Source organism: Mustela lutreola, chromosome 3 (assembly GCF_030435805.1).
Source record: "Mustela lutreola isolate mMusLut2 chromosome 3, mMusLut2.pri, whole genome shotgun sequence".
NCBI lineage: Eukaryota > Metazoa > Chordata > Mammalia > Carnivora > Mustelidae > Mustela > Mustela lutreola.
The window spans coordinates 167,443,806-167,587,984 of NC_081292.1; the positions used below are offsets into that span (position 1 = coordinate 167,443,806).

Genomic DNA, 144,179 nt, shown 5'->3' on the forward strand with positions numbered 1-144,179 from the left:
TCTTCTTATTCCCCCAGACAGAGGGGGCTAACTTGTTCCCCCAAAGTTACTTGTTCAGGATAAAACTCCTCCTGTAAGGCATTCCTTCGAAAGAACATATATTGTTACCAAGTATTTCCCCAGCACTGAAGGTCAAAGGCTTACTTTAGGATTCAAAGCCCTCCCTCATACCTCTCAGGGTGAATGCTTTTGTGAACAACTAATTTCTATTTTAAGCTTTTGGGTCCATGTGCCACTTAGTGACAAAGACTTCCCTTTTTGATTAGAAAAATGATTTTAAGAAAAATCACGGAAAATCAGGATGGGGTCCATTTTGACTGTAGCAGAAGAAATCACAAAATTCCTGTGGTTATTATGCTATGGCTTGATTGACCTGCTAGCCCAGGACCCACTTTAGGAAGTTGCCCCGTGAACAGCTTTTATTCATGCATCAGGCAAGACTCCCTTGGTTACATGAGTTGGAAACCTGACTCAAATTAGTGAAAAAATGAATAATTTTTTGGCTATCATAATCAAAGGGAAAGTTGAGATGGATAGGGTGGGACAAAGTCTGGGGCAGACTTGGGTTTAGACATCTGGAGCTGGGAGGCGGTGGTCCTCTCTCTCTCTTTCTCTCCTCTCTGTTTTGTTCTCTCTGGTTGGCTTTCTACAAATGGCTGCAAATATGGCAGTTTCTGGCATCGTGTCAGAGACAGCCTGAGTCTGGCCGGCTCTAGGCACAGCAGGAAATCCTGGAGAAGAGCTTAGTTTGGATCCCTTGGGTCATAGGCTCTTCCCTGGATTAACCCATGGAGATGGTGCTGGAAGGTTCTGCAGAAAAACGACAGCTCTCTTGAAGCACATGGTGAGAGGATATCAAGCACATGGTAATGAACACAGTATTTTCCTTCATAGTGTCCTAGCCTGGAATATGTTAGTGATTGGAGGTGAACTGTCATTTAGCTTTAGATTTACTCTCTCTCTCTCTTTTTTAAAATTTTTTTCAGTGTTCCAGAATTCATTGTTTATGCACCATACCCAGTGCTCCATGCAATACATGCCCTCCATAATACCCACCACCAGGCTCACCCCACCGCCAACCCCACTTCCCTCCAAAACCCTCAGTTAGTTCCTCAGAGTGTACAGTTTCTCATGGTTCATCTCCCATTCCAATTTCCCCCAACTCCCTTCTCCTCTCCATCTCCCCATGTCCTCCGTGTTATTCCTTATGCTTATCCAAATAAGCGAAACCATATCATAATTGACTCTCTCTGCTTGACTTATTTCACTCAGCATAATCCCCTTCAGTCCCATCCATGTTCATACAAAAGTTGGGTATTCATTCTTTCTGATGGAGGCGTGATACGCCATTGTATATATGGACGATATCTTCTTTATCCATTCGTCTGTTGAGGGCATCTTGGTTTCTTCCACAGTTTAGCGACTGTGGCGATTGCTGCTATGAACATTTGGGGGTACAGATGGCCCTTCTTTTCACTACATCTGTATCTTTGGGGTAAATATCCAATAGTGCAATTGCAGGGTCATAGGGTAGCTCTATTTTTAATTTCTTAAGGAATCTCCACATTGTTTTCCAAAGTGGCTGCACCAACAGTGTAAGAGGGTTCCCCTTCCCCCACATCCTCTCCAACATTTGTTGTTTACTGTCTTGTTAATTTTGGTCATTCTAATTGGTGTAAGGTGATATCTCAATGTGGCTTTGATTTGAATCTCCCTGATGGCTAGTGACGATGAACATTTTTTCATGTGCCTGTTAGCCATTTGTATGTCTTCATTGGAGAAGTGTCTGTTCATGTCTTCCGTCCATTTAAAAAAATTTTTTTTTTAATATTTTATTTATTTATTTGACAGGCAGAGATCACAAGTAGGCAGAGAGGCAGAGAGAGAGGAGGAAGCAGGCTCCCCGCTGAGCAGAGATTCCGTCCATTTTTTGATGTGATTATCTGTTTTGTGTGTGTTGAGTTTGAGGAGTTCTTTATAAATCTTGGATATAGCTTTAGACTTTCAAGACTTGCTACAATGGCATTATTGCACCAGGGGACCGAGCAGGGGACAGAGCAGGGGAGGGGTTGCATCAATATGTGAGTGCCAGGTGCCTGGGAAGAGTGAGAGGGGGTACCTAGCCCACTGCATATGCTTATTTCCCATCCTTGTCCCTGAGCTTGGGGTTGGGAGGAGCTGAATCTGGAGAATTAGGTGTTTATAGCCTGGGGCAGAGAAAGAAGCCAAGGCTGGAAATCAGGCTGAGGCAAATCTGGTTGTAGGGGCTCAGTGCTGGACCTATCCTGACATTGTCAGGCACAGCTGTCACTCACTTGTTCTGCAGACAGGGAAACTGAGCCACAGAAGGCTGAGCTGAATTGCTGGAGACCTGCGGTTTGTTAGTGGCAGAGAAGGCTCTGGGGCCTCATTCCCTCTTTCCACGATGCTACTCGAGGAGGCTTGAAGCTGGCACTGGAGTGGAAGGAGGTATGCCAGCCGTCCTCTGGCTGTGGGGTCAGTGGAAACCTCAAATCCTCCTCTTTGGTTGGGCTTACAATCCTTCTTCTCTTGAAATAGTAGAATTGTGTTTCTGGAGGATTTTACATTAGGTTGCTTCTGGAATCTCACGTGGTCCCTGTCCAAGGAGGTGCTCTCCAGCCTCTCAGGCAAATCTGTGCATGTAACCGCTTATGCTGGTGATGGGCTCTGCAGGGGGCAGACTCCCAAGCAGGCAGAAAGGCTCGAGACTCTCCCTTCCATCCAAGCTCCATTTCTTCTAGGAATTTGATTTTTATCTTATGGACAGAAATGCCTGTTAGCTTGCCTTGTCTTTCCTTTCTCCATGCCTTCCAAGCATCGGCAAGCATGGGATTAGATGAGCAGGACTATCTGTGCAAATTCAGGAATGCTTACCTCACTGGCTGGGAAATGACCTTCAGCTCATGTGCCGTGACCTTAGACTCCATCCCTCTCCACTCTCACCTAAGGAAGGTGTTACTATTTGCCTCCCTAGTTTATGTCTTTGTGGAGATTAATGTGCAGCTGATGACAATGCGTTGTCCTTTTATCTGGGGAATAGCGTGATTTTAAGATTGGGGCCAATTATGTGGAAGTGGGATTCTTCTTTTCCTACAATGCTATAGTCTTCACATTTCTATGTTATTTGTCAAATCTACTGATGCTTGTTGGGAAGACCCTTCCTCAGTCTTGAACAATATCCTTGGGTCTCTGGAGTGGGGGGTGTCAGCTGTGACCCCAAAAAAGGCCTTTTCAAGTGTGGAAGGCTGTGAGGCACCTTTGGACTTGCCAGGGAATCGTGGGCTCATCTCAAATGGGGATAAAGGTCATAATGATGGGCTTCTGGGTTCCTTTAGCTCTTTTAGTGCTATCCTGTGGTTACTATGGCGATGGGGTTGGGGGCGGTGGTAGGGAGCCTCTCTGGGGAGGATTATATAAAATGGAAATAGGTTAGCTCTGGTCTTCTCCAGCTGGCTGTGAATCATTCCATGTCCAAAGTGTCCACCCATAACCTCCCTTAAGATTCTCACAAACTAAATGGGTCTCCCTCTCAACTGAGATTCCGTGAACGACGTCAGGTGTAGGTCAGTTGTGTTATTTACATTATCTTTTCCATCATCATGGACTTATGTTGAATGAGAATGGTATTTGAGGAGAAGCCATTCTGCATTTAAAAAATGAATTAAAATTCTACGTAAGTATATTCTTCCACATCATATCATAGCATGGATAGATGGCTAATTCATTATGAGTCTATCTGTGTGGGTTGATTTTATGTGTTTGCTGGTTTGGTGAAGACTGCAAATGGCAGATGGAATTTATCAGAAGAAATGCCAAGGGAGAGGTACAAAAGGAAAATCAACAGAGACAGTCTTTTGAGAAGATCCTCGAAGCCTGAGAGGCAGCCAGGTAGAGGAGTCTCGTGTGTGACTGAGCGGGACATAAATGAAGAGCAACAGGCCTCTACAATCCCCTTTGGGCCTCGCATTACTCCTTGCAGTCTGTCATCTGATATATATAAACACAGCTGTTAGACCTGAAAGAAAGTTCAGAACTGATGTAATAGGTCTGTGCTGGTCAGGGGTTGGTACGGGAAAAAGAAACAGCTCTAGTTCTTGTGATCCATGGTGGGGATTTAGGAGATGGGGGCAGTGGGTTGGGCTTGGAGCTGGGCCTCCGGGAACCGCTCCCAGGACTGCCTAGCCTCTCCTCTGGCCCATTCTGGAAGGTGGGGAGCCAGGGGCTGCACTGGAGAGCCTGCACCCTCATACCCGGGGGTAGGGAATGTAGAGGGGGTGAGGAGGGACAAGGACACATTCCTTAGCTACAGCCTGGGTGCTGGGATGTGGACTCAGGGTGCTGTCACTCTCTTCACGACTTCCCCTCAACTTCTAGGCCTGTGCTGGGGCACCGGGATGCCCAGTCCCACTGCCCCTGCCCTCATGACCCGTTGGCACGCCGGAAACTGGAGTTTCCCTTAGAATTATGCCTGCTACACATATTGCAACCTCTCTCCAGAAGAGACAGCAGCTAGCATCCCAGGATAAGCCTCCAACATGGGTGCAGGTGTGAGCCGTTAGCTGCTGACACCCACACTGGCTGGCTGGGGCAGGGCCCCTCCAGCGCATGAAGGAGTCTGGGAGAAGGTGCCTAGCGCCTGATAATCAGCGAGCCAGCAGAAGGAAGACCAGCAGAGAAACCTTCAGAGGCTGCCTCTTCTTTTCTGATGTTACAGCAGCACATTGAAGAGGGGGAACCCACCCAGAGCCCTAAACACTAGCCAGCCTGGGAAATGGGATTTGTGCCTTTCTAACTTGGGCAGGAAGATCTGGGATGAGGCGCCAGGACTAGTTTAATGCAACGTTTCTGGGGAAGCTGAACTGAGAGACTCTGTGGCTTCTGAGATCCCTCAGGACTCAGGATCCTGGGGTGTTTAGGTCAGTGCTGGTATCTGAGGTGGTTTCCTCCTGGGACCAGGTGTCAGAGAGGAACTTGGACATTTCAGGGAGAATCTCAAAGCCCGGTGAGTAAGTGAGGAAATCACAGGAGACAAAATGCTCTCTCTAGTGATTTCGGGGGAGGATGCTGGAGCTTTCTGCCACTAGCTTCTAGAAGTTTCTTCAGTCATAAGCAGTGTTGGAGATGACCTAGTTACAATAGTAGGTACAGAAAAATATTACAGAGTATGGTTCCTGATTGAACAGGGATTTTTTATGTCGTTAAATCTTGTTCTAGGTGATGAATCACCTTTGCCTTTTAAATAATGTTAATTACGGGATGAGTAAGTCACAGGAATAAAAGATACACCAAAGGGAATATAGTCAATGGTATTGTAATAGGGTTGTATGTGAAGGATGGCAGCTCCCCATATGGTGAGCACAGGTGATGTACACTCTTGTCCAGTCACCGTGTTGCACATCTGAAATGAATGGAACATGCGCGTCAACCACACTTCAGGTAAAAAAAGACACTCATTCCTAAGGCCAAGGAAGGTGTATTCTTAGGTATTTTGAAAGGAACTAGTCATATTCTTGATTGTAGAAAGGATCCACCGCAAGGGACACCCAGCACATGCTTGTCTAGTAGCCTCTGTGGGCTGGACTGCTTGGAACAGGAAGTTGTCACCAGAGTTGCCTGTTGGCAGCAGGAGACGAGCCCTGGACACACGGCTTTCCCCGGTGCTGAACTTGCCGCCTCCAACCAGCCAAGTCCAGCAAGTGTCCCAGCTGCACAGGGTTCAAGTCTGCACCTGCCCTGGGCAGCGGGGACCCTATGTGGGTTGTGGTCTTCCCAGACGCTGCCTGGACAATGGGGTTTCTGCTCAAGAGCCTCTGCTGATTGTTTCTTCATCTACAGGGAAACAGCACAGTCCAGGCCTCCCTCCCTGTCCCTCAGCCTCTGAGACATTCCTGGGGCTGACCCCCCGGGGCACGGAGAAGGGGTGAGGCCCTGCGCTGCGGGAGGGGAGCATTAGTGGTGGTAGAGTGTGCAATGTGTGTGAGTGGAGGTGTCCTCCTCTGATTCCCCTGCGTGTTAATCAGGAACGGATGCTGGATTTTGTCAAATGCTTTTTCTGCATCAATTGAGAGGACCATGTGTTTCTTCTCTCTTATATTAATTTGTTGTATCACACTGATTGATTTGCGAATGTTGAACCATCCTTGTAGCCCAGGGATGAATCCCACCTGATCATGGTGGATAATCTTTTTAATGTGCTGTTGGATCCTGTTGGCTAGGATCTTGTTGAGAATCTTAGCATCCATATTCATCAGTGATATTGGTCTAAAATTCTCCTTTTTGGTAGGGTCTTTGCCTGGTTTGGGGATCAGGGTAATGCTGGCTTCATAGAAAGAGTCTGGAAGTTTTCCTTCTGCTTCAATTTTTTGAAACAGCTTCAGGAGAATAGGTGTTATTTCTTCTTTGAAGGTTTGGTAGAATTCCCCAGGGAATCTGTCAGGTCCTGGGCTCTTGTTTTTTGGGAGGTTTTTGATCACTGCTTCAATCTCGTTATTAGATATCGGTCTATTCAGGTGGTCGATTTCTTCCTGGTTCAATTTTGGTAGTTTATATTTTTCCAGGAATGCATCCATTTCATCTAGGTTGCTAAGCTTATTGGCATATAACTGTTGTTAATAACTTCTGATGATTGTTTCTACTTCCTTGGTGTTAGTTGTGATCTCTCCCTTTTCATTCATAATTTTATGAATTTGGGCTTTCTCTCTTTTCTTTTGGATTAGTGTGGCCAATGGTTTATCGATCTTATTGATTCTTTCGAAAAACCAGCTTCTAGTTTCATTGATACGTTCTACTGTATCTCTGGTTTCTACCTCATTGATCTCATCTCTTTGATGATTTCCCTTCTTATGTGTGGAGTGCGTTGGGATAAAGGCAGCCGGAAGGAGAGTGGCAAGCACAAAGCAGTTTGTTAAGGATACTACACTCTCAAGGCGGGAGAGGGCAGGCCCTGAGGTGGCAACTCTCCTGAGGTCACAAGGGTCTTTTCTTTTTATGGAAGTGGGGGTCTTGGGTCATGGACAGGACAGCACAGGACAGGCTCCTGCCTGTCATCAGGAGGGCTCCACACACAGGTCGAGAGGGGATCTTTTGACCCGACAAGGTTTGTACTGAGGGTCCTCACAGCCTCGTCCGGGGGGTGGCAAACACACTGTGTTATGCCACCTAGGGGGTGACCCTAGGCAGGGGTTGAAGAGGAGAGCTTGTATTCACACCTGTGGCTCTCAGTGGGTCAGCCCCAGGTGTTGGAAGGCACAGAGCCGGGATCAGGCTTCTGGGTGTACCTATTTGTTGCTGCCCTTGCCTGTGGCTCCTGTCTAACCAGCTGCCTGCTCTGTCCAGGAGCAGGTGTGGTCTCCTCCTGCTGTCTCCCCACCTTCCCTAAACTTGAAGGGGATAATCTGTGGAAAGGAGCACATGTCTTTACTCTCCATCCTTGGCTGTGAAAAGATCTCAAAGTCAGAAGTATCTGTTAGAAGGTCTCTTCATACTTCCCTGCATCTCACCGAGAGTCACAGGACAGAGAGCAGGGGTCTGGGGTGTCCGAGGCCAGGCTTTCGACCGAGCCCTGCTATGAACCCTGGTTTTTCTCACCTGCAAAATGAGGCCATAATCTCACCTAACCAAAAGAGAGAGAGAGAGAGAGAGAGAGAGAGAGAGAAATATGTATTTAAAGCCGTGGGGGTGGTGATATTTGGGAGAAAAGAGATAATGGATAACGTATATTAACGGGTTGTAAAATGTGCAAAGCCTGGCCATTTGTTTCTCAGGAATTTTCTTGAAACTTTGAGCAGGGAAATCGTCCGCGTGGCCCTTGTCCCTGTCCTAGAATGGGACCAGAGTCTCCCAGGCAGAATCATTCTGTACAGAGCTTTTAAACATAAGTAGCTTCACATTCTTGTCCTTTCCCTGGTGAACAGAGCTCTGCTCAGCACAAGGCCGAGAAGATGTTAATTGTTTTTATCCTTGAAAGGGAGGTTATTAAGAGAAGTCTCGATTCAGAAACTTCAAGGAGAAATGGGAGGGCGTGGTGAGGGTGGAGTGGGGGCAGATTGCATTTCCTGTTTTCCCTGCAGATGGTGTTGGAAAACACGGCAGGAAAACCATGGATACCCGCGTAAAAAAAATTCCAAAATTCATTCTCTTTGCCACCAGGGGCCCAGCCCAAAAGGTGACGAGTGGAAGAGGTGGATTTCTTTTCAAGGGTTGGGGTTTGCGGGAGTCCAGCAAAAGGCTTGGAGGGTGAAGACAGCCTTCGGAGGGTGACATCAGCCTGCAGCAGGGGCCAGAAGCAACAGAGCACAGAAAGTCTGGTTTTCATTTACAGTTGGGTCAGGCCCACAGTGGGGAGAGGGAGAGGAGGGGTCGGGAGGAGGAGTGGGGAGGAGGAGGAGGAGAAGGAGGAGGAGGAGCTGGAGGAAGCCCTGACTGTATCCTTGGATCAAGTCCAGGGTTTGGAGCTCAGTCTTCCACCAAAGGCCGCTCAGTTCTCCTGAGCTCCAGCCTCCTGCGAGGACCGCAAGGGGTTTCCTCCTCCACCCGGAGCCCCGCTCTTGCAGAAAGGAAAGCAGACGCCGTCAGCCGGGAAAACCATGCGAACCTAAGTGAATAGAGAAGCCCAGGGACATACATTTCTTCAGATTTGCTCAGGGTAAGTGTGTGGTCCCCTCTGCCCGGGTTCATGGGCGAGAAGGAACGGTTTTAGACCCGGTTGAGCGTTACCAGGGGGTTCTCGTGGTCACTCTTTTGGAGTTGGTATTCTGGACATGATTCTGGTCCCTGGAAGACTCAACTGAGCTTTCTTTCCCACTTTGGGGCCCCCGAGTTTCTGCAGCTTGGTGAAGGCCACGGCCCGCCCGTGGGCTGCAGTCGCGTGGCGCTGTGGGTTTCCTCTGCCCATCCTGCAGTGTTTCTGGGCTGCAGTCTGTTTGACAGTCTCTCCTTCTGAAACTTGGGGGAGGGGAAGAATTTGCTTTGTTAGCAGAAGTGTCTTCGCGAGGATTCGCAACTACCCTTTGAGCGGCTTTCTGGGGAAGATTCTGTCTGAATCTTCCCAAGTAATCTTCCCAGGTGGGCACATCAGGTGGGCCTTCTGCCCCAGGCTCCACGTGGACAGGGGCTGGTGGAGCACATCTGTTACCCTTGGGGGCTGGGGGCGACTCTGGTGCCCTGGCTCGGGGCCAAGTCAAGAGTTCCTCAGCTGGTACGAAGGGTTTCCTCTTTTCAGGAACCTGAGGTCACTGTTGGAGTCTCGGTCCTGGGGCCAGGGGTGGGGGGTTTGCATAAAACTGCTGCCGAGGCCAGAGGAGGAGAAGGCATTTGGTGTTCGGGCCACATGCCCAGTGGATAAGGCAGGGCTCCTGGGGCCGTGGGGCCCGCCCGGGTTGCCCAGATGTGGTGCGGGTGCCAAGTCGGACGGCCCAAGGCCTGTTCTTAAGCTGGGACACCCAGGATGGATGGTGTTCCTTGACAGTGGCCAGCTGGCCTTGGGGACCTGTTTCAAGTGTTAGAAAGTGGACCAGGATTGAAGCAGGGGTAGGGTCGCTGGGAGGAACCAAGGGAATCCAGGAGTGGGGGAGGGGAATAAAACCCACATCAGCATTTCACAGCCTGGCCTAGGAGCACACTAAGAGGCCAGTCTGGGCTCCAAGAACAAGCTGCTCCGAGCACAGGGGTGTGTCCTGTGCCCAGAGGGAGTGCAGTGGTGCTGGCCCATGGCAGCCAGCTCCTTGCCTGGTGCACAGCTATCCTTGTAGGATCTGAGGTCTGCAAAGGCACTCAGAGCCCATGTGGACTGATACTACTCCTCGACTTGGGATTCCCCCCACCTCCCAGAGCACCCATTCCCAGTAGTTCAGGACACTGAACAGAAATGACTTTAATTGACATCTAGGCCGCCTCTGGGGCTGGGGACCAAAAGGGTGGGACCTGTACTTGACTTTGTTCTTAATGTGGACTTGTTGCTGAGTGTGAAGGCACAGGGAGGGGAGGTGAGGGACTTTTGTAGGAGCTCAACGCAATGGTCATGTGGGCTTAACCATCTTTGTTGAGGCAGGGAGTTGCCATTACTGTGAGACTTATTTTTCTCTTTCCCTAGTCTGGCAGGGAGAAAACCAAGAAGAAGACATTGGGTGGAGAACAGGGTCTGGGAGAGGATGCCACAGCAAGGTGGAAAAGTGTGGCCATCCTGCATTTTTCCTATGGGGGAATTGGAGGGTGTGGCCACCCCACCTTCCTGGGAGGTGGCCAGGGAAGCCTCTAGAAGGTTAGCTCTTGAATCCCGCTCTGCCAGCTCCATCCCACCATGCTCGTGGCTCTTCTGATGGGATATATGGCCGAAGTCCAAACGAGGGGTCTTAAGGGCATTTTTGATATAAGATCTTTCTGGATAGAAATGTCTTTGTTTCCGCACTTCCCTTTATTCTGGCCACATGAGTGCCTTTTGTCATTTTCATAGCTTAGAACCTAACACATCGCCGATGATGAAGTAGGAAGAAACCCTCAATTGATAATCAATGATGGATTTGTAGTTTGGGGGCAGAGGGCTGCAGGGCCCACTGCTGTAAACCAGCTTGAAATCAGTCGTCTATCCCTTCTGGAAGTTGGTAGAGAGTTCCTGCCTCGGGAGCTTCCTGGCCGGGGAACTTGCTCAACCAGATAAAGCACAGTTCCGACCAGCCGCCCGCGTTGCCACCCACTTTTATGTGAAATTCCACAATTAGGGTTTAAAAGTTGCCAGCAAGCCACAAAGTCTGTGCCACGAGACTGTCCTGCAGGCATGCTAATAGCCTCAGCCAGTTTTCTTTGACAATTCGTTTTTGTCACTATTTAGTTTGGAGGAACCCGAGAGGATCTGTTATCTCTTGGAGGAGGAATCACAGGCAGCTTCCCCTTCTCAGTGGGACAAATTATACCCGGCGGCCTTTCCATGCCACCCCGGGCCCTCGTGGTATCTTCGCCGTGGAAAGCAGGCAGGGAGAACCACTCCACTGTGGCACCAACAGCTGATGGTGTCAGGAGGGACCTGACATTTAAAGAAATCTCGTTAGCTGCTCTGGCTGAGGAAATGGAAGCCCAAAGTAATTCAAATTTTAATGCAGGGAAGCTTTAAAAAGTTCCGCTAATTCAGACAGACTTGAACTAGATAAGGACGCTTCTCTTCACCCTCACATTTCCAGATATGGTGTCTGTCTTTCCAACATAAAAATTCTGGAAGGTTATTCTCTGTTTTAAGGAAAAGATGCTGCCTTCTCCCTCTAAATCAAGGGGGATGCCTGACCCCTGCTTATGACACACAGCGTCCTGTTCACAAAGGGAGGCTGTCCACATTATCTTGATTTTTGAAAGCATAATTTCGAACATCTTCTGGTCTCATAAGTCTATTCTGGGAGAGAGATGAAATTTTGAGTTAGCACATTGACCCCCTGTAGCTTACTCTGAAAACGCAGGCTGGTTTTCTGTCCTCTAGAGGGCGGTGTGTGCACCCTTCCGAGCTCTGGCAAAGTCTCCAAGTGGTGGGAGTGCTTCAGGGTGTGGTTTCTGGGTTTGTAGGGAGTAGGTTGATAGTCTTCTCAGCAGGGCTCAGGGGTAACTTTAGACTGTTTAAACACACATCTTTTAAAATGTGACTGTAATACCTGAAGTGGATATACATTTAGAATTTTATTTTTTTCTATGCTCAGGTACTGAAGTAAAATTATGCCTTGAAGCGAGGCATTTTGCACGCTCAAATAATTTCATTACAAGGGCGTCAGTCAAGTAAGAACTTATAAAAGAAACATTTTGCTCCCATCCCTAAGAAAAGTGTAAATTAACAGTAAGTTGTTTCAGAACCAAAGCAAATTTGCATATTGAGGCCATGCTGTCTCCATGTAGGACTTTTGAACTTTAAAACTGGCAGGAATAACGTGAAGGGGAATTGATCCAGTAATTCCCAAACTTTTCATTACCAGCCCTCTGCTACTTGCTCCTGAGAGGCAACTTAATTGAACAAGTTTTAAAAAATTCATGGGGTGCCTGGGTGGCTCAGTGGGTTGAGCCTCTGCCTTTGGCTCAGGTCGTGTTCTCCAGGTCCTGGGATCAAGCCCCGTATTGGGCTTCGTGCTCTGCGGGAAGCCTGCTTCTCCCTCTCTCTCTGCCTGCCTCTCTGTCCACTTGTGATCTTTGTCAAATAAATAAATAAAATCTTAAAAAAAATTCACACAGACTATCATTACAAACGTCCCGTTTTAAATTAGACGTATCGTTAGCTCAGATTGTTAGCCCGAGGCCCCCACCGTTGGGGTCCTGAAGGACAGGATGCCAGCTCAGAGAGAATGTCCCTAACCTTCTACTTGGTTCATGTGTTCTCATTCATTCAAGCTCAATGAGCCGTGCTCTGCTCCATGGGCTGGGGAGCTTAGAGATTGAGGGAGGGTACAGGAATGACTGAGACATAGACCTCACCCTCTGTTTGGCAAATATGTGATTTCCATTCGGCTATTTTAAATATCAAAAAATTACTACCTGGGTGGATGCTTTCTCCACACCCTTGACATTTCAGATGAAAGAATGGAGCACAGAGAAGTGAATGACTAGTCTGAGATCACAGTGTTAGTAGCAAAGCAAAGTCAGCATTTCTGGGTACTCTTGCCCATATTAAATTGAGTTCGTAAGCAGATACCCCAAGACTGGGAATATCAAGGGAGCAGAAGTCGTTAGAGAATATTTTAGGATATCATATGAACAAAGGCACTCCTTCCTATTGACCAGTCTTCTATGGAATAGTATATTATAAGTTTACTTAGCCGAGAGGTAATTGTTTAAAAAAATCTGGAAAGAGGAGAAAAAATAAGACAAACAGGAAAAGTTCTGCCAAACCCTTTCCCAAAGGCAAATTGCTAGTCTTTTGTAGGAGTCTGGCTGCATCTAGCAGAACATGATCCTGCTGTCCTCCTCCTGAATTCTAAGTCTCATGAGATACAGAGAAATATTCATGAGTTAGGAACGGTCAGTGGAAATCATGGTGGGAACTAGTTCTGTAAGATTTCCCTGGTGTGCACTATATACATTTATTTTTCATGGACCCAGGGCATTGAGCATTGGCCACTGGAAGGAAGAACTCATGGGTCAGTTTAATTGGAAAATTAAAAATTGAACAGCAGCTGTAGATGACTCAGGTCTCAAGGGAAGCCATTCCAGGAAACTGGTTTTTCTCTTCTGGAATCTTCATCAGTTGATTCAGCACTCCCGAGCCAGCACCCAGAGCTAGGGCCAGCTCGGCCGAGGCTCACACATTGCCCGATATGCCCCTGGTGGGGGGCTCTCTGTTTCTTGTGGGGGCAGCAGGAGACCCATCCCTGGTCAGGCCCAGGGAGACAGAGGGAAGGAAATCATAGCAGAACCTTACACGTAAGAGTGTAGGGAGATTAACTGATCATTACTGATAGAGGGGTAAGGAAGTAGAATTTTTCCAGGCTATTACACTAAATCTGGTGTTGATAATATTATATTAGAGGTTTTGACTTAAGTTTTTATAAAAAAAAGTCTACTTTAAATAATTTTCTCTTTCAGATTTGATCATGAATCAGAGCAGAAAACAAAGATGTTTAATTTTTCCTTGCAGTGTGAGCACGTTTTAACCACTTTGGGTAATTCCTCAGTGGAACAGCATGGTTTTGGAGAAGCCAGGAGCCCCCAAAGTTTGTGGCCAGGAAAGGCAGAGAGGTGGCCAGAGGCCAGTGCCGGCCCAAGTAGCAGTCTCTCGGGACACGACGCTGGCATGGGCTGGACGTGTGTGCAATTTCTTCTGAAGTGTTTTCGAAGGCACTCTCTCTCTGCTTTAACGTCAAATCCCATCTAGTCTCTGCTAAATGTTTATCGTTAGCAGGAGAAACGGGGAAAATGCCGTGTCTGGCTGCCTGGTCTTGAAGAGGGCAGAATGTTTTCTACACATGAGTGGTGGTGTCGAGCTTTTCCAGCTACCACTGATGTGGAACTTTCTGCTTCGTGGTTATTATCTTGGACCTTAGTCATAGGTTTTTTAAATAAGTTTCCATGTATCTGGCAGCTCACCTGGAGGCTCTTCAAGTGGCCTTTACAGCGGGAAAGAAGCTAACGCTGATGGTGCTTAGCATACGCTTGCCGGTGGCCTCCTTCAGTGGGGAGGCTGCGTATGGGGGGGACATCCCATCCCTCCCTTTCTGTATTGCCCTGTTTAAATACAGGAGCTGCTGAATGGGTATCGTTTTACTTGACTTTACCAGGAGGAGCCAACAATGAAAGATCTAGACTTGGTCACTGAGTGTTTACAAGGACACTGTGGGTGGCAGCGAGGCCAAGCCAACATACATCATCAGAAGAGCTAAAATTTCACTCTCGCAGGAAACACGTTCAGAGCCTGGGTCAAACAGATAATGTCTCAGACCTATGTATGTGTGGCTGATGCCCTCTTCCTTTGGGCCTTTTCATAGAATGGAAAGATGAGCTTCAAGTTGTAAAATAAACAGTTGAAAGACTACCTTTAGATTTAGAGGGGTTTTCTCTGAGATGTTCCAAAGCATTTGCTTTTGAGGATTCCCCCAAAACTCTTTCAAAGGGCAGGGATATATTAAATTCCACCCTCTTCCTTCTATAATGGAGGACCTAATAGATTCTCTCTTCTCTTCCTTCCTGGTGGGCAAGAACGAGGGCCCCTTTCCCAGGATTCCCGCCAGAAGGCAAGGGGAGGGAGAGAAGGAGGCCCGAGAAGACAGCTCGGGCTGCCAGCTTGAGCCCCCAGGGTTTCCTGATGTGTGACTTCTGGTCTCGCAGCAGAGAGGCCACACGCCTTCCTGGTCATCAAGGATTTCTGTAGCTCCCACTTTAAATGGGACATCAGGAGTTAACCGAAATCCTAGAACTTGTAGGAGGGCCAGACTGATTTTAAAAAGTAGTGCTCACAGAAGAATGAATAAATGCCCTCAAAATGGGGCCTCTGGATATATTTAAGCTTTTGTTTCAAAATTATTTCCTTGTGTGCCTGTGTGTGTGTCTTTCTTAAAAAAGATTTCCAGAGACGGAAAGCGAAAAAGCTTTTGAGTAGATGTTATGAAAACGAATTTCATGGAATTGCAGAATAGCTTGGGGGAAGTCTTTGGAATATGACCCAGTAGGATGGCAAGTTGGAGGTCTATGGAAAACCATCTTTGAAATGAGAGATGTCTGTAAATTTCAACTGGACAGATACAAAAAGGAAAAATGCAGCTCAGAACCTTCTCAGAACAAGGCAGAGTGATGAAAGGAATTGCTAATGCCAAATGGAAAGATAAGAATGCAACTTTAATGAAGTTCTATGATCGAATCCGCTGACTTCTGGACCCAGAACCTATGACACAAAGAAGAACCTCACCGCACCCAACCCAAGGGTCTCAGGCGGCCAATTCTGACTTTTCTTTCATGTTTAAAACAAGAGCAGCAGGCAAATGGATCCTCCTGACACAGAATCTGTCCCCAGAGAAGTCTATTTTTCCCCCAGAAGAGATAGGGAGTTTCCTTGGGATCTGGGCCAGACCTGGCACCGTCTCTCAGGGTTTTCAGGGGATTTTCCCATGGGCTTTGCAAACACAGACTTTGGTTAGGATTCTGGGTAGGATTCTGGTTCTATCTTGTTTTATCCATGTGGTCTTGCCTCCCCTGCTTTCAGTTTCCAGCTATAAAATGAGGGGGAGGGGATGGAAGCAGTCATTGGGTTGTTGGGTGGAGGGCATGAAATCCCATGGGTGAGACGGAAGTGCCATAAATACTACTCGGGCTCTCTTGCCTCTATTTTCTGGGGGGGGGGGGGGAGGGTGATGAGGGAGGGGCTGCGTCTTTCTCCCTTGCTAAAATGAGCAAGCCCACTGATCATTTGGGAAGATGATGTTTGACATCTTTTAAAAACTTCAGTTTTAAAAATTGGGACTCCATGACATGATAAATAGAATAGACTTAATTGCAAACAGACACATTAACAAATATCCAGCAGCTGGGCTAGGAACACTAAAGCCACATGACTGGCTCCCAAGCACGATGGCAAGAAAATGTGCGGGACCGAAAGCAGTTTTCTCACCTGGGGATTCAACTTGGCCAAACCACGTGAGCTCATCAGTCATGAGTGTGGCTTGGATAACACAAGCAACGTCTCCAAAACAGGAGTTTTCCGCATCTGTCCTCCCTCCCCTCCCCTCTCCTCCCCTCCCCCTGCTCCCCCCTGTTCTCTTCCAGTCTTCTCCTCCCCTCCCTTCCTTTTTTCCTTAATATCTGGGTAGATTTTAGAAAACACAATTCCTGTGCACTGTACACTCATTTCATTATTTTGTGTCTCAATGGGCAGCACTTCATTTATGGGGTTACTCTTCTAAAGATGAGTATCTTGGAAATCAAAGTTTTTATATGTCATTTTCAACCAATTTCAGGTTCATTGTCCTTAGAGAAGAGTTGGAGTAAGTAATGTCTCAGGAAGATGTTAGAGATTTCATCTCATTACAGTTTAGATTTTTTTTTTTTTTTTTGCGCTTTATCAAAGATGAGAAAATTATTTCGGAATTTCTCAGTAGAGAGCCTACTCCGTGTTCAACGTAGGAGAGGACCCGAGGACTGTAAGAAGTCAGATGTGACACTGTGTGAGTTGCAGGGATGGTTACAAAGCCATTAGTAAACTGGTGAACACAGTGTACCCATTTGTGAAGGCTGCTGGCAGGGGCCTGGGGTCCTCCTGTCCCACACCCAGCAGGGAGTGAGCAGATCTTATCTCCCTTCCTGCTTTTTTCCCCCCGCATGAATTACACGGTCCAGTGATTTCTGCTGAGGCCCTGTGATAGTCTCTTGCTCTCATTCTTAAACAAAAGCACTACTTAGAACCTTGAATCTTGTGCGTAGATCAAATGTTTAAAAAGGTTAAGCTAGACTCCCTGAAAGATTCACATTAAAATTTTTCACTGAAGCGGTGGTACTATGGTACTTAAACTTTAGTGGGGAGGTAGAATAGATGCTTCTAAAATCACACGCGGACATGGATCTTATCCCCAGAAAACCCCAGATACAGTTGTGTACACGTTTGTGGGAAGTTGACAGGTCCTGTGAAATTTCTGGATCCATATTAAAAAAATGTTTTGACCAATTACAGTATTACAAGTTGTTTTAGAAAGGGCTGCCTGGAGTTTTGGGAAGAATCCAGTAGCATTTAAATAATATGGACACACAATTTTCCTATAAAACTATTTTCTAATAGGATGCTTATTGATGATAGAAAACTCCAATGTTAATTTTAATAGAAAGAATCAACAATAGTACACGTACAATGTACTTTTACATTGTTCTAATGTGTATATCCCCAGGCGCCTGGATGGCAGTTAAGAGACTCTTGATATTGACTCAGGCCATGATCTCCAGATTGTGAGATTGAGTCCTGTGTTGGGCTCCATGCTGGCATGGAGCCTGCTTGAGGTTCTTTCTCTCCCTCTTCCCTTTCCCCCCTCTAAAAAATGTGTATACCCTCAACTGAGAACACAAACATATAAATTAAAACCTTGCATTTACTTTTTTTTCCCCCTGAAGAAAAATTCAGAAATAGGTCTAGCAGAATGTGGAGAAAAGGAGTTATGGCTGGATGAAAAAATCTGGAAAATTTCCAGGGTAGAACATCGGCTTGAGGGATTCCTAGGTGGTGGAGGAGGCAATCTTGGGGCTGGGTTGGAAGGTCATCCTCAGTGGAGAAAGCAGACCAATTAGGCAAGTGGTACCTGTGGGAAGTGCCATGAACACTAGCCAGGACTCAGTTAGGACTTGGGGACACCATGGCACCAAGAGCCAAGCACTGCGGGCTGCCCTTCTCCACTGTATTGATCCATGTCTAATGCGTGTTCACAATTTCAAGCCAAGATGTTTGGGTTGTGCCTTTGAAATGCTGCCATTGTGACCACTCACTGTCACCTTACTGTAAGAAAGAAAGGATGTCCTCTTAAAGACTGGCCTCTTGATCATCATGAGAACAGATTTTTCTTCACAGTGTTGATATGTTTTCAAGAGAAAATTGTATCAACAGGTGGTTCTCTTTTTAAGCTCTCAGAAGTGGAGTCACAGGGTTGATTTATCTCTTTGTTGGCTTTCCTTGGAAATCTAAAGGTGCAGTGGATCTTGGAATCCACTCTCTTTTTTATAGTTTTGCCTTTCTCCATCTAGTCCACCAACTTTTGGCCAGCTGGCTGAGAGCCCACACTCTGCGTCTTGCTGTTCCTCAGAGCTGGGCCAGAGATTTGAACTCCAGCTTCTCCCTCTGGGCCTGACACGTGGTGGGCAAAACTATGGGCCTCAGCTTAGGTTTTCTTTATGCTCACTGCACCTGTGTCCTTAGGTGGAAGCCTTCTGAGGGCTGCCTCTTGGTTCTCCTTGGCCCTCAATTCTGTCTTGTTGAGTATTCCAACTGGACACTGGTCTCCTGCCAAGGCCACCTTACTACATAGACAGACTTTCCTCTGCTATTATGACTTGTGTTTCTCTATATAACACTGACAATAGCAGATCATCCTTAATACTGGCTTCATTCACAATGTGGGGAAGATGGAGTTCCTGCATTGTATGGTGGACAACTGTGAACAGAATCATTGGGCCATCTCCTAGGGCAAGAGGAAGGTCAAGCTGGAGAGGTCAACAGGTGCAAAAGCTTAGGCATTTCCTGGAGCTGATTTAAGAGCTCAGACCGTACTGAGGGCAGAAATAATTTTTGCACCAGGTCTCACTGTTATATCAGATTCTTTTTTACTTTCAAACGACTCAAGTCTTGTTCCCCAAACCTTAAATTTTGCTGCCTGATACATATTTTCTTCTTCCTTTCCAAGTATTATTTATGGGAGAAAATAAACATTATACTGATTCATTATAGAGGCAAGGAAGCATGCTTTAAGAAAATGTTTACTTGGATTTTGTTGCCATTTTAGCTCTTAGCTATGATCATATCTCAAAAAAAGTTTATATTATACCTGTTAAATCAATGGCTACATTTAAGGGGCACATTCTTACCCTTACTTTTGAAAACAGGTGATTTTTCCTGTCCTTTCTTAAAAATTGTGGTAAAACACACATAGCATAAATTTACCATCTTAGCCATGTTTCTGTAAGGATTTTTAAAATTTATTTTTGAGAGAGAGAGAGAGAGAGGTGGGGGAGGTGAGGGAGAGAAAATCCCAGACTCTCCTGTGGATCCTGAAGTGGGACCCAATTTCTTGACCCCGAGATCATGATTCAAGCCAAAATCAATCAAGAGTCAGATGCTTAACCCACTGAGCCACCCAGGTGCCCTCCATCCTAACCATTTTTAAGTGAACAGTCCAGTAATGTTAACTATATGTTCCTTGTTGTGCAATGAATCTCTAGAATTTTCTCATCTTGCAAAACTGGAACTCTTTACTCATTGAGCATCTCCCCACTTTCCCACCCTTTAGTGACCACCATTCTATTTTCTGTTTCTAACGGTTGGACAACTTCAGATACCTCCTCTAAGTGGAATCTTGCAGTATGTTTCTTTTTGTAACTGGATCATTTCACTTCTCAAGGTTTCCACAAGCTTCGTTTCACAATGACTCATATGATAGGATTCCCTTATTTTTTAAGGCTGAGTAATACTTCACCACACACATGTCTCACATTTATCATTATCTGTTCATCCATCGGTGGACATTTATGTTGTGTCTACTTCTTGGCTGTTGTGGCAAATGCTGCAACAAATTTCCATGTGCAGCTATTTCTTTGCAATCCTATTTCAGTTATTTTGGATGTATGCCCAGAAGTGGCATTGCTGGGTTATATGGTAATTCTATTTTTAATTTTTTGAGGACCCTCCATATCATTTTCTATAGTGGCTGGATTGTTTTATATTCCCACCAGTAGGACATCAAGGTTCCAATTTTCCAACATCCTTATCAATTATTATTGTTTTGATATTCATTCTAAATGGGTGTGACGTGATATCTCTTGGCTTGATTTGCATTTCTCTGATGATGAGTGATATTGAGTATCTTTTCATGTGCTTAATGGTCATTGGTGTATCTTCTTTGGAGAAATGTCTATTCAAGCACTTTTCCCATTTTCAAGTTGGATTATTTGCTGTTGCTGCTGTTGTTGAGTTGTGGGAGTTCTTTATATATTCCGGATTGAAACCTTTGTCAGATATGGAGTTAGTGAATATTTTCTCTTTTTCTGTATGTTGATTTCACTTTGTTGATAGTTTCCTTTGCTGCGCAGAGTTTTTGTTTCATCAACTCCCATTTGCTTTTGGTGTCATATCCAGGAAAACATTGCCAAATCCAATGTTATGAAGACTTCAATATTTTCTTCTAGGAATTTTAGAGTTTCAAGTCTTATGTTTAGATCTCTAATCTGTTTCGAGCTAGTTTTTGTAAATATTATAAGATAAGCATCTAATTTTGTTCTTTTGCATGTGGATATTCAGTTTTCCCTGCGCTATTTGTTGAAAACTGTCCTTTTCTTATTATTTAGACTTGGCGCTCTTCTGAAAGATTGTTTGACAATATACATGAGGTGAGGGTTATTTCCAGGATCTCTGTCTCTTTCCATTGGTCTATACGTCTGTCTTCATTCTAGCACCATTCTGTTTTAAAGACTGTAGCTTTGTAATATGTTTTGGAATCAGGAAATGTGACACCTCAAGTTCTGTTTTTCTTTCTCAAGATCATTGTAGCTCCTTTGGGTCTTTTGAACACCTTATGACTTTAGGATTTTTCCCCCTTATTTCTACAAAAAAAAGTCATTGGAATTTTGATAGGGCAGGGGTGCTTTCTGATTTGGGGTGAGGAGAGGATGTTGTTTATAGGACAAAAGTTTGGTGACCCAGGCTACCGAGCCCATCTGAACACGAGTTTGGCTGGTTGAAAGTCATGTGTGCAGCCACCAAGTGGTGTGTGCCTATGGGACACCATGTAGCAACGTGGTCAGTCCTCAGGTTTGGCTTCATAGGCTTGTTGATTCAACGTCCCTGGATACATTCCATTCGGAGATTGCTGGTTGGCACACAGCAGGTTTTTGTTGGGAAAAGAGTGCTAAAAAGAGAGTAAGGGCAAGATTTGAAGTGGGTCCAGAGGCCATGGTTGTATTGGCACATACTCCAATGTGGGCAAAGCCCATTTTCTCCATAAACTAAAGATTTCCTGGGGGATTCTTTCAAACCTAATCTACACAATTAAGCTGGGTGTCACAGACCTACCATCCTTTGTGCCCACAAATACCTTTACTCTTGATTCCTTTTGCCATTTGTTTGGTGACTTGATAACCAACTCAGTCTGAGAGGAAACAAAGTTTAATTGCCCCCCCCCCCCGGACCTTTTTTTAAAGCTATGGCCAAAGGGATATAATCATTAGATTCAAAGATTCTCATGTATTGTTTAGTCAAAGCTACGTTTCATAAGATGGATAAATCCTAGTTTGTAATCTGAGTGTCGAAACTGATCACTTTGCTTTGCCCTATTTTCTCGTTTAGGTTCTCACTTGGTGCTTAGACACATTCAAAATGAGGAAACATCGACATTTGCCCTTGGTGGCCATGTTTTGTCTCTTTCTCTCAGGCTTTTCTCTTACCCGTGCCCAACAGCAACAAGCAGGTAAGATCCAGAAACATTTCTTACTTTTATTCAAAGGAATATGTTCTCTGATTGTAGATCTGAGACCTCACAAGCTTGAGATAGAACCTAGACATGGTTTGAAGAGATGGTGAAACCCTTTGTTTTCAGGTGTTCATTCAGGCTATAGACCTTTCCAGATGCTCTGTATCAGGGAGAGATGGCTTATTTTTATGAAAACTTAGGTTGGATAACCTGGAGTTGGTTTACAGGTGGTTTGTCTTTACACTGGTTGTGAGCAGAAAGTTTGTTTCACAAATATTTTACCAAATATAGAGGTGTTCCACCTTTCTGGCACTGGTTTGGTCTCACAGCACATAAAACCAGGGCAAGACAATGATTGAAAATAAACATTTTTCTTAAAAACAGAACACACAGATCACCCCCTCTCTATCATTATGGGCACATAAAGACATTTTTCATCTAGAATCACCCTATCTTGAAAAAGTCAGTTTCTCAAAACCATTTTAAAAAATAGATCCGAGTTAAGTCTCTTAAGAAGTTGCTTGCAGAGTTTTAGAAAATTGAGAAATGCTTCATGCAGTATTAGCTTGTAGGGATGGGGAGATGGGCTTGGGTCTTCCTCTTCTTTGCCTGGAAAGTTGGGAGTTGGGCAGGGATCCTCCCACAAGGTTCCGTGATCCTTAGAGGGCAGAGAGCTGAGTACTGCCTCAAGGAAAGGGGGACATTCCTTGGGGCATCAGGGCAGCCTGAGGTAAGTAGAGTCTAGGAGCTGGCTGTGTGCGGCCAGCCTGGCCCACAGCGCAGAAGGGCACTCTTTGGCACCCCACAGCCTGACACCCTGAGCCTCCTGCTTCTATCTTTCAGAGAGGACTGGATTCATCTTTGAAAAAGATAGATAACGTCTCACATCTCAAAGGCTTTTCTGGCCCTGAGAAATATATAGTCACTGGTTAGAGTACCTTTCTTCATGTTAAAAAAACAGAAAAACGAGATGCTGCTTTTTTCTACAGTGACACAAGTCTTCACTGAAGGAAGACCTCTTTATTACATTTCTTCTTCTCACAAATTACTCAAAGCATTGGAGACTAGTTGATGTAAAGTGGTGGGAGTTTTCACGGTTCTTTCTTCTTGAGGCCCAGTCTCAGAGCCCAAACTGAAGGATGAACTCATAAAATGCTGGTGGGCGATCTCTGATGAGATAGCCTTCTGGTCTCATCAGGTGGGTTTTGGGGCTCAAGCTGTCACAAAGAATCATGCCTGAGTTAAAAGACACTCCAGGGAATGCTCCCGCCCCCCTCCCCACCATTTTCTGGAGCCTGCCACTGGCTCCCATATAGGGTTCATTGCATATGGAACATGGGCTAGTGAGGGGCCACCAGCTGCAGTCAAGTCCCCGCACCCAGGTAAGTCAGCGAGCTCCCTCAGAGAGCGCCCAGTTCAAGTGCAGACAGAGTAGGAAGGAAGGCTTTGCGCTGAACAGGAGAAAAATCTAAACCAATGTCTTTTTTTAAAGATGTCAAAAATGGTGCTGCTGCCGATATAATATTTCTAGTGGATTCCTCTTGGAGCACTGGAAAGGAACATTTCCGACTTGTTCGAGAGTTTCTGTATGATGTTATAGAATCTTTAGCTGTGGGAGACAGTGATTTCCGTTTTGCTCTGGTCCAGTTCAACGGCAACCCACATACTGAGTTCCTGTTAAATACGTACCGTACTAAGCAAGAAGTCCTCTCCCACATTTCCAACATGTCCTATATTGGGGGAAGCAATGAGACTGGAAAAGGATTAGAATACGTAATGCAGAATCACCTTACTGAGGCTGCTGGAAGCCGGGCCCGTGATGGAGTCCCTCAGGTTATCGTAGTGTTAACCGATGGACACTCGGACGACGGCCTTGCTCTGCCCTCAGTGGAACTTAAGTCTGCTGATGTTAACGTGTTTGCCATTGGAGTTGAGGAAGCAGATGAAGGAGCATTAAAAGAAATAGCAAGCGAACCGCTCAATCTGCATGTTTTCAACCTAGAGAATTTTACCTCACTTCATGACATAGTAGGAAACTTAGTGTCCTGTGTGCAGTCATCCGTGGCTCCAGAAGGGGCTGGAGGCACAGAGACCCTTAAAGACATCACAGGTAATGGCAACATGGCCAAGCTGCTGCCTGCCTTGCTGTTCTTTGGAGATAAGCTTGGCAACCGCTGGCATTCGAGCAACACTGTGGCTAGTGGTGGGTGGGTGGGACTGGGAAGAGATGGCTCTTCACTGGTCTAAAAACAAAGGTTTGACCATGCTCTATAGTGTCCTTCTGAAATAGAGCTCTCACCTACCTCAAGCAGTTTAATATGAACTCAATAAAACCCCCATCTGCCATTACGATCCCACAGGAGGTCCTTCAACCATTCCTAGCAAAGGCAGCTTCCATGCGGTGGGTCAGGCATTTAACAAAGATCCCTCGCACCTGTTACCTGAACAGAGAGCCCATTTCCTGGAAAGAGGGCTCCCTGCTGGATGGCCATGGCAGAGCTTGCAGAAAGAGAGTGAAAGAGAGGCAAGGGGACCTTCTTGTCAGTCAGCTCCTGCAATGGCCCACACAGGGGTCCTGCTTTGGGGAAGATGGGGGGGAAGATGGGGACAGTGGTGTGGACTAGGATGGGGAGGAGCCCTAGAGAGGCAGCCGGGTGTGTAATCTGGGGAACGCTACCACTGTGGATGGAGGGAGACTGAGAGCTAATTGTGGGGGTAGGTAGTGTCCAGTGAAGCTCACAGGCCCATGTGGCCCTCATGTGTGTAAGGTACAGTGGGCAGAGGGCCTTGGGGGACCTGTGAGGCTGCCATTCAGGAGGGTTAGTCACAGAGACGTTACAGTCTCTGGAGATGAGCCCAGGGTGTGTGGTGTGGACATAGGTTGAGCATGATGGGAGGGAATCTCTGAGGAAGGTCGGAGAGATCACTTGGGTGCCCTGAGGAGGAGGAGGAGGAAGTGGATGACTCTTTGAAGGAGGTGTGAGTGGGGAGCGGCCTGGGCAGGCTCCACACCACACCCGGGAAGCCACCATGGGAGCAAGATCCATGGCCATGGCTTCTCCTAAATTTCCAAGGTGGTTGCCACCCAGGGGTTCAGAGATAAGAGGCAGGAGTCTGGGTGACTGGCGGAGAGTCCATCTCTTATTAATTCCACACACGGGGTGGAGCAGGGAGAAGAAAGAGTTGAGATTCTGAGGCATAAATTGGGCAATCTAAAAGGTCACATGGGAGGGGCTGGTGGAAAGGGGCATGAGGGGCATGAAGAGTCTGGAGAAAGGTAGAGCTTTCTGGATTGTGGTGAGGATAATGGGGGAATACAGATTCAGAAAGCAAAGACTGGGGAAGAAGTTGACTAGATGTCAGGAGAAGGAACCGGTCATCTCAGGCAGAGCTTGGAGGAGAAAGGGTTCCAGAACTAATCAACCCCAAGTTGTTTCAGAGAGTGGTCTTCCCTAGGGGTCCCATGATCTTAGTTGTGACAGGGGTGGGAAGGCTGACACCCCTGCCAGCAGGTCTACCTCTGACAGAGGAGTGAGTGATGGCTTCCATCATTTATGTTTAACCCTGGAAGGTGTCCTCTCCTATGTGTGACATGCCTGTCATAACAGACGTGTTGATCCTGCAAGATTATAGGAGATGGATCTGGGACTCCCCAGAGCATCCCAAACCAAACACTCTGGGCCACAGGAATATGACACGTGGGTTTTTGTGATGACCTATCCCAGTCTCTACAATGTTCTTAGTGTCAGTAATTCACCAACAATCACATTTCTGAATGGTGCAATAAGAACTAATCTGTGTCCAAACAGTGAAGTGATCAGTAGAGAAATGGGACATCTTTTCTTGAGTGCTGGCTTGGCTGACTCAGGAAAAAGAGGGGATGAGTTTGCCTTACCTTTAACCATTCTATCAGTGAACGAGGAAGAGCCTGTCCCTAGAGTCTGTTTCCACACAGATGATAAAACCTTTGTTTTTATGCCTAGAAAGCATCTCTGTCTTCTAGTGTCCAAGCCACTAGCAGCTCCAGGGTGGAATATTAATCCGTTTATGTTGTTTTTTCTGATTAACTTCACTCTGCAATTCCTCCAGTATCACAGCCCACTGCATGTTCCATAGCCAAAAGTAAAATAATAATCATTCTCTGCTTATGGTTTTTAAGAAAGGTTGCCAGAGGGCAGTATAGAGATTGCTAGTAAGTTAGGGCCATTTCTTCCCATCACCTGTATGTGTACGAAATGTTAATGGTCCCCACTGTTCTAAATGAACTCTGCTCAAGTCATCGGTCTCTGAAGGTTGCGTTTTTAAAAATCTCTTTGTCATTCTTTTGTGAAGGAATTTCACTAAGATACAAAAGGTCTGCACTGAAGCAAAACCGATAAGTGGTCTGTATTCAGCAAGGATTTCAGTGTCAGCCTTCTTTTCTTTGCCAGATATCGTTTTAAAGCACTCACAAAGTCCAACTACAATTTTTCAGATTTACATAGGAAATATGTATGTGATCTTTTTTACTTTTCTTAAAAAGAGGAAGCATCCCACGAGCTCAGGAAGGCACTGAGCCCACACAAATGTGCTCAGGGAAAGAGTGTTTCCAGCAGTGTTAAAGGAGCCTGATGTTTCCATGGACATTGTGAAATGTCTCTGTAGAAAATGCCAGAGAGGGTGTGATACACAAGCTGTTAAAGCAGAGAACCAGGCAACCTCCTATTTTTAAGTTTATTACACTGGGTTATCCTTAAGAGTTGGTATTGGTCATTGGTATGGCTTGTTGTATACAAAAACCCATAGCTCTTGTGCTCGTCTGAGGCTTTGGTTCTCCTGGATAACACAGCATGCCCTTGTTCGTTCCATCATTGTGTGCATCAGAGGACAATGTTGTTTTTTCAGTGATGACAAATTATCCAACATGTTTCTATGACCTGCTGCCATCCGGCCTTTAGGAAGAGAAAAGTTTAAGGATTCTCCCACAGGGCTTCTCTTCTTTATGTACTCCTGAAATTGCAACCACAAAATAATAATGCGATAAATTAATTAAAAAGTAGTAAACAAATAAAGAATGTGCCATTTTGTGTTTTAGGTGTTGTTTTTCTCTTCTTGACCCTAGGCTCACAGCTAATCCTTCTTTTAAATGACCTGGCATGTGGAGTCAGTGGCCAATCTTCCATCATCTTTCTGGGGCGTTGATTCAGGCCTGGGAAATGTTGAGGAATATGGTGGTGTGATGGACAGAGCGTCTGGCTCTAGTGATGCTGTGGGCCATTTCTGAGGCCCTGCATCCCCCCAGAGATCCCTCAGGAATCTTAAGTTTCGGCTAAAGAGTAGCAAATGCTTTGGCGTTCTTAGTAAAGCCCCACTCTCATTTAATACTTGGGTGTGATGTTTATTAAAAATATGAGAAGCAAATTAAAATTACTGTGTCAAAAATACTGTAGTAAATTATTCCTCTCATTAGAGCTCATAGTTACAAGTTAATATCTTCCCCTATGCAAGGAATTCATTTGCAAAAATGTCAAGGATTTTGTGGAAGGGAGGGAAGAATAAGCTGTTTTGATTCTAGCAATCCCTGGCTTGGCATACACTGTGAGGGAATTTGGGGAAGAACATAATTGTTCTATAGCAAAATTCTTCCATTTTATGAGATTGGATTTGTATCCTATTTCTATAGTGAAAATGAAAGCAATTTTGCTGGCCTAAGGAAATTTTCATTTTAAACATAAAATATTCACTGTTGTTAAAAAAGCCAGAATGACTAGTCATAGTGTTGTGATTATATCCTAAATACAGCCTCCTAAAATCTCAGAATATAAATATCACATATGCTCCCAAAGAATCCTTTCCTGTTCCTGACATGCACTTATTAAAAAACATTTACCAGACTAATTTGGCTTTTCCACTAATTTTGAATCAGTCTGATATAAATGTTCTAGCCAAACGTTTGAAATATTCTGCTCAGGCCTCCAAATTATTGATTGGCCTTGTAAAATCCCCATTCTCTCTAATGGGATAGGAGTGTGTAACTTGCCATTATGGAGAGAAAAGAGGCCTAGGTCTCCATTTTTATGTCCATCTGTATAACCCCATAGCTAATTCTGATTCAGGGTTTATTAGAGGCTCATGGTCTCACTAGGCAGTCAGTGTAGGATGTCATAAAAATAAGGTTGGATAATTATGTCATGACTGGTTTCATATCACTCTGCTTAACATTGTTCTGCATTATGTGATTGAATATAGAGGCAATAGCAAAAACACACGAACAAGACATCTAACCTAATCCCAGGCCCACATATGAGTTCCATGCAACTAAATGTCATATGAAAAAGGAAAAGACCTTGATACAAAGAGCACTGGGTGTTACGTACAACTGACAATTTACTGGACTCTACATCTGAAACTAATGATATACTAGATGTTAACTAATTGTATTTAAATAGAATAGGTTATTAAAAAAAGAAAAGATCAAAACAAACATCTGTAAGAGTGTTTTTAAGATGAGAACTCTAAGAGTAGCTTGAGTTCTTCCTTTCAAATTTATAGAGTCACGTACCTGCGCCATTTTGGTTTTTATAGAAAAGAGAAGAAACTATTGCTCAAAGAATTGTCTAACATGCTGGGATGCTAAGTCACCAAACCCTGAATTTGAGATTCTGTTTCCTAGCTGTGGATTTGGATGAAGAAATTTCCTAAGATCGCTTGGGGATTATAAAAGAAATGTCCAAAACTTAGAAATCATGTTTGGACTTCTGTTAACAGCACGCACTCCCTTATCTTCTCCTGTGGGTATGGTAATGCACAATTCCATGCAACAACATCTCCCTCCAAATTCTGTAGAAGTTTCTAGAATATATACCCATGATTTCTCAGACAAATGAATATGATGTTTTGAAGTGTAACTGCAGAGTTGGTGCAAATGCAAATTTGGTATAAATGTCCCATTTTTAACCATAGTTCTTAAGAAGTTGCCTCTTATCCATTCAGAATGCAGAACTGAAACAGAATTTCACATTCCTTAATCAACATGTGTTTTGTGTGTCCATATTTCGTGTTTCTTATTGGTTTCCAAAGAAACATGTCAGAACACTGAACGATGCATGTGGTCACTTGTTCTAACGCTTTCACATTTTTGCATTTCTCTCTTTTAAAGCACAAGACTCTGCTGACATTATTTTCCTTATTGACGGATCAAACAACACCGGAAGTGTCCATTTTGCAGTCATTCGCAACTTCCTTGTAAATCTCCTTGAGAGACTCTCAGTCGGAGCTCAGCAGATCCGAGTGGGGGTGGTCCAGTATAGCGATGAGCCCAGAACCGTGTTCTCCTTGGACACCTACTCCACCAAGGCCCAGGTTCTGGACGCAGTGAAAGCTCTTGCGTTCACTGGCGGGGAGCTGGCCAATGTCGGCCTTGCCCTTGATTTCGTGGTGGAGAACCACTTCACCCGGGCAGGGGGCAGCCGAGTGGAGGAAGGGGTTCCCCAGGTGCTGGTCCTCATAAGTTCTGGGCCTTCTAGTGACGAGATCCGCGACGGGGTGGTAGCACTGAAGCAGGCTAGCGTGTTCTCGTTTGGCCTCGGAGCCCAGGCCGCCTCCAGGGCCGAGCTTCAGCACATAGCTACCAATGACAACTTGGTGTTTACTGTCCCGGAATTCCGTAGCTTTGGGGACCTCCAGGAGCAATTACTGCCGTACATTGTTGGCGTGGCCCAAAGGCACATTGTCTTACAACCGCCAACCATTGTCACAGAAGGTACGTATGCTCTTCTCGCCATCCGTGGGGGAATGGGGGGTTTTGTGTGTTGGTTTTCGTAGAAGCAAGGCAGGCTCCTATGGAATGATTCACCTCAGGAGAACCTGTAAGTACCCACAGCAGAGTCCTTCTGCCATGTGCTGACTCTTGGATGTAATGTCTGTGATTGCTGCAGTGTGGGAAAAAAAACACGAGATCTGGGGGTGAGCGGGGAGCTCGTGTTGACATATGCGTTGTCAAGGAAGTGTGCTTTGAAGGTGAATTCTAGAGAGCTGTTACTCTGAGGCTGTCGAGCATCATTGTACTGTTTACTTACAATCCAGTCATCTGAAAAATGGATCTCAGGGGCTCATGATAATTCTGAGAAAACTGGTCTCGGACAATGGCATTGCCTCGAAGTCGGCATGTTAAGAGGTGTGCTCGTAGGTAGGTGTGGGATGACCCACAGGGTCCTCTCTGTGGTGGGTATCGAGGACCTCTCTTCTGAAGGTAAGCAACAATACAGATCCCTTGGTGGGATATTCAGGAGATGCTGTTTGCCTGGGCTTGTCCAATTTCTGACTGGTTCTTTGGAGTGCAAAATCATGACATACCTTCAAATGGGGGGCCTTTGGCATAAGACCCCAGCCAGAAACATTTCTGAACATGAAACCAATCCCATTACCTAACACATACACATGTAACAAATGTGGGAGGTGAGAATGTGTTTTCAAATGTAAAGAGTACAGCTGTGCGAGGCTGTGGCAGAGAAGTTTCAGGCAGATCCTCTAGTACCGAGTTCCCTTAGCTGGTGATCTCATCTATCTGCCAGAGATCACCCGTGGTATTCTGCAAAACTACTGGGTAGGGAAAACCAGAGTTGATGCCCAATTTCATCCTGAAAATCCCCTTAATGTTTCTAGACATCCCTCTGATTGGAGGTTTCTCTAGATTTGCACACTTTTGGAAACAAACAGATGGTTTCCATAGGTCTTGTCCACATTGAGGAAACACCACAGCTGTAGCTGGGAGAACTGGCCTTTGGTCCTGGGTCTTATGGTAACCAGCTGTGTGATTCTGGACAGGCTGCAGAACCTCCCTGGGAGGTTTATTGAGTTTTATATTTGTTTATTGAATTTATGGCCAGGGAGCTATGGATGAAGACATTTATGTTCCAGGAGAAGCTTCATGTTTTTCTTCTTCACAAGCAGCACACTGCTCTCATTTCAGTTCTCCTAAGCTAGGGGGTTAGCTCCTCACTCACAGACAGCATCTTTATGACTACTTTGTGAATATTCAACAAAGATCCTTGGCTCTCTGGTGTGAGCTGGGCACCAGAAACACAGTGGTGGTGGACAAGAGAGACGTGGCCACTGACCCGTTCCAGGATAGTATTCCAAGTGTGAGAAGGTAGATGAGGGCAGCCTGGGGCTGTGAGGGGGAAGAAAAGGGGGAGAGAGCTTCAGATGGGATGGCCAGGGATTGCGGGTTAGAGAAGCTGCAGGATAGAAAGGGGACAGTGGAGGGACAATGCTCCAGGTGCATTTCCCTGCAACACCAAGGAGCATGTCCTCTTTCCAGAACTGTTGGAAGGTAGTGGGACTGGAGCTCACTTAATCCACGGAAGGTTGGAGCTTAGGGACCCCCCTCCAGTGGCTCTGTTTTCTTAGGGATCTGTGCGGTGAGATGAGGCATGGGTGTGGGCCAGATTAGAGCCTAGAGCAGAGAATGAAAGTGGTCCTTCCAGAGGTTGGGAGAGGAAGGCTTCCAGGAGAGCACTGGTCATCGTGAGCTGGTGTAGTTGACCTCGCAGGTGGGCTGTGGAGCAGGGTGAGCAGATCTGGGGCCTGGCAGGGCGGAGGCAGGTGGAGCATGCATGAGCAACAGGCAGAGGCCAGGCCGAGGTGGGGTGGGTGGCAATCTCCAGAAACAGTAAGGGTAGGTGGGGCACAAGATACAGTTGCAGGGTGGGGGTGGGGGGTGGCGTGGGAGGACAGGCCTTACTGCGGGCTAGGGTCCTGAGTCGCTGAGGGCGGGCAGAGTTGGGTGGAGATAAGACAGCTCAGAGAAGTGACAGGAGGGATCTGGACATTTGCTGACAGCATTGGGGCACTACCAGGGAAGCCAGCCCAGTCGTGGGCTCCTGAGGTCTGGGGGGATGTGTGGCAACCTGGGGGTGGGCTGGTGGCAGTCACTGTAGGAGGTGCGGGCAGAAGCCTGCTGATTAGCAGGACCTTAGGTTCATCTCCCAGCAAGGGTATTTCAAACCCAGTCCCAGCAGAAGATAGCTGTGTTTGGGTTGTCATCACAAGTCAGGAAGGAGATGTCACTTACTGGAGGGGGAGGGGACCTGCCACTCAGCCAGCGGAGGGAGTCAGCCTGGTGATCTGGGATGAGAGCTGATCTGTCTTTCTATTCATCTATGCTATGTGTTATATACATACATGTATGTACCTACAGGGAATGCAGGAAACTCTGCATTTATGGTCTTGGGGTCAACTTCTACGTCAGAGGTGAGAGACGAGTGTGTGTGTGAGTGCATGCATCTGAGCAGGCTCACTCCCCGTGTGTTCATGGAACGCACACGTGTGGTTAACACTCTGTACACAGGTACTTACATCTATCTTCTGTGTGTGTGCAGCAGGGAGGAGGAGGCAGGGCTGTGCCACACTCATGGTCTTACACACACACACGTGCACACACACACACACACACTTAATGAGAATTCCACATGTCTGCACATCTCTGTGAATCATTTAAGGACTTGGGACTCATCGTCTACCCCACAAGCCACGGCCAACGCAATGGTCCCTGCATGCTTGTCCCTGAGTGTTTTGTGTCCATGTGTGCATTTACGTGTTCTCCCTGAAAGAGGAGAGTTTGGACGGATAATAATAGAGTCAAATGTCAAGACATATAACCCACGTCCTTCTAAGTCTTGGAAGCCCCAGCAAGTGTCTGGATTGGGTGTAGTGCCTGACCTGATTCTTTGTGCCTATGGCTCAGCCTGGCTGCTGTGTGTCCCTGCGGCAGGCAGACCCAAGTTTATAGTTGCGAGGAGGTGACCTCACCCAAATGCTTTTGCTCTGCAGTTTTTCACAGTCCTAACACGAAACTCAGCCCCTTACCAACACAGGTCTCTCACTTGGACACCCTTCTGTGCCACTTGCTGACTTTGACATCGATTTCTTTTCCATAAGTTTTATGATGTCAAGTGCTTGGTTTTCCTTTGCCTGAAAAACTCAGGCATGGAGAATAGAGTGGAAGGGAATGGGATGTTTACGCTCTGTCACCTTGATGGTAGATGATCGTGATGTCACGGTGGTGAAACAAAGGACCCCCTCAGTAGGCACTGATGCTCCTTTACTCTATTAAGCTGCGGCTTCATTCTGGGCTCTCAAATCTAACCTACAGACTTTTGGCAGAAAAGAGCTTCCTGGCTTTTTTTACTGATGATGTGCTAAGCAGGTGGTGACTAAAACTTAATTTGTTTTTGTGCAACGATTTTGTAAAAAGTTCTAGGAGTGGGTGGGGATGGGGGATTAGGCCAACCTGCCACCCCAGAGGGAGGATGCAGCTGACAGTAATGTGTGTGTTCTGACAGATTCTCCTGGGGCTCCCACTGACTTCACACTGGCCAGAGCAAACGGGAGTACCCTCCGAGTCGAGTTAGTTGTCTAGAGAGTCATAGTTGCATGTGATAGATAAGGCCATTCTACTCACCTTATAATGTTGCTACCTACAGTCATTGAAGTCAACAAGAGAGACATAGTTTTCCTGGTGGATGGCTCATCCGCACTGGGACTGGCCAACTTCAATGCAATCCGCGACTTCATTGCCAAAGTCATCCAGAGGCTGGAAATCGGACAGGATCTTATCCAAGTGGCAGTGGCTCAGTATGCCGACACTGTGAGGCCAGAGTTTTATTTCAATAGCTACCCCAATAAAAGGGAAGTCATTACCGCCGTGCGGAGAATGAAACCCATGGAAGGCTCGGTCCTGTACACGGGCTCCGCTCTGGACTTTGTTCGCAACAACCTGTTCACTAGTTCGGCTGGCTACCGGGCCGCCGAGGGGGTCCCTAAGCTTCTGGTGCTGATTACAGGTGGTAAGTCCCTAGATGAAATCAGTCAGCCTGCCCAGGAGCTGAAGAAAAGCAGCATCATGTCCTTTGCCATTGGGAACAAGGCGGCGGATCAGGCTGAGCTGGAAGAGATTGCTTTTGATTCCTCCCTGGTGTTCATCCCTGCTGAGTTCCGAGCTGCCCCTTTGCAGGGCGTGCTGCCTGGCTTGCTGGCGCCTCTCAGGACCCTCTCTGGAACCTCTGAAGGTATGGTGGGGAGGAAGTCAGACTCACGGCAGGGTGGGTCTGCAGGCAGAGCCTTTGAGAAACCAACCAACCAACCAACCAACCAACGAACCAAATTTGATTTGTGCTCAGCTGAGAGACAGGTCTTAAATGATGGAAACAAGAGCCATAACCAAGATTTATTTCAGGCTTCTTTTTACCCTGAGTTGGGGATTGTGTGACTTGAATGCCATAGGATACAATTGTAGGTCCTAAAATGTCATCATATAAGAATTGTATGACTTTATGTGTCATCAAACAGAAATCATATGACGGAAACTGTAGGGCCGGGGGCCAACTGTCCTTCTAGCTTCTGGCTTAGGAGGTCACTTGTAGTTGTTACCTCTTGTCAGATCCCAGGATCTGTCTCAACTGGTGACTCCTGTCCAGCCTGCTTCTGCCACCACCAAGATGTGGTTTGGCTCTTGCTTTCCTGAGCTCACAGTCCCCACTCAGTGGCCCAGCCCCCAGCAGGGCACAAGGTTAACCCTCTCTCCTTTCTCTGAGGGATTTCCCTTCAGTACATGAATGGGCATGAAGATAAAAGCCTAGTGGTTTCTAAAATCATTTAATAGGATTATCAGTGAAAAGTTATTTTCAAAGACACAGTAATAGTCTGTGAGCTCACACACTGGTTGGGTGCAGTTCGCCGTCCTTAACGAAGATGAATATCACGGGAGCAAGCTTTTCTGCCTCACAACTTCACCACTGGAAGACTGTCAGATGCATGACCCATATATTGCATGATGCTTGCTTTCTCCTCAGGCTCTTTGCTCTTCTGAAAGTCTCTCTCTCTTCCTTCCTTCAGGCTTCCAGTCCACACTCTCAGAGCCAAAGCCATTTAATACACACAGGAAAAAATTAGTTGACAGGTTGAAATTTTAGTGAGACACCAGGGAAGAGATGGAAGAGTTTTTTTTTTTGTTTTTTTTTTTTTTTTTTTAAAGGCATGTATTCCTAAGCGTGCTGCTACAAATTCTGTAATTTGGGAACTGTTCTTTTGAATCTTCATTTGCTTATCTTCAGCCAAGCATGCCAAATAGTCTTTTTGCATCCTAACATGTTTCCATGATCCTATTTTCTCCCTCTGGAGGAATTCCCAAGGGCACCCCATGGGATTATTGCCAGGCAATGTCGTGACTCCCAGCAGAAGGGAACCAAGAAAGAATGACAAAGGGGTCATCCTAAGAATACTTCAGGAGGAGAACAGCACAGTTTTATTATTTTTTTCCCTAGCCTTCAGGAACTCGTCTTCTCAGGTGACTTGGGCTAATACTTCTAACCTATCTGTAAGTGGAGCTCTCTCTGCAAATGTGTAGAGGGGAACCCTAGGGGACCGGGTGTTCCCCATGTAAGCCTGGCTGAGACCACAGTCCTAAACCCGAGTGAGGTGGAAATGCAGGGCATGCTGGTCACTTCCCTTCCAGGGAAGAAAGGTTCTGCTTCAAGGATTCTGATCATTTTTGTTGGTTGCAAACTCTCCCTTTGGCGCTCTGTCTCTCCACAAGCCAATTTGGTGTCGTCAACTTGGCTACTGATACACCTCACACACCCCAGCCACCATGAAAGGAAAATATGCTGCCTTCTGCCATATTTGACGAGCCGGACACGCTTTGCCTCACCGACTGTCTGTGTGTTTTAAATGTTGGCATGTGTGCCCATGGTGTGGGCACACATGGAGTGCCCCTGGCGGTTGTGTATGTCTCACTCTGTTTTCTGTGCTTCACTGCAGTTCACGTAAACAAAAGGGATATCATCTTTCTTTTGGATGGATCGCTCAACGTCGGAAAGGCCAATTTCCCTTATGTGCGGGACTTTGTCACGAACATAGTTAACAGCCTTGATGTCGGAGGCGACAATATTCGTGTCGGTTTAGTGCAATTTAGTGACACTCCAGTAACGGAGTTCTCTTTAAACACATACCAGGCCAAGTCAGATTTGCTGGCCCATGTGAGGCAGCTGCAGCTCAAGGGGGGGTCAGGCCTGAACACGGGCTTGGCCCTGAGCTACGTGCACGCCCACCACTTCACCGAAGCTGGCGGCAGCAGGATCCGTGAACACGTGCCGCAGCTCTTGCTCCTGCTTACAGCCGGGCAGTCTGAGGACACCTACTTGCCCGCTGCCAATGCTTTAGCGCGTGCAGGGGTCCTCACCTTCTGTGTGGGGGCTGGCCGGGCGAATAAGGCAGAACTTGAGCAGATGGCTTTTAACCCCAGCCTGGTGTATCTCATGGATGATTTCAGCTCCCTGCCGGCTTTGCCTCAGCAGCTGATTCAGCCCCTGACCACTTATGTTAGTGGAGGGGTGGAGGAGGTGCCGCTCGCCCAGCCAGGTAAAGCTCCCCGACTGCGCGGGGCTCCCTTCCCTCAACACCTCCCCGCAGGGGAGGACAGGTGGCCCAGCCTGAGCTCGAGAGCCTGCGGAGCTATAGAACGAAGACTGGATATCTGTGGTCCAAGTGTTTTGGATGGGGGCTTGAAACACCATGCCAGCAAGTTTAGATCCTCTGTCTAAAGGGTGTTTGTTCACAAAAGAAAGTCTAGGACATCCAGCTGCCATTCCTCCCATCTTACCACCACCCCCCTTTTTTTTGTCCCAGTGCCTGAGAATGTTCTGGAGCACAGATCAGGATAGAAGTGAGAGGGAGAGGGATGGCATCCCTTTCATACGGGAGAATGCATCAGGGTCATTTAAAAATGGCAATTATTTTATTTATATGATTTAAAAAAAATATTCAAAATTTGCCGAAGGTAGAAAATTATTTACTTTTTTTGAGAAGCCCAACAAGGGCTGCATCTTGATGTGATGACAGAATGATTTCCAAAGGAAGTCTGGACTATTGCTGTCACTGCAAATTAGTACGGTGGTGAGATTCCAACACATTGGCTCTACCAGCTTGCTGAGATCACACAAATGGGGAGCAAGACTGAGACAACTGAAACCTAATCAAAATACCACTGAGAATTCTTTGAGCTGAAAATAATGCTCACGTGACATGTTGTAGACCCCTATGGGCTGTCTTCCCTGTTTTCTGTTGGCTAAGTACTACAGATTGGAATGCACTGGTGGACAGGGTGACCCAGAGTAATGATGGGCACTCTTTGGGGTCCTAGCCCATAACCTCAAAGTTAGGAAAAGATAATCCAGTTAGAGCAGATATGTGTCAACTCAGTTCTCCTTGGGTGGTTAACCCATGTCAGCCTTTGTTGCTAGAGACGGGTCAATTTTTAAGTAAAAGGATGACCAGGACCACATTTTAAGTAGTTTAATTTATAACAGTTGGAAAACACTCTTCTGCTAGAGTGATGACCTCCTGATGCAAGAATAGGACCCTCTGGGGCTCCCGTTGTCTTGCTTTGTTGAAGAAGCATGATACTGGGTTGAGTAGACCCATCCAGTTCAAGTCCTTTGAAAACAGGCACTGCTTTGAAATGGGACATTTTAACTACAGTTGTGCTTCAGGTTTTTTTTTTTTTTTTTTAAGATTTTTAATTATTTATTTATTTGACAGAGAGAGATAGAGAGAGAGAGAGATCACAAGTAGGCAGAGCAGAAGGCAGAGAGAGAGAGAGGGAAGCAGGCTCCCTGCTGAGCTGAGAGCCCAATGTGGGGCTCCATCCCAGGACTCTGAGATCATGATCTGAGCCAAAGGCAGAGGCTTAACGTACTGAGCCACCCAGGCACCCCATGCTTCAGGTTTTGACAGTGGGTTTTCTCCTTCCTTGCTGGTATAGTGATCATCAGATGATTGTGTGATCTCTCATGACCAAATGTTAGAGGTGCTGGGCTGAAGTCATGTCCGTGCTGGTTATGTTCTCCTCCCTCACTCTGTCCCAACCTGCTTCTGTTGTAGAAAGCAAGCGAGACATTCTATTCCTCTTCGATGGCTCAGCCAATCTCGCGGGCCAGTTTCCTGCCGTCCGCGACTTTCTCTACAAGGTTATTGATGAGCTTGATGTGAAACCGGAGGGGACCCGGATTGCAGTGGCTCAGTACAGTGATGATGTCAGGGTGGAGTCCCGTTTTGATGAGCACCAGAATAAACCCGAAATCCTGAGTCTTGTCAAGAGAATGAAGATCAAGACCGGCAAAGCCCTCAATCTGGGCTACGCACTGGACTACGCACAGAGGTACATTTTTGTGAAGTCTGCGGGAAGCCGGATAGAGGATGGAGTGCTTCAGTTCCTGGTGCTGCTGGTTGCGGGAAGGTCATCAGATCGTCTGGACACCTCTGCACTCAACCTGAAGCAGAGCGGGGTGGTGACTTTTGTACTGCAGGCCAAGAACGCAGATCCTGCTGAGCTGGAGCTGATGGTGCCTTCCCCTGTCTTCATTCTGGCCGCTGAATCGCTTCCCAAGATTGGAGAGCTTCAATCTCAGATCGTCAGCCTCTTAAAATCGGTGCACAATGGGGCACCGGCACCAGGTATGGCACAGACATTCCGCTTGCTTCCACAACCCAGTTCTGCAATGCATGAGGACAGTGGGCTCCTGGCTCTTTCTTCTCCCACTTTATTGTCTAACCGCTCTCAGGGCAAATGAGGAGAATCAGGGTAACATTAGAATATTTCATAATTAGATGATAAAGATTTAGACATATTAAGAGTTAAGAACCCTTTTACAAACACTGTTTTTACACTATGCCTAATAGAAACCACATACCACGGATGCGTTATAGCTAAAACAGTCTACAGATTCGTAGTCCTCCAATGTCTTACTTTAAGTGGGTCTCACTCTGCTATAATTCATCCACAACTCATTCATCAAGAATATAAGGTGTGATGAGTGGTGGGTAAATTTCCACTGTAAACGCAGCACTGGAATTTCCAACTGCTGATCTGTGTTACCATGACTTTGTGTTTAACTGCTTTCCATTTGTTGATAAAAATGCAGTGAAAAGAGTAATTAATTTCAAGTATAAATCTTTTTATTGAAAACTTATAATTTAATACTTTTGCATTGAACTCTTCAGACATACACTGCTGGTTTTGAACTATAAGCCTGACATCTGGTTTCCATTTTTCCCCATTGATCTACTGTGACTTGCAGCAAATCATTTGAGAGCTCCCATCTATGTAATGTGCTTATGGTTACGTGGGTTTTGCCATCCTGTCTCTCCACCAACACTGTTTCCTGAGTATACCTTTGAAAACTGACAATGCTGCTCAAGCATCAGGAAGTTCTAAAATAAAGGGCTATCATCTACCTACCTACCTATCTATCATCTCTCTATATTGCTCTATTCATTTTTTATTTCTGCAGTAGCAAATTACCATAAACTTAGTGGCTTAAAAGAAAATGGATTCATTGTATTCCAGTTTTAGAGGTGAACAATCCAAAATCAATTTCACTGGGCTAAAAGCAAGGTGTCAACCAGATTGCTTTCCTTGTGGAGGTTCTTCTCATGGCTTGTGCGTTCCCTGGCCTTATGCAACCCACACTCCTTGGCTTGGGGCCCCTACCTGCATCTGCAAAGCAGAAGCAGAGCCTCTTCTGTCTTCTCTGGTTTCTGTTTCCTCCCCTAGAGCTTCTCCTTAAACGCTCATCACCTTATCTCTCTCTTAGAAGGTTACCTGATTGATTATACTGAATCTACTTGGACAATCCAGGATAATTTCCTCATCCCCCAAACACTTCATGTTATTGTACTTGCAAAGTCCCCTCTGTAAGGTCCAAGGATTCTGAATTGGATAGCCATGTGGGGCCATTATTCAACCCAATCATGACCCATAGCAGATGGTCCCTTTTGTTCTCTTGTGTCATTGAGGCTGTCTCCCTCCCAGTTTCAGGTGAAAAGGATGTGGTATTTCTGATTGATGGCTCTGAGGGTGTCAGGAGCGGCTTCCCTCTGTTGAAAGAATTTGTCCAGAAAGTGGTGGAGAGCCTGGATGTGGGCCCTGACCGGGTTCGTGTGGCTGTGGTGCAGTACAGTGACCGGACCAGACCCGAGTTCTACTTGAATTCCTACATGGATCAGCAGAGTGTGGTCAGTGCTGTACGCAGGCTGAACCTACTGGGAGGGCCGACCCCCAACACTGGGGCTGCCCTGGACTTCGTCCTGAGGAATATCCTGATTAGCTCGGCCGGAAGCAGGATAGCAGAAGGTGTACCTCAGCTCCTGATTGTCCTCACGGCAGACAGGTCTGGGGATGACGTGAGGGGTCCCTCAGTTGTCCTGAAGAGGGGAGGGGCAGTGCCTATCGGCATCGGCATTGGGAATGCTGACATCACGGAGATGCAGACCATCTCCTTCGTCCCTGACTTTGCCGTGGCCATTCCTACCTTCCGGCAGCTGGGGACCATCCAGCCCGTGATCTCCAACAAAGTCATCCAGCTCAACCGAGAAGAACTAAGGAGGTTGCAGCCAGTTTTGCTCCCCCCAACGAGCCCGGGTAAGGAAGGCATTCCTTGGGTCATTATTCCTAGAAACTGCTGGGGCTACTTGTTTGGACTATGGGCTTTGAGGTGTCCTCTGTTGTTTTTTTTCTGCCATATTGGGTGAAAGCTGGCCTTTCATGAAGAATTAGGGGCCATATGCCTTTGCTCTCAGTGGCCAGAAGTGGGAGGGGGTTTGGGGACATGCTACAATTCACGTTTTGGGTCAACGCAAAGTTTTGAAGAGTGCCGACCCCTAAGTCTACGTAGAGGCTTCTGCATAATATTGGGAGGGATGGGGCCATCTCATTGATGACACCAGCTCAATATCAGTTCTGAGCTGTCCCTGACAGCCTTCTGTGATCAGGGAGGGGACATGACCACAGGGTCCCTCAAGCTGGGGCACAGTCTCTGAAATATTGGTATTCCCAGAACCGAAGTGTGATGGCTGTTCTTAAATATGGCTGATGTTGAGAAGTAAATGTCTTAATTGGCAGGAGTGCACCTTGCTCTTATAGCTGCAGTCCATTCTATTTCATCTTTCCTTTTCTGACTTTGTAGGGCTGGTTATAATAAGCTAGAAATCAGTGTGAGCCTGGCCACTGAGAATGAAGAGGGCTGAGATATATTCCCCCTCACAGCCCCCACCGAGGACCTGCCTGCACTGGGCACTTGTTAGAGAGGGTCTTGGTACTGAGGAGGCAGCAGTGACTTACCTTCTGCAGAGTGTCCTCTGAGTGGGGGGGAAAGGAAAGGCAGAGGGGAACAAAAGGAAGGGAAAAGTAGAAACAAGGGAGACAATAGTCAGATGCTGGATATGGTGCCCTTTGGGTGACTGAAGGAGGTGAGGACGACCGATATGGTGCAGTTGAGAAGAGCTTTTCTTTGCTGGTGTCCAGAACAGAGTACAGTATGCCTCCCAGGCTTCTGTGGAATGTTCTAAAGGGTTTGTGGTGAAATAAATCTGGGAAACAGTGTCCCACTCGCCCCAGTTGATGTATATTGCATTTCTCCAATTCAGAAAGAGAATGTCACATTTCCAAAATGTATGTGACTGCATGGTCCTTCTATATGGTTCACCCTGGGTACCAGGGTTCTCAAGAATGCACTTTGGGGGCGCCTGGGTGGCTCAGTGGGTTAAGCCGCTGCCTTCGGCTCAGGTCATGATCACAGGGTCCTGGGATCAAGCCCCGCATCGGGCTCTCTGCTCAGCCGGGAGCCTGCTTCCTTCTCTCTCTTTCTGCCTGCCTCTCTGCCTGCTTGTGATCTCTCTCTGTCAAATAAATAAATAAAATCTTAAAAAAAAAAAAAAAAGAATGCACTTTGGAAATCTTGTCATAGTGTACATGTGACTTCATTACTTTAAATACGAGCATATATTTCTACAGCATATTTGCTCTCCCACTCTTCAAAATGACTATTTTCTACCTTTGCCTTCTTCCTATCCTCCTACCTCTACACTTTCCCCTCTTTCCAGCACTGCTGTCTATATGTCAGCCCCACCTGTTCCCAGGTGAGCTGTCTCTGCCTCTTGGGCATCTGCCCCTCTCATCTACTCAAGGGCACCATCCGCCATTCTCTCTCCTGCCTCATTGCTTCTCCACCAAGGATGGGAAGGATGATTCCCTTCTGGATAAAAACTTCACTTTTTCTTCTTTCTTAAAGACTGTCTCTTGATGCCTAATTCCTCCTCCAGCAGTGCCTCAATCTCCTTTTAAAAGAGTTATCTAAATCTTTACAAATCCCCCCTGAACTCACCCTGATCTTTATTTTAACTAGAATAGTCAGAATGAAGATACCTTGCCTATTGGGTGGTGATTCCATGACAAACCGGGAGGTGTTTCATTAACACTAAGAATTTGGTGCCTGCAAAGGTGAAGCCCCTGATAACATGTGATTCACAGGTGTTGGAAACAAGAAGGATGTGGTCTTTCTCATTGATGGGTCCCAAAGTGCTGGTCCTGAATTTCAGTACATCCGCACCCTCATCGAGAGACTGGTTGACTACCTGGACGTGGGCTTTGACACGACTCGGGTGGCAGTCATCCAGTTCAGCGAGGACCCCAGGGTGGAATTCCTGCTGAATGCCCATTCCAGTAAGGATGAAGTACAGAATGCAGTGAGGCGGCTGAGGCCCAAAGGTGGGAGGCAAATCAACATTGGGAGTGCCCTGGAGTACGTGTCAAGGAATATCTTCAAGAGGCCCCTGGGAAGCCGGATTGAAGAGGGTGTCCCTCAGTACCTGGTCCTCATTTCATCTGGGAAGTCTGATGACGAGGTAGACGATTCTGCAGCCGAGCTCAAGCAGTCTGGTGTGGCACCATTTACCGTTGCAAGGAATGCAGACCAGGAAGAGTTGGTGAAGATCTCCCTCAGTCCTGAATATGTGTTCTCAGTGAGCACATTCCGGGAACTGCCCAGCCTAGAGCAGAAACTGCTGACCCCCATCACAACCCTAACTTCAGAACAGATACAGAGGATCCTGGCTAGCACTCGCTATCCTTCTCCAGGTAAGATGGGTTATCTTCTGTTGTTGTTCTCTGAGTATTTTTCTTTCGATATAAAAATATAACAAATTCAGAGGTTCATGGAACTCATGATAGTTAAAATAAAATAAAGGGACACCTGACATTGAACTAGTTATATCTATCGCTTGTTGAAAGGAGGGAAGATGCACATGGTGGGGAACCATGGAGCATCTCAGTAAGAGGGCATTAGAATGGACTTAGGATAGGATTTGAGTTTGTGGTAGGCAGTTTTGTGGAAGGCTGAAGGAAATGGCAATTTGGCCTGGATCAGCTATTGTCAAGCAGTGAAAGTAATTCTGTGATTAGGTATCTTTCTACATCCTATGGCTAAAGCTGTAATTGGTAAAGAAGCAGCAGTCATTCCTATTAGCCAGGATGGCAGGTGTTTGGTTATTTTTGTTTTCTTTTTGTCACTGTGTATGCATGTATGGTTCTGGTGTTGATGTCCTGTGAAATCTTTTGTATTCTACAGGAGAACCCAAGACCTGGATGTGTATACTGGTCCAGCTTTTCTCTTTCTTAATATTAATGGCTCAATTCCATGACTTGCTCAGCTTTTGTTGTGCTGTGTTTCTATTATAAGTAGCCGAGGGATTCATGAGGCAAAGAGGCTAAATTTGTTGAGTGGCAATGTATGAGCAGCTCAATAAAATGACAACCAAGAAGGACCTAGAATTCTAACTAAGAGGAAAACATGGTTCATTTTTCCCAGGACTTGTTGATTAGTTTTGTAGTTAAAAATGGATTGATTCATATAAAGAAAATAGGGACAATAACAATGAAGACAAAAAAATTGTGTAAATGCTAGGCAGGAGGAAATCCCCTGAGTCAGTCCCATGGGGAGCTGTTGTGGCACACTGGGAGAGCATTGGCATTCTCCAGGTGTCCCTATGTGAGTGGTGGTCTTGGACAGAGAGGCCCTTTGATCTCAGTTGTCTCTCTCTCCTTGTACACCAAAGATGTTGCTCGGGGTGATTTTGATCCCTTCTGTAGTTAACAGCTCATAAATCTGTAGAATCTGATAGTCCTGTTTCTAAATGCTGTTTACACTTTTTAAAAACGAGTTGTAACCCAGACTGCAAAGCCAAAATCAAAATAAAGTAAATGTAGAAAGTTTTGGAGAACCTTGAATAATTCAAAAACCAGAAACTGTTTTGGTGGAAAAGGCCCAAATTTTAGTGATTAATTTTTAAAAAGCTCAAGAGATAAGCACATGTACCTCAGCTTATAATTATAAAGGTAATTAATAATGTGCAATGGAAGGCAAAGTTCAGAAACGCAAGTGGAAACAAAACCAGAGAAACAACCAGTCGTGTACTGAATTTTCCTCTTCTTTTCTTTCTGCTCACAGCTACGGAGAGCGATGCTGCGGACATTGTCTTCCTAATTGATAGTTCTGACAGCATCAAGCCTGATGACGTTGCACATATTCGGGACTTTGTTATCAAGATCGTTCGCAGACTCAACATTGGCCCGAATAAAGTGAGGATCGGGGTTGTACAATTCAGCAATGAAGTCTTCCCAGAATTCTTCCTGAAGACCCATAAATCCCAGGCCGCTGTGCTCGATGCTGTACGTCGCCTGAGGTTCAAAGGGGGGTCCCCACTGAACACTGGCAAAGCTCTGGAATTTGTGGCAAGAAACCTCTTTGTTAAGTCTGCTGGGAGCCGGATAGAAGACGGGGTGCCCCAACACCTGGTTCTCTTTTTGGGTGGAAAATCCCAGGATGATATTTCCAGATTTTCACAGGTGATTAGCTCCTCAGGGATTGTGAGTTTAGGAGTAGGAGACCGAAATATCGACAGAACAGAGCTACAGACCATCACCAACGACCCTAGGCTGATCTTCACAGTGCGAGAGTTCAAAGAGCTCCCCAGCATAGAAGACAGGGTCATGCATGCCTTTGGACCCTCTGGGGTCACGCCTGCACCTCCAGGAGTGGACGTACCTTCTCCCTCACGGCCAGGTATGACCCGTGGGACCTGTAACTACAGAGCACGTCATCAGTTATCTTTTAATTGAAAAATATCATCAGCATTTATTTTAATAATTTTCATCTGTTAGGGTTGTTGCTGCACATAAAATTAGAAACTAAATACTGGACAAATGATTCAGTTGAAACTGTAGAAGGAAACATAGCCTAAGAAGCATGGTTAAGGATTCCTCCGTGAGGCTTCTCTGAGGTTACTCCCAGTGCCATGGAAAGGTTCTGCGAAGGAGCATTGAGGATTAGCCATAGATTCATTGGCTCTCAGAATAGGATGAAACCTTGGAGGTTAGCTAATCCATGTCCCTCTTTTACTCCAGTCTTGATAGCTTGATTTTAATTAGGAAATTACCCCCAGATGCCTTTGGGTTTCGGCAGGCTTCCATGAAGCTCTTAGCATGTGGGTAAGCAATTCTCCAAAGGTGAATGGGGTCTGCTTCCCATTTTCCAACCTGCTTCTCCCAGCCCTTTTTGGATCTGCCTCTAGCTCATCTCCCTCAACTCCTGTCAGACATCATTGTTTATTTTTGGCCAGAAGGAAAGAGGTTAGTGGCATTTACTAAAACATCTGAGTTTATGGACCGCTGAATCTGTGACGTGATACCATTTTGCATGGGATAATCAGGATCAGTTCTCAGTGTCCCTGAGTCCTTCTGTCTCCTATCTTTCCGTTCAGATGATTTATCATTTATCTTCTTGTTTTTAGCATCATGGTGGGTATGAATTTAGGAACTATAGAGTCAAGGAATAAAGCAAAGGTGTTCACTGTGAATATGTTACGGGAATGTCTGATTCCAATTTCTTTACACATTGTGTATTTGGTGTGTATATGGAAACTGGATTTCTCCTCATTTCCATTTCAATCCTTTTTAGAGAAAAAGAAAGCAGACATTGTGTTCCTGTTGGATGGCTCCATCAATTTCAGGAGGGACAGTTTCCAGGAAGTGCTCCGTTTTGTGTCTGAAATTGTGGACACTTTGTATGAGGGGGGTGACTCCATTCAAGTTGGGCTGGTCCAGTACAATTCTGACCCCACTGATGAGTTCTTCCTGAAGGACTTTTCCACCAAGGAGCAGATTATTGATGCCATCAACAAAGTGGTCTACAAAGGGGGGAGACACGCAAACACCAAGGTGGGCATTGAGCACCTGCGGGTGAATCACTTCGTGCCGGAGGCGGGCAGCCGCCTGGATCAGAGGGTCCCTCAGATCGCCTTTGTGATCACGGGTGGAAAGTCCGTGGAGGATGCCCAGGAGGCCAGCCTGGCACTCACCCAGAAAGGTGTCAAAGTGTTTGCTGTGGGGGTGAAGAACATCGACTCAGAGGAGGTTGGGAAAATAGCGTCAAACAGTGCTACCGGGTTCCGAGTGGGGAACGTCCAGGAGCTGTCTGAATTGAGCGAGCAAGTTCTGGAAACCCTGCATGACGCAATGCATGAAACCTTATGTCCGGGTGTGACTGATATTTCCAAAGGTAACGATCTGCTTTACGTGCACATTTTTATCCTGTCATGTGGATGTTTAGGACTTGTTATTTAGGTGTGTGGTGCTAGTCCATGGCTTCCTTGAGCCTTTGGCTGCTTCAGGCATTTTCCTATATCTGGGTGGGTTGGGTCCTGGAAACCACCTGTCCTTGTTATTGAGAAGGATATGTTATCTTTCAGGTAAGGGTGGAAGTCTGTATTTTGTTGTTCTCCCAAGATTTACTTTTTCCCTCTGTTCCTGGATCCCCCCAAATAATTCAGACTGATTGATCTTTGTTTCTGTTTATAGGTTTTATTAGATCAGCTATTTGAGATCAGAGTATTTGAGTTCTCAAGTGCATTTAACTTAAAGCACAATCTGGGGATGCACGTAAACACTGACTAGAGAGCAGGCCAAAATGGATTAACTTCCCAGAAAAGCAAACCTATTAAAATGGCCTACACTTTCAGTTCCCAAGAGTCAGCACCAGTGTTCCCCAAGAGAGAGGCAGACTGGATTGCTTCTCCAAGCTCATATGTAGAGGATCTGGTTTTGCCTTTGAGCATGACACCTGGTGCTGATCCTGGAGCTGTACCTGTATGTCCGACTCATCTCAGCCACCTGACTTAGATCTCCTTGCGTATTTCCCTTTTGCAGCCTGTAACCTGGATGTGATTTTGGGGTTTGATGGATCAAGGGATCAGAATGTATTTGTGACCCAGAAGGGCCTTGAGTCCAAGGTGGATGCCATCTTGAATAGAATCAGCCAGATGCAAAGAATCAGCTGCAGTGGCGGTCAGATGCCCAACGTGCGCGTGTCAGTGGTGGCCAACACGCCCTCCGGTCCAGTGGAAGCCTTTGATTTTGCCGAGTACCAGCCGGAGCTGTTTGAGAAGTTCCGGAACATGCGTGGGCAGCACCCCTATGTCCTCACTGCGGACACGTTGAAGGTCTATCAGAACAAGTTCAGACAGTCCTCACCAGACAATGTAAAGGTGAGCACGGGCTCCCCTTCTTTCAGCTTCCTGCGCAGTTTCTGGACTTCTAGTGGTCAGGGGGAGCACCTCAATGTCCAGATGCCCCTTTCCCCAAAGTGTTCTTCATCTATAAACATTCTTCGTGTTTGATGTGGTTGACAGCACTGAACATGTTTTATTGCCAACTGATCATAATAGTCTAAAATGATGTATCTTCCTCATTTCAGTAGTTTTACTTGTGCTCTAAAAAATAATTCCTGGAAATCAGTAATTAAGTGGGACTGAGTTGAAGTTATGAATAATTCATGTTTAATTGTAGTCCTACCCATCAAGGACATCATGCTTGCTCTGTTTCTCTCTCTTTCTTTCCATGGGATGTATAGATACATGCATATATATACCTATACAGATATAGTGTGAAAACACACACATGCGTGCACACACACACACACACACACACACACTCTCTCTCTCTGCTAGTCTGCTCAGATGCCATAGCAGATTACCACAGACTGGATTGCTGAAACAACAGAAATTTATTCTCACAGTCCCAGAGATGCTGCAAGTCTGAGATCAGAGTGTCTGCTGGGTTGGTCCTCAGAAGCTTCTGTCCTTGGTCTCCAGAAGCCCACCTTCTCCTTCTGTCTCTGTATGGTCTTCCCTCTGTGTGTCTGTGTCCCAATCTCCTCTTCTTAGAAGGAGACAAGCCCATAGATGAAAGCCCACCCCAATGACCTCACTGAATTTAATAACCCCTTAACAGCCTAGTTACCAAATACAGTCATATTCTGGAGTACCGAAGGTTAAGTCTTCAACATATGATATTTGGAAGGGCCTAGATCAACCCATAACAAACATAAATACACACACACACACACACAATTTCTAGAAACTATATCACATAAATAGGAAAATGAGATAAACTCTTTACTTTTATTGTGTGTGTGTGTGTGTGTGTGTGTGTGTGTGTGTTTAGTAAATCAAACATCACAATTGCCTTATTTATTTTATCCCTCATTTAGTGAAGAGTATTAAAGAGCTATGCACGAGAGATGATGGCTTCTAAACGTTGGCCCCAGTGTCCTCAACTGTAAGGTGGAGGCTTTGAATGGTCCAATCTCCCCTCTGAGAGTCTGTACTCTTTCCTTCTAATTGTGGCTGGGGTTTGACCTGTTCTTTATTTGTAGGTGGTCATTCATTTTACGGATGGAGTGGATGGAAGTCTGGCTGATTTACAAAAGGCATCTGAGGAACTCCGACAAGAAGGTGTGTTGTGAGCTTTCTAACCATGAGAAGTTGGCCGGGGTGAGAGGCAGGAGTCCTCTGCGGCACCCCTGGGGCTCCTCCCCACAGCCTGACCCTCTATCAGCTGCCTGGGGCTGTCAGGGATCCGGCCCTTAGCATAGAAGGCTAGAATGTATGAACATGTTCTGTGATGTCACCTCCGGCATTTCTCCTGATCAGCTCAGTTATAGAGCTGAAACAATTGCCTGAGAGGTGACTGAAGTTTCCGGATGTGAATTCTTCAGAGTAGCTAACTAGTTTGATGCCATACAGTTCAGGTAAAGGCCAAATTTTACACTGAATTTTCTTTAAAAATAGGAAGTCAGAAAACAAAGAGGCAACCCATGGAGTGGGAGAAGATATTTGCAAATGATAGTATAGACAAAAGGTTGATATCCAGGATCTATAAAAAACTCCTCAAACTCAACACACACAAAACAGATAATCATATCAAAAAATGGGCAGAAGATATGAACAGTCACTTCTCCAATGAAGACATACAAATGGCTATCAGACACATGAAAGAATGTTCATCATCACTAGCCATCAAGGAGATTCAAATTAAAAGCACATTGAGATATCACCTTACACCGATTAGAATGGCCAAAATTAGCAAGACAGGAAACAACATGTGTTGGAGGGAATGTGGAGAAAGGGGAACCTTCTTACACTGTTGGTGGGAATGCAAGTTGGTGCAGCCTCTTTGGAGAACAGTGTGGAGATTCCTCAAGAAATTAAAAATAGAGCTTCCTTATGACCCTGCCATTGCACTCCTGGGTATTTACCCCAAAGATATAGATGTAATGAAAAGAAGGGCCATCTGTACCCCAATGTTTATAGCAGCAATGGCCACGGTCGCCAAACTGTGGAAAGAACCAAGATGCCCTTCGACGGACAAATGGATAAGGAAAATGTGGTCCATATACACTATGGAGTATTATGCCTCCATCAGAAAGGATGAATACCAACTTTTGTAGCAACATGGAAGGACTGGAAGACATGATGCTGAGTGAAATAAGTCAAGCAGAGAGAGTCAATTATCATATGGTTTCACTTATTTGTGGAGCATAACAGATAGCATGGAGGACATGGGGAGATAGAGAGGAGAAGGGAGTTGGGGGAAATTGGAAGGGGAGGTGAATCATGAGAGACTATGGACTCTGAAAAACAATCTGAGGTGTTTGAAGTGGCGGAGGGGTGGGAGGTTGGGGGAACCAGGTGGTGGGTATTATAGAGGGCACGGATTGCATGGAGCACTGGGTGTGGTGCAAAAATAATGAATACTGTTATGCTGAAAATAAATAAAAGAAAAAACATAGAAAGTCAGGAGGGCGGAGAGGTTGTGGCTTGGAATGCTGGCTGAGCTGCCTTGAATGTCTCTCCTTGCAGGGGTCCATGCTCTGATCCTGGTGGGCCTTGAACGTGTAGCTAACTTGGAGCAGCTGATGCAGCTGGAGTTCGGGCGAGGCTTTCTGTACAGCCGGCCACTGAGGCTCAACTTGCTGGACCTTGATTATGAGCTGGCAGAGCAGCTTGTGAGTTTCTATGCCTCTCCCCACAAACAGGTCTAGATACCAAATTCTTTGTCATCTTCAGATAACGAAGGCTTTTATTTTATTTTTTTCTTTTGCCCAATGAATGGCAGAGGAGCCATTTGGGTAGGTAATTCAATAATTCAATTCACTTAATTCATGTGGGAGGGACCTGCCTTGTTGCCACCTTCAGCGCAAGTCCTGAAACTGAGGTATCCAAGAGCTGGGAGGACAGCCCATGGGATGGTGGGTCTCTAGGCATGCTGCTGCTGGTGTCACCTGGCCATTTCCTCTGCTCCTCCTCATGAGCATCTTGCTCTTCATAAGCTTGCCTGAACCTTATGAAGGTGAAACATCAGAGTGATTGTCCCCAAATAAGGAAGAGTGAAAGCTTGCACGTGAAAACAAGGCTATGCAGGAAAAGAAAGACCATTTCTGGGCAGAGGTGCCTCTCCGTTGCTTTCTCTCCTAGTTTCTTCTGGAGGAGATGAAGGTGCCCCCCATGAGGCTTCCCAGTGCATGGGTTCAGCCTCTCTCAGCTGGAAGAGGTAGCTCCCGGGTTGGGAGTGGGGCAGACCTTTGGGGGATGTGGTGCTGAGTGGTTAATTTAGGGATTGTTTGCTGCTGGCAAGAGTGGGTCGTGGGACAAACTGACTGTCCCTTCTTCCCAGAGCTGGCTTTAGGATTTTATTTTGTTATTGGATGGAAGGAGTTGTGTTAGCTGGTGTATCTGGGACATGGAAGAACGTGAAATCTCTGAGAAGCCCAGGGCAAGAAAAATGTTTGACTGCTATGAGTTGAAAAGTCGGAAATGTTTCTTGGGCCTGCGCTTTCCCGCAAGGTCAGGGGCTAGGATAGGAAGGGAACGTCGAGGGTGTCTGCTGAGGGTGGCCCCACTGGTGACCCAGAGTGGTGGTCCTGGTGGATAAGTCGCAGGTCACTGGAGTCTGCCCTCACATTGGGGCTGTTCCCAAGGCTTCCTCTGGGTGGACAGCATAATCTGTGCTCTAACCCTGGTTGTGAGGAAGTGGAGATACTTCTGTCTGTGCCATATGCAATTTGTGTCTTACGCCTTGCTCTTTGCATTTGAGAATACGTGAGTTAGGTTTAACGTTTGAAATTGGAAGCTGCATGTTGGAAACTTCTAGAAATAAGACCCAGCCTGAGGAGACACCGTGAATGAGATCACTTTGACCTTGGTTGCTCTTCATGCTCCCATTTGTGACTTCCCACTGCCCTCCTGATGCTAAGCCAGTCTCGGAGGGAAGGCGCCAGCCACACGGGCAGAACTTCATCTCTCACTAAGAAAGCCACTCACGAAGATTTTGACCTTCACAGCATATTTATGCTCTTTGTTCTTTTTTTCCTAGGCATTGTTGAGACTTGAACTTTCTTTTCCTTTTGGTAGGACAACATTGCCGAGAAAGTGTGCTGCGGAGTTCCCTGCAAATGCTCTGGACAAAGGGGAGACCGCGGGCCCATTGGCAGCATCGGGCCAAAGGTAAAGCGACTTTGGCCTCCTGTACACCTGGGGCTAGAACGCAGTGGAGTCCCAAGGGTGCAGCAGGAGGGCCAAGGGGCACTGGATGCCCACAGCCTTCTCTCTTTTCTCGGGGTGAGGGCATCTGCTGTTTTCTACATTGTTCTTCATTTTACAAAATACTGTTAAAATTGGTGGGCATCCCTGACTGGTGGGTGTCCTGGACAGCCTCCCTGTGGATGATCAGCAGGATTCTGAGCAAATGTGTCTAAGTTACAGGAAACAACGAGAATTTCTTGGTAGATCAGCCTGAAAGATCCTGATTAATTACACTGGAATAATGAGTGGAAGCCCAAGTTCAAGGGGACAGCTAAAGCCATGCTAATTGGTGCCACTGCTCTATTGAACGAAGGGGGTCATGGAGACATTTGAAGGTGGAACAAAGAGAACTATGGGCTTTAACTGAGGAACGGATTTTCTCTGTTCTAGGGTATTCCCGGAGAAGATGGCTATCGAGGTTATCCTGGTGATGAGGGCGGCCCCGTAAGTACAAAATAATTGGTTCTTGAAGTTTTTATTTCCTCCTTGCTTCCCACATGGTGGGGTTGGGTTCTGAGTTTCATAAGCTCTATTTCCAGTGACTTTCCTACTGGGAAAACAGTTTCTGATGTCCTCAAGAGCTGTCCTCAGATCTCTACACCGTGAAGCACAGTGTGATGACCTGGACATGCACGGTGTGGGCACGAGTTACAGGTGTCCTGATCCTGTTTCAGAGGGACACAGTTGACGGCCTCTGAGACTGGGGACCACCCAACCCCCACTGGGCGTTCAGGAGGCAGTGCCTGGGACTGAGGAGGTCTGAGAGGCTTTGAGACCCTAGAAGGAAGGCCAACCCTGAGATGGGGATAAAGGATCCGGTGGGGAGCATGTGAAATCCCAGGGTCCCAGCTGGAAGTGCTAGGTGCAGGCTTGATCCCAGCACCCTTCGGAATGCTTGGAATAAGGGATGGTACAGAGGAGTCCTCAGGCCAAGGATTCTTCCAGCACCCAGTACCCAGAGCCCTGCCCACCCTTGGTCCTCCTGGGAGGTACCCTCTGAGCTGAAGACCCTCCCAGGTCCCGCTCCCTCCAGGGGCAGGAACTACCCAAGGGGATGTTGGAGGCTTCACTGGGGTCGAGCAGCATCCCTGCCCAGTGAAATCCATCTTCTAGGACACACCTTTCCTGGCAGAGTGAACTCAGTGGAGGTTTGTGACAAGGTGCTCCAACCTATAATTGCCTTTGTCTGTCCTGGTAGGGTGAGCGTGGTCCTCCTGGTGTGAACGGCACACAAGGTTTCCAGGGCTGCCCCGGGCAAAGAGGAGTAAAGGTACAGTGTGCTGATCCTTGAGTGTGTGTGTGTGTGTGTGGGGGGGGTGACCACAGACAGCCCCAGGGCCCCGACAGGCAGAGGGCACTCAACAGCATGTGTGGAAGTGAGACAGTTTCCCCAAATGCCTCCTTGGGGAGGAAGACCCCCAGGGGTTTCAGTGGCCTCTCATTGGAGGGCAGGTCCAAAGTCTCGTGGGCTCAGCAGCCCTGGCTGCTGTGGGAAGGGGGCCTGAGGATGGTGGAATAGTTTCCCACAGGCATGTCAAGAGGCAGTCACGAGGACAGAGAACGCATGGGCCAGTGTGGAGGGAGGGCCAGTGGCCAGTGTCTCTACCCCAGACCCAGAGAGAAGCCAGGGAAGTGTTGGGGCGGGGTGGACAGCACATGCTGGAAGGTTCCTTATGTGAAATGCTTGGATGCTCTTTCTCCTCCGTTGGCTGAAGTCTGAAAGCAGCTGCTGGAGGGAAGGGGCCACAGGGCCGCAGAGTCACCAAAAGGCCTTGGAGCCTAGTCCCCTCCTGCCCAGGGACCCAAGTTCCTAGCAAACTAGCCTTACGATCCCCCATGTGATGGAGAGTGGTGGGGGGGAGACAGATGAGTCCACAGCACTGAATTTTGGGTTTGGGGTGTTCAGGTGGGGTGGGGCCCCCAGTCTGTTCTAGCCTCTTCTCTTTGGCCTCCAGGAAGGAGCTAATGTTTCCCCTTTCCCCTACCTTCCAGGGCTCTCGTGGATTCCCAGGAGAGAAGGTACCTACGCTTGTTTTTGTTTTTTAAATTTAAAGCTGTCCTAGTATTTGTCATTTTTCCTTTGCCAGATGGCTTTCTATACTCACTCTGTGTCTTTCCCCTTCGTAGGGTGAATTAGGAGAAATCGGGCTAGATGGTCTCGACGGTGAAGACGTAAGCGATTTCACACTCAGTCCACACCGCGTCCGGTCCTAAACATCCCGGCCCCTCATATCTCGGTCCTGGAAATTGTGCTGGGAGTGACATTTCTCATTATCTTTGACAGGGAGACAAAGGATTGCCTGGTTCTTCTGGAGAGAAAGGGAATCCCGGTAGAAGGGTCAGTATGTTTCCATAGTGTTGCCATTAAAGAAAAACTAAAACATTTTACTTAAGGAATCTATCTATCTATCTATCTATCTATGGCGAGAGAGAGGGAGAGAGAGAGGGAGAGAGACTGCTTCCTCCAGGCAGTCTTCCCTGATGTTCTTGAGGGGGTCATCCTTGGTATCTCCTCTGCCCTCTGTCAGCTGTGACAGATACATCAGATTTTTTTGTTTGTTTGTCTGAAGATTATGTCTCATAGTGCAGGGATCAAGTAAGTTCTGTTTAAAAAACTCCCTAGTGTCTGGTACAGAATAGGTCCCATTAATATTTGGATTACCTGAACAGATTGGAAATACTTGGAGTCATTTTACCTTCATGTAAATGAGCAAATGGGAAATGTTGTTTTGTTGAAGATTTATGAACTGAAGAACATGAGTTTAAGGGTGAGATACAAATTAGAAATCTGATTTTTGTCTCTACTTGTGCTTTTTATTTAGGGTGACAAAGGACCTAAAGGGGAAAAAGGAGAGAGAGGGGACATTGGAATTCGAGGTGACCCGGTAAGGGAACTTCCTCATCCACAGGTTGAGACCCATGTCTGGAGAAGAGGGTCATGGGGAAGGGGTTGAAAGGAAGAATTTAAAACCAGGATTTTGAAATTGTCTTCAGATATGTTGACAACATATGTGGTTTTTCCTTTTCCTACAATTTTGGAGATATGTTTGCTTTCTACCTGCAAAGGTAAGTGTTTGCAAGGCTTAACATAAAAAAGGAAGACCTCAGAAGTTTCTCAAAAGCTGGCCTCGGGCAGTTTAATCTAGCAGGATTGGGTGGTTAGAAAGGTATTAAGGGTGGCAAAAATGTCAGACCCTGAGCCACCACCCCTTGGCCATGTCCCACAGAGCCCACCCATCCTACCAGGACAGCCTGACAACAGGGTCACCAACCACTCTTGGCTTCAGACAGTGGGCAGTCCTTCCTCATTGGGGAGGGCAGGGGCCCGGAGTCACTATTGCCTCGTTCTGGCCCGAAGGATGGGTGGCTGGCCTGGCATGGGTTTCATAGAGCCACAGAACCAGAAAAACTGCAAACCCTTTTATTCCTTCTCTTTCCCTAAACTGAAATCAAGCATCCTTTTCTTGCCTATGCGGCTCATGTCCCTGACCCGTGTTGTTGACAGGGTGACTCAGGACGGGACAGTCAGCAGAGAGGACCCAAAGGAGAAACTGGAGACATTGGTCCCATGGTATGGCGCTCTACATTCCCAGACCCCTTTTGCTGAGGACTTCCCCCAGCTACAGCGGCCATGAAAGTGGTCTCCAGGGCTGTGGGGCATACGAGGTTGGGAGCAGACCTGGGTGCGGGTGAAAGACATCTCCCCAATAGGGAGCCGAAGCAACTGCCATCAAGAGGGGTTTCCTTTCTGCAGAATTTGTGCCCCTTAGATATTCATGGAAGGGGTTTGTCAAGCCAGAGGCTTGTGGAGATGGTCATGATCCCTGTCTAAGGGGTTCCACCAGGCATCACCCCCTGGGTGTGTGCCCCTTTTCCAGTGGTGTCTGGTGCAATACGCCAGAGCTGGATGAGAATCTTATGCCAAATTTTTTTCCCCACTTCAGGGTCTCCCAGGGAGAGACGGGGTATCTGGAAGGCCTGGAGAAACCGGGAAGGACGTGAGTGCCTCTTGGGCCTTGGGGGACTCTGTAGGGGGATTTAGCAAGTGCCCCCAGAGTTGCCAAGATGATCTGGGGCAGAGCTACTCAGCAACTTTATATTTAGGGACTTTAAGAGGATTTCTGGAACTGTTGTCACCCAAAGCTTGCTGCTTATAGAAATTTTTCATTCTTACCATTTGCTCTGTGCTCTTTCTCTTCCCCCACCTCCTGGTTCGGCCTCCTTCCCATGAGAAAAACCACATCCAACAGATGCTTTTAGAAGGAGTATCTTTGCTGCTTTCAAATATTTGGCTAGGTTTTACCCTGTTAAATATTTTTAAAATCCAAACAGAAGCCTGAGTACAGGGGAGTGAGGGGTAGCAAGGCTGACGGGTTGTATACAGGCTGGTTGAATGATAGTTTGTTTGCTTGTGAGGATGGAATTCAAGAGATACACCCGGGTTCTGTTTGCTCGTGAATGGTGTCTTGCAGCTGCCTTTTCAAGACATTTCACAAACGTCTGTTGTAAGACAACTGGTGGTGTGCCAGCTCTTTGAGTCTTGTTGAAGAGTTGATAAAGCGGAAGCTGGGTATACAATCTTCATGTGGCTTCCTGGGAACCCAGAGCTTGGGGTTCTGGAAGGGGGAGAGAGTCCCTGCACAGGGAGGGTGGTCTGGAAGTTAGTAAGTCTTCAGGTGCTCACTGGCTGGTGCAGACAGCCATGGGAGGCTCAGCAAGAACGTCGCCTCCACCAGCCACGCCCTGGGGGGACGATGGCGGGGGGGCCTTCAGAGATGTGACCTGCGCTGAGGGTTTTTGGAAGGAATGACTTTCACCCGTGATCAGATGATAGGCTTTGGGCATTCTGAGGAGCTGAGTAATGACACAGGAGTTGAAGACACACTCGATGGTCATGACAGGCTCTCAGCTCCATGGGTGAGCAGAGCCAAGGCTTGTTTTCATGAAGGACTTAAGATAGAGGCATGCATATGATTTGTTTGATTTCTAGGTGCAAGGTAGAAACTTGGTTTTGAATTTGATGTGGTTGAGGGCTCTTGTCGCCTCCGTTCCCTTGAGGCTGGGTGAGGCCTGGCTTCTGGCCTCCTCCTTCTATTCTGTTATGACCTCACTGTGCCAGGTTCATGCCGAGGTGAAATGGTCCCTCTCTGGGCCACCTTGCCCCTCACACCACCACTCAGGCGTCTGGAGGCTGCCTCTGGCATGCGTTGTGCATCATTAAGCACTGGTGGCCTCTGGCCTTGTTCCAGGATGTCCCTTTTTGGGAGAGGCCAGCCAGATTGTTACTTTGAAGGAGTGACCTGGCCTCTTTCCTCTTCTACTGCTCCATGTGTCTCCCGTGGAAGAAGGCCAAAGTCTTCCATTAAAGGAGCTGCCACCACAGTGACTAATGGCAGAACAATCACCCCAGAAAATCTCTGGGCTGGTCCACTGGGAGTGGAGAATGTGAGCTGGTGTGTTACAGAATCCAGAATACCAGCCCTTAACCTCACAGAGATACACCCAGGACCTTCATGCATTCCCATCCTAAACCTTTGCATGAGAGAGGAAGCATCACAAAGTCGGGATTAAAGGATTACTTAGCACAGCAGGCCCACATGTATGTGAACTAAGGGTCACTCTTGGAACATCGAGAACAATGTTGCCAAGTCACAAGCCCAGACTAAATACAGTTGGGCTTTTAGGTTCCACATACATGCACTCCCGATGCTTTCCTTAACGGAGTGTGTGTTATATTTGGCCAGGAGCATTTGGAGAGTTTGGGACTCCCTGACATTAGAATGAACATATTTCATTACGTCTCCCCACTGTTAGGAAAATGATCGTAAAGCGGATAGGTTGACATTACCATTTCACATCCTTGTTTGAAGCTGGCTGGGATCGTGCAGTCAGAACGAGTCATTATTTTGCTTGGCAGGTCTGAAGTTAACTGTGAAAACTTGCATTTGGTTGGTTAACAGGGCTGCATGGAAGCAAGAGTGGAGAGTGGAGATGAGGGCTGGAGGGGGGGCGTCTCTTGTGCTTTGCCCTGGGCTGGCTAGTTTTGGCATTTGGTGCTCGGGGGCTCCCATCACAGAGAGCCCCAGGCTCCATCCCCAGACTCCCTTTCAGTTTCTGTGACTTCTCCACAGGGTGGCTTTGGCCGAAGGGGACCCGCGGGAGCTAAGGTAGGTCTCTCACTTGGCGCCTCTTTTCTGTCCTCATGTTGGGACTCACCGTGTGCTTTCAAAGGGCAGGGAGGCAATCCAGCCAGGGGGCCAAAAACATTGTCCCTTGGCCACCAAGGCACAGAGCTCAGGTAGCTGCCCCCACTTTCTCCACCAACTCCTTAAGTTGAGCCTCTTCTAAATAGCCCGTGAAACTGAGTGGCCGTGGGGACGAGGGGCAGAGATAGAGGTGAGAGACGGAGGACACTGTGTCGGGGAATCCCTCAGCCTTAATGTGCCTGCTTGTCTGGGCTTTGGCCAGTTTTAGCATCTTACTGTGTCTGTCTATTCACCTGTGCCAGGCAGGACTCCTCATTTCACAAAGCCGTCCTGAGTAGACGTTGAAAACAGTGGGAAACCATCATAAGAGTGCAGAGTGACACGGGCTGCAAGGTGTCGTGTCTCATCCTGGAGGCACGGTGCCAGTGGCCCCTGCCCCCCGCGTGGGGCTGTTCGCCTGTCCCCCTGTCCAGATGTGATGGTGGAGCACACAGCTGACATTGGCATAAACCACCCTGACCTCTCCCCTCCATCTTCCTTTGTTTCCAAGGGCAACAAGGGCGGCCCCGGCCAGCCAGGCTCGGTGGGAGAGCAGGGGACCCGAGGCGCACAGGTCAGTACCCCCGTCGAGGCCATGTGCCTGTGATGCTTTCCCAGATGTCTGGTATTTGTTTTTATATTTAAATGAGGTGACAGTCAGTTTAACAAAATTGAATGCAAATTAATCTTTGTAAAGTGAACAATTGGTGGTGGGTAGTCCATTCACAGTGTTGTACAAGCATCAGCTCTATATAGTTTGCAAACATGTTCACTGTCCCCAGAGGAGTCCCCTCCCTGTCAAGCAGTCACTTGCATCTCCCCTCCCCCAGCTGCTGGAAACCTCTCATTTCCCTTCTGTCTCTGTGGATTTCTCTCTCCTGGAAATTTCGTGGGAATGGAATCACATTCTCTGTGGCCTCTCTGGCTTCCTTCCCTGGGCATCATATTTTTGATGTCCGTCCATGTAGTAGCAGGTGTCTCTGCTCCCTTCCTCCTCATGGCTAAGTCATATTCTGCGGTGTGGACAGACCACAACTGGTTTATGCAGGTGTCAGCTGGTGGACACCTGGGCTCTTTCTACCTTTTGGAAATTGTGAATAGTGCTGCTATGCACATCTGCGTATAAGCTTTTGTTTGAACTCCTGTTCCTTAGCATTTTTAAAAAGATGTAATTTACTTCTTTTAAAGGGAAGGGGGAGGGCGGGGAGAATTGGGGAAAGAGGGAGAAGGAGAGAAGCTCAAGCAGACTCTGCAGTGAGTGTGGAGCCTGACATGGGGCTTGATCTCGCAACCCTGAGATCATGACCCAAGCTGAAATCAAGAGTCCGATGCTTGACTGAGCCACCTGGGCACCCCTTGCATTTGTATTTTAAACTCACTTCCCCATTTGTGTCCTGGGTTGGGATTGCTGTTCGCCGAGACTGAAGAGTGGTTGCTAGCAGGGTTTTGGGCCGGCAGAAGCAAGGCTCTGGCCTCTGGGTCCTGAGCTTCCTCACGGAACACCGCCTCCGTGCAGCACTTACATTGGCCTTTTACTTTTCAGGGTCCACCTGGTCCCACAGGTCCTCCAGGCCTGATCGGTGAACAGGGCATTTCTGGGCCTCGGGTAAGTCGGCTGGATCCCAGCCCTGTCTTGAGCTAAGCAGAGCACAGGGATGCACAGGCTGAGGTCCCCGGGACCTTCTTTTGCCTCCTCCCCCACCACCCAGACCCTGGGTCACCCTCAGTCTTCACAGTGACTGGCCAGTTTCCCTGAGGGAAGAAGAGACCCTTTTCCTTGTTGCTCCAGGGTCTTCTAAATCCCAGTACCGCTGCTTCCAAACCTGGACCAGATGGGTGGTAAGCGGAGGGAGGCTGTCCTGCATCTCCCAAGTCTGAGGATAGAACATAAGGTCTAATTAGATCTGTCCAAATTCTCAGCACATGCCAAAATGTGTCATAGGTGGCCCTTAGAGATTGCCTTGTGGTTCGGTATTTTGTGTAAGGCATCTCCCAGCCTCAGGTTCAACACAGAAACTGTTCCTTAAATTTGCACGGCCATAGGCATGAGCCTCCATCTCAGTGGTCAGCGACGGTGTGTGGCATGTGTCAGAGCTGAGTGGGGACCGGGCGCCCAGCACACGCACTCCGGCATCCCTCCTGCCTGATGGGTACCCTGGCATTTGTTATGGAAAGTCAGAACTACCAAAAACAGGCAGAGACCTGACCTGTCATAACATGAGTGAACAAAGGTTGGGACAGCGAAGCAGGAACTTTGTGCGAGCTGTTGTTTGCGGAGAGTCGTTCCCCCATCTGCGATCTGAGATATACCTATTTTCTGAGCTTCTGTGGTTTTGGTCCCATTATCTAAGCTCTGATTAGTCACGAGTTTAAGGTGGAATGCGGGCATGGTGAAGCTCTTCAAGGGGTCACCAGTGACCAGTAGCTGCTCCCCTCTGTTGTTGACGTGTCTGTTCTGGTCATTTCTGGGCTCTGGAGGCCACACTCCATTTTTAGAGCTATGTTTCCTCATTATTTTTTTGCTCTCTCAATGGATACACGTCCACAGGACCCCACACCTGTATACACAGGTGTTGGCATGGAGGTGTGCAAAGGGAAAAAAAGGGCAGGTGAAATCTGGGTGCTGTCCCTCTAGTCAGGGACTGGGGTATGTGGTTACAGCAGCATGGGTCCTTTTGAGGACACTTGTGTCACATGGTCACCCTGATGGTTTAGATTTGCACAAGCCCTGTCCATGCGGGCTTGCATTCAGATCTCTAGCACCATGGTTGGCACTCAGCGCGGCGGGATGGGATATAGGGCTCAGGCCCTTTGGCTTGGTGGGGGTGTGTGTACATTTCATAAATATTTCATTGATGGACTCCTCTCCTTGTGCTCCAGGGAAGCGGAGGGACCGCGGGTGTTCCTGGAGAACGTGGCAGGACCGGTCCCCTGGGAAGGAAGGTTTGTCTTGACAAACGTAGAGTTCATTTCCTGAGGTCAAGCCCCAGTCATACAGCCCCCTCTCTGCAACCTCTGTCTCATCTGTCCTTGTGCTCCCAACCCCCATCCCCGGCCTCACGTGCACCCAGCTTTCCCTGTCACCAGCCGGCTTGGTCAGGGGGGATCCCTGTCCTGTCCCCGCTCAAGGAAACACGAAGGCTGTACTCAGTGGACTGGCTGTCTTGGGGCCAGGACCTACGAGCAGCTGGGGTTTCTCTGATCTCTTCATGCGGCAGCATGTGGCTCCTCGCCATAGGCAGACCGGAGGCACTTAGTACTGCATCAGAGCTGCGTTGAACACACATTCTTTAAACACTGGCTGTGCACACACGGAGAGCACTGGCCATATTTAGCTAATCCAGGAGCCTCAAATCCCCGACTGTTTTGGATAATGGCTGCTTGTTCTATGCAGGCTGTCTGAGAACAGACTTTCCATAAGCCTGAAGAGAAACCACAGTTTATCAGAACCAGTCTGAAAAGGCAACATTTTCTCAGTCAAGAAAATGTGTTCATGAGAATGCACAGTCATCTCTGGGTCTCTTGCTGGTGTTGGCTGGGTGTCCCCTGGAATTCAGCGCCCACTGACTTTCTTCCCCCTGTTTCTCCTTCTCGTTTCCCCGCCAGCATGTTCCTGTGCTGGGTTAATGCAAGGAGCAAACACAGGCTCTCCTGGATTCTTTTCTGCGAATCTGCACACTAACACTGCAATTTAAAAAATAATTTTTATCAGAATCTAGAAGTTAGCAGCTTGCGGCATTGTGTAGAGCGCAAAGGGCTTGGAATCACATTTTAAGTTGGCCTTGGACCCACAGCTGTCTCAGCTTTGTTTCTTTTGTGTAGGGTGAGCCTGGAGAGCCAGGACCAAAGGGAGGCGTCGGGAGCCGGGGCCCCCGAGGGGAGACGGTAAGGTCATGATATGCCGTGGCTCACCCTTCACTGAAAGGTGGGAGGCGAGTAGATGGGGACCTTGCTCTGGGCTGGGCTTCATCCTTGCAAATCAGGTTGGTTCTGAATAGAGGAAACTTGATCATTGCTTCTTGTATCCTTGGGGATCTGATTGAACACAGTGAAACCTTCTTATAAACAGCAAATCAATTTCCAAGAAAGTTACATTTCATCAGGAGGAGAGGGTGAAGACACTTTTCTCCCCTAAGAATGTGGGGACAAAATGGAGCTTGAACCACCTTCATTTCCGGTTCTGCAAATGGTTTGTGACCATGACTGGGTAGAGCTTTCCTGCAAAGAAATAAATGTCCTTTGGCTAAAATGGAGTTGGAGCTGGTCAGGTCTTGATCCAGAGAGAAACCATTGCCTTTGAATGAGACATCTAGGAATAGAGGTTATTACTTTGATAACTCATTTAGAAGTATCATTTAAAAATAATCTATAACGATAATCTATCTGCTCAGTAACAATAGGGAAAAGATGTCTACAGAACATGGAGAATTTTTAAAAAATGAGGTGGTATACCTAAACATTGTAAATGGACCAGATTTATCTGATTTATAATCCCAAACTTTAAAATATTTTTTGCCTGTATGCAATTTCTCTACAAGAAACTGAAGTTTAAAAGATCCATTTCTGTTATTATTAGTTTCAGGAGTGGGGGTGGGGTGGGGAATCAAACTTTAAAATCTATTCAGACCATTGAAGGAAATCTCTTCTTGATTCTGTGTCTATACATTTTTGGGCCATGGTTCTTCAGCTGTTGATGTTTGCTTAAAGCTGTAAATGAACTAGGAGCCATGCTCGACATATGTTTTAGGGACATGAATGTATAGTTTACATGCAATCTTCTGATTCTTTTGAAATAGTTGATGGAGTCCAGTTCTGAAAGTCTTCCATGGGGGTGTTGACAGGGCAGATCTGAGAGCATAGGAGGAGGGTGTTTGGAAGGAAGACAGTCTAGTGGCACTACTGGAAGAGGAGGGGGTTACAGAGGAGGGGACAGGTTAGGGGACTTGGGAAGACATGAAAGACTGAATCCCATGTTTTTGCTTTGAAGGAGAATCAAAGATTCCTAGATGCAGAGAGTCAGGATGCCTTATGAGTCTCAGTTCAGTGGGTCTTTGATTCTTCGCCCAAGGGCTGTCTTTCCCAGTGGCTGTCCATTTTTCTTTACAGTGGTGCCACACCAGCACCATTTTGCCCAAGGAGTCCATTAAGCTTACTTATAGTCTCCGTCTTGTTGCACCTGGAGGATGGAGTGGGAGCAGGAACACTTCCCTGATCTGGGAACACTTCAGGGAACCAAGGACACTGTGCTCAGGGCTCTAGACAGAGGTGGTTGTGCCTTGCCCAGCGTGGTGGCCCATAGTAATGCTCTCTTTCCACCCCCAGGGCGATGATGGCAGAGACGGGGTTGGCAATGAAGGACGCAGAGGCAAAAAAGTATGTACCTCCTAGATTTCTTGAACTTCTGACAGCTTGTATTTTTAAAGAATTATTTCCCAAAATTTTATTGTAATATCGTGAATATTTTCTCTTGATGACTCCAGGGATATATTTTTCTTGCTCAAGAATAATTTATTTTAGATGCCTTTAAATTGGGACCAAATATTGAGTTATTTATTTATCTCTTACAGGGAGAAAGAGGATTCCCTGGATACCCAGGGTCAAAGGTAATACTTGCAAAATAAATACGTGCCTAGTGGTGGGACATCACTGTTGTTTGGAGCTGAATCTGGTACGATCATGGGTTGAAAATCAGAATATCGTGGTATCAGTGCTGGGTCAGCCGCTTTTTAACCGGTGACCCGTGGAAGGCCCCACCTCTCTGAGGTACTCCCTCCCTTGTTACATGGAGGTGACAGTGAGGGTTAAATGAAATGACACGGCAGTAACGTACTTTGCAAACTTAAAATGCTGGGATCTGTATGATATTGTCAATACAGTTCAGTAAGCTAAGGCCAACTCTGCGAAGGACACAGGTGTACTAGGAACCCAGCAGAATGTAAATCAGAGTGAGCCACTTGACTTCCCTGGGAAGTGTGGTCTAGATGCCCAAGACCCTCATCTAGACTCTCTGTTTCAGATATTAATGTATCTCTTTCTGGCTCTCTTCCCAGGGTGCCCCTGGTGAGCCAGGGACAGGTGGAGCAGTGGGACCCAAAGGCATTAGAGGCCGAAGGGTGAGTCTGTCTGCACCTGGATGCAGGTGGGGAATGAGAACATGTGAGGTGAAGATTATCCCTCTTCTCCTGCAGTGGGGCTAGTGGTAGTAGAGGGTAGAAGAAAAGGAATCCTAAGCCCTAGACCAGTGTCTTTTGGACCCTCCATGATTGTCTGCACTGTCCTCCTTCAGCAATGCTGTCCTTATGGGGAGGTCCCAAGAACCCCTTCCTCTAACACATCTCAGGGATCACTAGACTGCACACTCCCCCTCTCCCCATCATGAGAGTCCTCTTCCTTAAGCTACTTTTAGCTCTGAACGACTCTCTTCAATGGATGTTTACTCATCTTCTTAAGATTGCACTGTGTCCTGACTTAACAAACTGCGGTCTAGATGTGGGAGACTGTTATTTTTAGTGAAAACCATCGTATTATCCTGTTCATTTACTCAATGAAGAGTCAGATTACACCCTTTAAGATTGAAGGTAGGGTTTCAAAACATTGGATTGGTTGTCTCCACTGAACAGTGACCTGATTAATTGTCATTTTTTGGTTTCTTGTACATCCTCATTAATGGTTCTGGGGGAGGCATCTTACGGTGAGAGAGTTCTCGTGGTGAAAGGAAATGTAGGGTTAGATCACCTTCACCGCCTCTGCCAACTGCAGGAGTTGGGAATCTTCTGCCACAGCTGAGCAGTGTTTGTTCTGCCCTTTCTAGGGAAATTCAGGACCTCCAGGGGCAGTGGGGCAGAAGGGAGACCCTGGCTATCCAGGACCATCTGTGAGTATCCACCCAATTCTGATCAAGCCACTGGAATGGGATGCTCTCCACATGCCTCTTTATAAACTTTCCACTGTCTCGTCTCCTCACAGAGCGGGTTGCTGCATTTTTGTCATTCCTGCCTTTTTTTTTTTCTCTCAAATAAACTACTTTTCTTTTGATACCACAATAGAGAAAAGAGCTTTTGAATTTTAGAGTTACAAGAAACTTTAAAAAGAAGTTTCTTGAGGAACCTTGTGCTCTAGGATATATTGTAATTTGCCTTCATAATTTCCTGGTGTGGGTTTGTTTGAGGTTTGTGTACAGGACCAAAAAAAAAAAAAAAAAGTACAAGTTTTATACCTCTTGGGTTACATCTTGCAGAATTAGTATAATTTATGTCAGATGTTGGTTTGCAGACTTCTTCCTTTGGTTTATAAAATCCCCGGGAGAGCTTCAGATTTGTGGTTTAAAAACCTCGAGTGCCCGGCTACCTGGGGACTGGAGGGTGACCTGCAGCCTTTCCACTATGTCTCTTCCCTCTGAATGTCTTTGTTTCCTTATTTGAAGCTCTCCCTGTGTTGTCTTCCGACATGAAATTTGATGAGGTTCAAGGAATGATGGATAATCACTCCTACAAGGAAATGTTGAGGGACTAAGACAGGTTGAACTTGGGTGAAGGCCAAGTCAGGTGATTACTGCCTTTTAAACGTGAACCATTTAATGGGAAAAAGTAAGGCAGTCACTTGTCTTGTGGGAAGACACCTGACTGACTCACAAAAGAACTGCTTGACATCAGGACAGCCACATATTGGGACGAGAAGCTGAGCGTCGCTGTGGGTCTATCCTCGGAGCTCCTTTGACTGGGGTGGAATCTGCCTGGAGCTGAGGGTTAGCTAAGTGACTCCTCACTGTCCATTCTGTGTTGAGACTTAAGCCTAAGTGTGCGATCCCTTTGATTTGTCATCAGCTTCCAGGTTTCCAAAATGTAGAACTACTTATCTTGCAAGAGAAACACTTTTGCCCTCAAAGTTATCTCTCTTTTACTCCTTGGGCAGTAAAATCAAATTTATAGGGAAAGCCTGGAAAGGTTCAAGGTCTGCCAAGGTCTACATTTGCTTCCTTTGTTCTATTTCTGGGATTGGAGGGTGGTTCCTTTGCACTGGTGGTCCCGCCCATCTGCCTGGCTTCTCATCCTTTCCTTCCTTGTTTTACAGGGTCCCAAAGGCAACAGAGGGGACTCCATGGATGTAAGTTGCATGCATACAGCTCCAGTCATTGCATTGTAAGTCTTTTGTCCACCCCCCTCACACTTCTTTCCTTTCCTTTTAAAGCAATGTGCCCTTGTCCAGAGCATCAAAGATAAATGCCGTAAGTACATGATTCTCTGTTGTCCATGACACGCTTCTGTATTTTACATTTGAAATTCTGACACAGTAAACATGTTTCACTCCTCTCTTCCTCTCTTTTATAGCTTGCTGCTATGGTAAGTTGATTTCAGCTGTTTGACTTCCTCCTGCAGAAAGAAGAGCCCTTTTTCCAGTAAGTCAGATTTGTCTTTGAAAATCCCCACTCCCTGCAGGGCCCCTGGAATGTCCCGTCTTCCCGACGGAGCTGGCCTTTGCTTTAGACACCTCAGAGGGTGTCACCCAAGACACATTTAGCCGGATGAGGGATGTGCTCCTGAAGATTGTGGGTGACCTGACCATTGCTGAGAGCAACTGCCCGCGGGGGGCACGTGTGGCTGTGGTCACCTACAACAACGAGGTGACCACGGAGATCCGGTTTGCTGACTCCAAGAAGAAGTCGGTCCTCCTGGACAAGATCAAGAACCTTCAGGTGGCTCTGACATCCAAGCAACAGAGTCTGGAAACAGCCATGTCCTTCGTGGCCAGGAACACATTTAAGCGCGTGAGGAATGGATTCCTGATGAGGAAGGTGGCTGTTTTCTTCAGCAATAAGCCCACAAAGGCATCCCAACAGCTCAGGGAGGCCGTGCTGAAGCTTTCAGATGCAGGAATCACACCCTTGTTCCTCACGAGCCAGGAGGACCGGCAGCTCATCAATGCATTACAGGTCTGTGCCCTGTGTGTGTCCTTGGCACCTCCCTCTGTTCTTCTTGGGCCCCGAGAAGGTTCTCAGACCCATCTGTGCCTCCTTGAGGAGTTCATGAGGAATTTCCCAAAGCTCCTGGATGAGGTTGTTGTGATTGGCAACTACTTGAGTGAGATTTCCAGGACAGCCAATGGGGCTGGCGGTAGGGCAACATCCAGATGCCTGTGATTTATTCCCACTGTGTCCCTCCTCACATGTTGGAGGAGCATCTCCCAGGGCTGACCCTGAGGCCTACAGTTTTCTAGTGTGATCTCCCTTCAACATCAATGACTCTAGCACCCCATCTATGCCCCTCTTCAAACCTTTCCTCAGCCTGGATGGCAGCCAAGGCTTAGCCTTCACTGTGAAGCTACAAAGTGCTCCCTTGTCATTAACTTGTTTAATTATTATAACAATAGAAATAATTGCTATAGTAATTGGCAAATGAATCAATTAATATTTATTCAGTGCCAATTCTGGCAGCATTGCTCAAGATAAGTGGGGGGGTGGGCATGATGGGAAAGAGACCTAGATCAGTTAACCGCCTCCTCCCGGCCTCACACACACTTTCTAGCTTCAAGTCACCACAAATAATATGGTCATGTCACTTAACCCGCCTGGGTCTTAGATTTCTTGTCAGTGAAAGGTGGGGTGTGGTGGGATGGTCTCTAGCATCTTTCCTCCCAGACTGGGGTTTCTATGGTCCTACCACTGCCTATGTCAGTGAAAGACAGTCTGGACGTTGGTGCCATCTCTTGGGGCTTCTTCTGCCAAACCACAGGCTGTCTTGAGCCCAGAGCACTGAGCTTGGGAAGCCAGCTGTGGTTGCCAGCTGTCTTCCCTTGTAAGAGAGCTCATTTATGTAAACTTTCCCTCACAGGGGCTGAGGGACCCAGAGCCACATGGCTCTTGACCGCACTGTTTCAGCAAGTTAGAAAAGTCAATTAATCATTCATTAATTAAATTTAATTATTTACTAAATAACTACTTAGTGATGTTGTACTAGGCACCACGATGATGAGCAGGGCTTCTTGAATCTTCTAGAAGTGACTTTATTATTTGCTTTGCCGTTATATCCTTTTCTGGACCTGGGAGAGCCGGAGAGGATGGAGCTACCCTTTGTCCGTGGCTGGAACTGCTGCTGAAAATAGCCATATTACCCATGTTCCAATTATCCCCTAGAAGGAATTTACCATCATTCCCATTTTGCAGCTGAGGAAACTGGACCCCAGGCAGGTTAAATGATTTTCTTCCAGGCCTGACAGAAAGGGCAGCAGTGGGATTTGAACTGTAGCTCATCTGTACAGAAGAAAACCTGTGTTTTCCTATTAAGCTCAGTAGCTCCTTCCTAAGAAAATCCCCGAGAGGATACTGATAAAGTATCAAGGGTACCAAGAAAACCAACGAAAGGATACTGAATCTGTTGGGGGGTTTATTTTTCTGAGGTGACTCTCTTCCTGAGCTCCATTTCAAGTAGTTCCTTACCATGGACACTCCTACCAGCCATTTCCTTTTGTTTCAACAGATCAATAACACAGCAGTGGGACATGCACTCGTCCTCCCCGCTAGGAGAGATCTCACGGACTTCCTGAAGAATGTCCTCACGTGTCATGTTTGCCTGGGTAAGGGGCTTCTCTAACAGGAAATCTGTTACAAAGCGTGCTATCCATAGAGCGACACTTGAATGAATAGTTGCCATTTATGGAGAGGGGTTGTGTTAAATGAAGATTCACAGAGCCGCATGTTTACCAGTGTAATTCCTATATAGGTAACTTCCATATTTAGAGTGGATCCCCTCAAACAGAGCTTCTCTCTGTTAGGGAGTGATTAATTTTATAGGAAATAAAGGAAAAAGTCAGCTTTGTTTACAGTTTGACCTTAGAGTTCAGATTTCAATTGTTGGTCTTTGTGACTTTCTGGAACACATTTCTTCAGAGAGCGGCAAAGAAATCGTTTCCTTTCCTTTCCTTTCGCTCTCCTTTCCTGTCCTCTCTTCCCCTTCCTCTCTCCTCTCCTCTCTCCTTTCCTCTCCTCTTCTCTTCTTTTCTTTTTTCCCTTCTTCTTCCTCCTCTGTCCTTCCCCTCCCCCTCCCTTCTCTGTGTCTTCCCCCACCTCTCACTCCTCCTCCTCCTCTTCCTCTTCCTCCTCCTTCCCTCACCTCCTCCTCCTTCTGCTTCTCCTTTCTCTTCCTCCTCCTCTTCTTCTACTTCTCCTCCTTCTCTTCCTCCTCATCCTTCTTCCTCTCCTCCCCCTTCTTCTTCTTCTCCTCCTCCACCTCTTCCTCCTCTTCCTCTTCCTCTTCTTCTAATGTCAATCCCATACTGTACTAACAAGGACTTTAGCTTCCTGATTTGTTTCATTTAGGGTTAGATGATGAGAACTGAAATCTGGCCACAAAATGGCATGAAGCTATAAAATGGGCTTCTATATTATGTGACGATTTTAATTACCCCTGACTCTCAGCACACTGATGTACAATATCTTGCTGTGGGAGTCACAGAATAAATGGGTTTCCATGCTTCTTTCTAGACATCTGCAACATTGACCCATCCTGTGGATTTGGCAGTTGGAGGCCTTCCTTCAGGGACAGGCGAGCGGCCGGAAGCGATGCAGACATTGACATGGCTTTCATCCTAGATAGCTCTGAGTCCACCACTCTGTTCCAGTTCAATGAAATGAGGAAGTACATAGGGTACCTGGTCAGACAGCTGGACCTCAGCCCAGACCCTAAGGCCTCCCAGCACTTCACTAGGGTAGCCGTTGTGCAGCATGCACCCTATGAGTCTGTGGGGAACGCCAGTGTGCCGCCCGTGAAGGTGGAATTCTCCCTGACTGACTACAGCTCCAAGGAGAAACTGGTGGACTTTCTCCACAGAAGAATGACACAGCTGCAGGGGACCAGGGACCTGGGCAGTGCCATTGAATACACCATAGAGAATGTCTTTGAAAGTGCCCCCAACCCACGGGACCTGAAGATCATGGTTCTGATGCTGACGGGTGAGGTGGAGAAAGAGCAGCTGGAAGAGGCCCAGAGGGTCATCTTGCAGGCCAAATGCAAGGGTTACTTCTTCGTGATTCTCAGCATTGGCAGGAAGGTGAACATCAAGGAGGTATACGGCTTTGCCAGCGAGCCAAATGACGTCTTCTTCAAACTACTGGATAAGTCAACTGAACTCAATGAAGAGCCTCTGATGCGCTTTGGGAGGTTGTTACCATCCTTTGTCAGCAGTAAGTCCTAAATCAGACAGTGTGGGTTGGTCCAGGGCTTTCTGCCAGCTCGTAGCCTTGGGCTCTCTGGGACATGAGGCTACGGAGAAGGTGTCTGGTGTACTGACGCTGACTTGTTCATTTATTCAACACATACGTATTGACACCTTCCATGTCACAGGCAGCCTTTAGAAGCCAGGTTGGCTGTGAACACATGGAAATCCTGTCCTTGTTCACTCATTTTTTCAACCAAATTGGACTGGCATCTCTCAGCCATAGACCCTCTGTTCCTGAGAGTGAACATGGGTCAAGTGCACATTGTGCATGATGTCATTTAAGTGGGGAAGCTCCTCAAAGGTCTTGTGTTGATCTGGGCTTAGCCACAACCCCCACACTTAGAAACCCTGAACCTATGCTGATGTGACTCTCCTCCCCGTTTAGTGACAAACCTACATTCATCTTCAAAGCAAATCCCTAGCTGCCCCTACTCACCATGAATGCTCCCCACTCCCAAGGCTTTGTCATCCTTAACCTGGGCACTAACTACTTATCTATTCCGTGGCCTGCTGTTATTCCTTCGTGGCCTGTGTTCCTGGTAGACTGGATGGTTCTTGAGGAGATGCATTGATTTTCCTGTGCTGCAGGGCCCAGCACAGTACATAGCCAGCCCCAAGGCAGCATGGGAATGTATCTAACTTCTGAGGGAGCTCTAGAAGTTAGGGAGGAACATGTATGTACAGAGAGTTTATTACTCACGGTAAAGGTGAGGCCCATGAAAACTGTGTTCACATTTGTGAAGGCCTGTCCCTCAAAAGCATTAGAAAAAAAACATGAAGTGAAAGTGAGGCAGCAAGTTCACCCCGGGGCCACTGTCACTACCTTTCGAATATTAAAAACAATTGTATTAAACACAACATTGAGAAAACAGAAGAAGTAATTTGGTTACCATTTAATGTTCAAGGGCTTAGAACTTGTTCAACTCTGTGTTTGATTTTTCTTCTATTCTTGTCTCCTCCTTACATTGGGTAAATATTTTCTTCAATCCAATCACCCAAATATTGCCAAACAGAAGATTTTGGCTTGAGATGTTTTATGGGTCAAGGACCGTGGTGCTTAATGTTCAAATTTACTAAATGTAGCTTGTCTGGAGGAATGAATTAACTTAACAAATATTTATGGACTACCTGCTGTGTGATCCATTTAACTCATTAGCAGATTAATTTTAATTTGCATGGGACTCATGTGCACTTAATTTTTTTTTTCCCCTGGGGCTCCTGGGTGGCTTAGTTCATTAAGTGTCTGCCTTTGGCTCAGGTCATGATCCCTGCCCAGGGTCCTGGGATTGAACCCCATGTCAGGCTCTCTGTCAGATAAATAAAAAATAGCATGGAGGACATGGGGAGATAGAGAGGAGAAGGGAGTTGGGGGAAATTGGAAGGGGAGGTGAACCATGAGAGACTATGGACTCTGAAAAACAATCTGAGGGTTTTGAAGGGGTGGGGGGTGGGGGGTCGGTGTACCAGGTGGTGGGTATTATAGAGGGCACGGATTGCATGGAGCACTGGGTGTGGTGCAAAAACAATGAATACTGTTATGCTGAAAATAAAAAATAAATTAAAAGAAATCTTTAAAAATTTTTTTTCTGTTTCTTTCCAGGTGAAAATGCTTTTTACTTGTCCCCAGATATCAGGAAAGAGTGTGATTGGTTCCAAGGGGACCAACTGTCAATTAAGAACCCTGTGAAATTTGGTCACAAACAATTGTAAGTATCATAATAATTGTCGTGAAAAGTACAGTGTAGAGAGAATGCAGAAGTTCCTTAGACAATGCCTAACCTTATGGGTAAAGACAATGAAATCCAGAAAATGTGACTTCCTAAAGGTCATGTGGAACATTCTTTCCAACCTGTTGTATCCATTTGCTTTGGTTGCAGACCAAACTCCCCAAAACTTAATGGCTGAAAGCAACTATTTATTTAATCTGTAGTTCTGTGGGTTAGCCGTTTTTCTTGGGCTCAGCTGGACAGTCTTCTGGCCTTGGCTGGGCTCACTTCTTTGTCTGTGGTCAGCAGCCTGCCTGCTGTGGATGGGGGTGCTGATGGTCTCAGCTGGTTGGCTTCCCTCTGCTCTATGTGGCCTCTCCTTCTCCAGGAGGGTGGGTTGGGGGTTTGCCTCCAGGTAGATGGGCGAGGTTCCATAAGAGAAGTCAGATGGCACGAGGACTCTTGAGGCCTGGGCTGGAGCCAGCACACTGGTACTTCTGCCATATTCCATTGGTCAATGCATGTCCAACAGCCAGCCTGGCTAGATTCAAGGGTTGGGGGCTTGACTCAGTGGGAGGCCTTGTCATAGCCAATTGTGAAGGGCATGGGGGCAAAAAGGGTGGGAAATTGGGGCCATGTGGTGAAATAGCCCACTACACCTGGTATCAATCCTACAGAAGGATTGAACTACATTAACCAAAAAATGGGCTCCAAATCTTAAAATGATTAGTGTTACAATAACACAGGTGATGGTGGTAACACTGGGAGGCAATGCACGTGTTCTCCTGAGAAAGCCAACGAGAGGGTGGGGGCTGGGGAACTTGTACCCACAGGAATGCTGGCCCAGCTCCATCTGTGGTACCAACTCCAGCATGGAGAGGTGGGCTGTGTGGCCATGTGACATAGGGTGAGGTGACGGGGACATGGTGGCTGGAACTGAGCCCAGGCAATGTGCCAGCAGTTTGTCCACCTCAAGGGAGTGCCACAGACTGTCATGCTTGCTAGGTAGGAGATCTTTCTGACCGTAGCACCCGGAGGATGTGGACTTGACATCCTTGACAAACTACTCCTGGCTTGACCTCCAGAGTGGGGACAGAGAGCTCACCTCCATCTCTCACCCCTGAAATCTTCCAGCTCTTGCCCTTGTCTTTGAAGGCAGGCTCCGTGCTCAGCTGAGCAGACTGACTATCGCCACTGAGGGTCCTGTGAGCTGGGTCCTGCTTGTCCAGGTCCAGAAGCTCTCTTCCTGGTCTTCGTTATCTTTGTGATTTTCTCTCACTCTCTGAACCGTCTTCCACCTTATCTTCAGGAAAATAGGATGAACACTATAACCTAGTGTTTGAAGTTGTAGGACATCACCTTGGACATAGGCTGCTTGGGCCTTAGAGCAGTGGCCGACAACGAATCAGTGAGAGTCTGTCTCCGGACAATGACTGAAGGACACCTGGGTCTGGGCTGTTGCATCTGATTATGTGGCTGTGCTTTTCAGGGATTTGTAATAGATCAAAAAATTGTGAAAAATACCACAACACCTGCAAAATAATGTAAACAAATATACACAGTAAGCTCTGGGAAGGGAAGCACATGCTGACTTAATCACTTGGAGCTCAATGCGGCATTTTGTTGTGTGGATACTTTCTTAGAATGAGAGTAGCTATTAACTGGTTTCGTTTAATTTTTGGTGTACATGCTTCAGTTGGTCAATTTTAAAAATTATTATTGTTAATGATAATAACATAATATTTATTATGTCTCATAAATTAAAAGCAAGATGTCAGGTATATTTATAGTACAATATAGCCTTGATTTTTAATGATTCTATTACTTTATATGCATTTCAATATTGTTTCCATGTCACAGATTCTAAAAGGAATTTAATGTACGTGATATTATCCGTAAAACATAAAAACTACTGCATGCGTTTTGATAAAGCAGCAAAGTTCATGTAACTCATGGGAATTATGTTTTTGTAAATTTTAGAGAGCAGGCAAAACTATGTATAGATTGAAATGATATTTAATTTGTTTTAACAGAAATATCCCGAATAATGTAACTTCAAGTCCTACATCCAAACTAGTGACCACCACAAAGCCAGTGACCACCACAGAACCAGTGACCACCACGACCAAGCCGGTGACCACCACGACAAAGCCAGTGACCGTGGTAAACCTACCGGCCTCAAAGCCGGCTGCCGCAAAGCCAGCCCCACCCAAACCACCTGCTGTGAGACCTGTGGCCTCGAGGCCCGTGGCCACCAAACCTGAGACCACCAAGACAGCCACAGTCAAACCTGCAGTGGCCTCAAAGCTGGCAGCCGCAAAGTCAGTGGCCCCAAAGCCAGCTGCTGTAAGGCCCCCCACTGTAGCCAGACCAGTGGCCACCAAGCCTGAGACCCCCAAGCCCCAGGCAGCCAAACCGGCAGCCACCAAACCAGTCTCTGCTAAGCCTGCAGGTAAGAAAGCATGCTCAGGGCTGCCAGCGAGGGGCATTCTCGTTTCCTGTGTTCACGGTGTGCTCCCTGAAGCCTGTTTATAAATCACGTGAAATGCAGTCATTGATCCAGGATTTGTACCTCTGGATGATGTACTTGAGAAGACGCTGGTCAGAGCACACAATTATCAAAACATTGTTTTTTTTGTTTTTGTTTTTTTCCTGTTAGAAAGCAGTTTTTCTCTTCCTCTCTGAGGCTCATGAGCTCCACACAAAGAGCAGGTGGGATGAGTCTCCCACCTTCTGCTGCCTCTTTCCCCCCTGCGCAGGCCAAGCCCCAAACCCTTCCTCCGAGTGGGGCAGAAGCACATTCCTACAGGAAAAGTCCCATGCAGCACACTGTGGGAATTGTGGGGTGCTCCGTTGAGCTAACCGGCAGCTCAGAGCCTTCCCCTCCGAGACTGAATATGTGTTAATGCTGTCCATGGGGGAAACATTTTCTAGATGGAATTAGATATGAGGATGGGTGGGCTTCCAGAGATCCAGAGTTAGTTATTTTGTTCTTTCCTCTGGATGCGGGAATATACTAGAGAGCCACAAACCATACGGAAAGGTGAAGGCAGAATGTATATGTTTGTGAAAAGGTGGAAATTGTCTTCCTTCGATGATCAGACAGGAAGCAAGGATTCCTTAAAAAGAATTTCCGTTCATGTCCTAAAGTTTTGCGACTTTGTGCATTTTAAACGATGGGACTCATTCTGTCTTGAATGCTTGCCCGTGTCTTTTCAAAGTCTTTCCTGAACAGGAGCGATGCTCAGTAGAAAAGGAATAGATCTGTACCTTGCTGAGAAATAAGGAGAGGATGCATTCCATTTTTCATGGATGTTGGTAGCTTCCAACACTAATGTTCCTGGGGAGCTCGAACAAGAAATTGGTGCCCTGCTCACCTAAATTTCTGTTCTGTTGCCTGCCGATTCATCTCTTTCCATTGCTGTCTGTTGCCTGTGTGTCACAGTCATGTGGGGCTTTAAGCTTTATCTCTGTACTGTGCTTCACCTGTCTTTCAGTGAAGGCATCCCGAGAGGTCCAGGTATCCGACATCACCGAGAACAGCGCCAGGCTCCGCTGGGAGAGGCCCGAGCCCCCCAGCCCTTACTTTTATGACCTCACTGTCACGTCGGCCCATGACCAGTCCCTGGTGCTGCGGCAGAACCTGTCGGTGACGGAGCGTGCCATCGGGGGCCTGCTTGCCGGCCACACATATCACATAGCTGTGGTCTGCTACTTGAAGTCACAGGTCAGAGCCACCTACCAAGGAAGCTTCAGCACAAGTGAGTACACGGTCAGCCCCGAATACTCGGCCCCCGATTTCCATGTGCAACATCAAACAGGACATAAAGGGGACAATTCTGATTCACTGAGTCTGAAATAACAAGGTTAGAGCAAATCCTGGGTGTGTTTGGGGTATGCCCAGGTTCAGAAATTAACACAATGGAAGGTGGGGTTCCTTGGGGTCCCGAGATACTTCATGGAGGAAGCCAGATCCATCTGGCCCAAGGGCAGCCCCTACTATGAGAGAAAGAAGTAGGTTCATGGGTCCTGGCTGGGGTCTCAATCCCCCTCCATGACCGTGTTTCTGAAGTATGTCTCCACGTTCAGTGAGCAGAGTACCACCGAGACTCTGGCTCCTCAGAGTCACCGAGTCCATGCAATCTTACCACCCCAAGGCCAAGGGATGTCTATGGCCACTGTGCAATGGGGCTCAGCGTGCCCCTCCCTAGTTCACCATGCTGGGGTCTGCCCTCTATGGCTCTGCCCTCTGTGTCCTATTGTCCCTCTGGCTCCTTTGTGGCACCGAGACCTGAGACCTACTCTTGCATGCATTCTAGTCTCTGTTATTATTCACACCCCTGATCTTTCAGGGTTCTCCCAGATTCCCCCAACCCCCTTCTTCTTGACCCGTGCTTCTCCTGGGATGCAAAGGGGTCCACATTCCTTTCCCTGGGGTCAGTGTCACTAAGATCAAGGAACTCTGCCTGAGGAAAGGGAATTCCCAGCAGTCACCATGTAATCCATGAAGATAGGAGTGCAAAGACCCTTCAACCCCAGGTCTCTTTTTTTCATGGATGGAAGCAGAAGTGGTTATGTGGGAAATTTTCAGAGATTTCCTCCATTTGCTTGTTGAGATGAGTGGAACTTGCTTACGACAGACATCCTTAGTGTCTATAGAGACTTGGCAGGTCTTGCCCTCATGTGAGCTGTTCACCTGGAAAGGCTGCTTGCCTCGGTCCCTGAGAATTCCTAAGCCCTTTAGCTTCTGGGTTTCCTACTGGTTGCACTTGTTTTCTTTTCTAGAGAAAGTTCAGCTTCCCTCTCTACAAGCAAGATCGGCTTCTAGTTCAACCATCAATCTCATGGTGAGCACGGAACCGGTGGCTGGTGGTGAGACAGGTGAGTTGTGAGAGTAATAAGTCCATTAACAGCACTAAGAGCCTCCTTTCAGACCTTCTCAAACCTTTGAAACTTGGATTCTAGGTTGTCTGCTGGGGTTCTAATTCTCAGGCAAGCCTGACTTCTATGGGAAAGTTCCCAATGGGCTCTCTCTGTGGCCCAATGTGGTCTTATTCTGCATAGTCCAAGTTGTAAATGGTCACTTTCCTTTCCTGTCACCAGACTCTTCAAGAAAACTAGATGGGAATTGCTTTGGGGCTGGAGCCAAGAATTCATGTGTGTCTTGATCAGATTCCCTGTTACTCCTATTGGGGTTGGAGCTGATTTATGGCTTGTGATGCTGGAAGCATAGGAACTTGCCCCCTCAGTGACTTAATCTAATAACAACTGCTTAAAAGAACACAAAACAGATTAGGACACGTGAAATAAGTGGGTTTGGAAGTGACCCCTGGGGTGGACATTCTGATCCTAATTCCCTAAGCACACAACCTGCCTTAGTCTATCATCCCCATGTCTGCGTGCCTGAGCCTGAATGTGTGCACATTTCAATCAGTGGTGGGTTGTACCTGTTTCTGGAACAGAGAGCTGTTTACATGTTTTTGTTCATGGGCAGTGGGACCTTGCGACTCTGTGTGACCTCAGCCCTCATTCAGTGGAATGTGAGCTTGGAGTGTTCACCCATGAGAGACTGGTTATTGATACAGTTAATACGCTCTGTTTATGGGTGTCCTGCAAAAGATGTCGGCAGTAATATCCAAAGTCAAAATTTCATGGGCATTTGCATACTGTATTGTTTTATGGGCCCCAAAGCCAAAGACTTCCACTCACTGGGGACAAGTCCTTGTTCTTTAATGTACTGTCCACTGTCCCGAGGAGGAAGGCATTCCTCTTTACAGTGTTTCCTTCTGTAATTGACTCTGACCAAAGGCATTTACTGAGGCTTGCTGCTTTGGGGCTGGATTTAAAAGCCCTTTTCTTCTCTGTACACACTGCCTTGCCAGAAGCCCCGGCACACTGCTTTCTAGGCCTTTCTTCAGGATTCCTCATGTTTCTCTTTCCTCTGTAAGTTTTTAAAATGATGTCTGTTTCTTCATCTTACCCTTTCTGTGGAGACTGTGTCCTGTCCCATCTGTGTTTACACAAAACTGGATGATTTCTGACTCCACACATCCATCTCTTTGGGGCACTTGGGGGGAGAGACCTCTTGATTCTTTTAGTTGTTTCTGAAGAGAATCTTCTCTGTTACTAGAATATTCTATTCCATCAAGAAGCTTCCCTTATAGACATGTCTGTGTGTACAGCTGTATTTATTATCTGTATCTGTATGTGTATTTATATTCTGTCTCTACATCTGTGTCCATCTGTCTGTCCAGCAACCTTAGTTCAGCTGCATCTAGACTGACATGTGGCATCAAGAGTTACTAGAGAGAAACCAAGTCACAGCAGGAATTGTGGAACTATTACACACATAGATGTGTAATTACTCTAAGCCAATAAATAACTTATAAAACTGAAAAGTATTTAAAATAACTCAATTTTGGACACAAGTTTAGGAATCGGTCTGTGGTAGAGACAGCTGTGTGTTTTTCAAACTCCTGCAGCCTTCCTGTTGGAAGGATTGACAGAAGAGCAAGACATTCTCTTCTCTCAATCTAAATTTATGGGAATGATTCAGGAATTCAAGGTAGACTGAGTAATTTAAACTTGAACTTGTTAGGGGCTGTTGAAAAAGATTTTGTACAAACTTTTAATGTTCTAATTTTCAACTCAAACTAACACAATGGGAAGTAGGGTTAGGGATGGAGAAGATACCCAAGTCTCTACAGAAGCAGTCTTCTGAGTCCTGTATCAGGAGACTGTGAATGAGCCTTTGTCCCTTGCACTGGGACACCTGCAGCTCCTAACCCACTCCCGCTCCCTGCCTGAGTCCCCTGCATGGTGACTGGGTTCCCACCATGGCGCTTGAACTCAGACAGAAGCTGCAAAGAACTCACTAGGATTTCCCCCCAAATATGGTCAGGACAGAAATTATAACTTCAAAGTCACTGTGCTCCTGTTTCCCCCCCTCACTGGGAATGTTACCCCTCCCAGAGTGTAGGAAATACAAAATTCCTGTGAATCCAGTGCTTCATTGAGGGAAAATGACTTCGAGTAAGTTCCATGGTGAGCTTTGGGCATGTTTCTGGTTTTCTTATGTGTGGTCCAGAATGGACACAAATATATAAACAGTATTTAGTTAATATAAAAAAAGTAATCTTTAAACAAGAATCTGGCTGGGCTGTTATGTTTGTTGTTTAAGACTGAGTCATAGGTTCAGACTTAAGAAAGTCCTTTTAATCCAGACCTTTTTACCACTTCGGTCTCTTCTCACCATGTGGCAGGGAAAAGGTTTTTTGTCGGGGGTGGGGGGCTTGTGAGTCTTTCATGGTTACAAGTAGTTAGATACAGATGATCCTAACCTTTCTCTTTCATGGTGGTTACTATGTAACCTCAAGCCCAGAACTTAGAGGTTTTGAACCCTTCCCTGCGTGGGCACATGCATAGCTGTGTGTTTCCCAGCTAGGGATTCAAGTTAGTGTGAAGATGTAACTTGCTTTTTGAAAATTTAATTTCAGTTAGCCAACATATAGTAAGTACATCATGAGTTTCAGTGATTCATCAGTTGCCTACTGCATGCCATGCTCAAGAACAAGGCCCTTAGTCAGCACCCCTCGCCCCATAGTAAGAAAATAGCACTTTGCTGGAGAAGGCCCTTCATACACATTTGCTCAATGAATATATGTAGGTGTGCACGTGCATGGCATTTTTGGGAGCTCTTTTAGAAGGAAATGTTTAAATCTCACAATGGAATTGGGAGTCAAAATCAGGAGGTGAAAGCTTCCCCTCTCTCCCAGCCTCCTCTCCCTCCCCCACTTCCCTGCTACAATGAAGTCGTCTTGGGAATTTTCCCCAGGGAGAAAAACATTTCTATGACATTCATATTTTTGTAGGTAGAAAAAGAGTGATAATGAATCACTTTATAAAGTTAACTTTTTAAAAATACACTAGCTGGGGGTGGGAGGTTAGGATAGGGTGGCTGGTTTATGAACATCGGGGAGGGTGTGTGCTATAGTGAGGGCTGTGAAATATGTAAGCCTGATGATTCACAGACCTGTATCCCTGGGGCAGATAATACATTATATATATATATATATATATAGTATTCATGCCCAGTAGTGGCTTGTGTATTTTGCATCCAAAGATCAATTACCATACTATGCACTATTTCTCCAAAGATGTATTTTCTTGATAATGCAGGCAAAATTAAATTTAAAAGCTAATTTTTATCTGTTAACATGAGTGCAGTTTAATTGAACTGGTTAATTAGAAGCATGGCTTGTAGTTACAGAGATGTGTCCATGTCCCAGGATTAAATGTTAGATACTTTTCCTTGTCTTTTTTTTTTTTTTAAACCTCTATGAATAAAAATTCTCTGGGGTTTGATTCTACCTTAAGGAACTGTAGTTTGTTATAGCCTAGCACTTTGGATTTAGAACACATGGTGACCAGTGTTTGAATCTATGTAGGGATTTGTGGGTGAATCCTTATGAAATGTAAAGTCCTCTGTCCATGTCACCCGATGGAGAGGAAGAAGAGTGAGCAGTTTTACATCTTGACTTTTTGTTGGTATAGGAAATTGTTGGACAATTTAGAAACTATGCTTAACAGATATTCCTTTATTAGGCCCTCTTTGTTTGCTGTAGACACATACTGGGAGGGGCTAGTGAGGGCATCCTTTGTCCCACAGATAAGGTCTGGTCCTCTTCAGCATTGAGTATTTGTGTACAAGGAAGGCCTGGACTTTGAGGGGAAAGTTGATGACAGTGACAGACTGATGGCATCATTACTCACCACTCAGGATTCTAGGCTTTGCAATATTACACAAGTCCATTTTAAATGGTTAGTACTTGCATTTTCTTCAGCCCAAGCAAAACAAATCCCCACATTCCAAAAAATCCCATCCTATGTTATGCTTTTCTCAGGATCGAAAAGAATCACATCCACTTTTCTGTGATGCATTTGCTGCCTGTAAGGGCAGTTAGCAACAACGAAACCAAGCTTTCAGCAATTCTCACAGCCTTTAAAACCGGTAGGCATGCCGGTGCCCCTTTTGTTGTGGCTAGCTTTGGGACTGCTACAGAGTTGCTAATTTTGGCTTTAGGTTTTTGAGCACATTTCCTTCATCCTTGTTTTTGGCTAACGAGGACTTGGATAGATATTTTCTATGGATATCACTGCTAACAGAAAGACTCCGAAGTTTCTAAACAACACACAGTTCTCCTTTCTCAGAAAATTAACTTTTTCCAATATTACATAGAGAATTCTAAGTTATTGGCTTGCCCCATATGTATTGGAGAAGTTTCAATGCAGAAGAGAGCCCAGATAACTCCCTGAATGTATAACATTCTTTTTTACTTATTCTAGAAATTAACAATCTGTAGAAATAACCACTTTGGTCAGGTGTTAGTGAGCCAATCACATAGCTCTGAAGGAAGTTCTTCAATGTTTTACTTATTTTATTGATTCTAAGATTCAATATTTTCCCCTAGTAAGACTTCTAAAATTGAAGTGCGACTCACAGTTGATGACATGACATGCTTTTGACAGTGTTTTGTCCTACTTAGGGGGATATAAAATAATAGTGCAAATTGAAATTAAGATAGCTTAGATTGGATGAAATACAGCATTTGGCTGACTGTGTTCCAGTCTGTCACATTGGCTGGCACAAAATGGCGTAGTGAGGAAAATAGATGACTTTATGTTAATGCTCATTTATAGAATGAACTTAACCTCACAGATTGAGGTCAGCTAAACAGCTATAAATATTTTCCCTGCTTGGTAGAAGAGAAATAACCTTTCCAAGGCTGTTAGTTTGCTGTTGTATGAAGATGTGTCTTTATCAATGGTGATATTTGGGTTATGAGGAGGATCACAGGGTATTTGCCATTTTTTTATTGTGAAATATAAAAATGCTAAAAAATAAAAATCCATTGGTCAAGATGTAAAAAAAGCAAAGGACCCTCCCCCCCCCAAACCTTAACCACAGTCATGTTCAAAATAAGGTTAAAATACAAAGTTTCCTCTGTACCCTTTGACCCAGCTTATGCTCAGATGTAGACTCAGGCATTCACTCATTCAGGCAAATCATACCCGCTTCTGTGGCTGGAAGAACCTGATTCCACATCAACTATGCTGGGTCTATTAAACCTCCTTATGTTTGAAACCATTAAATGAATGAGGAGCATATTTACACATATTTACAATTGTAGCATAAACACTCACCCCTCCATTCCATACACCAATTATGCTCAAGGAAGCACTTAAATACCAGTCACTTGTTGGTTTGGAAGATGTCCAAGCAGATAACTTTTAAAATGCTGCTCTTAGACACTATAGAAATCTCAAAACTATATTAAAAAAAGGGGGCAAAATTTTTCAATGGAATACATTTTCTTTTTCAAAGTGTAATATCATAGGTAGTCTTTGTTGAGAATCCACAACATATGGGAAAGCACAAGAAAACATTCGTTGCAATGCTAATGACCACTGTTAATGACCCGATCAATATCTTTCCTGATTTCCATGAATACGATGCTTGGGCATGCTCACACACGCTTGAACGCGCACTTGTCTTTGTGATAAAAATAGACTGTGTTTCTGAGGGTGCCTTGCACCCCATGGTTCTGTTCTAGGATTCCTAGGATGGTTCCTGAAACTTTTGTGAACAGCTGGGATTCCCTGGAAGGGTTTTCTAGACATTGTGCTGGTCTCTGTTTCTCCTTGTGTTTGGATGCTCATGGATGTCCAGTGACCAGTCACCATTTCACCAGAAAGTTTAACCAGATGGTGATTGGCATCAGACAGCTCCTCAAGTCTGCCCCCCCCATTTATTTATTTATTTTTTAAATTTTCTGCTTAACTGTATTTTTTAAATTAAATTAATTTATTTTCAGAAAACCAGTATTCATTATTTTTTCACCACACCCAGTGCTCCATGCAATCCATGCCCTCTATAATACCCACCACCTGGTACCCTAACCTCCCACCCCCCTGCCACTTCAAACATCTCAGATTGTTTTCCAGAGTCCATAGTCTCTCATGATTCACCTCCCCTTCCAATTTACCCCAACTCCCTTCTCCTCTCTAACACCCCTTGTCCTCCATGATATTTGTTATGCTTCACAAATAAGTGAAACCATATGATAATTGACTCTCTCTGCTTGACTTATTTCACCCAGCATAATCTCTTCTAGTCCTGTCCATGTTGCTACAAAAGTTGGGTGTTCATCCTTTCTGATGGAGGCATAATACTCCATAGTGTATATGGATCACATCTTCCTTATCCATTCGTCCGTTGAAGGGCATCTTGGTTCTTTCCATGGTTTGGCGACCGTGGCCATTGCTGCTATAAACATTGGGGTACAGATAACCCTTCTTTTCACGACATCTGTATCTTTGGGGTAAATACCCAGGAGTGCCATTGCAGGGTCATAGGGAAATTCTATTTTTAATTTCTTGAGGAATCTCCACACTGCTCTCCAAAGAGGCTGCACCAACTTGCATTCCCACCAACAGTGGAAGAGGGTTCCCCTTTCTCCACATCCTCTCCAACACATGTTGTTTCCTATTTTGTCAATTTTGGCCATTCTAACTGGTATAAGGTGATATTTCAATGTGGTTTTAATTTGAATCTCCCTGAGGGCTAGTTATGATGAACATTTTTTCATGTGTCTGCTAGCTATTTGTATGTCTTTATTGGAGAAGTGTCTGTTCATATCTTCTGCCCATTTTTTGATATGTTTGCCTGTTTCGTGTGTGTTGAGTTTGAGGAGTTCATTATAGATCCTGGATATCAACCTTTTGTCTGTACTGTCATTTGCAAATATCTTCTCCCATTCTGTGGGTTGCCTCTTTGTTTTTTTTTTTTTTTTTTTCCCCTCCCCGGGTTCTTTCGATTTATTTGTCATATGAGGGGATTAACCTAAATGATCTCCAAACTCCATCAATTTACTGGTTATTTCTTTTTTTTTCTTTCTTTTTTTAAAAATTTTTTCAATTTATTTATTTTCAGAAAAACAGTATTCATTATTTTTTCACCACACCCAGTGCTCCATGCAATCCATGCCCTCTATAATACCCACCACCTGGTAACCCAACCTCCCACCCCCCCACCACTTCAAACACCTCAGATTGTTTTTCAGAGTCCATAGTCTCTCATGATTCACCTCCCCTTCCAATTTACCCCAACTCCCTTCTCCTCTCTAACACCCCTTGTCCTCCATGATATTTGTTATGCTCCATAAATAAGTGAAACCATATGATAGTTGACTCTCTCTGCTTGACTTATTTCACTCAGCATAATCTCTTCCAGTCCTGTCCATGTTGCTACAAAAGTTGGGTGTTCATCCTTTCTGATGGAGGCATAATACTGGAAGATGTGGTCCATATACACTATGGAGTATTATGCCTCTTTGTTTTTTTGACTGTTTCCTTTGCTGTGCTTTTGATTTTGATGAAGTCCCAAAAGTTTATTTTCGCTTTTGTTTCCTTTGCCTTTGGAGACATATCTTGAAAGAAGCTGCTGTGGCTGATATTGAAGAGATTACTGCCTATGTTCTCCTCTAGGATTCTGATGGATTCCTGTCTCACGTTGAGGTCTTTTATCCATTTTGAGTTTATCTTTGTGTACGGTGTAAGAGAATAGTCGAGTTTCATTTTCTACTTATAGCTGTCCAGTTTTCCCAGCATCATTTATTGAAGAGACTCTCTTTTTTCCACGGTATATTTTTTCCTGTTTTGTTGAAGATTAATTGACCATAGAGTTGAGGGTCTATATCTGGGCTCTCTACTCTGTTCCACTGGTCTATGTGTCTGTTTTTATGCCAATACCATGCTGTCTTGGTGATCACAGCTTTGTAATAAAGCTTGAAATCAGGTAACGTGATGCCCCCAGCTTTATTTTTGTTTTTCAACATTTCCTTAGCGATTCAGGGTCTCTTCTGATTCCATACAAATTTTTGGATTATTTGCTCCAGCTCTTTGAAGAATACCAGTGGAATTTTGATTGGCATGGCATTAAAAGTATAGATTGCTCTAGGCAGTATAGACATTTTAACAATGTTTATTCTTCCCATCCAAGAGCATGGAATGGTCTTCCATCTTTTTGTGCCTTCTTCAATTTCTTTCATGAATGTTCTGTAGTTCCTCAAGTACAGATTCTTTACCTCTTTGGTTAGGTTTATTCCCAGGTATCTTATGGTTCTTGGTGCTATAGTAAATGGAATCGATTCTCTAATTTCCCTTTCTGTATTTTCATTGTTAGTGTATTGGAAAGCCACTGATTTCTGCACATTGACTTTGTATCCTGCCACGTTGCTGAATTGCTGTATGAGTTCTAGTAGTTTGGGGGTGGAGTCTTTTGGGTTTTCCATATAAAGAATCATGTCATCTGAGAATAGAGAGAGTTTGACTTCTTCATTGCCAATCCCTTTTATTTCTCTTTGTTGTCTGATTGCTGTTTGTAGGACTTCTAATACTATGTTGAACAAGAGTGGTGAAAGTGGACATCCTTGTCTTGTTCTTGATCTCAACAGGAAGGCTGCAAGCTTTTTCCCATTGAGGATGATATTTGCTGTGGGTCTTTCATAGATAGATTTGATGAGGTTCAGGAATGTTCCCTCTATCCCTATACTTTGAAGTGTTTTAATCAGGAATGGATGCTGGATTTTGTCAAATGCTTTTTCTGCATCAATTGAGAGGACCATGTGGTTCTTCTCTCTATGCATAACAGTATTTTTAAGATGAAGTGTATTTACATTATTCTGGGCAAAAGTGAATCAGGAATGGTTAATGACCATTGTCACTCCCTCTTGTCCTTTCGGCTCCTCTTGAGTTCTCAATATAAGGAAGAGAAAATTAGCACATGGGCAGCCAGACCACACTCTCACGCTGGAGAGGACCCCAGGCTCCCTCCAGGCTGTGCTCATTTTGGAGAGAGCTTGTGAGCAACTGTTGTATCCAAAGACTTGTTCTGGGGAGAAGCTCAATGAAGTCCTTCAAACCACATGTCTTTGGACACAAGACATTTTTATTTTGTGTCTTTTAAATGGTTGTTTTAGCATAGACACAGCATTGGTGAGTGCAGTCTGCAGGGCGTGTCCCGGAAACCAAGATGATGGGAATTTAAAAGTACAAGGCTTCTTAAGGATCAAACATCCCATTTTCATGCTTAAAAATGAAGAATCCCATGTTTCAGTCTTTTTAGAGTGTGGGGCCCTCATGAATACATTTCTCGTGCTCTACCAGATTTCTGCATGTCCACAGTGCCAGCACCCTGGGCCATGCTGGTGAACCCTATGGGGTCTTAGCAGCAACCATCACTGGCACCAGGGGTGTGGGATACAAGGGCAAGAGTTTGGGGCTGGACATAAAGGGCACAAATCCCAGGAAGCCAGAAAGCAACCAGTCAGGGAGCAGAGTGTCCTTTCATTGGGTGGCCTCAAGCTGTGTGTCCTTGGGTCTGGGAAAACTCGTATCCGTTTCAGGAGTATGCAGGAGAGTGGGAACAGAATGGCCGAACATAGGTAGCCAGGACTGAGAGCATTTGGAACAAAGATGGAATGAACATGAACCATGCAGGGGATGCTAGGGGGAGAGAAAAGAGGGGAAGGGTTACCATTTGGTCTGAGCTTCCCACTAATAGGGGAATCCACTGGCAAACAAGGGGTAAGCTTTGGTGGTAGAATAATTTTGCCTTGCTCTGTCCCCTGCATGACATTTCTGGAAAGCAAGGCATTTTCCTTCAGTTGGCTGAAAATTTTTTTCAAGTGGAAAAAAGTTGTTTTCCTAAATTGTCATCATTTCATTCTGGACTCATTGGTTCTTCCAAGTACCTTCTGGTTTTCTGGGCCTCTGAGAGGGTCTACAATTAGGAGCTACTGTGGAACCCCCAGTCTTTGTGTCTGCATCATGGCCTCCCCAGATGATCAGGGGGTGTTTTAGGCCAATGCTGAGCGTCAGTCCTGGGTACCTCTGAGTCTGGTCCATGATGGTTGACCCAAGTTTGATTCTCTAGTCCAAGACCTTGGTTTATCTTTTACTTCTTGGTGCAATCAGATCTGCAGGCGCTCACAACTTCTGCAGCTAAGGGCAACCCACAGGGGAAGGAACAGAGGCCCATGGAGATGTCAACCCTGCGGGGCGGTGGCGGGGGGCGGGGGGTGGTGACTCTGGCACGTTGGCTATTCCCATAAACATGCAGCATCATCCACTCCAGGGACTTCTGTTGAAGGAAGGTTTACAGTTTTCAAACTTTTGGATAATGGTTGACAGTAGTGCTTCTCTTTCCCAGCATGATCTGGAATTTGCCAGAAAACTCTGTAAACAGACATTTTACTGTGGAAGGGCTGTAAACTTTTCTTTCCAGGCATCATGGAGAGAATGTAGCTTCTACTTTGCAGCTGGATGTTTCAGAAGTATGCATTTAAAACATAAACTTCCTTAACTGGAAAAAGAATGCTTCTGTGTCTTCAAAATAGCTTTTCTCTGTGATATTTTTGCCATCATGGGTTTTAGATCAGTGGTAACACTTCTTTTACTTGTTTAATTTGGCTACTCTCAAAGGCCCTCAGCTACACATACACACCCACGCGCGCGCGCGCACACACACAAATGCACAGATTTAAAAAGGATTTTTCTTTTCCACTTTAACTTTTATTCTCCTTCTGCTTGTCTTGTCATGAAATGTATGGCTTTATTTATTTATTTTTTATTTTTTTTTAAATGTTTTATTTTTTATAAACATATATTTTTATCCCCAGGGGTACAGGTCTGTGAATCGCCAGGTTTACACACTTCACAGCACTCACCAAAGCACATACCCTCCCCAATGTCCATAACCCCACCCCCCTTCTCCCAACCCACCTCCCCCCAGCAACCCTCAGTTTGTTTTGTGAGATTAAGAGTCACTTATGGTTTGTCTCCCTCCCAATCCCATCTTGTTTCATTGATTCTTCTCCTACCCACTTAAGCCCCCATGTTGCATCACCACTTCCTCATATCAGGGAGATCATATGATAGTTGTCTTTCTCTGCTTGACTTATTTCGCTAAGCATGATACGCTCTAGTGTATGGCTTTATTTTTGAACTATATTCTGACAGAGTGTAGTTGCTACTTTGCCGAGGAGTAGAAAATGACATAGTTTTTATTAAGATGTAGTTCCTTCTAACTGGTGTAAGGTGATATCTCAATGTGGTTTTAATTTGAATCTCCCTGATGGGTTTGAAGTGGTGGGGTGGGGGGTCAGAGGTTGGGGGAATCAGGTGGTGGGTATCGGAGCGGGTACAGATTGCATGGAGCACTGGGTGTGGTGCAAAAATAATGAGTACTGTTATGCTGAAGATAAATAAAAAATAAAAAATTAAAAAAAAATGTAGTTCCTTCCATGGGGCTTTAATAGCGAAGGAACTGGAAAACAAATGGCCCCATGACTGGAAAGAGAAAACACAGTTCATTTCATCTGAAATTATCCGATAATGATGGCTTGCATTTGGGATTGGAGGGAAGTTAGCGAGGTCCTTCCATCAAGGTCATTGTATTACTGCCTTTATTGAGAATCACATGCAATCCCACAGCCGGGGTGGAGGCAAGGCCTGGAGAGGCTAAGAGGGTCTCCCTCCTCAAAACTCTCCTCCTTGCTCTGAACAGCCTTGTGTCGAGACCTTCAGCCGCATGCACTGAGGGCATAGTCCCTTTTGTGTCCTAATGAATACTCTTTTCTCATCCTGTTATTAAAGACATATGTAAGTTGCCCAAAGAAGAAGGAACTTGCAGGAAATTCATGTTAAAATGGTACTATGATGTGGAGACCAAAAGCTGCATGAGATTCTGGTACGGAGGTTGCAGTGGCAACGAAAACAGATTTAATTCACAGAAAGAATGTGAAACGGTTTGCGCTCCTGGTAAGTGACCGGTGATTCTTTTGATCTGTGGCTTTTGTAAGTCAGAGAAGAGATCCAGGCTAATTTTTCACCTTGTGAAGATATTTGAATGACAATGATTATGAGAGCTGTGACAGAGGAGGTGGATGTTATCTTTAGATAAGGAAGATAATTCAAATAAAACACAGGAAATTCATTTTCTGAATAATCGTTATTTCCTAAAAACATATTTGTATACTTGGATTCTTGCCAATGAGGGAAGACACACCCGACTATTCCTCCCTCTTCATCTTTAAATAATTAGGCTTCCTCTAAACACTGCTGTTTACACTGGGGCCACCCACTGTCACCATGGCGTTGGCCAACTTGACTGCTGATAGGAGAGCCTGGCCAGAGCCTGAATGGGAAGAGTACAGGGTGTGCAAAGGCCCTGGGGCCGGGCAAGGCAGCAAACTCGCTCACACTGCACACAAGGCCCTGAACCTGGGCCAGGGAAGGCCAGGTGAGCTGTGAAAGACACTCAGCAAAAAAGCGAGATAAGGGAGGAAAACCAGAGGCTGTAGGACAATTTTCATGAGAAACACCATGTCCTTTTTGGTCAGTAACTATGCTTTTCCCTTGCACTTCTTTCTCACCCTCCCTCATCTGCCCCGTCCATCAACGCTCAGCCCTCGTCAACCCTGGAGTCATCGCTGCCATGGGGACCTAAGTGTGGCCGACTAGTAGCACATACCTCTTGAAGAAGAAGGAGTCAGCCGTTGCAACTCGTCTCTGTAGAAGCTCTGGGTATAGACTTCCTCGCACTGTTCCATTTCCTGCTTTGATTTACACTCGAACTTGGGAGGAGCCATTCTGCCGCATGACCCATCAATATGGTGCTAAATGTGTCTGTGGACCCAACCCTCTCTGTCTCCAGGCAGTTATATCGTATACTTTGAACGTCGTGTAATAGTTAGCCATGGCCGGTGTTCATGTGAACATTTCTATAAACTCCGACTCCCCCTGGAGTTTCACACTCTGCCTGTTTCGGGCACATGTAAGGTCTAGGATGGAACTCCACATTTCACCGCCATCTGTATACTTCTGCTTGGTTTATTTCTTCCCTCTCCAGTAAGCACGACTTTAGATGGAAAGCCTTGTATGGTGAAGAAAGAAGAGTCCAACTTTTTTGTTTTTGTTTTTTTTTAACTTCCCTAATTTCCTAGATTAGATCTCAAGCTAAGTTTCCTTTTCTAAAGCCTCTAACAAATGACCTAGTTTTAGAAGGAAGCAAAATCCCTAAATCTTTGTGCACTGTTGTGGGACCAATGCCTTCATTAAAGAATGAAAAGAAAGTCATAATAGAGAATATTTTTGGCATTCCTCTAATGTTGTGATTATTATTATTATTTTTTTTTTGGTGCAGGGTGTGGGAGGGTGTTTAATTTTAATTTTAAAAATTTTAGGAATTTATACAAAGAAACTTTTTAATAAAGTATATTGAAAGTGTCATGGGTTTGGTGTTACTGGCTGTCCTATTTCCATAGCACCTGCTGTCATGAGGACCCCAGGCTGGAGGAGTGCGGCCCAGCCCACCACCACCCTTTTGTTTCTAGGGGAGGGACAAGGCTGCTTTATCATGGGGTGCAGGGTGACTGGGGCTCAGCCCACTAGCATGGCAGCTCTTTGTGGCCCTGTGGTGCCTTCCCTGCTTAGGACCCTTTCTGGAATCTTCATGATCTTCAGATCCAGGAGGCTTTTATCCTGTGCTCTACCTTCTGGTTGGACCCACAGTCTTGACCTCCTTACCTGCATCCTCTTTAAAGTGACTGTTTCCAAGGGTTGGGTTGGTTCCCACCCCACAGGGGCTGAGAGATGGGGCACAGTTGGCCAGGACACCCTAACCTTCTTCTGGAGTCTCAAAGACAAAGCATAAAGTCTTTTTGTTTTGTTTTGTTTTTCCTTAAAGACCTTTTTCTCCTGTCTTCAGAAGTAACACAAGAAACAAATAAATACGTATTTAGGTAGCACCTGAAGCCCACTTAGGAAAGAAACTGAATTAGTTTGATTAATCACATGTACTCTGACCAATGCTCCAGTCAAAGCTGTAGGGAACTTGGATGTTGGTGGAACTGCTTTATGTCAGATGGGGGAGGAATTTGTCTGTTAATCTACAGAGAGGAAGAAGAGGAGGTCAGAGGGTGTGCAGAGCTCCCTGTGATCCACTCCCTGTGACTTCTTCCATCCAGATCTTTAGTTGAACTTCCTAAATCCTCAAAATGTACTCAGTGTGGCCCCATCTGCCTAGAAACTGGTAGAATCACTAAGCTCTGTGCCCCTATCAAGTTGGGGAAGAGACAGAGAAATAGAAGGTGGGGTGGACAGAGGAAACCCCTGCTGGGAATTTGCAGAAATTTGAGGGAGGACTCGGGACTTCAGAGGACACTGGGGATGTGAGTTTCCTTGTCTTTTGTGGGACTGAGAGAGGCTGGCTAGACATCAGGGCAGCTTCAGGGAAACTAAAAATCTTTGGAAACTCCTAAGACACTCTCACCAGCAGGGCACCTTTGCTTACATCCTGCACAGAAGTCCCATAGGGTTTCTTTCTCTACCCCTGTTCTGGGTGAGTGACATGCCAAGAATCATGAGAGACTATGGACTCTGAAAAACAATCTGAGGGGTTTGAAGTGGCGGGGGGGGGGTGGGAGGTTGGGGTACCAGGTGGTGGTTATTATAGAGGGCATGGATTACATGGAGCACTGGGTGTGGTGAAAAAAATAATGAATACTGTTATGCTGAAAATAAATAAATTTAATTTAAAAAAATCATGCTGACCCCTTCTCATCTTAAAGGATCCCTCTTTTGGATTAAGGCCAACCTAGGGGACTTACAAAGAGCTCAGAGACATCCATGAATTCTCTTTAAATGGATGGATAGTCAACCTGGGTGGGAAATATGCATTCTGGGACTTTCTCAGGGATGGTTGCTCCAAAGTTCCCTAGCTCCAGAGGAAAGACTCCCTTTCCAGAGTTTTACCTTCTCATAGTTCTGGAGGCTGGACATCCAAAATTGAGGAGTTGGTCAGGCCATGCTAACCCTGAAATCTGTAAAAAATCCCTCTTGCTTCTTTGCTTTCCAGTGACCACTTAGTTTGTACCTGCATCCCCCTGATTCTGACCCTGTCTACACACAGCTCTCTCCTCATAATGACATCAGTCATATGGGATTAAGGGCCTGCCTACTGCAGGGTGACCTCCTTATTTATCTGTGATGATCTTATTTCCATATATCCTGATGTACTGGGGGATTAGGACTTCTGACTTATCCTTTTTTTGTGGGGGGGAGGAGGTACACCACCATTGAGCTCATAAGACCATGTTATAATTTCTGATAACCTGCTCCCCACTTGGTCACTATGCAGCTAGCGCCTGCAAGGGCTTTCAGCTGAATCTTATCACTTTCTAGTCACTTTTAGTCATATAAACTATCTCTAATGGGTCTTACGGGTGGGTTCCCTTCATTTTAAATTTTAAATACCAGATAGTCTTTTGCTGTGAACCCCAGTGCCGGCTAGACTCATGGTGCTGAGTGGAGTTGGAGTGGAGATGTCCATGGCTTTTTCTCTTCCCCATTCCTCCTCATCCTCCAGGCCTGTGGAGTTCCGTGTGCAGCACCCTCTGGGCTTCTGGGGTCAGGCTGGCTCTCTGCTGCTGCCTTGCCCTGCCTTGGGCTACCTCTGCAGCAGGGTCACCAGGCTGGCTCTCTGGAGACACATATTCATTCTCAGGGGGAAACTGGAGGTCCTAGTTTCCTGCCCCTTCTTGCCACACTTCCTGCCCCTTCTGCCACCCTAGGAAGTGAGTCCCTTCCTTTCCCCATGGGAGGCAAAAGAAGCAAGAACTGCTTTGCCCTCTAAAGACTGCCATAACAGGTGCCATGGTCCTCTTCTGCCTCAGTAGTGACTGTAGAGTCCTCAGGGCATTGTGCTCTGAGCTTGGCCCTTGAAGATTCACTCTGAGAAGGTAGGTATCTGCCAGGCAGGCAACACCAGCCTCTAGTAGAAATGCAATAAGAGTGCGCTGGGCCCTTTTGTGATGGGCTAAACATTGCACTTCCCCCTTCTCCTCAGGGGGCATCTAGAAGGAAGACTCACACTCAAGGCACACCAGTAGCCTGTGAAGTTCCTTAGCGACAAATGGACATTTCACTGAAGACCCTTTGAGGGGTCTGGAGAGAAGTTTCTCACATATTCTGCGGTTTACTTCATACAAATGCCCTTGGACAAGCTGCCTCTGCTCCAGAGGTCTTCACCCCCAACAGTTGCCTCAATTATCCCCCTCCTCTTACCTCACCCCGTTTCTTGTAATCCTCCATGTCCACAGCAGTTTCGGTCCTCTCCTTGGTGTGGGCACTTTGGATGGGAAAACAAAAGCCCAGAAGCTGGGGAATGGTGGGTGTCATGCATCTGGCCTTGTTCACAGGGTGTCTATTCACCCCATCACATTTTAAAAAAACCTCATGTTTGCATGCACAAAAAATGCATCCATTTATGTGTGTTGTTTGATGAGTTTTGACAAATGAATGCCCCCATATTGCCCTCCCCCCATTCATGACGGGCAGCATTTCTGTGATCCCATCTGGCCATGCATGCAAGTTTCCACGACTTCACCAAGTATACAGTTAGGGAGGCACAAAGATTCTTGTTCAAATGTATTCCATGTGGCTTCATATGCGATGATAAAAATCAATTCAAGATCATGAAAATGGCCAACAAGAAGGCAATGCTTAAATTCAGCTTACCTTGCCCACAACAAAAAAAGATAAGTAGTCAGTAAATATGTCATAATGTTGATAAATGACCTATGCCATTAACTGGTTGTGGTTTATCACAGAATATTAAAAAGGATACAAATCTGCATATTTAATATGATAATTGCATATATGTACAGACACACACACATTTTCTTCTTAAGAAAGAGAAAATATATTAAAAGCAAATACAACAAAAATCTCTTGGCCAGCTGCAGTGCCTTCCCCTATACCTAGACCCTAATTATTTTTTTTTTTTAGACCCTAATGTTTAAGTTGCTTTTTATCCCCATGTTAATTCAAAAAAGTTGAGAAGCCACAGTGGGCTTAGCTACCCCAGATTTCCGACTGTAACACAAAGATCCCATTTCCGTGTAATTCTGTTTTATTCAACAGAGACCCTTGGTTTTATGTTCATTCATTTGGTCAATACTGAGCACATTGTATGTGTTCCTGAGGAGCTCACAGTCTCAAGGAGGGAGAGGGACAAGATGGGGATACATGACAGGAAGCCAGTGCCAGGCTGCTCTGGGAGCTGGCCAGGCTGGAGGCAGGGGCAGCCACCAAATCCCAGCAGGGTGACCATGGGGGTCTGACCGGGGACTCCACTGTGGAAAAAACACTTGGGGATGATGAGGGAGGCGGCCAGGTGGCTAACTGAAGAGGGTTCTGGGCAGAGGGGACCCTAGGGCACAGAGTGCACCTCAAGGGTGGGAAGGGAGCCCAGAGAATGAGCGGAGGGATGGGGGTCTACTGGTGGCCCCACAAGCCTGCTGGCTTTCACTTGGACACATGGGAGCCATTGCTCAGTGTGCTCAAGGGACCTGCCATGAATTTTAAAGGGTCCCCTGGCTGCTGGGCATGGACATCAGAGCGGTGAGATGGGGGTTCCAGTGATGACACTGTAGTGTAAACCCAGGTGACAGTGAGAGGTGAATGACAGTGGCCAAGACCAAGAAATAGCAGAGGAGATGAAGTATGGGCTCTGGGTACATTTTGATCTAAAATATGCAAGAATTGATTGAATTGTCATGTTTCGTTTTTTACATGTATACACACAGAGGAACTAAAATCCCTGCTTTAGATCATCTGCCCCAACTTTGCATTCAACAAAGTGTGGTCTGAGTAGCAGGAACCTGGATCCCCGACAGCAGTGGATTTCCTTTCAAGACCCGTTCATTGCCAGACCATACCGCAGACCCTGTGTTCTTCCCTGAACCCTGGTGTGCCCCTGGCCTTAATGTCCATGCCGTCCTTTCTGAGGTAACCTCAAAGAACTTCCAGCCCGGCCTTGTGGATGTGGCTTGCAACACTTGTTTTGGATTTTGTGAGCAAGATCCAGACCTCTCTCGGGGTGATGCCCTGAGGGTGTGGCATGTCCTTGCTGCTAGTGTGAACTCAAACCAAATTCACATCTATCCAGTAGCGGTTGTGTGTCAGATGAAGTATTAGGTGCTTCACACACCTACCCCAGGCAGCGCTGCTCAGTCACTGGCCTCACTGGCATCTACCCAGATGATGAAACAGTGGGTCAGAGTGGTTTAGTTCATCCTGGTAACAATCTAATGGAGGCTGTATCTGAGCAAGTCATTGTGATCCAGAAACGCTCCAGACTTCCCAAGGACGTGTGGGTTCTTGAGGGACCCGCACTGTCATTCCTTAGGGGCTTTGGACTGTTCCCTTGGGAGCTGGGTTTCATCTGGGTTCCATCTTCTCTGGCACAAAGCACGTTCTACCCAACATCCTATCCAAGACCTAGTGTTTCTCTCCATGGACAGAGAGTCTTTCTCCATTCTTCCTTTTTTCTTTTATTACAATCATTATCATCTCTTTCTCAGTATCCAGAGCTGCTCTGCTCAGGGAAGGAGTCAGAGAAGTTCGACGTTTGGCTCAAGTTCAGGGCCTGAGTAGAGGATGGCCTGCTTGAGCCTCTGTGGCCAGGTCACAGGGACATCTGGTTGGACCCAACTATTAGCAAATTTCAGTCCATTCATCGTCATCTTTGCTGGATTTGTGATTAAGTGCCTTCCACTCCCTCCTCACCCAAACATTTTTTCTTTTTTTTTTTAATTAAATTTTATTTTTTTAGTGTTCCAAGATTCATTGTTTATGCACCACGCCCAGTGCTCCATGCAGTACATGCCTTCCTTAATACCCATCATTGGGATCACCTAACCTCCCACCCTCCTCTCCCAAACCCTCAGTTTGTTTCTTAGAGTCCACAGTCTCTCATGCTTCATCTCCCCCTCTGATTTCCTCCAATTCACTTTTCCTTTCCTTCTCCCAATGTCCTCTGTGTTATTCCTTATGCTCCACAAGTAAGTGAAACCATATGATAACTGTCTCTCTCTGCTTGACTTATTTCACTTAGCATAATCTCCTTCAGTCTTGTTTATGTTGATGTGAAGTTGGGTATTCATCCTTTCTGATGGCTGAGTAATATCCCATTGTATATATGGACCATATCTTCTTTATCCATGTATCTGTTGAAGGGCATCTCGGCTCTTTCCACAGTTTGGTGATTGTGGCCATTGCTGCTATGATCATTGGGGTACATATGAGCCTTCTTTTCACTGTATCTGTATCTTCACCCACAACTTTCTATAGAACTAAAAATCAATCAGCCAACCAATCAATCACAATAAGCATGAAGACTTTTTATAGGAAGTCAAAATCATAAATCCAGAAGGTAAATTTTAAGTTTCTTCCCCTATGGTGATTCATTTTTAGGGAATGGATTGGATTTCCTGGCCAAATTCTCCATGTTGTCAGATTTCCAGCTGGACCTGGTTGGTGCTCAGGAGCAAGGTTCTCCAGGGCCCACCCATCGGGGTGCGGCTTCCAGAGAAGCTAGGGACTGCTGCCCAGGGGCCTGCTCCTTCTCCGACCTCAGTATGCTGGGCTGAGCTTTGATGTCGACTGTGCCTCCCACCTTCTTCTGGGCTGAAGTGCAAGTGGTGGGCACCATCAGATGATTCCTAGGGGTGTCTTCCTGTCTCTTTGGAATCATGACTCTAGAGTTGGACAGTCCTTCGGAGGTTTGGAGGCCCAACGTGGACCCAGTGCAGGGATGTCTTTCCACCTTGTTCCTGATTCTGGAACCTGCATGGTCAGCATAAAATTGCCACAGAGAGAAAAACAAAAGGAGAAGCATTTTAAAGTCCAGTTGTTGGAGCCCAGAGATATTTGGTGGTGGGGACTGGGAAAGGGCCTCGGTGCATAATGGGGACACGTTCCAAGTAACACTTGACCTGGAAAGTAGATATTATTTTCCTGCCTTAAGTCAGAGGTGTCTGTGAAAACCCTCAGGCCACTGTTGCAAAATGTCATCTCATGGAAGGGGCTTGGGCATCTGCAGAGGGATCTTGCCAAGCATGTTTGAATTTGAGAGGAATGCTGAGGTCCCAGGATTGGTGTTACTTTTCCAGAAGATGTTAGAAACAGACATGGTTAGCATGCTACAAAAAAAAAAAAAAAAAAAAAAAATGCTGGAGTCGGTCTAGTCGAGAAAGGATACTTCAATTTTTAAAGACTCATATTAGAGCAGTTGTGTTTGATAGGTGCATCTGGCTCAGGGAGCTCCTGGTCACTTGTGAATCAGGCCTAGTTCGGGTGCATCTGAGAGTGGATCCTAACTGCTGGGTTGCAGGTAGCTGGTTTGGGAAAGTATGTAGAAAGCACAGGTGACAGAATTGAGCAGAAAGACCCAGAAGAGTCAAGAGAAGGTATGTTATTTTTGAGCAGACCACTCTTAGGGTGGCTGTGGCTACCAGGGTTCACCTCACTGGGGAGTATGTGATGAGGAAGAGGAGGATGGAGGCTTTTCTCGACTCTCATGTCTTTTGGTTGGGGCTGCCTTGGGGGTGTGAGGTACCCGGCATTTTCAAGAAAGTCCTCAGGCCCAGAATAGGGAGACGTGGCTCCTGAGGTGGAGAACCTTCAGCACACCTGGAACCGTCTACCATGACTGCGGGGAATTCACAGGTGGGCTCAGGAGGATGGTGTAGATGGCCCTGGCTGCCAGCCCGTTTGGACATGAACCCACAGGAGCTTAAGTGGAGACATAAAATTGAATTGATGAGAGAGGGCTGTCAGAAAGAACAGCAGGAGACACTCCACTCCTGATTACTCTTGTGGGAGTAACGATGGAGCGAATCCTCTGAGTTCATCCCAGAAGTCCTTGTATGCCCAGCCCTCCACCAGGTGGGATGGCAAACTGTTTTGGTAAAGGACCACCCAGTGTCCAGCAGTCTGGGGGTTCTAGAGAGAGTTGTAGGGCTGGTGGTGTGAATTCTGGCTGTGATTCCCGCTACTCAGCAACCTGGTTCCTGTCTATTTTTGGAAATGATTGTCTAGTCCTCTCATTATTGCTGTTAGTCACTCAATATCCTTCTAATAAAGTAATTTTCTCTCTGTGTTAAGCAGAGTGACTTTCTGGCCGTGGTAGCCAGAGCCTGGACTGGCTCACATGCCATCATCTGTCGCTTACTCAACAAGCATTTGCTGAGCACTTGACATGTGCTAGTGCTACAGGAGGCGTCCGGATACAGATGAGGAACACACACTCTCCCTCACTAAGCTCATGTGGAGAGGGGGATGGACAGTGGATGTCAGGCCATGCAATATACAAGGAGGCTTCAGCAGGGGCAGAGAGGGTCATTGGAGGTCTTTGGGGGTGTGTGGTGAGGGCAAGCCTTTCTAGGAGTTGGTTTATGAGCTAAAACCCAAAACCCAGGAGGGAGTTGGTTTATGAGCTAAAACCCAAAACCCAGGAGGGAGCCAGCCTTGGGAGGACCTGGGAGAGGATTTCAGGTTGAGAGAAGAGGTGAGTCAAAGGCTCTTCTGAGTCTGGTACATGGAGTCTGGTGCTCTGGAGAAGCACGAGGGTGGCTGGTGAGGCCACAAACCACACGGGAGACAGCGGTTGTAGGAACCGCAGCCCTGGCTAAAGAAAATGGAGACTTGAGTCAGGTTGGTCATGGACATGGAGAAGGGAGGACAGGTTTGGACTTACTTAGGGGGTAGGGTCCATAAGACATGGTGAAGACTTAGACATATGTTAAGAAGCCAGATAATCTTTGATGCCTTTCACTGAGATGGTGTGCCACTGGCTTATTTTCAAAAGCGAGGTCATCAACAACTCTGCCAGGTGCATTTAATTTGGGATGCCCCTTGACCTTTCTGGAGGTGGTACCAGAGAGGTAACTAAAGTCCAGGCAGGGGCTGGCTTGGGAACAGAATGTCTTTTAAGCCGTGAGTCCAGAGAGACGGCCTGGTCTTCGAGTGTAGGTGAGGAAGGGAGTGGGGTTAGAAGAGGCCTCTTGGCGCATGGGCAGCTGGGGCTGAACAGATGGAACAGGCCCAGCCCAAGAGGCTGATGAAGAGCATCTGGAACAAGAGGAAGGGGCCGAGGAGGGAAAGGGGTCATGGGAAGCACGAAAGCAAACTATTTCAAGGACACGGAGCGCTCAACTGTGTTGAATCCTGCCGAGACCAGGTCATGGAGGTCTAGAGAAGACCTGTGTGGATGCTGACGTGTGCTGTAGAGGTTCTCACCTGCTGGAAAATGAAACCCCGTCTCAAACTGGCTTGGATCTTAGCGACATTTTTTTTTTTTTTTTTTTTTTTAACCTCAGCTGCACTGGGAAATCTGGAGCCTGGGCTGTGGGAGCGGTCAGTCAGGTGGCTGGAGAATGCTGTTGTTTCATCATGGTCCTCTATCTTCAGGTGGGGCTCTATGCTCCATGCTGCTTCCAAGATGCTCTTATTGGGTCATGGCACCATTGAAGGGAAAAGCAGTTCCGGTCTTTCTGTGGCTCTCTCAGGAATGAGACAGTGTCTCCCCACAGTCCCCAGCAGACGCCCCCAGGTTACTCCCCTTTCCCAAGCCAGTCACTGGCAGGATGACTGGGGGACCAAGAAACCCTCCTCCCTTCATGCCTGGAACCCTGAGGGTCAGTGGGACTCTGGTCAGGAGGATGTGGGCCAATTGGATCCATGAGCATACCCATCACTGCGTGGGTTTGTGTGTGTCTCCATGGCACACGATGGTACATGCCATTTAAGACACTGTGTAGTTCATCCAGTGGCATAAGATTTACTCTTTTCTCAGGAATTCTTTCAAAAATTTCCAAAGAGAACACAGAACAGCAAAGACAAAGCTTTGTGGCTTTGGTTGAAGGGAAGCACTGGCCCTAACGGGACTTCCTAACATTTAGTTGATGGTGGTTCCCTCACCTGGGTCCTGGAAAACCCATGACTGTTAACCCAGCCCCCTCAGCGAGGTGCCCTTTGGCAGTGTGCCTTGATTTGGATGTCGGTGGTCAGTGTCAGGGCCCCAGCTTGCACCTAATCTCTCCCGCCCACCCAACTTTCTGGCTGCCTTTGCGGACTTCTCGGCCAAATTTAATGCTTGGGACCTACGACAAGGTTTTGGAAAACAGTATAATGGTTGAGTATTAGTTTAGTGCAAAAGACTTCAGACATTTTTTGATCTTCATTTTTCTGTAGTTAGTGGGATAATAGAGGGCTTGGCCTTATTTATATGCAATAAAGAGTTTGTTGAATTTCCTATTTCATCAAGGGAATAAAAGCTACTCAGGATAAGACACAACTTCAGGATATCAAAACCAAATATTAACCACTTCCAGAAATAAAAACTTAGGCATATTATACACTAGTCAGCCTTAAGGCCCCAAAGTTAGAAATATCCTAATGCTATTCTATTCTATTCTGTTCTATTCTATTCTATTCTTCTTAGAATACATTCAGAAAACTGTTTTCTTCTGTGGATTGCCCTGGGAAAGGCGTGAGCTGAGGACCAGGTCTGTTTAGCATCAAGCTCTAACCAACAGGCCAAACAGCTTTGATTCGTAAAGTAAACGTCTGAAGGGGATTTATGTGAGTGTCTCTGAAGTCTCTGCCACAAATGAATCACACAGGGATGGTCTTTCCACCGACCATCAGAATGTAACACATCTATGGGCTCCAACCCTCATCTGGGTTTGAGTTTCAAGATAAAACCTATTTTCCCTTAAAGGACACTCGTGTGCAGGTCCTCATTGGTTCGCTGATTGTCCCCCAAAGAGCTCCCTGGGTTGGAAATGCGTCTTCCATGCAGGGTCTGGGCTCTTGTCCCCTTAGCCATCTGATGTGGCTTTCTCAGGCCTTTTAAGGAAATACAGTCAGCCTCTGGAAGCATTTCAGGCGCCGCATTCCCGATTGCACACATGGAACCCATTGCCTGCCATCAGCAGGAGAGCGTCTGCCAGCGTGGCAGGGAGGAGCTAAAAATAGCTCCACTGACCACCCCAGCCCCCATCCATCGGCATGAAAATACAGGACCCGTGTCTCGGGTCTCCCTGGGACCCCAAGTCCCTCATTCATTCAGCAGAAGTCGCTTCTCAATCCGACCCCAAAATAATTTTTGATTTTCAGGGAGGAGTTGCACTAGCACGGAGCCCCTCAGACCCGAGTGTCTTGTAGCCACCCTGACACTGCAGACAGTGACACCTTCTTGGCACCTGGGCCCTGCCCGAGGACCCCACCTTTCTCATGAGAGAGTTTCCAGGTGGACAGAGAAGAACAGGCTGAAGAAATGCATTTGCCGCCAGCAGCCACAGTGACCCATCTCAGAGACCACCCTTGGGCTCAGCCCCAGGGTCTGGAGCTCACTCACTTGCTTTCAGTGTGGTCACAGATGGTCACAGCCCTCTGCCTCGGCAGGTTCACAGACGAGTAAGGCCAGAGGAGAGACTGCCGGGACTTGAGGCCAATGTGGGGATATGTCTCTCTACAGGCATTCAGGTTTGATGACTTGAGCACACTGCTGCCAAAGAAATGTCCTCTAGGCAAGGCTGGGCCTTGGGCCACCAGTTTGCAATCTCTGGTTTGGAGACACTGAGTTAAAATTCAATATTTGCTGCATCTGGTCTGTTTTATATGGATTGTGCAAAACTTTGCAGCTTTGGCCTGGAAATGGAGTCCCCTTGACCTCCAGGTCCCCTCATGTGACCCCAGTGGAAGGATGGGACACAGGGTAAGGCCGGGAGGTCTTTGCCCTGTACCCGACTCAGGCAGTTGCTAAAGTTCTCTGAGGGTTCAGCCGTGCTGCCTTCATAAAGAATAAATAGAGTGTGTCCTAGATGTGTGGGCATTCAGGGCCATGAGGAAGGAGAAGGCCACGTGCAGCATGAGCCAAATATTGAAGCCATTTTCATAAACCGAGGTCTCAGAGGAAGAAGTTTCTGGAAATGAAGCCACAGACCAGATCTCCAGTCTCGACCTGGCCTTGGGGTTTGGCTTACTTCGGTCACCCTCACATCTGGTATTTATAAAATCTGAGCAGATCTAGGGACAGTCATGTGAGTGTGTGCTGGTGGGGTCCATGTGAGTTTTAACTCACTATTTCAGTGCGTGTCGGCTCTCAATGGGTGTCCTCTGTGAGGGTCGCTTGCTGGACTCGGCATGCATCGACAGTGCTGGGTATAACAAGACTTTATCTGTCCCATCTAGTCAAGGAGGCAGAGGTGCCTCCTGCTGCATACAGGTCAGCTGTGCTCTGGGTGGAGCTGTGATAGAGGCATGCCCAAGACCCCGAGCCCCTGAGAGCCAGGCCCGGGGAAAGTCAGTGGGATGGGAAGATAGAAAATCTCCGACTTGCTCTTTTTTTTTTTTTTTTCCGCATAACAGTATTCATTATTTTTCCACCACACCCAGTGCTTCATGCAATCCGTGCCCTCTATAATACCCACCACCTGGTACCCCAACCTCCCACCCCCTGCCACTTCAAACCCCTCAGATGAGAGACTATGGACTCCGACTTGCTCTTAAATAGCATTTCAGAGACAGCTGCATCAATGAGTGAACACAGGTGGTATTTGTTCCAATGGAGGGGAGACTAGGGAAGAAAGAAGAGCCTCTGAGTCATCCCAGGGGGCACCAGGGAGACATGACAGTGGGGCTGTCAGCTCCGTGTGGCCATGAAGGACGAGGTGTCTCTCTGCTCCATGTGCACCTGGGCGCCAGGCACTGCTTGCCGGCTTCAGAAGGATATCAATTAAAAATTTGAGTGTGCAAATGGCACAATTACATTTCATTGTAGCAGGACAGTCTACTTCCCGTTTGCTGTCCTCACGAACTGCTTGGTTTCCATCAAGGGGAGCAGGGAGGCAGGAAAGGAGGCTGTTAGCGGTCTAGTTAGAGAGGACAAAGACCCTCATAGGGCTGTGCGCCAGGGAGGGGTGGAGGAGATGCAGGGTCAGAGCAAGAGGACTGGTGGCTGGCTGGATAGGGCTGCAAGGACGGGGGTGAGCCCCTGGAGGCTTCCAGGCGTTGCAGAATGCGGTTCGAGGTGAAGCCATTCCTTGAGACAGGGAACATGGGATGAGTTAGGGACCAGTCAGGAAAGTGAGCAATCCTGATTTTGAGGTTCTTCTGGTGTGTATGCTTGTAAGTAAGCAGTTAGCTTCGCAAGTGTAGCCAAGGAGGTCAGTCAATGGGATGACAGATGGAGGAGAATCTCTGTACCGTTGAAGCCTGGAATCCCAATGGTCTTGTTCAGAGGGACATGCAGCGAGCAAAAGGAAGCCAGGCAGGAGCTAGGGAGCTGGGCAGGTAAGAATAGACCCCAGGGTGGAACCTTCGCTGGGGTTCACGGGGAACGGGAGATGGGAAGCAGGACACAGGGGAGATGCTTTTGCAAGTGAAGGGTGAATGAGGACAGAATGCCAAAGGGAGAAAATATTAATTGCTGCATGCTGAACAGACTGCCATGGTGTTTCTTTTCTTTTCTTTTTTTTTTTTTTTAAAGATTTTATTTATTTTATTTGACAGACAGAGATTACAAGTAGGCAGAGAGGCAGGCAGAGAGAGAGGAAGGGAAGCAGGCTCCCTGCTGAGCAGAAAGCCCAATGCGGGGCTGGATCCCAGGACCCTGAGATCATGACCTGAGCCGAAGGCAGAGGCTTTAACTCAGTGAACCACCCAGGGGCCCCGCCATGGTGTTTCTTGTTACTGATCATGGTTCTGCAGTATAATTTTCACACACTCATGATCTTTCATGCCTGTGCACAACCCATGATTACAGCAGCTCCTTTTTCAAATACCCACATTGTTTCGACTTCTTCACTATTAAAAATAATGCAGTGGTAAGTAACCTCATGCATAGATCTTAACACAGCTTTTTGTTCCTGCAGAATAAATAGTAAGAAAGGGAATATATGGTCAGGTCTGTTCTCATTCTTGTGTCCTGGTGCGCATCACCAAACTGCCCATACGAAAAGTGACACCGATTTCTATTCCTACTAATGGGCTTTGAAATATTCCATCTGTCTGATAGGAAAGATGTTGATTTTATTAAATCTTTGCCCTTTCAATATACGAGAATTTATGTGGCATTATTTTCATTTTTAAATCATCAGAGAGGTTAACAATTTAAACCAACAGAATTCATTCTAAACCGTTGTAAAAAGTCTAATAGTACAGACGCAAAGGATTTTTTCAGGCCAGAAACTGTGCTCCGTGCCCGGGACCCCGCACATCACATTCTCCCCACAAAAGTTCAAGCTCTCCATTTTGTAGACAGGGTGACAAATCTCAGAGAGGTTTTGTAATCACCCTGGCTCACACAGCTGCTATGTGGACACAAACTGGCTTTTGGATTCAATGCAGTTTGAGAGGCCATCTTGCTTGCTGCACTATTTTTCTTTGGGCTTATTTATTCTGTTTTAAATCTTCCTTCACTTATTGAATGACTTTCACTAATTGCACATTTCTAATGTAGTCACCATTTTCCTTATATTTTGTGGCTTTGAATATTTATGAACTCACATCTACTGTATTTTTTTTCCCCTTACACACCTCATCTCTGCCGCCATGTGTGTAAATGTCATTCTTTCTCTGCCTGTTAGAACACTGTATATCACATGCCGTCCGGGCACCTGCCCAGGCCCCGGGGTCTTCTCTGGCAAGTGCCCCATGGCCCCACCTCCTCATGTCAGAAGTCACGTCTTACTCAAGGAACCACAGCAAGGTCCAGAGTCCCCGGGGCCAGCTGTTGATTGCAGAAGCAAGGTGAGTTTCTATTGTCATGTCAGACAGACAAGTGTTTAAGAGGAGTTGGCTTGGAGTTGTCAGGCTGTGGCTCAGATAACATGGGTACCACCAGCTGAAATGGAGAGGTAGCTTGCCAAGGTTCAGTGGCCAGAGAAACCCCAGGTGTTGTGAACAGAGATCTCAGGTTTCATAACATCTCAGGTCATCTTTGGGCCCAAGAGCCACTGGGCCATCCTCAGCGCTCCGTGACCTACTAGTGGAGAAAAAGCAAGGTCTCTGAAAATGGGGGACTGGTAGCAGTAACACCACGGTACAAGACCTTGCCTTGTTCCTGGAAGGATGCCCAGACCATGTGCCAGGGTATGGGCACATCTCTGGGGATGTGGGGGTTATGTGCCAAGATCCTGCTGAGGGTGAATTTGCCAAAGCTATGACGCTTCCAGCTCCCAGTCTTTGCTGTAGTAAGGCAGGAAACCAAGTATCTGATTTGGTACCATCTTGAGAACAGGACTTGGTCTCCCCACCAAGCTAGAGGTTGGACGGGTTGTGTGGACCATTGTAGGACTCTTTGTATCTTCTTCTAGAAAAACATTGGAATTAGAGTTCCTATCTTTTTGCATTACCATCTCTCCATCATTTCCAGCTTTCTTCCATAATCATTAAATTATTTTTTATTTTATTCCTCTTGAATCATTTTAAAGCTCTATTTTTGTATCCTTTAATTCTTTTTAATGGCATCTTCATTGTTCATAACCTCAGGGGATGCTACTTCATTTTGCCTTTCTAAATTTAAAAGCATTTTCAGTTGTTTATTTTTTTCAGTGCTTTGAAAATTAATTCTGTAAACTTCATGACTTGTATCTTTTAAATTTATTTTTACTGCTATTAGCTTATTTTCTTTAAAGACGCTTTAGTTTATCATAAGACACACACTTGGAACAGCCCATGGGGACCAGCTGTGAGACCCCTATGCATCTCTTTGATCCAGCATGGACAGCATTTCTGAAACTCCGTGAGGGGCCAGTGACAAGCCTCAACTGGACACTGTCACAGCAGAGTTCCTGTGGATTTTGGAACCTAGCCCCATCCCCTTGAGCACACAAGGACAACTCTTCTGGAGATAGCTTCTGTCATGCCAGTGAGCATAAGCTGGTCATGCCATGTAGGCTGCCAGCCACGAGCCAGGTGGTTCCCTGCCAATCTGCCATGGAAGCAGGTGCACCCAGCATCACTCCCTCAGTCATTGGAAGATCCAGGCTGGTACGGGCAATGTCTGTAGACATAGGCAGCATGAGCTAGTAGCTGGCAATCCTACTTCCCATTACAATGCCACCCCTTCTTCAACTCACACTTGTGGCAGTTACAGAGGAGAAGAAAAATGGAGCACTACATATATATATATATATATATATATATATATATATATAATATATATAACATATATTATATATAATTACATTATATACCTCAACCAACTCAGTTCAATTATCACAAATACCATATACATATATGCGTATATTATATATCTACAAAGTGTGTCAATGCCATGTGACAGTGGACTGATGGTGTGTTAAGCTCTTACTCAGGGTAACCTAAAGGAAAGCAGAGAAGCAAAAACCTTCTAGGCAGATCTTTGACAATCATCTTGTCTACTTGGTGTGATGTAACCTTAACTGGGAGGAAAATAATAACCAAGAGCACAGGTGCTCACACTGACTGCTTTTGTGGCAACTAGGGGTGAAGAAATGGTGAGAGATGAGGAGCCGTACTGATGAATGGACCATGGCGTGAAAGTCAAGAACCAAAAATGAGCATTCTGGAGGATTAGAGACAAAGAGATTTGGGGTAAAAGGCTGGTCCTTTTGAAATGAGCCCAGAAGCTGAGAACATTCAACTCCCTTGAAAGTCCTCCTAAAAAACCCACTGCAGGGGCTGCTCTCAGTCATCAGGCAGATGGGATGACTCACCCTGGGGATCTTTGTTAGCTTCTTTCTTCCAATGATAAATGTCTAAAAACATCCAAATGGCCCTGGAACTGATGATCAAGCCTATGTATGGGATCCATGATATGGACTCTGTTTTATCAAGGCGAGCCTGGCCATTGCCATTGTGTGGTTTACTTGCTAGCAAATTTTTCAAACTTTATCTCCTGATATGGTATCTTAAGGGACAAACCAAAACTCCATGTGGTGGGTTGATAACGTTGGACCCATTCCACCCACAAAGGAACAGTGATCTGTCCTTCTTGAAACAGACACTTTGATTTTGGGTTTGGCTTTCCTGTTGACTGTGCTCTTTGCCAGCTCCACCATCCATGGGCTTACTGAATGCCTTATTCACTGCCACAGCATTGTCTCTGAAGGGAATCACTTCATAACAAATTAATTTCATTGGCTTTAGCATGTACCCCATGGCCCCCAAACAACTGACCTTATAGAAGGAATCGTGAATCAGTTAGGATAGGTTAAGTTATGGTGAAGTAATTAAAAAAAAAAAAAAACACAACAATGGGTTATCTCCCATTCACATTTCAGGTTCAATCCAGCCTGAGGATGAAGCCTTCATCCTCGCTAATGTTTCCACAGTTACCAAGGTAGAAAAAAAAAAAATAGATAGGGTAACGCATACCCTGATGGGCATTATCACTTTCTCTCATATATCATTGGTCACATCAGGGTACAAGGCAAACTTAAATTCCAGGGAAGGAGGAAGGACTTTCCTACTAGCTTTCAGGAAGGAGAGGAGAATCAGAGTATAAGTAATCATCCTCATGATTAACATAAATGTTTTACTGAAAACACAGATCTGTGCCAGCCAGGGAATAACACCACGGGATGTTATGGTGTTCTCCTACAGGCTGTCCTTATCCTCTTAGCCAGAGACCGGTGTATGGTGCTGTTTCTTTCATAACTAATATATATGGGTATAAGAACAATTAAATGGAAGGGGATGTGTAATATTCCATAAGTATCCCTGATAAACTGATTGTATTTTTTTCTTCGTGTTGTCATGATGGTATTATCTTCTGTATTAGAGATTGTAGTGCCCTAGAAAGGATTGTTTCCTCCATCTACCCAGTGGGATTAATGCTACTACTTGGCCATTCAGGGTTCCTCATGCTGTAGAGCTAACTGGCAAGGAAGTGGATTATAGTGCCTACATGGTTGATCCTGACCCTCCAAGGTGAAAAAGTTATTTGTTACGAATTGGGTGGAGGGGAATAGGGATGAGGACTCTGGGGTTCCCTGCTGTGCCTCTGTGGACCACCAAGACACTGGCTAGGGTTAATTGAAAATGGTTGCCATTCCATAGAGGCAGGACCACCAAGGGCTCAGACTCCTTGCCACAAAGAGTCGGCCTCCTCTCTGGCTAAGAACCTCAACCCATTCAGTTCAGTTATCACAAATGTACCACACAAATGCAAGATGTTCATATTAGGGAAGCTCCGTGTGTGTCCAAAGGGGGTATAAGGGAGTTCTATTCAGTACTTTCTGTTAGGTACTTCCACAAACCTAAAAGTGCATTAAAAAAGAAAGTCTACTTCCCCATATCAGGGAGATCATATGATGAGGAAGTGGAGATGGAACATGGGGGGTTAGGGAGTAGGAGAAGAATAAATGAAACAAGATGTGATTGGGAGGGAGACAAACCATAAGTGACTCTTAATCTCACAAAACAAACTGAGGGTTGCTGGGGGGAGGGGGTTTGGGAGAAGGGAGGTGGGGTTATGGACATTGGGGAGGGTATGTGCTATGGTGAGTGCTGTGAAGTGTGTAAACCTGGTGATTCACAGACCTGTACCCCTGGGGATAAAAATATATGTTTATAAAAAATAAAAAATTAAAAAAAATTAAAAAATTTAAAAAAAGAAAGGCTACTAATTTAAAAAACATAAAAGATGAATTAAAAAACAAATAGGAAGGGGCACCTGGGTGGCTCAGTGGGTTAAGCCTCTGCCTTCAGCTCAGGTCATGATCTCAGTCAGGATCCTGGAATTGAGCCCCGGATCAGGCTCTCTGCTCAGTGGGGAGCCTGCTTCCCCCTCTCAGCCTGTCTCTCTGCCTACTTGTGATTTCTCGATCTCTCTGTCAAATAAATAAATAAATAAATAAATCTTAAAAAAAAAAACCAAAACAAAACAACCCAAATAGGAAAAGATTAACTGGTAGAGAGCACCTGTTAAAAGGCATGGGAATCTTGGGTAGCCGAAGGGTTTGCGACCTGGACAGTTGCCATTTTTGGCTGCCCAGCCTTCTCTGCTTTTCCATATGGCATGCCTCTCACTTTGCTGTTGGAATGGCAGATCTGGTGCCTGTCTCCCTCCACAGTAGCCAAAGGGGCAAGAATGTTTTACTGTCCTGGTTTGGCCAGTGGATGGCTGCTTTCTGATCACAAGGCATCGCAGAGCTGCCCCCCTCTCTTCCCTGTAGGTTAGGTGTGGCCAGGTAACTTGCTGTGACCAACGGTAATGTGGGTGGAATTGGCACACCATGCATGGAGGGAAAAGTTTGAAGATGACATCATGGCTCACACTTCCCTTTCCTGCTTCTACAATCCAGGAAGTGAATAACATGTGCGTCTCTATCACTTAGTTCCTGAGAATGAGGGCAAGCAAGGCTCCCTGGGGGAGACACACAGCACAAGTGAGAAACACAGTAGGGGTGGCAGTAAGCGACCTGTGTTGGAAGCATCAGCTGCTACTTAACCCTACCCAGGGCAATACACACTTGAGAAAATCTCTGAGTGATAAAGGATTGAAACATAACCCTGAAGGATCCAGGGGGAGAGCCATCATTCCCATCATACATTCAGATGTGTGAAAAATATATATATATTTAAAGGCAGGCAGGAAGAACCCATCATAGTAGTACCCCCAGCTATGGCAGAGTGAGTGATTTTTGCTTCTTCTCCACATGTTTCTGTTACCAGATTCTCTTTTCATTTTTATATTTTAATATTTTATTAATCATAGTTTGTGTTGCATTTATTTTGACTTTTTAAAACATTGCATTGCATTAAAATATTGCCTTATTTACTTGATTGCTGAGGTTTTTGGTGCTCCCTTAAATTTTGTGACCATGGGGAGTGACTCCCGTGACTCACCTTGGTCTCACTCTCCCCTCTGCCCATTGCCAGTGTGCGCTCTCAGCCTGCGCTTATTCTTGGTGGCAGAGCCCAAGACTGCTTCACTTACCATCAGGTAAACACCACCCGGTACAACCCTTGGACATTGTAGGAACTCAATGACTCTTTGTTGATAAATGAACATATAATTTAATAATAGTAATAATAATAACAACAATAACACAGCTTTCACAGGGTGGAGATGAAGAGGGTGATGGGGACAGAGTGAGCATCGAGCCACTTTTTCCTCGACGTTTTTTAGCTATGTTCACCTAGACCTCTTCCCCTGGGGGAGTCTTTTCCCATCCTTCCTGGACCAGTTTTGACCAGGGCAGGAGATATGTCAGCATCCTTGGCTCCTCACCTGTCAGGGTCCTGAGTTATTCTTCTGTCTGGTATCTAATTCCTACTTCCCTAATCTCTAGTGAGCCCCAAGTGGTATAACCGAGTCCCTCCCTATGCCCTGCCCGATGCTGCTATTCACTCTGAGTCCAGAGCTCAGCTCCAACTACAGTCTCCTGGCTAAGGTCTGGCTTCCTGCTTGACTTCTGCAGGATCCAGGAGCACAGGATATTGGTTCCTCTGCTCCAGTCCCTGTCTGCAGATTACCTGAGCCAAGTGGACAAGCAGCACGAGCTTCCTCTGTTTGGGATGCAAGCTGATCCACTTGTGAATCCATTTGATTTCGGATAGCCTCATCTGCTTCAGTATGTTTGAATGTGCCCCTCCCATCTGGACAGGGGTTCCTAATATACATGGAATGTTCTTCATAAACTGTATTGTTCAGTATAGGTTTTTCTTTTAAGCCTTCAGTGAATATTTCCTTTTGCTATGATAGAACATGATTATCAAAAGGTGTTATGAATATTACTGTTAAAGCTGGAAGCTACTTTACATTTCTGTGATTTCATCTTAGTTCAGCATGGTCTCACTGCTCCCTACTTTTAAATTACTTTTTATCTTAAGTTTGATAATTTCATTATTGTGAATACAGTCAAATTAATGTTATTCTGAAGCATTTACACATTATATAAGGTTTTTTTGTTGTTGTTGTTGTTGTTTTGTAACTACAAGGAGATCAGTTGGAGATTGTGATATAATGGCATAATGGCAGAAAACTCTGATGCCATGACAGATGTTAAACTTAAGATCAAAGGCAATGCCCAGTCATTTGTGGTGGTTGGTCTTATATGAATTAGCCATGATTCATATCAAGGAAAACATCTGTTACTGTGTTAGTCATGGAAAAGCCTATGGTCTAGCCTGGCTTTGGAGTTGGCAATTTCATATACATTGCTTCACTTAACGTGCTTCACTTCACTTAACTTCACTTAACAACAGTAGGTACAATAGTGGAGAAGAGGCCGTGATGAACAAGGTACCGAGTGGAAGAAGGAACAATGAACCTATTTCACAGATGAGTAAATTAAGCTCTGAGGCTTGGAGTGGCTAAGTCAAGATCACACAGTTGACAGGAGTGCTGGCTTTTTGCCCGTGATCCTGTTTCACATTTCACAGCCTCTTACCCCGACCAGCTGCTCTGTGTGTTTGAGCTCTGTGTTGATCAATTTTTTGGTGATTGAATGGCACCAGCTAGCATGTGTGACTGTCCATACATGAGAGGTATCATTTCAATGAGATTGGCTCACTCCTCTCTTTGGATGAGCTGTCATAAAGGTGCCAGGGTCCTTTCATTAATATGAATTGGGTTGTCAAGTATGAAACTTGTTCTATTAAAACAAAACATGATTAACTTTGTTTTGGGGATTAGTACTGTTAATGTTTTCAGCTATATGAATTGCTCTTAACTTCCAAACTGTCCATATATAGTAGGTGTGTTTTTAAGGAAGATACTACAACTAGAACTTTGAGGTTTGAGGTTTGAGGTTTACACCCAGATGTATGGCGTTCCTTAGCTGGTTGAAGATATTGAGATGGGGCCATGAAAGGTGTGCTCAGAAGATGTCAAGATTGCCCCAAGTATGCAGCGATAGAGGGCATGTTTGTAGTTTTCAAGGCACATGCTCATGATCTCAGCTAAATTGATACTCATCACAACCTGAAGAGATAGGCAGAATAGATACTGCATTCATTTCCTTGATAAGACACTTGAGGACACTCAGGGGCCAAAGTTACAGAAGTCATACCAGGTTATATGACTTCTTTTTGATTGCATATGTTTTCACAATAGTAAAGAAGTTAACTATAAGGTTTTGCAAGGTAGCTCGTATGAACTCTTTCCCATCACTGCATTTCACTCAGGGAGGATCTACGGCACAGAACTAGTCTCATAGCTGCCACTACCCACAGACATCATTTCCTTCTTTCACAGGAGTTTAGCTGGGAAATGTGGTTGACTTTGTGCATCATCTGTTCCTCATCAAGTCATTTGATGAGGTTTTTAATGGTCTGCTTGTGGACATGCTGGAGAACTATGGGCGGAGGTTGGTATAATGAAGTGAATTACTTAGCAGCTAATAGTGTCCAAAGGAACTGTTGACTCAGTAACCCAAAGATTTTTGGCCTTTGTGTTGCAGAACTCCATCCCCAGTTCCACACTGTTGAGTATTTTTATCCATGCTATGGACAGAACACATTATTTTCTCATTTATAGGTGGCGCAAACCAGGGAGGTTAGCCCTTGATGGAAGGGACTGGATCTGTAAAATCCACTTCGACTGGCATAAATGGAAACATTTATATTCAGGTCTGCTTACTTAAATCCCACAGATAAGCTACTTTCTAATATAAGATAAAGCAGTAATGTTTAGTAGTAGCATGTTGCAAAGATCTTAACAATTCTAGGCAGTGTTAGTACCCATTAAATCTGAATAAACTCTCATATACCTACTGAAGAGATAGTCTGATTTCAGGGTTTATAGAAATATGGTGTTTGGTAGAGGTCTGATTGGGCCACACTCGAGGAATTGCCACTCTGGAAGGGGCCCACTGGTAAACTGTAGCATGTGTGGGACAGTGTGCTCAGAGTGTGGCGGTGATAGCAGTCCCTGTCCTGGGAGGATGGTTGAAGGACCCAGAGATCTTCTATGTGGCAAAGAGGAAATGTGGAGGTAAGACGTCATCGGTAATTTCTTGAATATATATGAAAAGCTTTCTATAAGAGAAAAGACATTCCTGTTGTTTTTAGCTCTAAGGTTTAAAACCAAATGGGCAAATACCTAGTAATGCAACTGCTGGGTCATAGCGTAGCTCTACTTTCAACATTTTGAGGAAATTGCATACTATTTTCTAAAATGGCTATACCAGTTTGCATTCCCATGAACAGTTTATCCCAAGGATACAAACACAGTGATTCAAAGGGGCCCATACACCCCAATGTTTATAGCAGCAGTGTCCACAATAGCCAAACTATGGAAAGAGCCCAGATGTCCATCAACAGATGAATGGATAAAGAAGAGGTGATAAGTGTGTGTACACACACACACACACACACAAACACATGCACACAAATATATATATATATTTGTTGACACGTTGCCCTGGATGTGGATGGAAGCCCTTGGTAAGTCTGTCTGGAGGCTACACCTTCTTCTGCTGTTGAATGACTTCCTTGTTCTAGTTCCTTCTGGACCAGCTTATGAGAATAAATGGACATATTTTCCTGTGGTGTGGATGAATGTGTGGACTACTCATCAGTCTAATCCACTCCTGAGGTGCATCTTGGTGATTGAAGGGAAAATCTCAGAGTCTCTAAGCTCAACTTGGGAGTTTTCTAGAGACCCAACTACCTAAAATATTGCTTCGATTCCTTTCTTTTACTTTGGAGGTATATATCTCCATACAGACTGTAGATCCAGACTTCTCAGGTTACATTCAAACCTTCAAACCAAATTTGCTCATCTTTTCCTTCATTTAATATAAATTTACAGAAAGTCTATTATATCCTAGACATTGTTCTAAGCATTGTGAATATAACCGTGGACAAAACGAAGTTGTTATTTTCAAGTAGCTTACATTTTAGTGAAAGAAAACTAGATCAAACTTGTAAACTGTTCAGTAAAATACAGCCTCTTTTTCTTTGCACACATCCCAAAACTCTATTTCTCAATGCCCTTTAAAGCTGTGTATATCCATGTAATGGAATCCTTTCCAGTGAAAGGAGTAAAAGTAATATGTTCCAATTGGAGGACAATGAAAACCTCCTAATGCATATCTCCCCATGTTTTATTATTTTCTGTTTTCTCTATCTGGGGGTGATTGACAGAGCCACAAAATGGAAGGAGTGTGTATCCCTGAGTGACTGCATGGAAGGGGGCTGAACTGCCAATTTGAATACCCCCCAAGTCTATTACGTGAGCAAGAAATAAAACTTGTATTATGTTGAGCCATTGCATATTTGAGTCTATTTGTTATTAGATCAGTGTAGCCTACCCTAAATAATAAACAGAGGTATCCAAATAAATATATAGCATATTTGAAAATGATATGTGCTCAGCAAAAAAAATATAACGGAGTAGGAGTGTTGAAAGTTATGTGTGCGTGTGTGTACATGAATGTGCATGTGTCTGCATGACTCTGGGTGTGTGTGTGTGTGCGTGTGTGCGCGTTTACATTATAAATCATGCTGAGGGAAGGCCTTTCTGGAAAGAACCCATTTGAGCAGACATCTGAAGGAAGTGACGATGTGAGCCAGTCATGAAAATATATGATGAAAGGCAGGGGTGTGGTAACGAGAGAGTATCCCAGGCAGAAGCAACCATAAATATAAAGTCTCTGAGATAGACATATGTTTTTAGTTGGGGCCCAAAGGAGCTAGCATCTTGAAATCCTCTGCCTCTTCCCAGATATCCTCATTCTAATTATGAGGATTTCTTATTTTTCTTACTGATACATCAACTTCAGCTTTAGAAATGGTGCAGTTTCACAAATGACATGTTTATCTAAAACTTAGTGTCATTATAATGCCAGAAACAGGGAGAAAGAACTTCCCTTAACAAATGATACACTTTTGCTGTTATATTTCTGCTTCTGGGCAAACATCTAGGACTGGAGCTTGCATTCTGTTTCAGCTCCTTACTAAGGCAGGAAGAGGGAGTAAAAACATCTTGGTACCATGATGTTTTTTACCAGGTATCCTAAAGCACTGACCTCAATAGGTGATCAGAGCCCCAGGCGATGAACAGGAATTGTCAGCTTTCCTTCTCAGGATGGAGGGATTTTGAGGACTATCATCTTACCTGTGTTTAGCCAATTCCATATCTCAGAATCAGTTACCTACAACCAACTTCTGATTTTTTTTTAGTATGAATATTTTGCTTATAAATAGAAGAAACCACTAAACAATAGGGGAAAAGTCAATAATTATTGAGTCGGCTTACAGAATTTGAAGACTTGACTCATAGATTAAACACTATCTGGATACCATCTATTCTTAAACATAAATTTTAAAAATAAATATTTTTCTGCTTTATTCTACATGTGCTTACTTGACCATGATGTATGCATTCACCTGGGACACACAGTAGAAGTGGCACAGATCGTGAAGAAACCAAGTCAATGAAAAGGTTATTTGCAAAATAAGAGAGACTGAAGAAAAAAGAACAAGGTAGAGGCAACAGCCAAGTTTCAAGGCATACATAGAAGAGAAGAAAGGGGAAATATTTATGCTAATTAAATTAAAAATGCACAAAACCTTGCTCACCACTTTCTTTGCATTTCCCAAGATGATTATTAGCAGCATTGCACATGGGATAATGGCACAGGGTTTTGAGTCCAATCAACTATTGTTCCAATACCAAATTTACCACTTATGACCTGGGCATCCTCAGGTAAATTGTTTAGCTTAATGGAGTTGTTTTCAGGATTCAAAAATATAATGATTATAAAATATGTGCCAAATACTTGGAATTTGTAAACTCCAGTAATTAATATATTTAGTTGCAATATATTTTAAAATCAATATCCCCATCCAATTATCCCTCACAGGGTGTCTGTCTCTTAACATAGGATAACTGTTCCTATTTTTAAAAAATATTTTATTTATATATTTGACAGACAGTGATCACAAGTAGGCAGAGAGGCAGTCAGAGAGAGAGTTGGGAAGCAGGATCCCCGCTGAGCAGAGAGCCTGATAAGGGGCTTAATCCCAGGACCCTGAGATCATGATCTGATCTGATGGTGGAGGCTTAACCCACTGAGCCACCCAGGCGCCCTGAACTGTCCCTATTCTTAAGGGCTCTGTTATTTCTTGGGAGCTTTAGGAAGTGAAGAGAAAATGAGACCAGGGAACAGACTTATCATTTTCCTTGTTCTGAGCCTGATACACAGTGAGACTCACCAGATGCCATGTATATTTCATCTTTCTTGCAGGTACTGGGTCCAGTCCATGAATTCTGGCCAAGGAGATGGGATATATGTTCTATCTTGTTGGGACAGTAAAAAAGCCATACTCTTCAATCTCTCTATGATGAATCTGGCCCCATGTTCTCAGTGATATAGCTACAAAATTGTGGTGGCATCATTAGCTTGGGTCCTTGAGTGTGGAAAGAGGTCACTCACTGCTCACCATATAGGACAGATAATATGAGTCAAAACTAACTTTTTGGTGTATGAAGCTCTTGCGATTTTGATCTTGGTTACTACACATGACCTAGACCTCCACAGTCACCACCGTCCCACTAACACACCATTTAAGAAATGATAAAGACCAGCTGATATCTTACATTGAAAGAACCTACATTTCTACAAATTGCTAGAATTGACAAGAATCTCACTACAGATATTATTTCTGCTACAACAGTGTCATTCTATGCAGGAAGAGAAATGACCAATTCCCTCTCTTTCTTTTTTAAATTTAATTTTATTTTTTTCAGTGTTCCAAGATTCATTGTTTATGCATCACACCCAGTGCTCTATGCAATGCATGCCCTCCGTAATACCCACCACCAGGCTCACCCATTCCCCTACCCACTCCTGTCTAAAACCCTCAATTTATTTCTTGGGTCCACAGACTCTCATGCTTCGTCTCTTTCTCCAATTTTGCCCAACTCACTTTTCCTTTCCTTCTCCTAATGTCCTCCATGCAATTCCATCTCTTTCCCCCCAGCACCTGGCACTGTGTTTAGCATCTACTAAACATCACAGATGGTCATCACCTGTTCTTTATGTTGGTCACTGCCTAGTAGGACCCATGAACTAGAATAGGACTTAGTGGCCTCTATTGTAATTCACATTTTCATTTTCTTACTTAATTCTTCTGAAGTTGTAATTGACATTATGACCATAGGAAAAACATCTGATTGACTTGATAATTTTTAGGTTAAAATTTTTGATGTATTCATTTTATTTCTCCAATAACATAAGTCAGTTAAGAGAAATACCACACATCACATGCTTCTATGAAAAATGTAAAAACAGAATTAGGTTGTTGTTGTTGTTTTTTTAAAGATTTTGTTTATTTATTTGACAGACAGATCACAAGTAGGCAGAGAAGCAGGAAGAAAGGCAGGCGGTGGGGGGCGGCGGTGGGGGGTGAAGCAGGCTCCCTGCTGAGCAGAGACCCCCCCCAATGCGGGCCTCAATCCCAGGGCCTTGAGATCATGACCTGAGCTGAAGGCAGAGGCTTAACCCACTGAGCCACCCAGGTGCCCCCAGAATTGGGATTTTAACTTTGATTCCACATAGGGGAATTAAAGGGCCTCTTGGAAGTTTACAATTAACTCACAAAATGCAGCACTGAGACCTACCAGAAGTTCTAAGAAAAGAGACAGCATTTGGAGAAATATAAAAACCGCTCTGATGGTTTCATTTACTCCTTTGGTCTTCAGTTTCTCCATCTGTGAAGCTAGGATGATGTTACATTTGAAGCAACTTAGCAGCAGTGAAATCAGGTGCTAAAAGCATGGACTTGGTGCCAGCCTGTCTGGTTCCCATGATAGGACAGGGTGATCGCTTCCCAGCTGCATGGGCATGTTACTTATCTTTTCTCTGCTTTGGTTTTCTCATCCGTAACATAAAATTAAGAGTCCTTATTTTGCAGAGTTGTTATGAAGTAGGTGAGTTAGGATTTCTAGTGCCTATATTTCCAGTGGCACATATCTGTGAGTATGTGTTAACTATCTCTGCTGTTGAAAAATGCTTATGGAAAATATCAATCGCCATACCTCCTTAATACCAGATGTACTTTCCATGTTTGCCCTACTTCTACTATTGTAAACTGTTATGTTTTACCAAACTCTAATTCTGATATAATTTGTTAAAATGCCTTATCAAAGAAAACTTCCCTTTTGTCTCCTTCTCAAATATAAAAATTGAAAAAATCATCAACTTAGGAGATGCTGGCCAACTTGAAACGACATGGAAGGGAGGCAGTTCTTCTAAAAAAGGAGATACTCTGAGTAAACAGTCCCCAAAGTGGTCCTGAGTGTGCTCCAGATGAGTAATGATTTATGAACAGGAAATCTGGTCGGCTGGGCTTCAGTTAAACAGTGTGGGTAGATGGAAACCAGATGTTTGACCTTCATCTCAGAGGCCCGCAGAGCAGAGCAAGCGGTGTGAAGAGGCGAGGGAAAGGAGGAGGGGGGAGGGGAGAGGCTAGCAGACGAGGAGACAACAGAGGAGGACGTGTGTAACAGGGACACAGAGAGGAGCAGGCGGATGGGACGGAGAGCAGAGCCGGCCAGGCAAGCAATAGTGGAAATAGAACTCCCTCCAAAGTCAACACACGACATATTTCATCAGCCAGAAAACCTGGTGCTTGTTTAGGATATACATTTGGTCTTAACCTATGTTCCCATGGCAACCAGATGAAAAAGTTCAGATATTTTTATTAACTTCAAGTACTTGGGATACAGAGACCATATGTATGGGAGTGTAGGTAAATACACACTATGCATTTCGAAATGTATTTCAGTGAAATACCTCTTCTTTTCCAAGTAATCTCTGAAAGAGTCCAATTCCCTAAAAGCTGAAAATAAGACTTTTAATGTGATTCTAGCAAAGAAAAGAAAATGTAAGTGTGTGTTCTTCCTGATTGCCAAACTGTCTAATAGAAAGGAAATCAGAGATCTCTCAGAGGGGTCAGCAAACTGTGGACCAATTTATGTCCATAGTCTGTTTTCATACAGTTTATAGGCTAAGAACTTTTTGCATTTTTAAAGCGTTGTGGGAAAAAAAGACAAAAAGGATAAGAAGATGAAACAGGATTGTGTGTAGCCCCCAAAGTCCCCAAATATTTACTATCTGGTCCTTTAGAGAAAAGTTTGCTAGCCTCTGATCTAGAACACAGTCCTATTGCTAGTGATGCCCATGTAGACAACACAGGTCTGCTTGATGACAATCACTGCAAATGAAACAATTCTTAGAAATAATTTTACAGACCCACTGAGTGCTGGTTGGGTTAAAGTTCATTTGATCAAGTCATGCTAACCCATTGTGCCTCATCCTCCAAAATGAGCTGAGCCAACAAACAGTGCACACTGGGGCCAGGCAGGGATGGAAAGCTTCTCTGGCTGCATCACAGGGAAAGCACATGATGTTCTGGGTCTGTGCAGACTTAAGTCAGCGTCCAAGCTCAGAGCTGGCACTCACCTTTGAAACCTCATAAAGGAAAATGACCAACGAGTGTGAAAAGTCACAGAAGAATGCATCTTGGGCTTTGGAAAGATCTGAAGAGTAAGGCACGCAGAGAGGCAGCTAGCAGATTGTGTCCTTGTGTAGATAAAAATGACACTGACCAAATAATGTAATGAACAAGAACGGTAGTAATTAAGTTCACGGCAACTAAAATTTATTGGGTGTTTATGGCATGCCAGGCATTGTGCTAAGCACTTGTCCTGAATTCTATTTAAGTCTTATAATTACCCTCTGAGGATGAAGGAACAGATTCAGTGGTAAATTAGCATTTCCAAACTCAAATAGTGTTAAGTGCCAGAGCCATAGTCTGAGAACAGATTCTTAACCTTTATTACTTCTTCAAATATAGAAAGTGTTTGAATAAAAATATAGAGGGTGCAAATGTAATTGAAAATAAATCTTTATTATCCGTATTTTCTCTCCCCTTTTCTTTTAAAAACCATGGTAATAAAACACCTTGAATAAGCAGTGAGGTGTCCCAAAGTTTCATTCAAGGTTTTATTTTCTGTGTAGTCTGAAATGTGCTGTGTTGGGCTACACTCAGAACTCTATACCCAAAGACTTTCCTTCCAAGAGACTCTAATGTTCCATTTTTCTTGCTGAAAAGTCTGTTCCTTGGTGCACGGTTCACTGTACAATATACCTTAACTGGACAATAGTTGGAAGTAAAACCCATTTTTCAACAAATGCATTTTCTTCCAGAACTATTTCCAAGTAATCTCTTATCTTGAAAGTATGCAGAGGCACGGCATGGGAAATTCAGACTGTGCTCAAGGAGAGGTAAATGTGGTTACTGGGCCGCAGCTATGAGTCAGATGCACACACAGCTTTACTCAAACAGGGAAAACAGTGGTTAGGAGGACCAGCCATGATCAATCTCTCTCTGTCTCTGGAATTTAGCTAGCAAAGTTTGAAACAAGAAATCTCCTACAAATTCTCCCCTTTGCTCTTACGTTAGTAATGTGTCTGATGCTTGCAAGTCTTTTCCTTTATCTTTGTTTCCATGTAGTTCAGATATGATGTATCTTGGTGTGTTTATTCTTCTTCAGTGTTTATCCTGTTTTTCAGATTCTCTGACCTTCTTGTGTCTGTGGTCTGATGTTTTTTTACTGTTTTGATAAATCCTTCTCTGATACTACTTCTACTTCAAATATTACTTCTGGTCCCAATTCCCTTCCTCCCACCTCTCCCTCTGGGATGTCAATTAGTTATGCTAGACTTTGAGATATCGTCTCATGGCCCTTGGGCTCTCTGTTTTATTTTCTCCCCTCCTTCCTCTCTTTGTGTTCTAGTTTGGTCATTTCCATTGGGCTACCTTTATGTTCAGTAAATCACTGGGTGGGTTGAGTCTAGTCATGAGACTGCGGAAGTTTTCTTCATACCTAATTTAATTTCCAGAATTTCCCTTTGAGTCTTTTGCAATAGCTTCTCTCCAATGAGATTCTCCATCTGTTCATGCATGTTGTTCACCTTTTCCAGTAGAGTCTTTAACATATTAATCATAGTTATTTTAAATTCTCAAATACTTTCAATTTTGAGTTATCTCTGAGTCTGGACCCATTGATTATTTTGTCTGTTGGTGGTAGATCACTTTTGTCTTGCTCGTTTTCCTATATCTCATGATTATTGATGAAATGCTAGACATCGTGCACAGAACAGAACAGTCTGGGCTCAACAGTATTCGTTCTTGGTAAATGGGCACACTTTTCCTTTTGCTAGACTTCTCTGTGGAGGTTAAGTCAATCACATTACAGCTTGATTTTGGTGTTGCTGAGTTACCTTCAGTGGCCCACCAGCTTCAGTGGTCCCTTGTGCTTCAAGTGGGCACTAAGGGTTTTCTCAAAATTCCCACTCTGTTTCCAGCCTTCTCTGTGAGACTAGTCCTGAGACAGGCTCTCTGTTCATGGTCTTGCCCTTCTCTAAGCTGTAGACTGTGGTTCTTTTATCTTTGTGGGGAAGATGATGGGGAATCTTTGTTGCCCTGGTCCAGCTTCCATCTTGGGCAGACTCTGTGTGTCTGGGTCTCTGAGATGAGGCTTTCTTTGTGGTTCTTCCCCTCCTCTTCATGGCAAACAAATTATCTTGTACCCAGCCCTTCCCCAACAGTAGGAGATAGTTAATGACATTGGCATAGAATTGTAGGCCCAGGACTCCTTGATCTTTGATCCTATGGACAGAGGGATTTTTCTTCCACTCTTTCCAGAGATCCAATGAGTCTTCACTTAAGCCCTAGGTGACAGAGGTTTTTGCCATTTCCACAGTGGCTTGAGCTTTGTTCCATATGCCAGTTTCTTCCCTCAGTTATGCATGAGCTGGGGAGACATTCTCTCAATTCCTACCCCACACTCCCCATCTCATTAGAGAGCACCTGGCAGGGGCCCAGGGAGAATCCCTTGATAGTTGCAATCTCCCTCTGTATCTGGGAATCCCAGGAGGCTCCATACTGTCACACCCCACACTCGACTTTACAAAGTTGTTGCAAAGTCCCTCTTATCTGCTTGTATGGTGTTTGGAATGTCTTCCTCATGTTTTTGTGTTCTGTTTCTCTTTTGCAGAGACCAGTTTGTCCTTGGATTTCAGGCTACTTTGTGGCCCTTTAACCTCAGCACCCTGCTTGGTTGAAGAAAAGATATGATTCTGTTACATACCACTTTTCCTTACTATTAGGGCAGATTGATAATATTTCCCCTTTTCTATATCCTAGACAGAAGCAGCACCTCATCTCTGTCAGAATTTAAGTTTGGAAATTTTTATAATTGACAAGTTAGCAGTGAGAAGAAAAGACACACAAAAGAGAAGCAGAAACAGATGAGAGGCAGGAAGAAGAGCTTGATCGGGTCCCTAGAATTGCTCTGAATCCAACCAGGTCCTGAATTCTGTCTTGGCACCTATGAATCCTGCCTGGACATCACAGTTATAAATGTCTATGAGGTGCTTGTACTTTTGTCCACTCATTCATTTATTCATTCATTTGGGACATCCTTATTAAGAACATCTTGATCCAAATTATCTATGGGGTACTGAGAATTCAACAGGGAACAAGCAGACATAATTCTTGTCCTCATGGAGCTTTTTGTCTAACTGAGCAAATGGGTATTAAAACAAGTAAAAAAATAAACATCTAATAAGCATTATCAAGGAAGAGTTTTTGTTGTTATGTGAGTCCTAATGTAGGGTGCCGAACTAGCACAGAAGTCTCCCCAAGGATCCAGAAGCTGTGGAGACTGGAAACATACCTCTTAGATCTTCGACTACAGGGACACTATCAGACCAATGTCCTAGCTGTTGTGCTCTGAAATCTACACTATGTGAACACTGAAACTATGTTTCCCCATAACTGGCAGATCAGGCAAATTTTCTTCGGATGCAATGTGGTCTACAAATCTTTCACCAGCCTCCCATCCTTCCCCATTTCTTCGACAAAAAGTCAGACCTGCTTCGTGGTCTGAAGACCATCCAGCCTTCTCTGGCCCCTCCCCTTCTCCCCTCACAGGCATTTCCCTAATAAATCTCATGTACATCCAATTCCAGCTTGGTGTCTGCTTCTTAATGGATGTACGTGGACTAACACAAAGGCCAACACCTGAAAGTGGGGCAAGGGTGATCCAGGTGAATAAGAGGGCTTTGGGGAATGGGTAAGATAGGCAGTGGAACAGCTGGCTCAAAGGTCATGTGGGACAATGCTCACTGGGTTTTCAAAGGACTAAATGCTGCTAGACATCCATCAGAATGCCTAAAATCCAAAATGCTGGCAACACCTATACTGATAAGGACGTGGAGCAATAGGAGCTCTCATTTATTTCTAGTGGGAACAACAAGTGGTACGGCCACATTGAAAGACAGTTTACCATTTCTTATAAAACAAACATACTTTTACCATACACCCCAATAATTGCACTCTTGGTATTGACCCAGTGGAGTTGAAAATTTACATCTACACAAAAATCTGCACATAGATCCTTACAGCAGCTTTATTCTTAATTGCCAAGACTTGGGAGTAATGGACATGTCCCTCAGTAGGTGAATGATTAAGTAAACCATGTAACATCCAGATAATAGAGTATTACTCAGCGCTAAAAAGAAATGAGTTATGACATGCGATGAAAAGACATGGAAAAAAATTAAATACAGATTCCTAAGTGAAAGATGCCAATTTGAAAAGGCTACATACTGCATGATTCTAAGTCTATGACATTCTGGAAAAGGCAAAACTATAGCGACAGTAAAAATATCCATGGTTGTCAGGGCTTAGCGGGGAGGAAGGGAGGAGAAAGCAGAGCATGGAGGATTTTTAAGGTGATAAGACCATTCTGAATGACACCATAATGGTACATACAGGTCCTTACACATTTGTCCAAACCCATGGAATGTAGGGTGTCAAGTGAACCCTAGTGTACACTATGGGCTTTGGGTGATGACGATGTGTCAGTGTAGGTGCAACAAATTGTAACAAGTGTACCACTCCCGGTGGGGATATTGGGGGAGGGGGGGAGGTTGTACAGGTGTGAGGCCAGGGGTTACATGGGAATTCTCTCTTCCTTGCTCTCAATTTTGCTGTGAACCTTAAACTGCTCTAAAAAATAACATTTTAAAAGAAAGACTGAGAACAATCTAGAGTGTTTGCATCTGGGAAGTGGAGTAGTGGAGAGAGATGAGCCTAGAACAGGAGCTGATGCCTTCTCCTAAGGATTTTGGCTTCTATCAAAGATAGTGGTAATCCACAAAGTAGTCCATGTTGCAAAGACATGGATTGATTTTCATTTTTAAAGATCCTTATAGACATAGACATGATGGTTAGAACAGATCGATTAGGGAACTAGGGGGAGCTGCAAGGAGACCAGTGAGGTCTCCAGTGAGGGAAGCAGTAATAGAAGTTTTTCGGCAGAGATGACGATGGGTAATGGGAGAGACAGAAAGTGCAACTTTGGGGTAGTACATAGAACTGGCCATATTGGGTGTGAGGAGAGGTCAAAGACATCTTCAGATTTTAGTTTTGTTTGTTTGTTTTTGTTTTTAAAATAAAGAGATAGTGAGAGATGGATTACAAGGAGGGGAAGCGAGAGAGGGAAAAACAGGATTCCTGCAGAGCAGGGAGCCCGATGCAGGGTTTGATCTCAAGACACTGGGATCATGACCTGAGCTGAAGGCAGATGCGTAACGACTAAGCCACCCAGGTGCCCCCAGATTTTAGTCTTGAGCAAGAGGCTGAATGATGACCTCATCCACTGACATGCCACTACAGGATAGAGTCAGGGTTCCTTTGGGGAGTGGGCATGGAGGAGTTTTGAGCATGTTGAATCTGGGAAGCCAGCTGGACATCTATGTGGAGCTGTTAAGGACGTGGTGAGAGTTTGTGGGTCTGGAGCTCAAAGTGGACTGCAGCAGGAGATTGCAGAGTATTCAGTCCATAGAAGGTGCCTAATGCCTAAAGCCCCAGCATAGATGAGATTGCAGGAAGAGTTCAACCTGAAGAGAATGGGTTCTGGCCATCCTGAGAGACTTCGGCATTTAAGGGTAGAAGAAGATGAGCTGGAGAAAAAGAGTGCAAGGGACCTGGGAAGAGGGCATGCTGGGGACCACTAGTCCCCCTCCCGGGATGGTGGGGGAGAAATTGCCTGAGTTTTAAGGAAGTGAGGACATATTTCTGGTGAAGAAGCCTGATTTAGGTAGAGACAGCAGCAGGTAGGTAGTAGGTAGCAGAGATAGGAGCAAGCGCAGATCTGCCTGGGGAACTGCAAATTGTAGGAGCCATGGGAGAATGGGGTGCTGAGTGATGAGGGCAGAAGCTGAGGCCACTAGATGGGGGCAGGCCCTCAAGGGCACTCTGTTCCATCTGACAGCTCTGTGGACTCCTCTGAAACCTGCTGTGCCCATTTGAATATTTTAAGCAGGGACAGCATGATCTGATTTGCATGTTAATAAGCTCATGGGAGCAGCCCTGTGGTGAACTACAGGAGGGGGAGGCAGAGGTGTAGAGACCAGTCACAAAAGGAGGCTGCTGATCCAGGAGGGCAGCAAGGAGCTGGGGTTGATGCAGTCACCACGGGGCGGGTGGGCAGCAGCGTCCAGGGCCATGAGCAAAACAGCACTGTAGTTAGGTGTCTAACACCTCAGGATGTTCAAAATTTTAAATTTCCATCTTGTAAGCATTATTCTTAGAGAAACAGCTTATTAATCACCACGTGACTGGTCCCAGTCCAGACATAATTCATCAAAGTGGAAATGTCATTCCTTTAAGGATGTTGGGTAGCAGGTGTAAGTTGGTGCTACTCTAAGTCTTTTTTGAAAACCTTGCATCTATCCCCATTACATGCATTTCATATGAAGAGCTATCCAAAATTATTGAATGTTTTTCCTCCGTTGCTGGGGCCCAACATCAGCTATCTTAATACCATTATAAGTGGGTTGTCACGGAATGCAAGTTCTTTGGTGATATAAAAATTTACTATAAAATTCTGTCTTCCCAAGTAAAAGCCCCAATCAGAACTGCTAAAGCGTGGGGCACCTGGGTGGCTCAGTTGGTTAAGCATCTGCTTTCAGCTCAGGTCATGATCTCAGGGTCTTGGGATCAAGCCACATTGGGCTCCCTGAGCCATCCAGTTCCCCCTAGATAAGTCATCCTATATTACCCAATTCAATTTAAAAATTATGAAAGTGCAGTCTGATTATACCAGAAGCACAAAATATGACCCTAATGAAGTTATTATGGCTCATGATGGAATTTGCCAAGTCAGCGTAGCACACATGTGATCACCTGCTAGCCCTCTGTGAAGAATTCTGTGAAATTTCCTTATATGACAACAAACACCATTGGATTACTCCAAACAGTAAATACCAGATTGAAAAAGATTGAGTAAAATGGAGGTGACATGAGGGGTGAGGGAGGGTTGATGGTCATCATTCTCATTTTCATTTCCACCAGGCTGTTTACAAAGGGGGTGTCTGTGTCTTCGATTCAGACACAGTGGGTGGGCTTTGAGCTGAAATGAGAAACTTGGAAATACCTGGTCATCACTAGAGGCTCCGCTGCTTGTCCCGAATCTGATCCAGGGTAGATGGACGCTGTCCCCTCCACCTACACAACTCATAACAGCTTCAGACTTAAGGCTGTGCTTCTTGATTTAATAACACTGGCTTTCATCAGCCAGTGGTCCCTCTCTGTCTCCAACTCCTGGTATTTCTGCTCCTCCATTTAGATGTTCATGGTTAAGTGAGACATTTCTTTCCTTCCCTCCCTCCCTTCCTAACTTCCTTCCTTCCCACCCTCTTTCCCTTCCTCCCTCTATCCCTCCCACCCTTTCCCAAAAACATTTGAGCATGTTATGACCCCCAGTACTAGGGATACACCAGTATAAAAACAGACACAAATTTCTGTCCTCGTGGAATTTGTATTCCAGTAAGGGGAGGTGGCAATTCAATATGACTGCTAAAAGGATTAAATTTAAGTGTCTTTCAACTTGTAGTGGAAGACCTGTGTTTGAATCTTCACTTTGTTCACTTTCTGTATGATTTAAAACACTGTGGTCTCTGAGCTTTAATTTACAAAACGCCTGGGAGGATTGAGTGTTTTCTCACAAAACGTGCAGTGCTCCACAAGTTAATATATTATTATCCATGTACACATATTGAAAACTGCAGCTCTAGTAAGCTTCATGGCATTTAAATGGCGGTTGGATTGCTAAATCCTATAATCCAGTACACTGCGTGTGGGCTCCTTTGTCTTTGGGATAGACAGGAGTAATTTCCAAAACGAGGTCAAAGAACTTGGAGATGAATTTCTTGGGATCACCCCCAAACCAGTCTGTCTTTGAGAAGACCTACCATCAAGAAGTAGAGTTTCTGCCTGAGCTGTGGTCACAAGGACCTCCAGTTCTATTCATTATACTCCCTTGGGGAACATGCCAAAAATTCAGCCAAAGCCTCATGATTTCCATCATTGCTCATGCTCTCAACAAGTCAGATCATTTTGGAAGTGGAACAGCATTACATTTTACATTGAACCTTCATTAGTAAAAGGAAATTTAACTCTGAAGCTAAGGCAGGACCCTTTTTACATGGGAGCATAGAGCAAAACTTGTGTGTTTGGTTTGAGTTGTTTCAAAGTTATAGTAATTTTGTTCTGATTTTGACTGTATAATAATAGAAGAGGTGGACAATTTTCTTTAGGTTTCTAACATTTGCTTGTCTAGTAAACCTCTGTTTATCCCAGACTTTCCTATTCTTTATCATTAACCCGACCCATGTCTCATCTGGCCAAACTTTGACATCCATCTCTCTGACTACTTTTTCCCACAATCCCTGAAGTCCTGTTCCAACCCAGTGAAAGCCTCTGGGTTTTGCCACCATGATGCCAGATATTAGGAATTATTGCTTTAAAAAAGTTCTTAATTTATGCATTGATATCATGTAGACAGAGCAATCAATGGTCATTCTTTGAATATTCTGATTTTCCATTTGAAAATAATCATGATTTTTAAAAAATTTTTTATTTTTTATAAACATATATATATTAATTTTTTTATTTTTTTGTCTTTTTATTATTATTTTTTTAATTAATTTTTTATTTTTTATAAACATATATTTTTATCCCCAGGGGTACAGGTCTGTGAATCTCCAGGTTTATACACTTCACAGCACTCACCAAAGCACATACCCTCCCCAATGTCCATAACCCCACCCCCCTTCTCCCAACCCCCCTCCCCCCAGCAACCCTCAGTTTGTTTTGTGAGATTAAGAGTTAATCATGATTTTTTTGAGGGCAGTAAGACCCTAAATTATTTCAGCCAGTTAGAATATCAATATTATGGTGTGCCCAGGTGGCTCAGTGGGTTAAAGCCTCTGCCTTTGGCTCATGTCATGATCCCAGGGTCCTGGGATCAAGCCCTGCATTAGGCTCTCTGCTCGGCAGGAAGCCTGCTTCCTCCTCTCTTTCTGCCTGCCTCTCTGCCTACTTGTGATCTCTGTCTATCAAATAAATAAATAAAATCTTTTAAAAAATATCAATAATATGAATTATTTTCTATTTTGGAAGCAAGAGAAGTAAACACAAGCCTAATATCAAAAATTTCTTCATGTAACAAATATTAATTGTGCACCTGCTGAAGGTAAGATGTCATGTTTGCCCTCAGGTCCCATTGTGAACAGACAGTCATGGCTGCTGTCTCTGTTGGGCCTGTCATAGCAGGGAAATGGATCACTAATGGGGCCAATATTCCTCTTGGTCAGCCCCGACCATTCATGCCTGACCCTGCGCTTCTGTGTCCCTCCCTTCATCCAAGGGGGCGGGGGCGGTTCATGTTGTCCTCTAGATACTGTAACTAAAGATTGGAAGTGAACAAACAGTTTAGGAAATTTTTAGTTAACATAGGTTGAAGCGAAAAGATTATTTGATTAATCCTCCAGTTCAATTAGCCAGAAACCTAGCCTCATTTTTTTCTAGTTAACTGAAGTGTGGTACAGACAGTCAGAAAGGGCTAACTATACCTTTTGGAGAACTTCCATGATTGTAAATATTCTCAGCATTATTTCCTCTGTGCCTCCTGATACCCTGGTGAGGTTGGCAAATCGAAGTATTGGTCTTATTTTATAGTTGAGTAGGAGCATAGCTTTGAATATTTACTGTTCTGCTGGCTATAGGGGTTAAAAAATCAAATTGAGAGGACAACTTATTGAAAGAGTGACCTAGATTATGTTGCTACAATAAGGAAATCTCAGTAAATTCAAGTGCACAGGATGTAGATGGTCTAGAGGGATTTTCTCCCAACTAGAGCATGTCAGAGTGACCTCATCCAGAGACTACAGGTCAACTGGCTTATTATGGCCAATTTTTCATCTGAAACCACTGGTGTGGGTGACCACAGGAATTCCTGAAAGATACAGACAGTGGGTGATTCTCATGGTTTGGACTGGGTGCTTCTGAAGATACTTCCCTTCTGGGTAGTTCTTTGGGAGGTTGTAATATGACACAGGGAGGGGGGATGGCTTCTGGAATTTTCATTTACTGGATCTTCGCCACTAGATTAGCTCCCACATATACAATACTAATTGTCAGGTTTGCTCTAATTCCAAACACACACAAAAATATTTTTTTAAAACTCAGGTACAGAAATTTATATCATCCCTTTAAAATTCCATACAATTAGTCTGGACTCACTCTTCCTGTTTCCTACTCTGAAATGAGAGGGTCAGGGTACAGGCGAAAAGCCATTCACGCTCCAGCCATCTCTGGTCCTATGCTGGGAGGGGCCTTCCACATCAGGAGCTGCGATGTAAGTGCAGACCAGCATGTAGAAAAGACCTTCCTTGGGAACTGTCAGTGAGTGATGGATCAAAGACATGTCAGGGACGAGAACCCCTTGTTTTTTCTTCAGCATGTTGTGAAGCTCTTGGCTGTGAACAAATGAATGTGGGAACAGTCAGTCCTATGCATCTAAAGCTGGTGTCTGAGAGAAGAGGTCATCGAGATGGCTGGCCCATGACTCCGTGATGTCCATGCCATGCACTGCCTCACCATCCACAGACCTGTGACCTCTTGTCATCTCTCTACTTTCCCCTGGCAGGAGACCCCTGCTCCCGAGAGGTGCAGGTCCCCCACCTGCGTTCTGAATCCCCTCCTCTCTTCCTTCAAAGAATCTCCATCCAACAGGTCTCTCTCTCCCATCTCATTAGATTCTTCCCCATCATTCCATTTGACGACATTAGCTCTCATACCTCCTGTCCTAAAATGAACCAAGAAAACAAATGGCACATGAACTTCTCCACATGAACAAATGGCACCTGTCACTTCTCAGCTCCAAGTTACGGTGATGCTTCCTCTTCTAGTCACCATAACAGAACCATTCTAACCATCCTTCTCTACCCACTGAAGTGTCATTTCCCCAGACCATCAATGCCTGTCATGTTGCCAAATTCCATGGATATGACTGTTGCCATCTTACCTAAACAGCCGATGAGTTTTAATAACCTTTAAAAAAAATAGGTTTTCTTTTATTTATTTGAGAAAGAGATGCAGAAAGAGAGAGAGAGAACAGGAGCAGGGGCAGAGAGAGAGGGAGAAGCAGACTCCATGCTGAGCAGGGAGCCTGACTTGGTGCTCGATCCCAGGACCCTGGAATCATGACTGAGCTGAAGGCAGATGCTTCACCAAATGAGCCACCAGGCATCCTGGGTTATAATACTTCTGACCTCTTTGAAAACCTTTCTTCCTTCCACTGCCATGACTCCTCCTGGTTTTTCTTCTGCCTGACACAGCCCTAGTCTGTGTCCCTGGCCCAGTTTTACTGCCCCTGTCATGCGTCTCACCCCCACACATGGGTGCAGCACGCACAGTGTTGCTGTGGTTCAGCGTATCTTGGGTGGGGTGACGGAGGAGCTGGAACCAGCCTTCAGAGTGGAAAGGCAGTAAGCAGTAAAATGAGAGGGGTCTCCCACTCCAAAGTAAATAATGCCCTAGTAGAGGAAGCAGAACTCGGTCTGCTCTATTACAAATGCCATATATGCTGTGAAGGAATGGTCCCTTCGTATTTGAATTCACTGCAAAGCAATTGGAAAGCAACGTCACTGGGCTATAGTCAAAGTTATAGCCACAGCAGCAATTCCCATTTCTTTAATTTGTACTCTCAAAGGTGGGTGATAAAATCAGTCGCTGGTCAGTATCTGGGTAGTCACCAGGCATGGCCCTGCTGGGCCACAGGAAGCAGCAGCCTGCTGGGTGGACCAGAGTCAACATAACCTCAACAGGACTTGGCAGCCTGCTGGCAGGTGCGATGCAGCATGGAGAAATGATTCTCCTATCAGTCAGAGTGTTGCTCAGAAATGGTGGTCAAGCCGGAGCTGTCAGAACAAAATAAAGGCATCAAAAATCAAAGGCAAAGCTTTGTAATTTAGTTCAGTGAATGAGCTGGGTGAGAAAAGTGAGTCCATTTCAACAGAGAGGATGAATTTGTCAAATTTGTATTAGGATCCCATTATCACCTTTAATAACGACTATTTTCTACTTCTTACTAAAGATGTACGGAGAAGAGATTCTAGAGTCCATTCAGTGCTCTGGCTGATGAGGGAGAGACGCATAGCACTAGTCAGTTATTAAAATGATTAATACCTGCAGCAAACTACTGTTTTCCTAAACACAGAGCAACAATGTGGCAGTTTTCCTATTTTTTATTGTATTTAATAGTTGCAAGAAATGAAGGGTGAATCAAAGGTGTACATTTTCAGATACCAATTTAATCTATAGAATTTTTGCAAACATTTCCATGTTCCAGTACAATTTCCTGAAAAAAAAAAGGCAGTTATTCCATGCCTCCAGCTTAATTTAGTATAAGTATTTATAATCCTTAATCACCCCGTGGGGGTCAACATCTCAGCTCCCAGAAACAGCCATGTAAGTTCTGAACAATTTTTAAGTCATCTGATTTTGCACGGTGACTTAGGAAAGCAAACGTGCACAGTCTCATCCTCTAAACCAGCGCAGTTCTCCAAGCCCTGCTGTATTCTGGTCCCGAGCCTCACGATATAGGTCACTGTCATCACCATTGCGGGTGGGGTGGAGTTGGCACTTCCACTCAGGTTGTTGTTTAGCTCTGTTGATGAGGTTAGAGCTCCCCAAGTGGGAGTTTGTACATAGAGGAGTTTCTGTATACTGAGCAGAGAATGTTCTCTGTGAAAGTGGGAAGCGTGGTGAGTAGGCAGATGATAGAAGATAGTAGACAGATGGATAGATGATGGACAGATAGACAATGGACAGACAGCCCAGGGTCAATTGGAGGAGGAAAGCCAGGTGTCTTCGCGCTTCTGTGAAAGTGACTTGTTCCTTGCCTTCCTCCTCAGGGACCCTCTGACTCATGCACCCGATCAAGTCTCCCCTCCCGCTGCCAGAAAGCCCAGGACTGCATGGAAGCTCTTCCCTGGCAGGTTTAAGGATCCTCATAGGCTGAGTCTCGGATGCTGACCTCAGTCTTGGGTCTCCTCATTTTGTTTTTCCTTTCCCTAGAGTTTTTGTTTTAATTTAATCTGGTGTTTATCTTTATGAACTGTGTTTTTTGAAAAAAGGGGGATGGAGTTGGGAGGCTCAGGCTAGAACACGGGACCAAAGAGGATCACAGAGTGGGAGAAAGGTCCCTGTCCTTCCCCAAGGTCCCCTTCCTTCTTTTACAAGCCTCCATTTTGCAGCAGGGGAAGCAGAGGCTCTCAGAGGCTGTCAAGTCCTCTGGTAAGTGGCTGAGGCGACTTGCACCAGGCTTGGATGACTGGAGAGGTCAGGGTCCCGGGGGTCACGCCCTCTTCCCTCCCCAGACACCTGGGTCATCTCAGGAGCCCTGCTCTGACCGTGTCACCTTACCCCACATGCATCCAGGTCATGCCCTGGTCCGGCCAGGCCCTGGCCTGCCTCCTCGCCTTTGTGCCCAGCCTTCCTTGGCACAGACGCTCCTCCTTCACAGCCTCACTATGTGCAGAGCCCAGATCAGGGACAGTCTTCTCTCAGAAATTTTCCCTGGTGCCTGGAGGCCCTCCAGTTCTCCCTGAATTCCCCAGTGGGGCTTAGAACCCTCGGACAGAGCTACACAAGCAACCTCTCCTGGGTTCAGTTCCACCCACACAAAGGCCTCAGACTCTGAAGGTGAAGTGCTGGCCCGAGGGGATACACCATGAGGGGATTGTTAGAGAAACTACTTCCTCACAGAGAAACTACCTGGGAGTTTGAGAAACTACTTTCGATGGTCAGGAGACCCTTCACAACCCCCCCCCCCCATCCAGGTGGTTTTGGGCATCGATGCTTACAGATGGGGTTCAGTGGAGTTAGATTTCCTGAATCTCAGTGGGATTTGCTGCCTGGTGTGAAGCTGCCAGCACCACGGAGGGACCAAGGCCTTGAAAGCCTGGAAACAGGCCAGCTTCTACGCTGAACCATCACCAGCTATGCTGCTCAGGCTGGAAACCGTTATGAGTGGCAAACAAATGTCCCATCTTCCCCAAATCCACACAAATCTGTATTAAGGGGCTCCCCAAACCACGGCAGCTGTCACCAGGCCTCTGAGGTAATCAGCTCAGTGCCTGGTGCCTGGTGAGGGATAAAAGGAGTCTCTTTATGTAAATCTCAGCCATGCAGAGGGGCTGCGTGAAAGGCAGTCATCGATTTTGACCTCTGCAAAGCACGTTCACTAAAATTCTTGATTCAACTCCAAAATAATGATGGATTATTTACAATAACATAATTAATATATAACACACAATATATAATAATGTAATGAATAATAAGGGATATGAAGATACAAGGGTACATTGCAGGGGCATCTGGGGCTCAGATATAAGTCAGGGCAATTGGTTCCTGATTCTGGGAAGGCAGTGTTTCCCATGGCTTTAACCACATGGCAGAGTTCCTGCTCCAGAAAACCCAAAGGGAAGGAACACTCTTTTCTGAGCTTGTGGCTACCATGGTGCCTTCCATATCCTCTCCATCTCCTCCCAGACACAGGCAAAGAGGGGGTCGCGAGCCCAGGCTTGCTAGAGCCCCTCTAGAGGGACGAGCGTGCTCTCTGCTCTCCCAGACAGCACACTGTGGCCTCTGGGGATTCTTCCAGCTGGCATCAGGAGGCTCAGTCCTTCCCCCACTTGGAAGCAAAGCGCCCAGTATGGAAAAAGAATTCAAACTGTCACTTAGAGTTTTGCAACCAGCCTTCTACAAACAACAAGGTGACGCACAAGCCACTGGGAACTTGGTAGCCCCCTTTGCCTCCGTTCATAGAGAGAAATACTAATATTTCCTCAATCCTTTCAACCATAATCCCACACCCTGTTTCCTCAGTGGCTGCATTTGCATATCCATTAACTAGGATTCTTTCTGCATAGATGTGATATTTATTAGCCAAGTGGATAAATGCTACAGTTCAAAGCACATCAACAAACCAACTGGTGGTGGTTTTATGTATTTGTATCTAGCAGAGTGCTGGGGGCTGCCGTTCTGTCCAGGAAGCTGGCTTTATTGTTTGAACTGAGGGGCAGGGAGAAGCAGAGAAGAGTGCTGTATTGGAGCAGACTAGCTGGGACACCACTGGTTGTAATCGTCGGAAGTGGAGACGTGTTGCCCAGCGTCTCTGAGCCTTGTCTAGTGAGTAACGTCGGTAGTGCACATTTTAGAGGATTTTTGAGAGAATTAACAAGGAGTCTATGAAATGTCTGTGAGCAGGTGCTCAGTGAATGACATCTTCGTTCCTTCCCATAGGTACAGATTCCATGCTCAGTCCTCCCAGCATTGTCCCCTTATCTGGAGATGGGGTGGGACTTCCCCATGAACCCATGGCCAGGGAGGGACTGAGCCCCAAACTGGACTCCATGGACCCTACACTGGGGACCCAGAACCTGAGCTCTCCTCGAGGGCTTCTTGAGAAGCCTGTGCAAACAAGGGGTCCTGGTGGGCTGTGGACTCTCCTCTACCATCTGCTGGGGTACGTGTGTGCCAAGTGGAACGGACAGGGTGGGAATGGAGACTGTGCCCGAAAAGGAAGGCAGACCTGCCCGAGATGGTGCCAGGGGTGTCGTGGTCCCAGAGGGGCTGAGGAGCGTGGGGACATGGGTGGGAAGGCACCCCCAAGAGTCCGGGGCATCCCCAGCACCCCTCAGTCTCAGCTGCAGTAGCTTCTGGGAGCCCGCTGCATGGTGTGCAAGGCCTGTGTTCTCCCTGCACGCACAGCAAGCTGCTGGGCCAAAGCTGGATTGCCAGGTCAGAGTTGAAGCTATTTCAAGAGTTGTCTTTGATATATAAGAGCTGAGGTCTGGAAACTTCTAGAAGAGGCAAACGCCTTGCCCAGTGTGACAGCTTCTGAGTTATTTTCTTTGGCAGCCGATCCTCTGTAGCTGATCCAGACACGACACCACCCTGCCCTAATGGGTCCAACCAGAACAGAGACCCACTGGAGAAATGACGCCACACCTGGGCAGCCTGAGGGTTGCATGGAAAAGCCATTTCCATGGCAACAGATCCTTCACCAAAGAAACGGTGTGAGGTCACTTGGGACAGAAATAGAACTGTCTTCACCTTTGCTCCAGGATAAAGGGATTTGGGGTTTCTGTCAGTCGAAATAGAAGAATAAAAAGGATCCTCTGCATTTAAGAATGAGGATAATTATGTAGAATTCTGACTGCCCTTACGTAGCTGAACATCTTCCCAGAGAAAGTTGTTCATCATTTATTGCAGACAAAGCACAATGATGGAGAATCAAAAGAAAATGGGATTTCTGATTTATTGGTTGGGAAACAATAAAACTGTTGGACATAAAATCCGCAAACCTTAGTACAGCATAATTTGTTTGCTGTAATTATGCAAATGCAGTCTGTCCCTGCCCACGCTAGTTGTTCCTTTTATAAAGCAGTGGAGGAAAACACTAGTTTTAACAATGTGTTTATTATACAAGTAACAGTTATTCTCTGTGGAACTCTGGAAGAATAGAGGAGAGTATAAAGAGAAAATAAACTCTGACCCAGACTTCAAGGCTGATCCTCAACTCCAGATATCATTGTGATCTCTCTCCTTTCTGCATTCAGTGTTCTTGAAAAACTGTAGTCACTCAGAGGTATCTTTCTTCTTTTTCTCTTAAGACAATACCCAGGATATTGATATTATGACTACTCTTCATTCTGTGTTTAAACAAAATTGTAATAGTTGTCTACTTCTGAACAAAATGAAAATATGATTATTCTATTAGAGTAATTTATAAATCGTGTGCTTGTCTTCAAATAGAATTCCATTAAACTGCTTAGAGCCTATCACCCAACCACAGCTAACATTCATACGTGGTGTAAAATCTTCCAGTGTGTGTCCATGTAAGGATGTGTGGGAAGTACACTGCACCATGACTCACACTATGGTTGCTTGCCTTCCCATTGCTTGGCTCTGGGGTTATACATTCATTCTGGGGAACATTCCAATTTCTCACTATTAGAACAGGGAGGTGATTAACAACGTCATCTATGTGACTGACTGCCCCTTCCCATAATTTCCTGGAAGCCTTCAGAGAGGCCAGTGTTGCATGTGATCAGATTTTCTACAGACTGAAACCTTGTTACTTTCTCCCTGTAACAGAGATATACTTCTCTACCTCTCTGTCCAGTAGGGGGTTCTTGAATCTTTTCATTTTTCACCTTAGTGGTTCAGAACTTCTAATCTTAACTCTTTTAAAGTCAATCTTTGGTAAGTTAAGTTCAAACACTTCTTTTGTCCCCTCATATTTCTTCTTTATAACTCCTTAATCAAATACTTCCCCCTTTCGTTATATTTATCTTTTTCTTAATGATTTGTGAATGTTTTGAAACATAAAAATATCAAACCTTTGCCCTGTACTTTGGACAATTTCTTCCCGCTTGTTATTTGTCTTTAAACTTGATTATGGCATTCCTAGGTATGCAAAGCGTTTTTACTTGATGTAGCAGATTATTCCCTTGATGGATTTTTGTTCAGGTTTTGCTTAGAAAAGTCTTTGTTACCCTCTGATATGATAAGTCAACGAATTCTTCCTTAGTGATTTATGCTTTTATTTTACTCCATTTTAATTTATTTTATTTTAAGGCAGATAAAGCAGCAAGGACCTAATTTGTAGGTCTAATGTGAAAGTGGCACCTTTTTTGGCAAATACTTTTCCTGGTACTGTCCTTTACTTGTCTGCTCTAAGTACCACATTGCTCCTGTTTCTGTTTAATATGGGAAATGAATTCACCCCGGAATCCCAGAGCCAGTGTGAATGGAGACGTGTGAAGACATGCTGTCTGATCCTCACAACCCTGCACATAGTTCTTGTGGGGGTGGAAGGGGAGCGGCAGGCCTGGGAGGCGGAGGCCAGTTGGAAGAAGCGTGCCAGCTCTGGCAGAGATTCAACTCTCACTGCACCTCTGACAGGCTGTGTGGTTTTGGGCAAGCTGCCCACTTTTCTCAAGTCTAATTTCCTGGAAAAGGCGAGGCATGGACCACGAGGTTCCTAGGTTCCCCAGGGTCCTATAGGATCCGGGACGCTGGACCCAGTGACGCTGCTGGTGTGGGCGAGCGGGGCTTGGCACACACATGCCAGGCCCCAGGGAGTTGGTGGATCCTCTGCCCCATGAATCAGCTCTGCCATGTGGACGCCAAAACCAGTAGCTGCAAAGAGCTAATGTGAAAGTCTGCTCAGAGAACAGGCTGATGGCCAGGCGGGTCCCCCAGGGCAGAGCCACCCTACTCGAGGGACCTGAGCCTGTGCTTGACTCAGGCCTCACTCTTCCAGGAAAGGGTCCCAAACAGGGGACCTGAGGTCCCATCCTGCTCTGAGAAGTTGTATTTATTCTACCTAGACTTGGTCTACATGGTGGGGAGTTTTGTTGGTTTGGTTTATCATTAAATTTTTTGTGAAGATTTAAAACTCACCATAATCTTGAGGTCATGTTTCCTTTTTTAAAAAATCTTTTTATTTTTTAATAAACATATAATGCATTATTAGCCCCAGGGGTACAGATTTGTGAATCGCCAGGTTTACACACTTCACAGCAGTCAGCAGAGCGCATACCCTCCCCAATGTCCATAACCCCACCACCCTCTCCCGACCCCCTCCCCCCAGCAACCCTCAGTTTTGTGAGATTAAGAGTCTCTTATGACTTGTCTCTCTCCTGATCCCATCTTGTTTCCTTTATTCTTTTCATACCCCCCACATTGCATCTCCACTTCCTCATATCAGGGAGATGACATGATAGTTGTATTTCTCTGATTGACTTATTTCGCTAAGCATAATATCCTCTAGTTCAATCCACGTCATCACAAATGGCAATATTTCATTTCTTTTGATGGCTGCATAGTATTCCATTGTGTCATTGTGTATATGTGTGTGTATGTGTGTGTGTGTGTGTGTGTATGTATATATATATACATATATATATATATCTTCTTTATCCATTCATCTGCTGATTGATGGGCATCTATGTTCTTTCCTAGTTTAGCTATTGTGGACATTGCTGTTTTAAACATTCGGGTGAACATGCCCCTTTGGATCACTACGTTTGTATCTTTAGGGTAAATACCCAGTAGTGCAATTGCTGGGTCATAAGGTAGCTCTATTTTCAACTTTTTGAGGAACCTCCATGCTGTTTTCCAGAGTGGTTGCACCGGCTTGCATTCTCACCAACAGTGTAGGAGGGTTCCCCTTTCTCTACATCCTCACCAGCATCTGTTATTTCCTGACTTGTTAATTTTAGCCATTCTGACTGGTGTGAGGTGGTATCTCATTGTGGATTTTATTTGTATTTCCCTGATGCTGAGTGATGTGGAGCATTTTTTCATGTGTCTGTTGGCCATCTGGAAGTCTTCTTTGCAGAATTGTCTGTTCATGTCCTCTGCCCATTTCTTGATTGGATTATTTGTTCTTTGGGTGTTGAGTTTGATAAGCTCTTTATAGATTTTGGATACTAGCCCTTTATCTGATATGTCATTTGCAAATATCTTCTCCCATTTTGCCAGTTGTCTTTTGGTTTTGTTAACTGTTTCCTTTGCTGTGCATAAGCTTTTGCTATTGATGAAGTCCCAATAGTTCATTTTTGCCCTTGCTTCCCTTGCCTTTGGTGATATTCCTAGGAAGAAGCTGCTGTGCCTGAGGTTGAAGAGGTTGCTGCCTGTGTTCTCCTCAAGGATTTTGATAGATTACTTTCTCACATTGAGGTCCTTCATCCATTTTGAGTCTATTTTCATGTATGGTGTAATGAAATGGTCCAATTTCATTTTTCTGCATGTGGCGGTCCAATTTCCCAACACCATTTGTTGAAGAGGCTGTCTTTTTTCCATTGGGCATTCTTTTCTGCTTTGTCGAAGATTAGTTGACCATAGAGTTGAGGGTCTATTTCTGGGCTCTCTATTCTGTTCCATTGATCTATGTGTCTGTTTTTGTGCCAGTATCATACTATCTTGATGATGACAGTTTTGTAATAGAGCTTGAAGTCCTGAATTGTGATGCCACCAACGTTGGCTTTCTTTTTCAATATCCCTTTGGCTATTCGAGGTCTTTTCTGGTTCCATATAAATTTTAGAATTATTTGTTCCATTTCTTTGAAAAAGATGGATGGTACTTTGATAGGAATTGCATTAAATGTGTAGATTGCTTTAGGTAGCATAGACATTTTCACAATATTTATTCTTCCAATCCAGGAGCATGGAACATTTTTCCATTTCTTTGTGCCTTCCCTCAATTTCTTTCATGAGTACTTTATAGTTTTCTGAGTACAGATTCTTTGCCTCTTTGGTTAGGTTTATTCCTCGGTATCTTATGGTTTTGCGTGCAATTGTAAATGGGATTGACTCCTTAATTTCTCTTTCATCTGTCTTGTTGTTCGTATAAAGAAATGCAACTGATTTCTGTGCATTGATTTTATACCCTGACACTTTACTGAATTCCTGTACAAGTTCTAGCAGTTTTGGAGTGGAGTCTTTTGGGTTTTCCACATATAGTATCATATCATCTGCAAAGAGTGATAGTTTGACTTCTCCTTTGCAAATTTGGATGCCTTTAATTTATTTTTGTTGTCTGATTGCTGAGGCGGGGACTTCTAGTACTATGTTGAATAGCGGTGGTGATAATGGACATCCCTGCCGTGTTCCTGACCTTAGCAGAAAAGCTTTCAGTTTTTCTCCATTGAGAATGATATCTGCAGTGGGTTTTTCATAAATGGCTTTGATAATATTGAGGTATTATTATCTATCCCTCTATCCCTACACTTTGAAGAGTTTTGATCAGGAAGGGATGCTGTACTTTGTCAAATGCTTTTTCAGAATCTATTGAGATTATCATATGGTTCTTGTTTTTTCTTTTATTAATGTATTGTATCACACTGATTGACTTGCAGATGTTGAGCCACCTTGCAGTCCTGGAATAAATCCCACTTGGTTGTGGTGAATAATCCTTTTAATGTACTGTTGGATCCTATTGGCTAGTATTTTGGTGAAAATTTTCACATTTGTGGTTATCAAGGATATGGGTCTGTAATTCTATAAATGTTTGGTATAATTCCCCTGGGCAGCCATCTGGCTCTGGGCTTTTGTTTGTTTGGAGATTTTTGATGACTGTTTCAATCTCCTTACTGGTTATGGGTCTGTTCAGGTTTTCTATTTCTTCCTGATTCAGTTGCGGTAGTTTATATGTCTCTAGGAATGCATCCATTTCTTCTAGATTGTCAAATTTGTTGGTGTAGAGTTGCTGATAGTATGTTCTTATAATTGTTTGTATTTCTTTGGTGTTGGTTGTGATCTCTCCTCTTTCATTCAAGACTTTATTTATTTGGGTCCTTTCTCTTTTATTTTTGATAAGACTGGCCAGGGGTTTATCAATCTTATTAATTCTTTCAAAGAACCAACTCGTAGTTTTGTTGATTTGTTCTATTGTTTTTTTGGTTTCTATTTCATTGATTTCTGCTCTGATCTTTATGATTTCTCTTCTCCTGCTGGGTTTAGGGTTTCTCTCTTGTTCTTTCTCCAGCTCCTTTAGGTGTAGGGTTAGGTTGTGTATTTGAGAACTTTCTTGTTTCTTGAGGAAGGCTTGTATTGCTATATATTTTCCTCTCAGGACTGCCTTTGCTGTGTCCCACAGATTTTGAACTGTTGTGTTTTCATTATCATTTGTTTCCATGAATTTTTTCAATTCTTCTTTAATTTCCTGGTTGACCCATTCATTCTTTAGAAGGATGCTGTTTAGTCTCCATGTATTTGGGTTCTTTCCAAATTTCCTCTTGTGATTGAGTTCTAGCTTCAGAGCATTGAAGTTTGAAAATATGCAGGGAATGATCCCAAACTTTTGATACAGGTTGAGACCTGATTTATGACCCAGGATGTGATATATTCTGGAGAATGTTCCATGTGCACTGGAGAAGAATGTGTATTCTATTGCTTTGGGATGGAGTGTTCTGAATATATCTGTGATGTCCATCTGGTCCAGTGTGTCATTTAAGGCACACTTGTTGATCTTTTGCTTGGATGATCTGTCCATTTCAGTGAGGGGAATGTTAAAGCCCCCTACTATTATTGTATTATTGTTGATGTATTTCTTTGATTTTGTTATTAATTGGTTTGTATAGTTGGCTGTTCCCATGTTAGGGGCTAGATTTTTTTTTTTAAAGATTTTATTTATTTTATTTGACAGACAGAGATCACAAGTAGGCAGAGAGGCAGGCAGAGAGAGAGGGAGGAGGAAGCAGGCTCCCTGCCGAGCAGAGAGCCTGATGCCGGGGCTCCATCCCAGGACCCTGGGATCATGATCTGAGCCGAAGGCAGAGGCTTTAACCCACTGAACCACCCAGGCGCCCCTAGGGGCAGAGATATTTAAAATAGTTAGATCTTCTTGTTGGATAGACCCTTTGAGCATGATATAGTGTCCTTCTTCATCTCTTACTATAGTCTTTGACTTAAAATCTAATTCATCTGATGTAAGGATTGCCACCCCAGCTTTCTTCTGATGTCCATTAACATGGTAAATTGTTTTCCACTTCCTCATTTTAAATATGGAGGTATCTTCGGGTCTAAAATGAGTTTCTTGTAGGCAGCATATTGATGGGTTTTGTTTTTTTATCCATTCTAATACTATGTGTCTTTTGATTGGGGAAATTAGCCAATTTACATTTAAGGTAACTATTGAGAGATATGAATTTAGTGCCATTATATTTCCCGTAAGGTGACTGTTACTGTATAATGTCTCTGTTCCTTTCGGATCTACTACTTTTAGGGTCTCTCTTTGCTTAGAGGACCCCTTTCAATATTTCATGTAGAGCTGGTTTGGTGTTCACAAATTCTTTCAGTTTTTGTTTGTCTTGGAAGCTTTTTAATCTCTCCTTCTATTTTCAATGATAGCCTAGCTGGATATAGTATTCTTGGATGCATGTTTTTCTCATTTAGTGCTCTGAATATATCATGCCACTTCTTTCTGGCTTGCCAGATCTCTGTGGATAAGTCTGCTGCCAATCCAATATTTTTACCATTGTATGTTACAGACTTCTTTTCCCAGGCTTCTTTAGGATTTCCTTTGTCGCTAAGGCTTGTAAATTTTACTATTAGGTTATAGGCTGTGGACCTATTCTTATTGATATTGAGGTGGGTTCTCTGCACCTCCTCGATTTTGATGCTTGATTCCTTTGCCATATTTAGGAAATTCTCTACAATATTTCTCTCCAATATACCTTCTGCTCCTCTCTCTCTTTCTTCTTCTTCTGGAATCCTAATTATTCTAATATCGTTTCATCTTATGGTGTCACTTACCTCTCTCTCTCTCTCTCTTTTTTTTTTTTAAGATTTCATTTATTTATTTGACAGAGAGAGATCACAAGTAGACAGAGAGGCAGGCAGGGAGGGAGAGAGAGAGAGAGAGAGAGAGAGAGAAAGAGAGAGAGAGAGAAGCAGGCTCCCTGCTGAGCAGAGAGCCCAATGCAGGACTCGATCCCAGGACCCTGAGATCATGACCTGAGCTGAAGGCAGCAGCTTAACCCACTGAGCCATCCAGGCGCCCTGGTGTCACTTATATCTTGAATTCTCCCCTCACGATCCAGTATTTGTTTGTCTCTCTTTTGCTCAGCTTCTTTATTCTCTGTCATTTGATCTTCTATATCACGAATTCTTTCTTCTGCCTCATTTATCCTAGCAGTAAGCCTCCATTTTTTATTGTACCTCATTAATAGCTTTCCTGATTTCAACTTGGTTAGATTTTAGTTGTTTGTTTGTTTGTTTTTTTTTTTTTCTCCAGAAAGGGCTTTTATCTCTCTGGAGAGGGTTTCTCTAATATCTTCCATGCCTTTTTTGAGCCTGGCTAGAACCTTGAGAATCGTCATTCTGAACTCTAGATCTGACATATTACCAATGTCCATATTGATTAGGTCCCTAGCCTTCAGTACTGTCTCTTGTTCTTTTTTTTTTTTTTTTGTGGTGAGTTTTTCCACCTTGTCATTTTGTTCAGATAAGAATATATGAAGGAGCAAATAAAATACTAAAAGCGTGGCAAAGACCTCATAAAAATGTATTTTAACCAAATCAGAAGTGACCCCAAATCGTGGGGGGGGGAGGTGAAAAGAAGTTCAGAGAAAAAAAAGTTTAAAAAGGAAAACAAATGAAGAAAAATATAAAAAAGAAAAATATATATATATTAGACTGGTGACTAGAACAGGGTCACCCACTTAATTTTGGGAGGAATTTGGTCTCTTAGAAGAAACTACCTCCCCAAATTTTAAAGAATGAAAAACATAAGTAAGGGTAAACATAATGAAGGGATGGAATATGCCTATAAAGATGAAAAAAAATTTTTTTAATTTTTATAAAAGAAGTTGATAAAGTAAGTTGGTTGGGAGAATAAAGAAAAAGAAAGTGGAGAGAATTTGCTAGGGCTGGAGACTAAAACAAGCCCAGAGCTAGATTTAGGGTATATTTTGATCTATTAGAAGAAGTTGTACCCCTACTTTTTGAGAAGAAAAAACCCTATGTGTATACAAAAAATAAAGTTAGATACAATGAAGGATAAAATATGACTATAAGAATGATGGTTCAAAAAAGATTATTATTTTTTATGAAAGTTATTGTTAAGATAAATTAGTTAAAAATGTTAAAAGAGGAAAGGGGAAAAGTTAAAAAAAAATAAGCAGAAGAAAAAAAATAAAATTAAAAATAAATTCATTAACTGCAAGACTAAAGAATCATGGGAAGAAAGCCATGAATTCCATGCTTTCCTTTCTCCTCCTCTGGAATTCCGCTGTTCTCCTTGGTAAGTGAACGTGGTCTTGGCTGGATTTCTTATTGATCTTCTGGGGGAGGAGCCTGTTGTAGAGATTCTCAAGTGTCTTAGCCCAGGCAGAATTGCACTGCCCTTACCAGGGGCCAGGCTAAGTAATCCGCTCTGGTTCGCTTTGGGGAGCTTTTGTTCCCTGAATGCTTTCCGTAGAGTTCTGGAGGACAGGAATGAAAATGGTGGCCTCCCAAACTTCAGCCCGGAGGAGCCAAGAGCTCGGGGCCCCACTCCTAAGTGTGCCCTCAGAGAACAGTGCTCAATCACTCCCGTCTCCCTGGCCTCCGGCAGCGCTCCAAGCTCACCCAGTCTGTGACCAAGCATCCCTGTCTCTGGCACACAGCTCCATCTGGAGATGCCTGAGCAGATCCCTGAGCTCTTCCAGGGGGTGTCTCCCTGGATCTTGTGGGGACCCCACTCACAG

General features: G+C 45.2%; 1 protein-coding gene across 7 annotated transcripts; it reads left to right on the forward strand.

The window, feature by feature from the left end:
- The first annotated feature begins 8,168 nt into the window (after positions 1–8,168).
- Positions 8,169–89,931, forward strand: COL6A3 (collagen type VI alpha 3 chain). 7 transcript variants are annotated; one of them, XM_059167620.1, is made up of 45 exons: positions 8,169–8,185; positions 8,466–8,665; positions 21,503–21,623; positions 23,119–23,736; positions 28,765–29,367; positions 33,092–33,676; positions 35,427–36,026; positions 37,548–38,120; positions 39,478–40,086; positions 41,974–42,579; positions 43,949–44,563; positions 45,458–46,057; positions 46,705–47,042; positions 48,212–48,290; positions 49,698–49,843; positions 51,249–51,341; positions 51,810–51,863; positions 52,618–52,689; positions 53,412–53,438; positions 53,547–53,591; positions 53,704–53,757; positions 54,242–54,304; positions 54,925–54,990; positions 55,364–55,417; positions 57,551–57,586; positions 58,176–58,238; positions 59,208–59,270; positions 60,545–60,607; positions 61,487–61,549; positions 62,987–63,037; positions 63,232–63,267; positions 63,715–63,777; positions 64,476–64,538; positions 65,735–65,767; positions 65,852–65,888; positions 65,992–66,003; positions 66,100–66,593; positions 68,137–68,233; positions 69,141–69,839; positions 71,475–71,580; positions 73,614–74,032; positions 75,078–75,341; positions 76,366–76,461; positions 88,297–88,461; positions 89,109–89,931. In XM_059167620.1, exons 3-45 carry the CDS (start codon positions 21,533–21,535, stop codon positions 89,147–89,149), a joined length of 9,555 nt encoding a protein of 3,184 aa, XP_059023603.1. In that variant the 5' UTR covers positions 8,169–8,185; positions 8,466–8,665; positions 21,503–21,532; the 3' UTR covers positions 89,150–89,931. The 7 variants fall into 7 exon arrangements, with proteins under 7 accessions (XP_059023603.1, XP_059023602.1, XP_059023605.1 ...); XM_059167619.1 differs by lacking the exon at positions 8,169–8,185 and having other exon boundaries at positions 8,410–8,665; XM_059167622.1 differs by lacking the exons at positions 8,169–8,185; positions 23,119–23,736 and having other exon boundaries at positions 8,411–8,665.
- Positions 89,932–144,179: the final 54,248 nt, after the last annotated feature.

Excerpts from the sequence above, each read along its gene's own strand:
- COL6A3 (XM_059167620.1), top strand. The coding sequence starts at position 21,533 with ATGAGGAAACATCGACATTTGCCCTTGGTGGCCATGTTTTGTCTCTTT. Across the intron at positions 60,608-61,486 it reads CCGGTCCCCTGGGAAGGAAG|GGTGAGCCTGGAGAGCCAGG; the intron begins GTTTGTCTTGAC and ends TCTTTTGTGTAG. Across the intron at positions 61,550-62,986 it reads GGGGCCCCCGAGGGGAGACG|GGCGATGATGGCAGAGACGG; the intron begins GTAAGGTCATGA and ends TTCCACCCCCAG.